We start from the raw sequence: 110,366 nt of genomic DNA, 5'->3' as shown, positions 1-110,366 counted from the left end.
GTTGCAGCTTGCGGGCTCCGGAGCGTGGGCTCAGCAGTTGCAGTGCACAGGCTTAATTGCACCACAGCATGTGGGATCTTCCCAGACTGGGGACTGAACCCACATCCTCGTGCATTGGCAGGTGGGTTCCTACCCACTGGACCACCAGGGAAGTCCTCAACAGTTATTTTTTTTCTCTTTTTTAAATTGAAGTATGATTAACTTTGAATATTATATTAGGTTCAGTTGTACAATCTAATGACTCGATTTTTTATACATTACCAAATAATCACCATGAAGGTGTAGCTACCATCTGTCATCATATACAGTTATGACAATAGTATTGACTATATTTCCTATGCTGTGCATTGCATCTCTGTGACTTGTTTATTTCATCTGGAAGCTTGTACCTCTCAATCTCCTCATTTATTTTGCTCATCTTCCCCTACTCCCCCCTGGCAACCACCAGTTTGTTTTCTGTATCTGTTAGTCTGTTTCTGTTTTCTTGTTTGTTTTTTCAGATTTCATATATAAGGGAAATCACGCACTGTTTGTCTTTCTCTGACAGTTCACTTAGTGTAATACCTTCTAGATCCATCCATGTTGTGGCAAGATTTATTTTTTTATAGCTGAGTAACATTCCATTGTGTCTACATATGTATATACCATCCCTGTATCCATCTATCAATGGACACTTAGGTTACTTTCATATCTTGGCAACTGTAAATAATGAACATAAGGTTGCACATATCTTTTTGAGTTAGTGTTTTTTGTCGTCTTCAGAAAAATACCCAGAAGTAGAATTGTTGGATTGTATGGTAGTTCTGTTTTTAATGTTCAGAAGAATCTCTGAACCGTTTCTCATACTGACTGCACCAATTTACATTCCCACCAATACACATGAGGGTTCCCTTCTCTCCACATCCTCACCAATACTTGTTATTTTTAGTCTTTTTGAAATTAGTTATTCTGACAGCTGTAGGTGAGTTCTCACTGTGGATTTGATTTACATTTCTCTGGTATCTAGTGATGTGAACATCTTTTCATGTGTCCGTTGGCCATCTGTCATCTTTGGAAAAATGTCTATTCAGGTCCTCTACACAGCATTTTTTAATCAGGGAAAAATGTCTTTTTTTTTAATGTTGAGTTGTATGAGTTTTTGTATATTTTGCATATTAACTCCTTATCAGATTTATCATTTTCAAATATTTTCTCTCATTCAAAGCAATGTTTTGTGTTAAGCTCTTTAGATTCATGCAGACCCAGTTTGTTTATTTTTGATTTTGTGTCCCTTGCCCGAGGAGAATATTGCTAAAATTGATGTCCTAGAGCATACTGCCTATGTTTTCTTCCAGGAGTTTAATAGTTTCAGGTCTTACATTTAAGTCTTTAACCCGCCTAAAGTTTATTTTTTTGTATGGTGTGAGTCCAGTTTGATTCTTTTGTATGTAGCTGTGCAGTTATTGTGTCTTTTTGACACAATAGCCATCCTAGTGGGCGTGAAATGACATCTCATTTTTTATTTTGATTTGCATTTCCCTGATGGCCAATGATACTGAGCATATTCTATTTTCGTGTGCTGTTGCCCATTTGTATATTTTCTCAGGAGAAATGTGTGTTCAGATGTTTTGCCCATTTAAAAATGAGGGTTCCTGTTTTTTGTCTTTTTATTGTTGAATTCTAAGAGTTTTTTATATTTTCTGGACACAAGTCTTTAATCAGTAATTTGTAAATATTTTCTCTCGTTCTGTAGATTGTCTTTCACTTTTTTGATGGCATCTTTTGAAGCACAGAGGATTTTAATTTATAATATCCAGATTGTTTGTTTCTTTTGATGTCATATCTAAGAACCTGTTGTCTAATCTAAGGGCACAAAGCTTATGCCCTTAAGCTTTGTGGTTTTAGCTCTTCCATTTATATCTTCCTTCACTTTAAGTTAGTTTTTGTCATGGTACAAAGAGGGTACCAGGGGTCAAGTTATACTCTTTTGCATGTGGATATTCAGTTGCCCCAGCACCACTGCTTGAAAAGACTTTTCTCACCTCCATTGAATTATCTTGGCACTTTCTTAAAAAATCAACCGACAATGTGAGGGTTTTTTCTCCCCTGGATTCCAGATCTATCCCATAGATCTGTATGTCCATCCTTTTGCCAGGACCAAGTTCCTTAAGATTTTCAATATGCAAGATCATATCATTTTAATAGAGATAGTTTTACTTCTTTCTTTTGAATGGATGTCTTTTATTTCACTTCCTTGCCTCATTTCCCTGGCTATAATACTTCAATACAATGTTGACTAGAAGAGGCAAGAGCAGACATCACTGTCTTGTTCCAGATCTTAAAGAGAAATCAATCTTTCACCATTAAGTATAATGTTAGCTGTGGATTTTACACAGATACTCTATCAGGTTGGGGAATTTCTTTCTGCTTCAAGTTTGTTGGGTACTTTATCTAGAAGAGGTGTGGAATTTTGTTAACAGTTTGTTACACTCTTTAAAGGCTTATCTGTTTATTATGGCTAGGCTGGGTCTTGGTCGCTGCATGTGGGCTTTCTCTAGTTGCAGTGCACAGGTTTCTCACTGTGGTAGTTCCTGTTGCTGTGGAGAACGGACTCTAGGCACGCTGGCCTCCTTCGTTGTGGTTCACAGGCTCCAGGGTGCAGGCTCAGAAGTTAGCCTAGTCGCCCCAAAGCATGTTGGATCTTCTCAGACCAAGGATTGAACCTTTGTCCCTTACCCACTGACAGGCAGATTCTTAATCACTGGACCACCGGGGAAGCAGTGTTAAATGTTCTTTCTGGTCTGTTGAGATGATCATGGATTTTGTCTTTTATTCGATTGATATGATAAATTACATTAATTGATTTTCAGATGTTAAACCAAAGTTGCTTTCCTAGGATAAATTCCACTTTGTTAAGGTGTATAGTCTTTTTTACATATTACTAGGAGATCAGTCCTGGATGTTCATTGGAAGGACTGATGCTGAAGCTGAAACTCCAATACTTTGGCCACCTCATGTTAATAGTTGACTCATTGGAAAAGACCCTGATGCTGGGAGGGATTGGGGGCAGGAGGAGAAGGGGACAACAGAGGATGAGATGGCTGGATGGCATCACTGACTCAATGGACATGGGTTTGGGTAGACTCCAGGAGTTGGTGATGGACAGGGAAGCCTGGCGTGCTGCAATTCATGGGGTCACAAAGAGTCAGACACAACTGAGTGACTGAACTGAACTGAACTGAGATTCTGTTTGGTAGTGTTTTGTAGAGAATTTTTGCCTATGCACAAGAGTTATTGGTCTGTAGGATTTTTTTCTCCTTGTGATGTTTTGTCTGATTTTGGTATAAGGGTAATACTAACCTCATGGTGCAGGAGTAAAGAATCCTCCTACCAACGCAGGTGATGCAAGAGACTCAGATTTGATCCCTGGGTCAGGAAGATCCCCTGGAGTAGGAAATGGCAACCCACTTCAGTATTCTTGTCTAGGAAGTCCCATGGTCAGAGGAGCCTATTGTCTATAGTCCATGAGGACGACAGAATTAGACACAATTAAGTGACCAAATGCACACACACACACACACAACTTCATAGAATGAGTTGGAATTCCTTGATCTTTTATTTTTTACTTTTGGAAGAGTTTATAAGTAATTGGTAATAATTCATCTATAAATGTTTGGTAGATTCACCCAAAGTCTAAACTAGGAATTTTCTTTTTAAGGTTTTTTTAAGGTTTTTTTTTAAGTTTTTTAAAGTTTGTTATTCCCAACTGAATCGCTTTACTTGTTATAGTTCTATTTATATTTTTCATTTCTTCCTGAGTCCATTTTGGTACTTTTTGTCCTAAGAAACTGTCCACTTCATGGAATTTCCTGGCAGTCCAGTGGTTAGGACTACATGCTCTCACTGCAAAGGGCCAGGGTTCAGTCTCTGGTCAGGGAACTAAGATCCCACAAGCTGCATGGTGCAGCCAAGAAGAAATTTATTTTTTTAATTAAAAAAATCTTTTACAAAGAAGAATTTGCCCATTTCATCTAAGCTATATAAATTGTTGGAAAATGACTGGTCATAGTATTCCCTTGTAATCCTTTTCATTTCTGTTAGGATTGTAATAATGACCCTCTTTAATTCCTGTTTTAGTAATTTAATTCTTCCCTCTTTTTCTCTTGGTCAGTCTAGTAAAGATTTGCCAGTCTTATTGATCTTTTCAAAGAATCATCTTTTAGTTGTTTTTATTTTATCTATTGTTTTCCATTCTCTATTCTATTAATTTCTACTCTAATCTTTCTTTTCTCTACTTGCTCTGGCTTTGGTTTGCTCTTTTTTTTTTTCCATTGTTAAGGTGGAATTTTAGATTTATCTGAGATCTTTCTCCTTTTTTAACCTAGGCATTTACAACTATAAAAAGTCCAGTTAGCACTGCTTTAGATGCATCCAGTAAGTTTTGGTATGCTGTGCCTTTGTTTTTATTCATTCAAAGTAATTTCCCTTCTGGCTTATTCTTTGACTCATTTGTTATTTGGAAGTTTGTTTCTTAATTTTCATATATTTTTGAATTTCTTAACTTTCTGTTATTGATGGCTAATTTCATTCCTGTGTGTCAGAGAACACACAGTTGTATAATTTAAATTTATTTAAGTTTATTGAGGCTTATGTTCCATGTGCATGAGAGGAATGTATATTCTGCTGTTTGGGGATGGAGATGCTATAGATGTCTGTTGAGCCCTGGATTTACAGTGTTGTTCAAGTCTTGCTTCCCGGTTGCACTCTTGTCTCCTTGTTCTCTCCATTATTGAAAGCGGGGTGTTGAAGCTCCCAACTACTGCTGCTGCTGCTAAGTCGCTTCAGTCGTGTCCGACTCTGTGCAACCCCATAGACGGCAGCCCACCAGGCTCCCCCGTCCCTGGGATTCTCCCGGCAAGAACACCAGAGTGGGTTGCCATTTCCTTCTCCAATGCATGAAGGTGAAAAGTGAAAGTGAAGTCGCTCAGTCGTGTCCGACCCTTAGCGACCCCATGGACTGCAGCCCACCAGGCTCCTCCATCCATGGGATTTTCCAGGCAAGAGTATTGGAGTGGGGTGCCATTACCTTCTCCACCCAACTACTACTATTACACTATACATTTCTTCTTTCAGTTCTGCCAGTGTTGCTTCGTATTTTGGGGGCTGTGTTGTTAATTGCACATCTGCATACCTGGTATATCTTTCTGACGGACTGACCCTGTTATCATTATGAATTGTCCCTCTTTAGCGCTAGTTTTTTGTGTTAAAGTCTATTTTGTCTGATACTAGTAGAACCACTCCAGCTTTCTTATGGTTGCTGCTTGCAAAATACAACTTTTTCTTTCCTTTTCTTTTACATTCCACCTATTTGTATCTTTGAATCCAAAGTATACTTCCTGTAGGCAGTTGGATCTTGATGTTTATTCCATTTGATCATTTCTGTCTTTTGATTGGAGTATTAAATCCTTTCACATTGAATATTATTTCTGACATGTTAGGATGTACATTTGCCATTTTACTTTTGTATGTCAAGTCTTTTTTGTTGTTACTGTTTCCCTAGTCCTCCTTTAATGTTTCTTTTTACAATAAGTGAATTTTTTGTAGCATAGCATTTTAAATTCTGTTGATATTTTAAACTTTCGTTTTTTATTTTCTTAGTGTTTTCTCTGGGACTTATCATATACATCTCGTCTTAGCAGAATCTAAGACTTATATTAATTTAATTTCAAGGAGATACTGGATATCCCCTATATCCTGTATATCTCTATTTTTCTCCCACTTCCTTGTAATATTATTATACATATTACAATTTGTATATATATTATATATGCATTGTATTATTGCATTATGTAATTTTATGTCCTTTAAAGAAGCTGAGAACAGTATATGTTTACAGATTTTGTTATACTTGTTTTCTAATTTACCATTTCTGGTTCTCTTCATTCAATATTCTCTAGAATCTCTGTGGATTCAAGTTAAAAATCTTACTTATTTTCTTACTCCATACAGCTTTGTTCCCATCTACCTACTTTGTGTTGTTATTATTGTTATTGTTCTATATGTTATAGGCCCAACAATACAATTATATATTGTTTTATACAATTCCTTTTTTTTTTAGTTTTATTTTTAAACTTTACAGTATTGTATTAGTTTTGCCAAATATCAGAATGAATCCACCACAGGTATACATGTTCCTTTTTAAAAAATATTTATTTATTTATCTTTGGCTGGACTGGGTCTTTGTTGCTGCACTAGCCTTTCTCTAGTTGCAACAAGCAGGGTAAGCAATGTCTTTGTTTTGTCATCATTTTTAAAGATGGTTTTGCTGGATATAAGATTCTTGGTTGATAGTTTTTCTCTTGCAGTATTTGCATATGTCATCTCACTGTGTTTTGGCCTTATTATTTCGGGTGGGAAGTGAGTTGCTTATCTTTGTGGGATCCCCTTGTATGTGGCGAGTCACTTTTCTCTTTGTTGCTTTCAAAATTTTCTTCATGTCTTCAGAATTTTTAGTATGATTGCCTGGGCGAATCTCTTTATGTTTTCCTACTTTCAATTTATTGAGCTTCTTAAATGTGTAGATTAATCTTTTTCAACCATTACTTCTTCAAGTATTTTTTCTGCTCCTCTCACTTTTCTTCCTGGTACTCCCATTATGTGTATGTTGGTGTGCATAATGATGTCCCATATATATATATATATATATTTTTGAGGATTTTTCTTCACTCTCTTTTATCTCTGTTCTTGGAATTGCATAATCTCTACTGCTTATCTTCAGGTTTGCTGATTATTTCTTCTGTGAGTTCAGATCTACTCTTGAGAATTTCTAGTAAATTTTTCATTTCAGTTATTGTATTGTTCAATTTCAGGATTTTCATTTTTTTAAATAATTTCTCTTTTCTGATATTCCTTTTTTGATGAGACGTTAGCATACTTACTTTTACTTTTTAGCATGGCTTCCTTTAGTTCTTTGAAGATACTGATAACTGCTTTGAAATCTTGGTTTGTTATATCTGATATCTGTGTCCTTTCACAGACAATTTCTGTTGTATGCTTTTTCCCCCTACTTTTTGTTTATTTGTATGTCTCATAATTTTTTGTTGGAACTGGACTTCTAAAGTAATATATTGTAGCAATTCTGGATACTGATTTTCTCACCCCTTCCCTGGTGGCTCAGATGGTAAAGAATCTGCCTGCAGTGCAGGAGACCCAGGTTTGATCCCTGGGTCAGGAAGATCCCCTGGAGAAGGGAACGGCTACCCACTCCAGTATTCTTGCCTGGAGAATTCCACAGACAGAGGAGCCTGGCAAGCCACAGTCCATGGGGGTCACAAAGAATCAGACCCGACTGAGCGACTTTCACTCACTCACTCACTTACTCCCCAAGGTTTGTTTGTTGCTGTTTGCTTGCTTATTCCTTTAGTGACTTGGGTGGATTATTTTGGTATTTTCCCCCTCTTTTGAAGCCTCTGATATGCTGCTCAGAGGATGCAGCCCTGGATATATGCACAGTAACTCTAGGATGGCAGTAGTTATAGCAGAACTCTCTGAGCCTGTCTCTTTCCCTGAGCTCTCTGTTAAACTGGCTGCCTCTACTGGCATCATACCCAACTTTTAGGCTCCACTAATTGTCAGCTTATTGCTCTGTTCGTTGCTCTAGGGCATACATTACTCTAGGGTCTGATTCAATTAAACTTGGGTGCCTTTGTGAAGGTAGTTTTTAAAGCCAGTCTTTGAGGTTTGTTCTGACCCCATGAGGGCTCTTCTAGGCTTTCCTTTTCCCTCATTCTCTCTGGTAAACTAGCTGGCCTACAGCTTGTTTTAAATTGCTTATCACCCAAATCTCCATTGCTTTCAGAGCACTCTTAAGTTTGAATGTCCCCATGTTCTGTTTCAAATAAAGTTCGTGATTTTTTTTTTTTGGCTGCAGTGTGATGCTTGCCAGATCTTAGTTCCAACCAGAGATGGAACTCATGCCCCCTGCTGTGGAAGCATGGAGCCCTAACCACTGGACAGCCAGGGAATTCCCTGAAGTCAGTGAGTTAGGGAAGAGCTTCAGAGTTCTCAGTTTTTGTGGATTGGGCATAATCTCTGAGTCTCTGTTGTAGAACTGAGGGCAAGGAAAGTGGTTCATCTCCTAGAATAACATCTGGCTTCGTGTGCAGGGTTCTGGGCAGTGATGGTAGCCTTTCATTATGTCCATGGACATTTAGGTTACCTGCAATTCTCTCCCAACACAGAACATCTGCCCCATGAGCATGCAGGCTGGGACAAAGAGATCGATATTCTTAGCCTGCCATGCCTGAAGTCAAGCCTTTGTCCCATCAGTAAGAGCTGGGTGAAGGAAGGGAGCCTCAATCTTGGCTACACTCACCAGGAATTTAGCCTCTACCACTTGGAGCAGAGAAAGGAGGCACTGGTGAGATGCTGGAAGCATGCTTCTTTCAGTGAGATATCCTATATCTCGACTGGGAGCTGAGAGGAAAAAGAGACCCATTCTCTTGGCCATACCCACCTGGATCAGAGCTTCAAGCATTGCTTTGAGATGGGTAGAGAAGAGGGAAGGAGCAGGTTGCTGCTTAAGTGCTACAGACTCTCACTGTTCTGGCTGAGATTGAGTAGATTTTCTTGAATAAATTTCTTTATTTGCTGTATGCCCTTAGGAAAATGTCAGAGACTTTGACAATTGGTTTGTAAAATAATCTTCACCGATTATAGTAGGACAATGGGTCAACAGAGTGCCCCATTCCAGAAGTGAAAGCCAGGCATAGGGATTTAAGATAAACTCACTCCAGCTCTCGGCAGTTCAAGAGACACTGGAATTACATTTTAGCTCCCTTATGGGATCATTAAAATTAAGCAGGATACTCAGGTGCTAGCCTGATTAAACCATCTCCCTGGTACTGAAAGCTTCATGTAACTTCCAGTCTCTGAGACATGCAGTGGATAGGTGAGAACACCAGATCAGCTACAGTCTGCTGATCCTTTGGAACTGCTTTGAACTGAAGCAAAGGATTCATTCAAATTTGGCCCATTCCCTGAGAGTACTTGGGAGAACAGATAAGACAATGGGCACACAACTTGGAAATCTGGTGAAAAGACATGACCTGCTCTCTGGAGTTCCTGTCTGGCACAGACTCATCTCTACCCCCACAATGTGATAGGCACTCAGATTCCTGCTTTTCTCTAAATCTGGTCTCAAGATGCAGGCATTCTCTCTCCTACCTCCTGAGGGTGTGTCTTTCAGGCTTCCTTTCTCCCCTTGATGGCAGTGTTTACCCCCACAGCTACAACTGGATACCCAGGGTGCGTGCTGCTGCTGCTGCTAAGTCACATCAGTCGTTTCTGACTCTGTGTGACCCCATAGACGGCAGACCACCAGGTTCCCATCCCTGGGATTCTCCAGGCAAGAATACTGGAGTGGGTTGCCATTTCCTTCTCCAGTGCATGAAAGTGAAAAGTGAAAGTGAAGTCGCTCAGTCGTGTCCGACTCTTAGCGACCCGGTGGACTGTAGCCTACCAGGCTCCTCCGTCCATGGGATTTCCCAGGCAAGAGTACTGGAGTGGGTTGCCATTGCCTTCTCCGAGGGTGCGTGCTAAGTCGCTTCTGTCATGTCCTACTCTTTGCGACCTTGCGCTGTAGCCTGCCAGGCTCCTCTGTCCATGGAATTCTTCAGGCAAGAATACTGGAGAGGGCTTCCATGCCCTCCTCCAGGGGATCTTCCTGACCCAGGGATCGAACTTGCGTCTCTTAAGTCTCCTGCATTGCTGGCAGATTCTTTACCACTGGGCCACCCGAAAGCCCCGGATATCACAAGTGAAATGGCAGCGCATCCATTATGATGCCGGGCTATGGTTGCGTCATAATTCACGTTTAGTATGTGGACTGACAACGGAAGCTAGTTCATGGTATAAGGCTGAATGAAAAGAGGCAGGAATATGCATACACATAGCGAAATAGATCATGATTTCTGTGGGTAATGGGGTTGTGATTTTTAATATCTTCATTGCCCTTCTGTTTTGTTTTGTTACAATCAGCACTTATTAGTTTTATAATCAGAAACAAAAGCTACTCGTCTTTCCGTGTGGGGTGTTGAGATGCCGAGTCTCCAGGACGCGTGGGCCGTGGGGTGGGGTAACCAACTGGTCGGTGACCTGGCCAGGGAGGCGCGCCGTTCCCGCCCCTCCACCACGCCCCTAGTCCGGGAGTGCCTGCCGGCCTCCGCCCGTAGCGCCAGCTGGCACTTCGTCAGGTGGGCGGCGGCGGCGGCACCCATCAGGCGGCGGTACCTCTCCGGGGACGTACACCTGCAACTGGCAAAGAAGGGCTCAACCACCCGCAAAGAGTCGGCGGTCCGGCGGCGCAGGTGGGCGCAGGCGTGATGTGCGGGCGTCGGGGCGGGGAGGGGAGGGCTCAGGCCGGGCCGGACTGACCTCCCAAGAGGTGCCCGGGGCCCCCGACGACTGTCACTTCCCCATCGCCCTGCCGCCCGGCGCGCCCTGGGCCGGCTTCTAGGCTCACGCCCACCATCCTCCCCACTCCGGCTCCAGTTCCATGAGTCTAGCCGAGGAGTGGGACCAGAGGGCGATGGGACGAAGCTACTACCAACTGTTCGCGGCCTCATTGGGCAACCTGGAATGGTTGCGGTTCTGTTTAAACCGGCATCGTGGCGAAATCCTGGCCGATGACAAGGTAAGGCCTTGGAGTGCAGGGGCAGCAACCGAAGTCTTCTCCACCCTACAAAGAGCTCCGCACACAGTGGTTACCTGGCAAGGAGTGACTCTAATTCACCTTCCTACCGTCTGGAGGGCAATTTTGGGGAAGCGAGATAAGGGAGTGGGAAGGGGACCGTGGGATTCCCGGGAGCACAGAGAAGAGGCGAAGGTAATCCCAAGAAATCCTCTCTAGGTTAGGTTGTGGGACCCCCGGCCCAGTCCTGCTCAACCACTTCCTGTCTCCTCTGGCCCCTGCAGGGTTTCACTGCCATCCACTTTGCAGCCCAGAGTGGCAAGCTTGCATGCCTGCAGGTCTTGGTGGAGGAGTACAAGTTTCCCGTAAACCTGCCCACCAACAATGGCCAGACACCTCTGCACCTTGTCATCCATGGTGACAACAAGACCGTGGCCCTCGCCTGCATTCACTATCTGATTAAGCAAGGGGCGGCCCTCAACACGTGAGTCCAGCCTGTGTGGGGAGAGGGACTGGCAGGCTGGGCAGATAAGAACCCCACTTCCAGGCAGGAAGATTCAAGGAGGAGAGGGAGAGGAGCTGTGGGATACCAGGAACTTGTTCCCACATGAAGCAGTCACGTGGTAGTGGCTGAGAGGCTTTGAAAGAGGGCAGACCTACTTCATGTCCCAGTTTTGCTACCCGCCAGCAGACAGAAAAACCTCAGGCAAATCACTCAAGGCTAAGTCTCAGTGCTCTGGTTCCCAAACCTGTCTGTACACTGGAATCACCTGGGGAGCTTCAAAAATACCAATGCCTGTGTTTCAATCCAAAGGAGTCTGTCATTTAATTGGCCTGGGATGTGGCCCAGGCTTTGAAAGTACACAAGAGCCCCAGCTGTTTCTGTTTTGGCAGCAGAGTTTAGGAACTACTGCCTCAGTGTCTTCAACTGAAATTTGGGTAGATGACAATGCCTATCACATGAGACTACTGTAATAATTGAGAAAGTGAATGCATGGCTTAGAGGAGACCGCATTCATTCAAAATATTTATCCAGCATCTAACGTGCTGAGCACTGGGCCAGAATTGAGGAATACGGTGAATGTAACAGCCATGGTCCCTGCCCTCCTAAAGCTGACATACTAATGTAGGCATGGCCAGTCAACTAGCAAACAAATGAACAAAATGACAGAGTGTGGTAAGCAGTTATGAAGAGTGATGGAGCTGTGAGTAAAGGGGACAAGAAGACCTATTTGGGAATGGGCAGTTACCTCTAAGGAGAGGACTGAGAGGAGCTGGCCAGGTGAAGAGCCAGGGAAAATTATTCCAGGCAGAGGTGCAAAGGCCATGTTGGGAGAGAATGGAGCAAGGTCAGAAGACGAAGTTGGGGAGGAAGAGGGCCCTGGTCACACAGGCCTTGTGGGCCAAGGCCAGGCGTGGGGAAGGGGGAGGAGGCCGGGGTGGTTAAAGAGGAGATGAGGTTCATGGTCTCTGCACTCCAGCCAACCCAGCTCTCCTTTTGGTAGGTCCTCATGGTTACATACTCCATAATCAGACTTTAGCTGTTCACTCAATCCAAACCCTCCTTCAACAGTTGAAACTGAGGTACAGAGAGAAAGGACGTGCCAGGGTTACCCAGTGGACTAGTGGCACAGCAGACCTAGGAGCTGGTTTGCCCATCTGATGCCCTTCATCCTTCCTTTCTCCCCTCTTCTCCCTGGCGGGCCCTCCAGTCAGACGTGCAATGGCTCCACACCTCTGCATCTGGCAGCCCGCGAAGGCCTGCTGAGCTGTGTCAAAGTCCTGGTGCAGAAAGGTGCCAACGTCCACGCACAAGATGCCACAGGCTGCAAGCCCATTGACTACTGCAAAATATGGAACCACCGAGTCTGTGCCCGGTGAGGGTGTGAGAACTACCCCCATCTGCCACCCTTCCCCAGGGCCCTCACCCAAGGATGAGTCTGCGGAGGAGAACCCTCTCCAGGATGTTATTCCTGGGGCTCTCCACAGGGCCTCACCCCTGGAGTTTAGCATTACCTCGAGGTCCTAGCCCTTCAGCCGAAAGGTGGTGATCACTTTCCTTTCTCACCGCCAGGGAAGTAGTTAGCCAGACGGGGAATGGTCCATCTTGCTCACCTCATCTCTGGTGGCTCCCCCTACCCTCACCCAGGCCCTCAGCAGCAGCCAGTCTTCCCAGCCCAGGGTGAAGCTGAAGGAATGACACACCCCTGCCTTGGCACCAGGTTCTTGAAAGATGCCATGTGGAAACGGGACAAGGAGGACTTTGCCCATGAGATGAGGAAACTGAAGAGGCTCAAGGACCAGCTGGCCCTCATGGAGGAGGACTACCTGACTGAGTATCAAGTAAGGGGTAGGGTGGGCAGGGGCACTGGGCATCAGCTGTGACCCAGGTGTGTGAGCATGACTCCCATGTGTGGTTAGTTACAAGAGTGGCTAGAAGTGGTCCCATCCAGAAAGAGCCTCCCCCCTCCTCTGAGGAGGGAGCTCCAGGAGGGTGCGTGCCAGAGGGATAATGCTGAGGAGTCTATATAGGTTGGTGGCGGTTGGCTATATGAACAATCAGGGAAGAGCTGACCTGGTAGAAGGAACAGACAGCCCTATGGAGGGGCAAGGGAGCCCATGAGAGTATGGTATACGTCAGGAAGTGCAAATTCAGAATAGACGAGGAATCAGATGTGAGCTGGAGGCTGATAAGCTAGAAACTTGGCAGGGGCCCAGATCAATGTCAGACCTTGACTGGGGCAGAAAAGGAGAGTAAAGGATTTTAATGCTAGGTATAGGTACACAGAATGCAAGAACCAGGAAACTCCAAAAGAAGATGCTGGGACTCTTAAGTGGATCCAGGGGTGGGGAGGGCTTTGGGGGTGCCAAAGTCTGGTATTTCAGCTCTGTTCCAGCTGCATTCCTCTCGTTTTCCCTGTCGTACCCTCTGTTGGTTCACCTAGTTCTCACAGCCACGTGTGTATCCAGAGGAGGCAAAGCCCATCTGTTCCTGTGTCTCTAAAATTTCCCCGAAGCCCCTTGAAGATTTCTCCTTATCTCTTGTTGGCCTCAACTGGATCACCTGTGCATTCTTGTTCCAATCCCTAGAGCTCAAGGAAAGCCATGTGCTGACTGACTGAAGTCTGGGGCAAGGCTGATGGAATTATGATGATTGGCTTAGCCTAATCAGGGGGCCTACCTCTGGAGCTGGGTCAGTCTCCAAACCACCTGACTGCTTAGCAACAGTCTGGGAACTGAGACAGGGAGGGATGAAGGGGTGGTTCTGTGACAAGCTGAAGGTTCAGCTCTAGTTGAAGGAGGGACAGAGAGCATCGCCATCCAGTCTGGAGCACCAGCCAACTGTCTCTCTCCCTACCCTGACTGCTCAAGGCCTCCACTTCCAAGAAGCCTGCTCAGATGTGCTCCATCCAGTTGCTGGCCTTCCAGACTTTTCTGCTCTTTCCTTCCAGGGTCAAGGATAAGTTTGTACCACTCATTTGCCTTTGCCCCCCATCAAACCAGAAACTTTTAAGGCAGGCTGGGAACACCTTTATGGGGGATGCAGGAGTCTCAAGCATTTCCATAGGGCAGGGATTGGGCCTCCCCACTCAAGCTAGAGACCTCACCTAGGGCAGAGGCCGAGTCTCCATCTGATTGGAGGTCTCCCCTGTGGGAAAGGCTCTCTGTCGCATGAGCCAGGGGCCCCTCCAGGCAGTATTTTCCTCATCAGAACAAGGGCTCCCACAAGGCAGGGGTTTCTCTCATCAGACTCTGGGCTCGCAAAAGGCAGCAAGGTATCTGCTCAATTAGACCTGAGGTTTCCAGGGCTACAGCCACAGGGCCTGCTTTCACAGAAACACAGGGGGAGCAGCTGTCCAGAAGTATCTTGTGCCTTCTGATGTTGCAGAAGGAGCACCAAATTCTGAGAGAAGCTGACTTCAAGAAGTGGCTCCATCACAAGTTGCTACTCCAAGACCAGTCCCTAATACCCAGTGTTCAGCGAGAGCCCCGTGCTCCACCCCGGGCCACTGCCCTCTCCAAGACCTGCAAGGACGGGGTACTGTGGCCTCCCACGAGCTTCCACCCCTCCCCGGAGGCACGCCTGCAACAGATACAGCAGCCCAATCTGCCCTTGGTGATGTCTGTGCCCACCTACAAGCCGCCCACGATCAGGCGGCCCAAGGTGTGGAATCTTAGCAGCAATCCCACCAGGTCCCCCACCGCCCAGATCGGCTACCCACAGGGCGTCCGCCTGGGCGTGCATCCCGACCCCAGGCCAGAGCGTGACTTCCGCTGCTTCGTGGAGGTGAGGTCCGACGGGCACGGTGGCGCGCACCTGCGCACGGTGGCCGGCCGCCAGGTGGCGCCTGTGCCCCGGCTGCCTTTCGAAGTGGTAATCCGCGAGCTGCACCCTTCGGTGCGGCCCTACAGAATGAAGGTGCCCCAGGACTTCTGCTCTGTCGCTATGGAAGATGTGCCCCGGAAGCGGCACTTGGGTGACAGCAGCTTCTGGACCGACACGCTGAGCATGAACCTGCGAGAGACATTCGACGAGGCCTTCCTGGCGGCTGTGCGAGCCCATCAAGGACTCCCCGCTCTGCCTTCCCCTAAACCACCCCTCCCTTAAACTTACTTTGGTAGCCTCTCCACTGGAGACTGCGCAGTGAAGGCTGAGGTGTGGTGATTCTGTGTGGATGGGGAGGAAGGGGGAGTGCCCACAGGCTGCCCACCCTCAAGCTCAAGGCTGGCAGCCTCCTCCCCCACAGACCCCAGATCCCCTTCTCTCCACAAAGGAATCTCCCCCAGGAGATCCAAGTTAGGGCCGTATCCCAAGGCTCAGAGTGGGGATCCCTCTGTTCTGGGCCCTGGCATTGGAAAAGTGACACCTTGGCGTCCCCATCTCCCCCTCCCACCCCAAACAGCTCACCAGGGGTGAAGATTCCAGGAGGAGGGACCACTTTGAAATTCTGCCTCTTGTTCATATTAAGTCCTTCCTGCTGCAGGTTCTAAGCCTCATTCTGCATTTCCAGATCCAGAACAGGAAGGAGGAAGGCTAGAGTGTCACCCTGCCATTGGCTTTCCTGCCACGCTGGTCTTCCTTCATCCCAGTTGCCACTGGGGTCTCTGCAGTTCAGAGAAGCAGAGGCAGTTTCTATATGGAGGACGGAGGGAGATCCTGTGGCTTCAAGTGGAGACTGAAAGCACCTATATTTCCTCCAGGAAGCTCCCCTGGATCCCCTGCTAGCCCCTGTACACGTCACTGCAAATCACTCATTAAACAAACATTTATTGAGTACTTTCTATGTGCCAGGTGCCAAGCTAGGCGCTGTTGATACAAAAACTGGACAGTCCCTGCCCTCAAGGAGCTTACAGTCTAGTGGGGAGACAGAGCAGTCAGCAGGCAAGTAAGACCAGAGTCATCTGTGTGGTGTGCTGGAGGGAGACGGGACATTCAGAGTTCCTTGGAGGAAGTGAAGTCTAAGTTGAGAACTGACAGAGAAGGTACCCAGGTGAGTAAAATGAAGGAGAAGCAACGGGGCATTTCTGGATACAGGAGGCTGAAATTCAGAGTGCAAAGTGGCCCGTGAAGAGGCCAGAGAGGCAAGCAGGAACCAAGACTCCACGAGTCTCACGAGCCATGCTAAGGGGTCTGGATTTTATCCTGAGGGCAGCGGAGAGCCATGGAAGGTTGTAAGCCAGAGAGTGACTGGATCAACTATGCATTAGAAAGACAACTCCAGCTGTGGGATAGAGAAGCCAAAGGAGGCTGTCACAACAATCCAGGTGAAAGCTGATGACCGTGGGAGTGGCCCAAATGAAGAGAGGTTAAGAAGGTAAACTTGACAGTTGTTAGACGTCTGGGCAGAAAGAGAAACCAGGTGTTTGGTTGGGCTCCTGAGTGATCTTCGGGCCAAAGCAGGTACCCAAAAAAGGCAGGTATGCAGAAGACAGCAACAAGTGCTATCTGGGCTACAAGATTTGTCTGCGTGCCCAAAGGCAGCAGAACTGTGGTTCAGAGGACCAAAAGGGATGCTGGGGTTGGAGGTCAGCTCTGAATTCCTTGAAGCCGTGAGCAGGGACAGGCTCCTCCAGGGAACCCAAGATAGAACTCTGTGCACAGGGCGAGGGGAGGAGCCTGCACTGGCCTGGAAGGGAGCAGAGAGGGAGAACCAGCCACAAAAGGGCTTGGGAAGCTGGCAGTGATGAAACCTGCCCAACGCTGCAGAGATGCAGAAAGAGATGTGAAAAGGGTCCACTGGACTTTTAGCACAAGGCTGCTGGCAACCCCTGGAACACAAGCAGTGGAGTGAATGGAGGGGCAAAGCTGCCACTGGTGAGAAAGAGACAGCAAGGGACAGCAAGGCCGGCTGCTGGCCAGCAGTCAGGACACTGGCCTCCAGCCTCCTTGACCTTGTCCTGCCTTGTCTGCATAGGACAGAAGGGCCTGGCCATCTCAGCACCACTGAGAGGAGGCCAAAATGGCTGCTCCTCCCCAGGAAAGGGGAAGGCTGATTATTTTTAAGAGAAAGCCAATACTAAAGCCAAGGAAATGAAGGGCTATGGTGGGACTGGAGGCAGGAGGTAGAAACAAGGTTTTCAAGCACAGAGGTCTCCCAGTGGCTGAACGGTACCATAGGCGTGCTGTCCGTCTCTGCACCTGCCTGCTTTGCTCTGAGGTACAGGACATGCCGGTAATGGCTCCCACGGGACTTCATTCCCACACACACTGCTGAGGACTTGGAAGGCACTAGAGTTGGAGTGCAAGGTCGACAAATGCTGCCCTGTGCCCAGGACCTGGCCTGTCTTCTGAGAAGACACTCACCTCCTAGGAGCCATGACCACTCAGAAGAGAGGGCCGGCCCTGTGTGCTCTTAGAGTAACAGACAGCTTCTCCCACCACCAGTTTCTTACACAACAGGCTGTAATCCAGGCTGCCTGGAAGCCAATTTTTATTGTTTCTCCTCAAGCCCAAGACAGAAATCAGCCAGAAACCACTCCTCTTCCCTACGACAAGACTTACAAATAGGATATTATACATGTTCTCCTGAAAAATCTAACCCAGTCTCACACTATCCCCTCTCTGCCTCCAGCCTGGCAGTCACAGAGCCCCAGGGGAAAGAAGAGACGGAAGAAGGGAGAAGGGGATTAAGAAAGGTTGCCTCCACTTCCACTCCCCATCCCCCCACCAGGTTCGGCTCCTCATCTCCGTCCCCTTCCCACTATGGGCCACAAGAACGGTCCCTTCGGAAGGGCAAGACCCAAACATGGAAAAAGAGCCCTGGTGCAGCAAAGCCAGTCCGGGTGGGAGGTCTGCAGGAAGAAAGGAAGATGAACTTTCAGGGTATTAAGGCAAACAGTGCCACCTAGAATCTTTATTCAAATGGGAATCAGCACTTGGACAGAATTCACAGTTCAACAGCAAAAACTTGCAAGTGCTAAGTCACAGCCCCTCCCGTGGCCATCTGCCCACTGGCAGTTATCACTGTCTGCTCTTCAGCTTCATGGCCCTGGCCCTACCTGCCCGGGCTGAGCCAGAACTCCTGACCGATCACAGGAGGAAGCAGGAGGGCCACAGGGGCTCGGCTTCTGTGCACCCAGGTGGGTGGTAGCCTCCTGCCTAAGCAGGCCCTGACTCCTCCCTGGCAGCCTCTGAGGTCTCAGCCTCCAGCAGTATCAGATCTGACCTGAGCTGAGCCTCCTGAGGAGGGTGGGGATGAGGGCTTCCAGGGGAGTGGAGGGAAGGAGGGCCAGGGCTGGGGGAAGGTGCCGACCAACTCCCGGCCCCCACCCAGTGCGGAGGCCCAGGGGCCTGACTCTCTGGCTCCTGCGCCAGCATCCCCTCCCCAGGGGGTCAGTATATCTTCTGCCGACTGGGTAGGATGGCCTCTTTGATGAATGAGAAGACAACCAGGATCCCTAAGCGTTTGCCCCGCTTGCCTTTGGTGAAGTAATTGGAGACCACGTCATCTGTGGAGACACAGGCAGGGAGATGAGTGTGTGTACGTGTATGCTTGTGTGTGTGTGAACACAGTGCTGCCCACCCAGAATTCAAGGGTCTCTATCACAGGGGGGCTCTGGCTCCCCAGCAGCTCAGGCCCTGCTGGTGCCCTCCCACCATGACCCTCCCACCCTCTTCTCACCTCCTGGCTGCATGGTGGAGGGCAGGACGTTCTCCCCAGCCGAGAGCGACACGAAGAACGCAAACGGGATTATCCACAGACAGAAAGTGAAATAGGCCAGGACCTGGCAACAGAGACACTGAGAAGATGATGCTCCCGGAGGTGCCAAGGCCGGTCCAGGAGCAGTCACTGTGTATCTTAGAAAGCTGGTCACGTGCACACTGACGACCCCACATGGGATCTCTGAAGGGGACCAGGGCCCAGGAAGCAGAGACAGGACAGCCCCAGAGACAGGACAGCCCCAGGAGAAGATTCAGTGGGGAAAGGTGGAGACTGAAGATGACCACGATTCTGGCCAAAATCCCTGAATCCTGGTCACCAGGACAAGCAACTCCTCTGAACCGAAGGATATAGATGGAAGGCAAAACCATGACCGACCCGTATCTCCTGGAGAAGTGACCTTGTTCTTCTCCAGGGTTCAAACTAGAGCAGCAGGGTTCAAGGTTGTGGCCCAGCCCTGCCCTGTGAGGTGTGCATCAGACCAGGTCACCCCACGCCCCTTCCTGACCTTAGGATGTCAGGCTGGGTCCTGAGAGACCCAAAGGACTCACTGGGAGACAGCAGTGGCCTTCTTCCTCAGCCAAAGGGTCGCTGCTCCTCATACTCACAACTTTCTAAAATCATCTATATTATTTTTTCTTAATGTGTTATCCCTGAATAGTCTGTTTCAAATCACAGCCAAATACACAAAGAAATCACACAAATCCCCTTTACCCCTGCTGTCTCTGTTAGTAGTCTGAAGACATACTGAAGACTTCTTACCTCTGAGAAAGGATAATATTCCTCTGCAAAAAACTGAAATGCTAGGTAATGATTCACCACCACTAGCCCTGTTGAGGGAATGAAGAGTCAGTCAGTCTCAGGGATGACATAAAACAGACTTTTAGCCTTCACAAGGCCCCGGAGGTCAGAAGCCAAGTCTTGGTCCTGACTTTACACATGACCCAGAGTGCAACGTGGGCCAAGCACCCTACTCTCCAGCACTCAGGTTCCCGTCTGTTAAAACAAAAGAACGAGCCCCCATCTGCCCACTGCCGAGTGTATGAGTTAAATCAGAAGTAGATAAAAAACTCCTTGAATGTTATAAAAATGAGACTTCAGTGCTACACAGCCCAAAGCACCGTGCCAAATGACTTGGTCTAGAGCGGCCCTAAGTCCTGAAGAGAGCTCTGCATGGGCGGTGGGGGAGGAGGAAGTCACGCCGAGCACTCGCTCCTGCGTCCCCTCCACAGACAGAGGCGCTCACTCCTCAGGAATAAAGGGCACCATCTGCTGGACGTTTTGCAGTGCAGTCTCAGGGCTCCTCAAAGTTCCGGGGACGCGGGTCTCTCCTTATCCTGCCCCAGGGTAAGGCTGGCTGATCTGAACTGGTATGTTCTGCATCCCCACACACCTCCTTCATGTGCAGCCAAATTCAGACAGAGGGAGATCCTGGGGACCCGCTGCTCAGACACAGGCGTTCCTGTTGTGGTGAAGTGAAAGGCAGACACCCCTCAAACCCAACACCCCTCAAATACGCCTCGCTGGCAGCAGCACGGGCCCTTCCTCTTTTCTCCTCTTGCCACTCCCCTTCTACAGCAGAGACAACAGCTCTGCCAGGCCTAGCCATGCTCTAGGGCAAGGGCTTGCCGAAAGACAGGATGGTGCCCTACACCCACAGACCTTCAGAACAACTCTCCCAGGCATCCAGAGGGCAAGTTGAGGAGTGACAACGGGAAGCCAAGGGAGCATGCCATTGTAGGTGGGGGGTGGGGGGTGGAGAGCACCCTCCCACCTAGGAAGAAGCAAGAGGGGCATAGTGTCCAAGGAAGGACACCTCACACCAACCCCCACAAATCTTTCAGTGGAATCAAACCAAGGCACTCAGTCCTGGCTTGAACACCATGCCCTCCTGTGAATGACAGTTTCTTTCCAGGTTCTCTCACAGAAATAGAAAAGTAGCTCTAAGAAACCCCAATTCCATCTGACATCTTGACAAAAGGCTATGATGACCAGTAACAACTGAAGGGAGAAAAGGCAATCCTGGTAACCAGATTCTGTCTAGAACCTTTTCCAGAAATAACTAGAGCATCTATGTGCCGAATGACTTTCCCAAATATCACTAAACAGATGGAGACGCTAAGGTCAGAAACTGGCGGCAGAGCAAAGGCAGGAAGGCCAGGGCCCTCCAAACACGTTTGTCTACCCCAAGGCAGCTGTCTGCAGGAGACCCGCAGCCCCACGAAGCTCACCTTAATCATGGCCTACGGCCAGACGACTGGATGAGCGCTGCCTGCAGGCCGGGGGAAGGCTTTGGGCTTTTCCTGGCCAAGTGGTTTCTTAAGGGCTGTAACTACTCAGCCGACCCACTTCTTTTTCCTTCTCGAATCTTTCAAACCCCACCTGCCCCAGGAAAGCCATCCCTCTCTGAGCATCCCAGCCCTCCAAATTCTAGTCACTAGAGCCAGTGTGGGCTCTCGGTTCCTCACATGTGAGAGCCCCAACCGCCAACCAGCCTGACCTCCTGGAGGACCTCAGTGGTTTGCCTCCCTCTTCGGTGCCATAGACGGAGCTGGGCACATCCCACCTCAGCTGTCCCTCCCACTCCGTCCCCTCTCACCGCACGACAGGATGAAGTTAGGCGAGGTCAGCATGATGAAGGGGAAGGTCTGGAGGAGGCCAAAGTAGACAAGGTTGGTGAAGAGGCCAACGCCAATCATGTAGGTGGGGAAGCGCTCAAAAACGTAGAGGCCAATCAGCACAGCTGTGGAGAACTGAACAGCGGAGGCGCACAGTGCAGGGAGCTGCTTCCAGGCAGCCTTCCTGGACTCACTAACCCCTAGCCTACTCAGGGCAACATGCTTCAGTCTTTCCTTGTTTCACAGCCACAGTTCTGACCTCCCCAACTAGCCTCTCGGCTCCCAAAGGGCAGCACTTTTTAACCCCAGAGGTTGTCTGACAGCACCCCACAGCTTACACTGTGACCCCAGCACACACACATAGATGTGATCAAAGTTCAGATTTCAATCTAGTCTTTTCCATCCCCCCCTTTTTAATGCTGATAATGACCTACTAAATTGATTGCACAACCCAACAATGAATCACACCTGCAGTTTGAAAACCACCATTCTGAAGGACTTACAGTTGTCAGCGCATAACAAATGGCAGGCAGTTAGCTGAATGAAGGACTAACTCCTGTATCAACACCTATGAGCTGGTCCCTGAACCCAGGGCTGAGAGCTATGGTCTTGTTTCCACAACTGACTGCCTACCCCAGGTCATGCCAGAGAGAAAGTGGCTCTGACAGCAGGTGATTTGAGAGGCAGTGGACTCCTCCTGTTCAAATGTGCCTCCAGCCCCTCCCCAGCCTCTCCTGCAGCTGCAGAAACCACCAGCAGTCTCTCCTGTGGCTTTGACACGGATGGCAAGGATTGTATCATCAGGAAGAGAAGCCTTCCATGAGCCCTGAGCAGGGCAGGGCCTGTGCCACGGACGGTGTCTCCCTCCTAGAACAAGTCACTTGGTTCAACAAGTACTCAAAACTGTCCTTAAGGTTCCTCTCAGTTCTAAATGCTGTGAACAGAGCAAGGGGCTAAGACCACTGAAGACAATCAAAGGCAAAGCTATGGTCCTGTCAACACAGAACAGGCACTTGGCTCTCACCTTAAGGAACCGAGAACAAGGCCTGCAGTGAAGCAATGCCACTGGGGAAGGAAGCTCCGGAAGACCTAGGCCCAGGAGAGCAGACCCAGGGGACCAGGTACAGGGCAGGGAGGTGGGGGATGGTACCCTCAGGAAACAGCAAGGTCAGAGGTCTCATCACCCAGGCCAAACTTTCCCCACTTCCTCCTTTTGAGGGAGGTCAAGAGTGAGGGGGATCCTGGGGAAAGCTGTCACTTACCCAGATCATGTATTTTATGATCCTGCTGGTTGCAACTGTGTATTCTTCTATCAATTCGGCCAGGTAATAAAGTCCGGCGGCTGGAGGGGGGAGGAGAGCAAGGCAAACAGGGAGAACATTAGCCAGGGTCACTCCCACCATCCTGATCAGCCCTCTATCTGCAGCTGGGTCCCACCCAACCTTTCATGAGTCCATGAGGTACGGAACAAACCAAACAACCGGGTGTGTTACCCTCCCAAGTCACAAGTAAAACTTTGTCAAGGCAACTAAGGAGAGATTTCATAAAAGTGAATGGAAACCTGTATTTGATGCCTCAGCACAAACCTAACCTCTGGCCCATAAAAGGGAATTTCTTTCACTCATCCAATAAATATGCCAGAGGCTGGGCTGAGAGCTGGGCACACTACAAGACAGACAAAGTCCCCTCCCTGACCCAACTGTGAGGGGGGGCCGGGGGGAGAGGTTGAGCAGTAATGGAGTCAGACGATCCCAGTGTGACAGGTGCTGCTTTAGGGGAAGAACAGGGCGCGGCTGGACCATCAAACCTCATAAGGAGGGCTTCTCGGAGGACCTGAGACCTCAGCTGGGATCAACAGTAGGAAGGAGGGGAAAGCGTGTCAGAGAGTAGGAAGCACGAAGGGCCAGAGGCGAAAGGCCGGCGGTAGGGGTCGGGAAAAGTTCTGCGCGGTCGGCTCTGCGAGGACGGGCGCAACATTGGTTGGCGGTGCGCGGGCAAGGGGCATCTGAGGCAGCCTCTCCCGGGCACCGCTGGGGTGGACTTTGTGACTCCTGGAAGGACCCGCGGTCAGCTAGGCTGCTGGGGCCAGGAGGAGAAGCAGGACCAGGCGGGACAGGAGGGGGGCTGCGAAGGCGGGAGGGCCGGGCGGGGGTCTCGCCGGTCGCCCCGGCGCCCTCGTGATGCGACCCCCGGCGGGCACAGATGCCGGAGCGGGAGCCCGCGCGGGGCCGGGTCGCGCACTCTCACCGACGGCCAGTGTGATGAAGGCCACCTGGATGAAGAGCGACAGCCAGCTCAGCACGTACATGAACCACATGGCGCCCCCACCCGCCCGCCCCCGACCACCGGGACGGGCCTGCGCGCTCCGGTTCGGGCGACAAGGAGCCGCCGCCACCTTCGCCGCGTCCCCGCCCCGCGGACGGTCGTGCGCCGCCGCCGAGAGCAGCCCGGCCCGAGAGCCGCCCTCGGCCGGGTCAAGACTAGCGCCGCCTACCGGCGCGGAGGGCCAACAGCTGCTGCCCCAGCGGCGTGTGCCGGCGGATCGCCGGGCTCCCCCGGCTGCACCCAGAAGACGATACGCAATGCAACCCGGGGAGGCGGGACAGCCGGTCCTGAGGGGCCGGAACGCGGCGCTAGTACCGGAGCTTGAAAGGTCACCTCCGGCCCCTCCCTGTGCACTCTTGCGTCAGTCTGGAGCGTGATCCCTCGCCTCCCAACCCCTCCCCAGCAGCCTCGGACCAGAAGGCTCCAGGCAGGTTGCCCAGGGCTTTCTTTTGCTCCTGGAGGTAAAAGAAACAAAATTCTCGAGTGCCAGGCAATGTGCTAAAGGCTAGGCTGTAGGTTCAGGATGGAAATTAATCCGATCCCAGGAAAGTTACTTGCCTCAGGTTGTACCTCTACAAGTGGCACAGGTAGAAACTGGGGCATCTTTGATTAGCCATCCTGAAGCCTAACTCTCCCTCTCTATTGACTTCGTCCATTAGGTGCTGAATGCACCTAATTCATTAGGTGCTGAATTTACTCCACCTCTGGAAGGGCCAACTGAGCGGCCGCAAAGAGCAGGACAGCCCATCAAGAAGTCCCCCGTCTGGTGGCGGAGACAGGCATGCAGAGATAAGGAATGTATAAGGGGCCTCTGGTATGTTTCTTATCTCAGAACATTTTTCATGCATAAAAATAAATACATATTCCTCAAAAAATTGAACACAATTACCATGTTATCAAGAAATTTCACTCCAGGGTATATACCCAGAAGTATTGAAAGTACTCTTGAGAGTCCCTGGGACTACGAGGAGATCAAACCAGTCCATCCTAAAGGAAACCAGTCCTGAATGAATATTCATTGGGAGGACTGACACTGAAGCTGAAGCTCCAATACTTTGACCGCCTGATGCAAAGAACTGACTTCTTAGAAAAGCCCCTGATGCTGGGAAAGATTGAAGGCAGGAGGAGAAGGGGACGACAGAGGATGAGATGGTTGGATGGCATCACCAACTCAATGGACATGAGTTTGAGCAAACTCTGGGAGTTGGTGATTAACAGGAAATCCTGGCATGCTGCAGTCCATGAGGTCACAAAGAATCAGACATGACTGAGCGACTGAACTGAACTGAACTGATTCAAGGTAGAAATCCAAAGGAATATTTGCACACTCATGTTCATAACAACGTTATTCACTATAGTCGAAAGATGGAAAGAAAACAATTCAACAGATGAATGGATAACCAAAATGGTACATGCATACAATGGAGTATCACTCAGCCTTAAGAAACAGGGAATTCTGACACATACTACAGTATGAGTGAATCTTGAGGACCTTATGCTAAGTGAAATAAGCCAGCCACAAAAGGACAAATATTGTACGATTCCACTTATCTGAGGTGTCTAAAATAATCAAATTCATAGAGACAGAAAATAGAATGGTGGTTGGTTGGAGGGGGAAGGGACAGTGGGTGATAGGGAGTTACTGTTTGATGGTACAGAACTTCTGTTTGGGAAGATGAAGAAGATCTGGAAATGACTCGTAGCGATGCTTGCATAACATTGTGAATACACCTAATGCCACTGATCTGTACACTTAACATGGTTCACGTGGTAAATTTTGTGTTATGTATAGTTTGCCATGAATAAAAAAATACATAAGCTTACAAAGCAAAAAAAAATTCACTGAAATACAGATATCAAAAAATTTTTCGATAACTGCATGATATATATATATATATGACTTCCCTGATGGCTCAGTGGTAAAGAATCTGTCTGTAATGCAGGAGCCACAGGAGATGCAGGTTTGATCCCTGGGTTAGGAAGATCCCTGGAGAAGGGAATGGTAGCCACTCCAGTATTCTTGCCTAGAGAATCCCATGGACAGAGGAGCCTGGTGGGTTACAGTTTATAGGGTCACAAAGAGTCAGACACAACTGAAGTGACTTAGCACACAGCACATACACACACATGTGCTTCTTTATGAATGAATAACGTAACCTGTTCTAACAGAAAGTCTAGTAACTACCTGCCTGCGACATAATAAGAAATATATACATATATATATATATATATTTTTTTTTAGTCTCTGCCCACAGTTCCTGACACAGAACTCCTAGGTTCCTTGGAATTTCCTGAGTGATAGAAACATCTTTTGTTCTAATGAGAGACTCTTGGTGAGCTCCTGGTTAGCTTCAGGATGGGGGCTGGTCACCAGATTGGAAGTTTGGAACTTTCTTTCTTTTTTTGACCACGCTGCTTGACTTGGTGGGATTTTAGTTCCCCAACTAAAAGGATCAAGCCAGGGTCCTCCGCAGTGAGAGCTCGGACCTCCAGGGAATTCCCTAGAAGCTTGGAACTTTGAATCCTATCCTCTGTCTGGCAGGAAGGGGAGAGGGGCTGGAGATTGAGTTAAAAATCATGAGGAAGCCTCCATAAAAATCTCTAAAGTATAGGGTTCAGAACGGTGAACACATCCACCTGAGGGGAGGGGGGTGCACCCCAACTCCCTGAGGACAGAAGTTCCTGGACTCAGTCCCTTCAGACCTCACCTCTTCGTATGGCTGTTCATCTCTGTCCTGTATAATGTCCTTTATGATAAACTGGTAAGCATAAGTAAATGTTTCTGGGTTTGGTGAGCCATTGTAGGAAATTATCCAATCTGAGGTGGTATGTGGGACCCTTAGTTTTGCAGCCAAGTGGAACAGAAGTGTGGTACCACAGGGACCCATGGCTGTGGCTGAATCTGAACTGAAGGAAGTGCTGTGGGACCAAGGTCTTAAAGCTGTGGAGTCTGACAATAACTCCAGGCAGATAGTCTCAGAAATGAACACAATTGTAGGGCACCCAGTCTGTGTCCAGAGAGTCACAAAGTTGATGTGTGGAAAAAACCCACACATTTAGTGTCAGAGTGTGGTGCGTAAAGAAACCGTTTTCCTCTACTACCACAATGACAAAGAAGGGATGAGTGTAAATATTTTCAAAATACCTTCAACCATGTGAGATGAGAAAGTCACAGATACTGCCAATTATTTTGAGTGTGTTGGCTGCATTCATAATGGAAGGGCATGTTAAATTTCTGTTAGACCTTAGTGTAAATAAAGGAAGTTTTTTCCCTTCCAGGTTTCTAGAGTCCTTCAGTTTTGTCTCCCTGAATTTTATATATGCTGACTTCTAAGGCGTCCCCACACCCCTGGTTAAGAATTTCTGAGGGCTGTGTATAAGAAATGTGACCTTAAATGACTGCATGCTTATTTACAAGGCTCTTCACAACAGCACTGGGAAAGACCGAGAACAACCTAAATGTTCATTAATAGGAAACTGGACAAGTACGTTTTGGTACATTCTAAAGCACAGCCATAGAGACAGTTGAGACTCTTCTCTATGTACCCATATGGGAGGATCCCCTTTTGAAAAAAGCCAAAGAATAAGGAGAAAGAATCTGCATAGATATTTCTTTATATGGGCTATCTCTGGAAGAGTCCACTTGAAAATGGTCACTTTGCTTGCTTCCTAGACAGAAAGAGAGGAGCTGGAGTCAAGAGTAGGAGAGGGCGTTTACCGCATGTTTTGTATATCCTTAAAGTACTGAACTATGTAAATATATGTAAATGTATCACCTATTTATAAATTAAATTTAAAATGTAAATGTTTGTAGTATGCTGGACCTGCTGCTGCTGCTAAGTCACTTCAGTCGTGTCCGACTCTGTGCGACCCCATAGATGGCAGCCCACCAAGCTCCCCCGTCCCTGGGATTCTCCAGGCAAGAACACTGGAGTGGGTTGCCATTTCCTTTTCCTAGGATGCCTCAAATTGTCTGTCCTTACTCAGTCTCTTTGTGAGAAAAGCATATGGTGCCTTACAAGTCAGTCAGCTAGCCTTGGATCACGTGATCTGGCCTCCTGATGGGCCCAGTAGGGGAACTTCCTGGTCAAGTTTTTTCTGTTGGATACTTCGTATTTGAGACAAAGAAGTATCAGTGAGTAGAAGTACAATAAAATCTCAATTGATCGTAGTTTTTATTTTCCTGAGTATTATCCTCCCAAGGAAGGAGGAAAATATAATAAAAATATCCCCCCATTCCTCCCCAGAATTGTAGATAAGGGAAACATGAGGCTGAACAAGGTTAAGGGCATTCAGATGACTGATCCAGGACTGTTATTCCACAGCTGGGCATTTTTACTTCCCCACAGTCTTAAAGCCAAAACTTGCCCTAGGAACCAAGGTTGAGGACTCACATTTCCTCAAAAAAACACAGCCTCTTGAAGTAGGAATGGGAAAAAGCAGAAGGGCTCTCATGCTTAATTCAAGGAACCCGAGAGTGAAAAGATTTGTAGAGTGAAATGTTTATCAGTTTACATATTGACAGACCTTGGTAACTCCATACATTTTTACCAATGTTACACATACTCCTTTAACTTCTACTGATTCACTAACTCATATGTTACTATTCGATGCCTGGGAGTATGGGACTCCATTCCCATATATCTCATGAGGATGTCTTAGGGAAACTAGACGTCAGGTGGATCTATTCTCAGAAAACCATCGCTGCTTTTTGTTTCTTTTTGTAGTTTCTGTAAATGCACTCTAGTGCATATATAGTGTTCTTACTCTGTGCCAGACACTGTTCTAGGTGATTTGTATGTTTTAACCCATTTAACACTGACATCTGGCATAGGACGTAATGCTGTTGCCATCTGCTTTTTACAGATGAGAAACCGAGGGAGGTTCAGTGCCTCACCTAACGCCTCAACGGCTAGTACTTGAGGAGCTGGTGTTTGAATCTGGACAGTCTGGCTCCGGAGCCACGTGGTTTGCTCTGGTCTCTTACAGTAACCTGCCTTTGCTGTCGGGGTGATTCTGCCTGCCTGGTCGTGGGCTGGGCCCTGCCTGTCCCCCCGCAGGCTGCCTGGTCCCCTGGCTCTGCCTCTCGTCGCTCTACTTTATCCTTATAGGAGGTAATGAATACAAAACGGGGTTCTGACTTTGACCACCTCTGCTCACCTCTGGTCCCCTCCAGCGTCTTCACTAACTAACCTCACACTCTCATACCATTACCCCTTCACCGCACCCAGGGCAAGGGACTGCCTTTAGTGGGTTCTGTGGTCCGAGTGGTTGTGTGGCTGGGACCTGGTCATCCCTCCGCGCTGGGAAGGGCAAGGAAACGCCGGGTGAAAAGGCTGGGGAGTGCAGCTCGAGTTCCCCTGGCCTGGCTGTGTTCACTGCCGCCCTCTAGTGGCAGCCAGAGGAGCTGAAGCGGAGCAAAGCCGGGGCTAGTTCAGAGAGGCAGTTCACAAACACACTACACACCCTCACACTACACACAATTGGAGACAGGGTCTACATCAGCATCCGGGCGTCTGCTGCCCCTGCCTGGCTTGGCTACAATGGTTGTTGTGTGAGGGACACTATGAAGTCAGAGATAGGCAGGGACAGGCAGGGACAGGCAGGGACAGGCTGGAGACCCAGGCGCCTCTTCCCTCCTCGTCCTCTCGTCCTTCTGTGGGCTCTTGTCTCTCTCCTGGCCAGTTCCCCCGCCCCAGAGAAGCACAGAGTCAGGGATGGAACGACTTAAGAGCGTGTGCTACCCCATCCCACTTGATGTGTTACATTACGGGGTCTCCACGTGATGGCCCCTCTTTAAGGTGCCCACACCCAAGAGGAAAACTTTTCCTGGGATGGTCCATGTAGTCAGGAGGTTTATTCTTTGGCACCTCATCTCTCAGGCCTTGGTTCTGCAGCAGATCAGCCAGAGCAAAATTCTAGGAAGAGAGAAACCACAAACAGTGGAAAACAATGACCACTCCCATGTCCGCATAATCTACAGGCTCATATAATCTAGGCCTCCTGACCCTGTTTCCCTGCTATGCATCTGCCCCATCCCCCACCCCACCGCTACACCCCAACCCTTTCCCCACCCTCAACCCTTTCCCCACCCAAGCAGCTGCCCTGGTGTTCCTGGAACTCCTCCCCCATCCCTGTCACATGCCTGGGGCCCCAACTCAGGTGGCTGAGTTAAGGAGCTTTCTAGTGACAAGTCTTCAATAGGCTCTATTAATTGCCTCAGCCTTGTCTTCAGCTAAGCTACCAGAACTGAGAGGGCCTGGTCCGGGCTGAGGGAGGGAGATGTGTAAGGGTGTGAGGCTGGGGTATGACAGGAAAGAACAAGTCAGGGAGAGGGAAGCACTCTAACTTGGCAAACATCACCTGATACCCTTGTGGATGTCTCTGTCTCTCTCTGTCACACACACACACACACACACACACGAGCTCCTGAGCAGGGTTGTGGGGAAGCAGCTGGCTGATGGAGGTCCAGTCAGGGCTGGGAGCTCTCTCCAAGGAGAGGAGGCAGCCCCATGAGCCCAGACAGCAGACAGCCATTCACGCTCGCTTGGCCCTTACTCATCACAAAGCCCTGGAGTTGCAGGCAGAGTGTCTTCCTCTTGTGACTCAAGCAGCTCCAAGTGGTCTCCCATGACAGAGAGTCCTGACTAGAAGAAAAGGGCCAGCTCTCTGATGAGCCAGCTCTCCTCCCCTCCCAGTCACAGGCAAACTGGGCTGAGCTGGTCTCCCTAGTCTTCCTGGCACCACACGATTCACCACAGAACATCCTGCAGTGGTAACCAGTGCAGGAAAAGTGAAAGTGTTAGTCACTTAGTCGAGTCTGACTCTTTGCGACACCATGGCTCCTCTGTCCATGGGATTCTCTAGGCAAGAATACTGGAGTGGGTTGCCATTCTCTTCTCCGGGGCATCTTCCCCACCCAGGGATCGAACCTGGGTCTCCTTGCATTGCAGACAGATTCTTTTACTGTGTGAGCCACTAGGGAAGCCCAGCTAGTGCCAGGGGGAACTCCAATTAAGAGGAGGATAGCAAAGATCATCACAGCATCAGCCACCAGAACAGAAGTCCAAACACTTCTGTCCCCTGAATCTTGGTGCTGGAGTCGCCAAGGAAATCACGACACAGTCGAGCCCTGAGTGGCCTTTACTCAGGTGGAGAAAGAGCAAGGGCAGCTTCAGCAGTGGGCCTTGGCCCCTCACGGGCCGCAGGTGGCCCTCAGGATGGTGCAGCCGATGCAGGCCAGTTGGCCTCTGTGTACCCCTCTTGTGTGGAAGCAGAAGGACCCCAGCCCCTCCTTCCTGGAGTTTGAAATAATGAAAGCTTGGGGTTTGCAGGAGGGCCAAGGATGTAAATAAAAGCAGAAAAAAGGAGCACAAACTGAGCTGCAAATGAGAAAAGATGTTCCCACATGAGGCGATAAGCTCGGCATAGGCTGCATGGGCTTTTTAATCTCTTGGGGAGGAAATGTTCTGGGCCCAAGGCCTGTTCTCCAGCCCAGTGAGGGTAGAAAGACTGTACAAGAGACTGCCTTTGCCACCAGATACACTGCTTCTGGATACCTACTCTCCAGATATTTCTCTCTTTCTCTCACACACACACACACACACACGCCCCGCTACCGCCACCAAGCCCTCTCCTTTCTGTCGTTCCCACGTGGAACACTTTCACCTCCCATGCCAGCCTCCTCCGCTTCTGCACACTTTTTGTGGTCTGCATGTCGTCACCTCCTGCCATGGGCAGAGTCAGGTGCTTCCAGTACAAGGAAATGGAGATCTGGAGGCTGAGGGCCTGCTGCCAATCGCCCCTTTTCCTTCCTAACAGACCTTCTGTTTTGCTTAGAGCAGCGATGTGCCCTGCTTCTCAAATAAACAGGAGGTATGGGCAACAGGGCGTGACTTGGTGTTTCCAGACCCCAGAACCCTTCCCATCCCTGCTTCCCCCCCACCGTTTAGTTGTAGGAGGCACACAGAGTTTCAAGAGTCCTAACTGCCCCTGGGGTATGGTGGGGAAAGGCTACCAGGGCCCCAGCTTCCCAACAGCAGCTGCATCCACATCCCCCTGGTGGGTTACTCTCTCTGAACGGAGAGTTGGGGGCTTCTCCATTTCACTTGCACAGCCTAACAACTTCTCAGACCACTGGAATTAGACTCCGGGCCAGGGCCCAGGCTGCAGCAGTTTCTGAAATGCTCCCATGGCGCAGGAGACCCCACTGTTTGCACAAGGCTTCCACGGGGCAGCCAGGATGGGAACCGCTGCCCCGGTGGGGAGAGGTGCCCAGGAGAGCACAGGGTGCTGCAGTCTTGAGGCCCCGCCCGGCTCAGGTAGTCTAGCGGCTGTGTTGGCTGAGGAGGGGCCTACATGTAAGGTGAGCCCACCCAGTCCTCCTTCTTCCTCCCCTTTCTTCCAGCTCCTACTCAGCAAAGGGCTTCTCCCTGAAGTTTTCTTGGCCCTACTCCCACTCCCACAGAAGACACTGAGTCATGGCCCTGGACCCTACTTCTCCCCCCTTCCCCGGCCCTGCCCTGCACAGACTCTCCTCTCTCAACTCACAGTGTTCTTCCTGCCCCTCCTCTCTGCCTATCCAGTTTCTACGTCTTTCAAGACCCATTTCATATTCCTCCTCCAGGAAGCCTTCCTGAGTGCTCCCGCCCATTCTAGCTCCCATCTTCTCTGGCCTCCTGTTCACACCTGGAGTCTATGGTCCTCACCAGGCTCATTTACTGCCTCCTGGCGACGCCTTCCCTCCCCGCCAGTCTGGAAACCCATGCCTGCCTCTCCCCCGCCCTGACCCCTTGCCCTCACCCAGTGTGGTCAAAACCTGGGCGAGGCACTTAGAGAGGTTCTGAATCCAGGGCCCTCGTTGCCCCTCCCAGCTCCACCTTCTCCCCTCCCCAGTCCCAAGTTTCAGTGAGGGTCCACTCTTAGGAGGGTCCAGAGAGAGTCAGGTTCAATGGGAACACACAAAGATGCAGCTGCGGCCACTGGGATGGATACACTGCGCAGAGGGCTAGATTACTTCTTAATTTCCTCCAAATTTAAGTCTCTGAACCCCCCACACAGCTGAGCTGCCATCCAGCCAACCCGCCTCCTTGCCCCACCACCACACTCCACACCCCTTCGGGGTAGGCAGCAGCCGGGACGGGAGTCTGAGACCACAGCCAGAGGTCAGTGAGAGGCCAGTATGAGTGTAGGCCTGGTTTGGGGGCTGCCGGTCTGGCCAGCCATGCTGCAGCGGGTGACACTGATAGCAACATCAAAGGCAGAGCTGAAGTGCAGGTCTCTGCCAGCCAGCCCCGCAGCCCCGCGGCCCCCAGAGCTGCTGTCTCCACTGCCCTGACGAGAGTGGAGGCGGCAGCTTCTCCCCGAGAGCCGTGGGGTCACGCTAGGGAACAGGGTGTTACCGTTTCAGAGGCTAACAGGCGATAAGCCACAAGAAACCTCACGCACTCACACCCAGAAAGGCACGTACCCAGAGAGGCCCCCACACAGCTGGCACCTGCGGGGTCCACAGAGGCACCCACCTGCAGACATACAGGCACGGGGGCCTCGCTCACAGACACACAATCAACCAAGAAGGACCCGAGCTGACACAGTCACCGGATACACACAAGTATACGCACTCACACAGACCCGCAGACAAAGCTTCACGGGGAGACAGACACAGGTCCCATGCCTGCCGTCACGCTGAGGCACCCCAGTCAGGCTGTCCCAGCGGAAGCAAGCCTTTGGCTGGGTTGGTGTGGTGACAGTTTTGCTCCCAGAACTCTTCCCTTGCCTTTCGTCCACCCAACCTCCCCCAGAGGCCACCTGTGGCGGAGCCCGCTAAGCTTCCCCTCCTGGGCCTGCAAGGCTCCCTGTCCAGGGCTTCTGGGTTTGGGAAATGAAAGACAAGGTCTGAAGCCAGCTCTGGCACCTTTGCTGGGGTCTAGAGCCTGCCCTTCCCACAGGGAGGCGGTGCGCAGAGCAGGGAGGCGGTGCGCAGAGCGGGGAGGCCTCCAGCTTTGCCCAGCCCCAGCCCTGCCAGGCCTCCCAAATCTGGGCTGAGAGAGCATGTCCAGGGCATCCATTGTCCCCTCCAGCCTCTTTGCAGTCCCATCACACCATCTGCCAGTGGTTCCTTGCGTCAGAGCACCCACAAGCAGCCTTGCCTCTGGCCTCTTGGATGCAGCTTCCAGGCCAGTTCGGAGCCCTCTTCTCTCTCCATGGGCAGTGGCTTCTCTGGTTTCTGGCCACCCCGTGGACACATCGGCAGAGCTGAGGGGCCTACCTGGGGAGGCCTGGCTGTGCTGGACAGTGGGGGTGGATTTAGCAAGCTGAGTTGGACAAGTAGGTTCTCAATGAGGGCTGTTCCCAGGTCTGGCCTGTCAGATATCCCCCCAGCTGTGGGGTCTCCCCTTTCCTCCCATCCACATCACGCACAGTGGAACCCTATCTCCTTCACTCTGGCCCTGTTTCTGCACTCTGTCTACAGCCCTCTGCTCCGGATAGTCATGAGCTGCCTCCTGCTCCTGTAGATCAAGATCACCTCCTCCGAGGGGCCCTCTCTGATCACAACCTCAAACGGGAACCCCTGTCCCATTTCCTGTTTGCCTTTCCTCTTAGTACTTTCCTCTACTGCGGCCACAGAGTAGTTATTCACTTGTTTCATTTTGGTGCCTCCCACTAGAACATAAGTCCCTTGAGGGCAGGGACTTTGGCCTGCTCAGTCTTAGAATTCTCAACTCTCACGAAGCAAACACACAAAGCACGCACTAACCATGCTGAAGGGACGTGAGCTGGTGTGTGCATGCACACTGACACGTAAGTCCTGGATGATGAACGGGTAACACGCACCACACACGTGTATACACACTATACATGCATGCACACAGCACACGTGCGCACACGCCACACACGTGTACACACGCACCACACGTGTGCGCACACATGTACCACACGTGTGTACACACACCACACACATGTACACACGCACCACACTGTGTGCGTACACCACACATGTGTACACATGTACCGCACGTGTGTGCACACACCACACATGTGTGCACAGGTACCACATGTGTGTGCACAGACACACTAACTCTCGGGCAGAGGCACGCGTACGCCTGCGTCTCACTTGGCCCAGCTGCCCTGAGCCCAGGGGAAGTGTTATCACCCACACTCCGCAGTGCAGGCAGCCTCCAGCCAGACTCCACTCAGCCCTCCTGGTGCTAACTCAGGCTGACACGCCGGTGGCACGTGGGGCTTCTCGTGGAAGCCGCGGCAAGCCCACTGCCACTGTGGTGGCTGCTAATTGGCTCTCTGTTGAGCCCTGGGTCACCGCTCGGTCAGCCATGGCTGATACCTTCTTCCCACTTGTCTCAGGAAAGGCGCTGCTGTCCCCTCTGCTTAGGCCTCAGACAGCCGCTGAACCGCACATGCCCGGCCACGGGGGACTGGCCGGGCCAGCGAGCCCTGCTGATGGTGGCACCTGCTCCTCGCACTCCTGGGAGAGTGCAGAGATGGCTCAGTGCACAGGACTGGCCTGGGGGGATGTGGTGTGATGACAAGGGTGTAAGGAAGGCTCCAAGCCCAAATATCTATGAAGGATGACCTGTTCAGTGTCTGAAAAGCCATTGTTAGAGGGACAGATCTCTAGGTCCATCTTTGCTCTCCCTCATCTGTTCAGTTCAGTCGCTCAGTCATGTCCGAATCTTTGCGACCCCATGGACTGCATCATGACAGGATTCCCTGTCCATCACCAAATCCCAGAGCTTGCTGAAACTCATGTCCATCGAGTTGGTGATACCATCCAACCATCTCATCCTCTGTCATCCCCTCTCCTCCCACCTTTAATCTTTCCCAGAATCAGGGTCTTTCCAAATGAATCAATTCTTCGCATCAGGTGGCCAAAGTATTGGAGTTTCAGCTTCAACATCAGTCCTTTCAATGAACACCCAGGACTGATCTCCTTCAGAATGGACTGGTTGGATCTCCTTGCAGTCCAAAGGACTCTCAAGAGTCTTCTCCAACACCACAGTTCAAAGGCATCAATTCTTCAGTGCTCAGTGAGGCTCTCCTTATGGTTTCTCTTAAAGTGCACATCCTCTAATGGGAGTGGGTGGGGAGAGGAAACCCCACAAACTGGAATACTACAGTCGATCTCTGCTGACATGCATCTGTCAGGGTTCATACAGATGCCCCTGGCACCCCATTTCCAGGGATTTTCTAGGGATTTTCCAGGGATTGAGTAGAAGCAGTTGTCCAGCTTCTTGCCATCCCCAGCATTAGGGTTCTAGGGAAGATGAAGTGGCTTTTCCTCAGCCAAGGCTGGAATCCTCAGTGGGAGCTGGTTTACAATGTTCCTCTCAGTGAGGCTTGATGGTGGAGACTGGGGCAGTGCCCAGGCCATGAGAAAGCTTAAGACTTGGCCTCCTGAAAGGGATACCTACTTCATGCCCACCTTTCATGCCTCCAGAGCCCGTCTTGGACCCCTTCACACTTTCACCAGGACCCAAAGTCTCCCATCAGTTTGGGATTAGAATACCTCCCACTCTGTAATCCGTCCCCAAATCCTGCCTCCTTCAGGAAGGACCCTCCTGATACTCTGGCCAGATCTTATAACCTTTGTCTACATCCTTACCCCATCTATCCTACTCAGGGGATTGCAGAACTCTGGGCATATTTGGGTGCTAGCATGCCCCTCCCGCCTTTCACCCCTCAGTGCCCCAGCTCAGGGGTTCATGACTGCAAACAACAACAACAACAACAACAAAATCGCATCTGGTCATCCACTCCAGTGGCCTCCGTTGATATATTCCACCACTCAGAGAGAGGCAAGACATTGGGGCAGGACCAAAAGAGGCTCAGGGCAACTCTTCCTACTCCGGTCATGCCCTTGCCCTATGTCTGGAGAGCTGAAGGCCACACTGCCCTTCCTCCTTAGGACTCAGAAAAGGCTGGGGCCAGCCAAGGTCTTCCTGAGCCAGTATTTGGGGAAAAGATTCTGGGCTGCCTCAGAGAAGGAGGTAAGAGGAAGGGAAGGCGTGGAGGAGGGCAAGGCCCACCTGGCTGGGCCATGGCCCTGTCCATCTTCTCCAGGCCTTGGGCCTCCAGCAGAGATGACCGGGCTCTGGGAAATGGTGCAGGGCTGCTGGGGGTTCCAACCCAGAGGGAAACAATGTACACCTGGGACTCTAGGGTGAGGCGGCTTGGAGAGCTGAAAAGCCCAACTTTAAATGCCAGTGGATGATCAGAGAGAAAAAGAAAGAAAGTGAATAATAGAAAATACACTTCCAGCTGGATTACCCTATGAGATCACTGAGCTGGAAAAGGCCTCCAGAACCATAAAATAGATGACCCTGTAGATCAGTATTCTCTTCCAGAGTTTTCAAACTGGAATTAAAAGAAAATGTGTGTGTCTGTGTGTGTGTGTGTGTGTGTCCATGTGTGTGTTGGAGGGGCAGAGATATTAGGCACCTCACCTCTTGTGAGATAAGACTTCCTTGGTACAAGAGTCAACTACAAATTGGCACTTGCCATGGGTGCTTGCCATCTACCTCTATAAGGGTTAAATCGTGTGTTGTTGCTGACCTTTAAGACCCCCCTGAAAGGAGTTCATGGTGGAGAGCTGAAATGAGGCACTCTGTTCTCCAGGAAAACTGGCAGAGCAGATCTTTGGATAGATATTCTTAGGACTGATTCTATGAGCCCAACTTTTGTGTCTCCTCATATCTAGATAAGCTCTAAAATCCATCATGGTGACACTGTTCCTCATGGCTAGTGAAGGCTTTCATGAGACTAGCAGAAATCTTCTGGAAAATTACATGCTTGATTGTTATGTATTCCACCTTTGCCCAAAATCACATGTATACACTGACTTTCCCCCCACCCCCTGCCTCTTTGGAGCAGTTTCCCAGCTCTATCTAAGCTGCTATCTCCTGGACTGAAGACCTTATTTTGCCTGAAATAAAGACTTGTAACTCTCATGTTGTGCTTTTTTTTTTTTTAAGTCAGCACAAGTATCCTTGCTTATTGAGCCATTAAACAGGATGAAACTGGTTGTTTTCCTTTGGGGCTTTTCTGAGCCTTAATGTCTTGATGGGCAACAGGACTCCCCAGGATAAGGGTGGGGCAGGAAGACTAAAGAGGACTCAGTATTCTGAGGGACCACAGGAACACTGTTCTGGAAGTACCAATGAACATCTCTCACGGTAAACATCTTTTGGGAAACAATGCTGAATTGATCTGTGAAACAATACCTCATTCTCTTATTTGCAGTGACATGTAAATCCTGCTCTCTTAAATGATTGGAAGACAATTTTATTGAACTGAAAACTCAACATTTCTCCTAAAGACACCTGAGCCATATAATCTGTCTTGGGTCATTGGGGCAACTGACAGAGCTGCCCTAGGACTCCTCTCCAGGAGTGATTTTTTTTTTTCAGAGTGACCAATTCATCCTATTTTTAAATAAGATGAAGTCCCTCAGTTCTGAGCAAACCAGACCATTGGTCTCCCAATTTCTTAACAGTTATTGAAATAGCAGGGATTGGCTCCAGTTGAAGCCCTTTGAGATCGGCAGGCAGGTCATCATGAAAGGGATGTTTTAACTGATTAAGCTTTGCAAGAAAGAGTGTGGGGCATGAGAAGATGGTCACTTCCCAGGTCTCAGATGAGTCCCTGGGACTAGGTTCTTAGCTTTGCACAGGAAAGAATTCAAGAACAAGCCATAGTAAAGAGAAAGAAGGTTTATTTGGGGGAGATACACATTCTGTAAACAGAATGTGGGCCATCTCAGAAGATGAAAGAGGCCTGGAAACACGAGGTGGCTAGTTTTTATAGGTTGGGTGATTTCATAGGCTAATGAGTGGGATGATTTGTTATTGCTGTGGTTTGGTCACTCAGTGGTGTCTGACTCTTTGAAACCCCATGGACTGCAGCATACCAGACTCCCCTGTCCTTCACTATCTCCTGGAGTTGGCTTAAATTCATGTCAATTGAGTCAGTAGTGCTACCTAATCATCTCATCCTCTGCTGCCCTCTTCTCCTTTTGCCTTGACTCTTTCATAGCATCACGGTCTTTTCCGATAAGTTGGATCTTTGCATCATGTGGCCAAAGTATTGGAACTTCAGCTTCAGCATCAGTCCTTCCAATGAATATTCAGGGTTAATTTCATTTAGGATTGACTGATTTGATCTCCTTGGTGTCCAAGAGGGCCTCAAGAGTCTTCTCCAGCACCACAGTTTGAAAGCAACAATTCTTTGGCGCTCAGCCTTCTTTATGGTCCAACTCTCACATCTGTACATGACTACTGGAAAAACCATAGCTTTAACTAGAGGGACCTTCGTCAGCAAAGTGATGTCTCTGCATTTTAATATGCTGTGTAGATTGGTCATAGCTTTTCTTCCAAGGAGCAAGCATCTTTTAATTTCACGGCTGCAGTCGCTGTCTGCAGTGATTTTGGAGCCCAAAACAATGAAATCTGTCACTGCTTCTGTTGCCCACCAAAATCTTGGCTTTCTCTGCCCACGGAAGCTGAATAAAAAGACAAAGAAAGTTTGAAGGAAATAGAAAGGTGCCTTTAATCCTCAGCCGGTGGAGGAGGGGACCACAGTAGGCTCATACCTCAAGGACTGTGGGCCCCCTTTCCATAAGGAGTCTAGGAGCTTTATATAAGATGAGGGCGTGCAGTCCGGGGTCTGATGAGGAACAAAGGTGTAAGGATCTTGTATTCTTCCTATCGCATTGTTCCCAAAACAGTCATAGGCTGGAGTCAGTAACTCAGTAATTGAGTCTGGCAGTCTGATGGCCCTGCAGCCTTCTCTTTATAATTCAAAAAGAGGAAAACTAAAAGTGGTGGTCTGTGATGAGACTGCTGTAAAGGTAAGCACCAGATACAGAATGTGATTAGCATAGAGTCAAAGGATAATAGGTGCAAAAGGTAGTTCATTCAAAGTTAGGGGGAGAAAAGAAAATTTAGTTAACAGACTAGAGATTAGGGCGGAGAAGGCAATGGCACCCCACTCCAGTACTCTTGTCTGGTAAATCCCGGGGACGAAAGAGCCTGGTAGGCTGCAGTCCACGGGGTTGTGAAGAGTCAGACATGACTGAGAGACTTCACTTTGACTTTTCACTTTCATGCATTGCAGAAGGAAATGGCAACCCATTCCAGTGTTCCTGCCTGGAGAATCCCAGGGACAGGGGAGCCTGGTGGGCTGCCGTCTATGGGGTCGCACAGAGTCGGACACGACTGAAGCGACTTAGCAGCAGCAGCAGAGATAAGGAACAAGTAAAAACTAGGAATGTTCAGAAAGACTAAACTCTAATAAAGGAGTGACACAAACTGGGAAATAGGAGTTGGTGAAACGTTTTCCACTGGCTTTACATGTGACAGATTTCCTAGAAGTTCAGCTCACAGCCCTCCCTCCACACACACTTATTTCTGGGGTTCCTTTTGTACCATAGTGTCAGGAGAGGTGCCAGCTGCTGCAAAGTCGAATGATGAAACTGGGAATTCTATAATTATTTGAGCACGCATCATGACCCAGGTTGTTCGATACCTGGGTTGGGAAGATTCCCTGGGGAATGGAATGGCAACCCACTCCAGTATTCTTGCCTGGGAAATCCCATGGACAGAGGAGCCTGGCAGGCTACAATCCATGGCATCGAAGAGTCAGACACGACTGAGCGACTAACACTTCACTTCATTTCATGACCGAAAGCATGTACCAAGTACTTCTAATCCATGGAGAATGGAAAAGGCTTTGGAGTCAGAGAGAACTGGTTCAAACTGGTTCAAATCATGGCCCCTGACCTCTGGAGTTTCAGGCTTGGTAAGATTTATCTTATCGGGGACTTTGTGGTTAGGGGATGCGATGCTGCTTCTCTTTTCCTGTGATTCCTGTATGCAGCAAACTGCAGGGAGAGTCCAGGTGCCCAGGAGAAAGGAAAGAGCCTGCCCTGACACCTGCCAAGAGGATAGGTTTCAAAAATGGCAGTGTGCTCTGGGAAACTGGATGCTTCATGGGCCGAGGGAATCTCAGGAGCTGTTAGGAGAGTGGATGCAAATGAGGAAAGACCCTGAAGGGAAAACCTCAGATCTCAGCAGATGCCTGGAGCTGCCCTTACCCACAGCCCCCTGGCCCTTAGACACAAGCATGGGAAACCAAGAGGAGGAAGAACGAGAGGTCAGTCAGTCTAAACCGAAACCTGAAATCACTGAGTTCTCCTGTAAGCGGCTTGATTAAGAGTGGAGGGTTGAGACAGAAATTATGCTTAGTTGTAGGAGAACAGGTGCATTTTGAACCCGCGAGTCTGTAGTCTAAAATAATGGACCCATTACGCAGGACATGCTTTCATGTATGTACTTCTAAACTGGGGTACACAGACCAAAGACCACTGTTGCTCTCACACATGGCAAACATCTATCCAGTGTGTGCTGCTAACGGTCTAACAACCAGCTTTCTGGGAAATAAAAATAACAGCAATGTGATTGGTACCAGTTGCTGATTTCTGTGCTGTAAATACTCCCACTGTGGTAATTTAGAGCTATCAATGCCGTATCACTGAACAGTTAGGAAAATATGCACAATTAGCTCTTTGTGATCTAGTGTGGGCCAGATCCAGCACAACAGGCAAAGTTACACTTGTACACCTATGCAGCCACTCAGAGCTACCTAGATATGCAGGACTGTTTAGGTTCCTTAGAGAACTGAAATGCTAATTCTGTACATACACTAATACAGAAACATGCATAAAGATACAATCTCAAATACATGCCCTTGTAGATGAATTTAGTCACTTAGAACATATACAAATAAGTAATACAAATATATATCTACATATAGATCAATACAAGCCAAAACATGCATATAAACACATATATAAACACCCTCGTGCCTAGGAAGAGGGAGAAAACCAACCTGATTTTCTGGAATAGCTGGCTTGACCTAAGGCCCCCCTTTCAGAACCGCTTCAGATTAAGGCAGAGAGGCTTGAAGGGCAGACTGTGTACAATCATCCACACTTGCTTCTTGGGACACCTCACCCCTTCTGGATTGTTCCTGGTGGACCTATAGGTGTGGAAGAGCTCTTTCCTTCCAGCTACCAGCCTCAGAGTCCCACCTCCGCACTTAATAAGGCAGCCCCTCACCCCTCTCTCTTTCCCTGTAAGAAGCCAACTCCAGCCTGTCTCTGCTCTTATCCTAGAACAACGAAGGACAAGGTCAGCATGATCCCCACCCAACTTCAGTCCCTCCCCATGACTTCTGCCCTGCTCCTCATCACTTCCTTGTTCATCTCTTGCCTGAGTCATTGCCCCAGCTTTCTGAGTATCTTCCTGCTCCAGGCTCTTCCCTCCCATTTGTCCTGCTATAAGGAACCTGCCAGATTAACTATCCTAGAGCACAGTGCTGAGGTCACACGTGCCCTGGTAACTTCCCAATGCAGGACACATTAGGGCTCGATCCCTCTGAGGCCCCCTGACCACTTGTCCAGTGCCAACTTCCCCAGTTCACAATTTCACTTCTATTTTCTCCAAACATCTTCCTCTCCCCAGTTTGTTCTGCAAAACATTTCTGCTGCAGAATCTGCTGGCTTCCGTCTTTAGTTCACAGTAGTATTTACTGCTTCTCATATTTGTGGTACAGTGCTTTATAGTTTATAAGTACTCTTAAAACCATTCGTGGACCTCCTATTATATGCCTGCTTACTGAGGTTAGCCCAGGAAATACAGTGCTGAGTGAAAACAGATGTGGTTGTGCTTTCATGAACCAAGCCAACATACCCTTTGAATATCTTGGATCCTCAGACCCCCCTGCTCCAAAATCATAAGCGGATTTGGGAGGGAAGATATTTTTCCACTATCTATTTTACCCGACCCCTCCCCCACTCCTCAGGAAATATGGCCTCCCTGGAGTCATGGGGACTAAGTAGAGAAGACAGAGAATGAAACTGGCTTGCAGATTCTTGGAGGACTTTACCAATCTTGTGAGCACCACAGGAGCAGCTGCTGGGGCATTGCAAGGCCAGTACAAACGGGCGCTAAACCTTTGCAAAGCTATATAGCCGTTAACACTTGTCTGCATTGCAACATCTTTATTTCCTTCCCATTACAGTAACCCACACCCATTTTAAGCAACATCTTTTATTTGTGTGAGCCTAAGCTAATTACTTTGATTTCACAGTTTCCTCATTTGTAATATGTGGTTAGAAATCTGCTATTTTCATGGGGTTGTTGGAATGATCAAATGAGATAAAGATACATAAAATAACTTTATAGAACTTTAATGTACAACACAAATGTATAGTCACTTATTCAACACAGTTTTCTTCTTTAAATCAATCCTATTTCATAAATAGGTACTTAAAAACTTTGAAATATTCTGGCCCAGATGGCTAGGAGACAGGATATAGACTAGCACAATGCTAGTGGTAAAGACTATGCTAAAGCCTTTGACTATACCAAAGCCTTTGACTGTGTGGATCACAATAAACTGTGGAAAATTCTGAAAGAGATGGGAATACCAGACCACCTGACCTGTCTCTTGAGAAACCTATATGCAGGTCAGGAAGCAACAGTTAGAACTGGACATGGAACAACAGACGGTTCCAAATAGAAAAAGGAGTACGTCAAGGCTGTATATTGTCACCCTGCTTATTTAACTTATATGCAGAGTACATCATGAGAAACGCTGGGCTGGAAGAAGCACAAGCTGGAATCAAGATTGCCAGAGAAATATCAATAACCTCAGATATGCAGATGACACCACCATTACGGCAGAAAGTGAAGAGGAACTAAAAAGCCTCTTGATGAAAGTGAAAGAGGAGAGTGAAAAAGTTGGCTTAAAGCTCAACATTCAGAAAATGAAGATCATGGCATCCAGTCCCATCACTTCATGGGAAATAGATGGGGAAACTGGAAACAGTGGCTGACTTTATTTTTTGGGGCTCCAAAATCACTGTAGATGGTGATTGCAGCCATGAAATTAAGATGGTTACTCCTTGGAAGCAAAGTTATGACCAACCTAGATAGCATATTGAAAGGCAGAGACATTACTTTGCTAACAAAGGTCCATCTAGTCAAGGCTATGGTTTTTCCAGTGGTCATGTATGGATGTGAGAGTTGGCCTGTGAAGAAAGCTGAGCACTGAAGAATTGATGCTTTTGAACTGTGGTGTTGGAGAAGACTCTTGAGAGTCCCTTGGACTGCAAGGAGATCCAACTAGTCCATTCTAAAGGAGATCAGCCCTGGGTGCTCATTGGAAGGACTGATGCTAAAGCTGAAACTCCAATACTTTGGCCACCTGATGTGAAAAGTTGACTCATTGGTAAAGACTCTGATGCTGCGAGGGATTGGTGGTAGGAGGAGAAGGGGACGACAGAGGATGAGATGGCTGGATGGCCACCGATTCAATGGACATGAGTTTGAGTAAACTCCCGAGTTGGTGATGGATAGGGAGGCCTGGCATGCTGAGCAATTCATGGAATCGCAAAGAGTCAGACACGACTGAGCAACTGAACTGAACTGAGTGGTAAAGAATCTTTCTGCCAAAGCAGGAGATGTAAGAGATGTGGGTTCGATCCCTGGGTCAGGAAGATCCCCTAGAGGAAGGCATGGTAACCCACTCCAGTATTCTTGCCTGGAGAATCCCATGGACAGAGGAGTCTGGTGGGCTACAGTTCATCAGGTTGCAAAGAAGCAACTTAACATTCATGATTGAATTGATTGAAGCAACTTAACATTCATGCACATGCAGTAGAAATGTGAGTCACATGTGTAATTTTTAAAATTTCTAGTAACTATATTAAAAAAAGATAAAACAGACTGGCAAAATTTAATAACATCATTTTAATTCACTATCTCCAAATAATATCAACATGTCACTTGTGTAAAAATTACAGGAGATACTTTTATATTCTGTCTTGGTACTAAATCTTGGCCGTCCTGTATTTTACACTCACAGTGCATCTCATTTGGACTAGCCATATTTCAAGTGCTTAATAGTCACCTGTGGCTACTTTGTTGGGCAGCAGACACTAATAAGCAATGCCAATAAAAATTAGTTAAGATCTATGTAATACTTTATGATTTCCACAACCCTTTTGATATATAAATCCCGTGTAAGTCGGAGTAGGTGGCTGTTTAACATCTCCATTTCACAGAAGAAAAGCATCAGCAATTCTGTGTACTTTGCTCAAGGTCATCCACTAGCAAATGGTGAACTCAATTCTTATCTTCAAACATTTCTTGTACTTCCTTTTCTAACAAGAAATACAAAGGGAAACTTTAATATTATCATATACATAGATCCGAAGGCTCATTGGAGAAGACTCTTGAGAGTCCCTTGGACTGCAAGCAGATCCAACCAGTCCATTCTAAAGGAGATCAGCCCTGGCATGAAAAGGAACAGTTCTTTGAAAATCTATCTACAATTTCCTCGTCAAAAATCCTGCCAGTTTAATCTCACCAGAATATTTTACTTCCATTATTCTAAAAATGTGCCTTGGATAAACACATTCCAGGTCTGAAGTACTATGGATGTAAATGATACAGGGGGCTTAAAAAAATCCTACCCGTCTCTCAGATACGCTCTATGATGTAGGGCTCTACTTTTAAGTACTCTTAGGGGTGAAACTGAAGTATTTCAGAGTCCCAAATAGGTAAGAAATGAAAAGACAGGATCCTCTTTTCTAGTTTAAAAAGCACACATGCCCCAAATGTTCAAAGCACAAATAGATCCAGTTGGCTGTCAGGGGAAGAGGCGCCTAGTGCTGGGCTTCTTTTATAAGATAGGCAGGCATGTCCGGGAGATAAGGGTGAATTGGGACAGGCTAGCTTGAGAATTGCCATGCGAAGCCCCTCTCCCTAGACTGATGTTCCTGAAGAGATGCCAATGGCAGCTGACTGCCCTCCTAGCCCAAGCTGCTGCCCAGAACCGCCTGGAGATGCCCACGGAGGTGCGCAGGTGCCCTGGCTTGACTCCCAGACCTGACTAGTATTGTCCCCTTCCGATCTCCCTTTCCCTGTCCCCACCCCTATAAAGAATGAGAGCTCAGTGGTGGCTGGAAGGTAACATAAGGCTTCTAAAGCCTGTCAACAACAAAAAACAATCAGTCGATCTAAGAAAGAAATGGAAAATTTTATTCGAGCCAAATTTGACGATTATAACTCGAGAATCTCAGAAAGCTCTAAGAATTGTTTCACCTGTTAGAAGTCGAAGCACAGTAATACAAATTTTTTGAAAAACAGCTGTACATTAAATGACATATTATTGACAGTTTACGGAATCCAGATCTAAGTGCCATGTGACCCCCATCAAGAATAAGTGTTATCTTTAAGGAGTCGTCTTACTGATGCCAGAATTTTGCTTTTCTTGGTTAAGCAGGTTTTTCTGCCGAAGGGGAGGTTCACGGAGGCTAGGTCCATGCCTAACGCAGATACACAACGCACCACAGGTGGGGGAGGAGGCCAAAGGGCAGATAAAACTTTGGAAGTTTATATTTTTCTTGCCAAAAAAATACGAGTTTTATTTTACAAACCAAATCTGCTAGTTTGCCTGGCAGACTACAGCCTCCAAATAGCCTCCACAAAGAACCCAACTTTCTCTGTAAGACAGCAAAAGCTGAACGCTCCCTTCTCCGGGCCGCTTCTAGTTACTCTTGGTTACGAATATTCACAGAAGCGAAGTGTAAAGTCTGCGTGGGTACTCATGGGCGCATGGTGTGACTCTGCCATCGTCGGGCATGTGTTGGGTTGACCAGTGCGATAATTCTTTAAGACTTCCAAGGAGCCCCGATCCCACACCGCGAAGGGGCTCTGCCACCGACCTGCGTCAAGATCCGTTTCAACTATAGTCTACGTGGCTCCCAAGCTTTGTGCATGCGCGAGGCGGAGCTGCCACCAACTTCCGGGCAGTGAGGGGCAAGCAAGGCGGTGACGGGTCTGGGGCGGGGAGATCTAGCCTGAACACTCCTTTCGGGCTCCTGCACTTGGGATCCCGTATCCGTCTACAGAAGCAGGGCCCAGGAGGTGGGAAGGGAACCTGCAGGAGCCGCCGCTGACTCCACTATCCCGCCGGGTGCACCAGCCCGACCTTCCGCTCCGGGGCTGGGGGCGGGCCACGGAGCCACGCCCCACGCACGCGCGCCGGGAGTCAGCTGGACCGCACCGGTGTTCACGTGACGCGGAGCGGTGCCCTGCGGACTGGAGGGAGGGAGTCTCAGCCGGGAGGGAAGCGAACGGCGGGATCCGAGGTGGCGGTAGCAGCAGCATGGTTACGCTGTACGGGGGCGTAGAGGGGTGAGTGCGGTCGGAGCGGCGAGGCCGGGAGGGCGTCCTGGGCCACTCTGGCACGAAGAGAGGGGGCGAAAGGAAGGTTGTAGCGCGGCCGGCAGGCTGGTGATCTCCCGCCTCAGTGAGGGTTTGGTCACCTGGGCTTTGGGGCTGCGGGGCCTTGCGGAGAAGGAGTGTGTGCAGGCGCAGCGGTGCCCTTGGGTCGAGTACTTTGCAGGCACTGTTTGCCACGGCCACACCCCGGTCCTTTGTGTTTTGTGGCGGAAACACTCCCCTTTCTCGCACGAAAGACCCACTCCACCGGAGTTCAGCTGGAGCAGCTCTCTTTTTTTCCATTACTGCTCCCGAGAGTTTTGCAGAACAGGTGCCAGGTGTGAAGTTGCTGGACTCGGGGTGGGGAGCGGGAGTGTGGTGGAATCCGGAACAGTGAGCTTTGCCAGAAGGTATCTGGCATCTAAGGGACATCACAGGTGGCGCAGTGGTGAAGAATCCGCTTGCCGCTGCGGGAGACGCATTGCATTCCTAAGTTGGGAAGATCCCTTGGAGGAGGAAATGGCAGTCCACTCCAGTAATCTTGCTTGGAGAACCCCATGGACCGAGGAGCCTGGTGGGCTACAGTCCGTAGGGTTGCAAAGAGTCAGACGCGGGGACACACAGACACACACACACACACGACCTGAAGCTGGGGCTAGCAGGACAGCTGCTAGCTTGTCCTGATGTCTGAAACCCCTCCATTCTTTTCTTTTTTTTAATCCTTCCCATTCTTATTGGCACTTAAGCCTCACACTAGATCCAGCCCTCTTGTTCTTGCATAGTTCCTGCTGGGAAGCTTGTCTGCCAGACTTTTTGTAGTTACTTTTCTCCTCGGTATCACCATGGGCGAGACTTTTGCCCTGTCTGGGCTTCAGTTACCACATGTGTGAAGTGAGAAGAGCAATGAACAGAATGATCGCTAAAATTCCCTGCCAGTGACAACATTCTATGAATCTGGGTGTGTCAGATCAGAGTAGAGAGTGGCTGTTGTCTGAGCTAGAGCATTTTTTAATCTGAGCTTGGACTACTTCTATAGCAGTCACATCTCACTGCAGACACATGGACCCCAGAGTCTTTTCTTTCACGTGCATGATTATGATCAATCTCTCCTGCCCTATATCTATCGCAGTTTTTTAAACTAAGTACAGAAGTTTGTATTCACCCTGGTCGTATTCATGTGTAACGTATAAACCTTTTTACCAGTTTGTTAAGAAGTTCTTTGGGGACAGTGTGCCACCTCATGCATTAACTACTCCTTGAAACTTCTTGTCATCTTTGAATTTGATCAGCAGGTCTTCAGTGTCCTCTTCTGATAGTCTTAAAAGTACTGATCAATGAAGAAACATACATCACACCACCACAGACCTCCCTCCAAACTACCATGTCCCAGCATTTGACCATTTAGTTGCTTAAGCAGGTATTAACTCTCCCTCCCATCTGGTCAGTGTCTCTTACAAGGGTGACTTAAAGACCTTGGCAGCTGAATCTGCTAAAGGCTGCTGCTGCTAAGTCACTTCAGTCGTGTCCGACTCTGTGCGACCCCATAGACAGCAGCCCACCAGGCTTCCCCATCCCTGGGATTCTCCAGGCAAGAACACTGGAGTGGGTTGCCATTTTCTTCTCCAATGCATGAAAGTGAAAAGTGAAAGTGAAGTCGCTCAGTCCTGCCCGACTCTGTGCGACCCCATGGATTGCTGCCTACCAGGCTCCTCCGTCCGTGGGATTTTCCAGGCAAGAGTACTGGAGTGGGGTGCCATTGCCTGCTAAAGGCAACCTTTAGCTATTGTGAGAGAAGTAGAGAGACATGCTGTTCCTTTTATCTACCTGTGCCAAGCGTGAGGGTAAAGAAATGATCCAGAGCTTGACCCCATGGACCTTGTAGTCTAGTGAGAGGCAGACAGGAAAACAGCTTAACACGCTTTTAATACAGAGGAGTCCGGGGTGGGTGGGGTGGGGAACACTGACACGGCTGAACTAATGGAGCTCTGGTGGCTGGCTGGCCACACATCAGAGGTTTCAAGGGCAAAGGGTCTTGAAGGATAAGTAGGATGCTCCCAAGGGAAGCTGAATGGGAACTGCATTTCGGAAGTCCAAGAGCATAGCAATCACCCAGCCACAGAAGAAGGTTTGGGAGTGGTAACTGGGTTTGCTGAAGCTATCTCCCTCACACTGGGCTCTGCCTGTGACAAGGACTGCACAGGGTTTGCTGTATCTGCAGGTTTTTCCGAATTAAGACTGAGTGCCCCCTTGTGTTCTGTAGGGGAGGCACACGATCCAAGGTCCTTTTACTCTCAGAGGATGGGCAGATCCTGGCAGAAGCGGATGGACTCAGCACAAACCACTGGGTAAAGGCCACACTGAGGGGACCAGTAGGCTTGATTGTGGTTTTATTCTCTGTAATTCCTGTTAAGGTGGTGGCTGGGGGCTCACTTAGCAGCCTTTGGGGCAACACAGGTCGTGCACGCCTTTGTAACGCCTCCTTCCCTTGACTGGGGCCAGCTGATCGGGACAGACAAGTGCGTGGAGAGGATCAACGAGATGGTGAACAGGGCCAAACGGAAAGCAGGGGTGGATCCTCTGGTTCCTCTCCGAGGCTTGGTGAGTCTGGGTAGCGCTTGGGAATTAGGTCACAGCAAGGCCTAGACAGTGAGTTTGAACTTGAGGAGTCTGGTGACTGCAGAGGGAAAGACGTACATTCTTGTGGCTGCATTGTCACCTACAAGCCACAGGATTGGAAGAGCAAAGGGCTTTGGAGAGCCTTAAGGCCTTGGTTTGAATCCCAGCTTTGTCACTCAACATCTGGGTGACCCTCAGCACATTACTTATCTTCTGTAAGCCTCAGTTTCCTCATTTGGGAAATGCAGATAACAGTAGCTACCTCAGTTGCTGGGAAAGTAAAATGACATGATACATCCCAAAGTGGTTCGCACAGAGCCTGATGCATGAGCGCTGATTACATGTTAGTTAATATTCCTGGCTCAGAGCTTACTTTCAGGTCACTGTAGCTCTGGCTTCTCCCTGGACGTGTTCGTGAGATGTCCTGCAGGCATGGCCAAACGCCATGCATTCCAAACCAAGCTCCTCTCTCCTCCGCTTGCTCTTCTGCCCGTTTTTTCTAAGGGCGCTGTTGTCCTTCCCAGCTCCAAACCTGGCGGTGTTGAATCTCTTGTCCATGTTCAGTCCCTTCTGCTGAGGCGCTGTGTGGGGTGGAAGGAGGACTGGGCTGCATGAAAAGGGAAGGCCCAGCTGTAGCAAGCAGGGGCAGTCATCAGGACGGGAGGGGGCTGAGAAAGGAGCTGGGTCTGGGCCTCTGCTTGCTCGCTCACCTCCCGCGTGGCCTAGGGCCTATCCCTGAGCGGTGGGGATCAGGAGGACGCGGTGAGGATGCTGATGGAGGAGCTGAGGGACCGATTTCCCTACCTGAGTGAAAGCTACTTAATCACCACCGATGCCGCCGGCTCCATCGCCACAGCTACGCCGGATGGTGAGGAGGTGGAGGGAGGGGTGAGGTTGAGAACCGGTTTTCTTGGGGAAGCCCCTTAGGTTTAGCTGGCAGAACTTGACTTGCAAATGTCTGGGGAGCAGCCTCCACCACGGCCCCGACTCCTTTCATTAGCAGAAGCTTGCCTAGAGCAAGGACTGGGCAGAGGAGGGAGGGCAGGAAGGGTATCTTCATAGGAAGTGAGACAGGAGTCAAACGCAGGAGCCCACTGCAGAGGAGGAATGGGCCGTGCAGTGATGAAGCTGGCTGGGGACAGAAGTCAGTGCTGAAAAGACTGGGAGGAACTCTGTTGGGAATGTAAAAGCTATGGGATCATGAGATGGCCTGTTTTGCCAGCTGTACCATCTTGGAGAAGTTACAGAACACTCTGAATTTCAATTTCCTCATCTAGAAAATGGGGATAATTGTATTCTTAAGGTAGTTTAGAGTCTTGAATGAGTAGCACTGTGTGAACAGGGTCTCACACAACACCTGGCACATGGCAGGGACTCAGTAAAGCAGGTAGTCACTTGAAGTCTGGCTGGGCACAGAGACAGACTCCGATTCCTCTTTGGAGAAGGTCTCTATGTGACTGGAGTTCTTTTGAGACCCAGGCCCTCCGCCTTCAGGTGGGAAACTAGCTGGGCTGGGTTTTCTCCCCAGAGCTGGGTGGTGATCCCTTTGCTTGGGGCTGGTTTCTGTCCGTCTTTTCCTCAGTTGGAAGCTGTGAGCTCTGTGCAGAGTCAGCCACGCTGAGCCTCCTGTGCCCTTTCCAGGTGGGGTCGTGCTCATCTCTGGGACAGGTTCCAACTGCAGGCTCATCAACCCCGACGGCTCTGAGAGCGGCTGTGGTGGCTGGGGCCACATGATGGGAGATGAGGGCTCAGGTGAGCTCCCGCCGACTGGGCCTGTCCCAGGGTCCTGGACCTTCCCTCCCTGCGGCTCCCCATCTTCCTCTCCCCTCAGCCTGAAGACCTCTGGGGGCTCTTGGGGGGACAGCGCCTGAATCTGAGCACAGGGTAATGACTAAGATCGTCGAGATGCAAATGCTGGGTTAGTGGCAGGCCCTGCTCTTCAGCAGTAACTTGCACCCTGGACTCAGAGTCATGCCTCAGCATAACAGCTGTTGCTTACCTGTGTTGACCTTTGGAGTCCTTTGGAGGGAACTGACACTCTGAAGGTTAAGGCCATGGATGTCACGAGATGCATGCTAGTCTGCTAGCGGGAAAGGGGTATAGAAACTCCTTCCACCGTCACCTCATTATAGGTAGCAGGTGTATGTGTTCATGAAGGCCGTTATGGTCTAGTTCCTGGCATTGACAACAGTGGTTTGAGAGGCAGCTGGCTGACCCGGTCTTTATTTGGGGATGGGAGCAGAAGTGACACAGCTTCACCTGTTCTGTCCCCCGCTCCAGCTCTCCCTTATATGGATCAGATACAGTTTAATTAGAGGACTCCAGACTGGGAATCGGGGCACCGAATTCTCTGTAATACCCAACCCTGTCTAGGTCTGAGCGTCCTTCCCTGTGAACTTGGGGAGATTGTCCTGTCTTCTTAGTCCTCTCTGCTCTCTGCAGCCTACTGGATTGCACATCAAGCAGTGAAAATAGTGTTTGACTCCATCGACAACCTCGAGGCGGCTCCTCATGACATTGGCTATGTCAAACAGGCCATGTTCAACTATTTCCAGGTACTTGTACCCAGTAAACATGCTGTGTGGATAGGACAGCGGGAGATGGAGCAGGAGTGGATTCTGGAGAGGGACTGGGTGGGCCGGGGAAGTTGGGGTGAACTGTGGGTCAGAGCTGGAGGATGGAGAAGTCGTCAGTGGGGACAGGATTCAGAATGAGGTGGGTGCTGCTTTCCCCGAGGGTGTCAGGCATGAGGAGTGGGGCCAAGCTAGACTTCATCCTTGGGAAGCTAGACTCTGTGGGGAGGTGAAGGCAGATGCCATTTTAGGCTGGAAGGAGAGGTGCAGGGTGAGATTGGGAGCCAGTGTACACAGACCCAGGGGCAGCAGATTCGGTCTGATCAGGTCTGCTGGACCGTGAGCCACCTCTGGCCTGTGTGGTCAGGGAGGAGAGCCTATTAAAGAGGTGGGCAGGGAGAGTTCTTGGGAAGGTACAGCCTCCCACCCAGGGTGGCAGGGATTGACTGCCCTTGGCTGGGCTGTGCTCGTTTGCAGTGGGTTAGGAAACAGCTGCACTAGAGGTGGAGGTGGGGAGAGGAGAAGGGAAATCCGTTTATTTGATAGGCATCTCTCTGGCTGAGGGCCCTATGAGCAGGCAGGGGTCTGACCTGACTCAGCAGATTGGTTCTGAACTCCACTAATATGTCTGCTCCTCCCTCTCTTATCCTTTAGTCATTAAGTCGTTAACAAAGATTAATTGACCGAGGGTGTGTAACATGCTTAACATGATCAAATTTTAGCGCCCCCACCTTCCGTTTTAGTAATGTTGTCTAGGGAGTCCCTCATTCTTTGGGACCTTCAAAGGCGTCACGGGTGTGTAAGTTTGTTGTGATAGAAGACGAACCTGTGGTGAAATACGTGTGGGGAAAACAAATCCGTTTCTTTTTGATCTACCCTGTGCCATTTAAGGGAGAGGTGTGGTGAGCAGTAGTCGTCAGCACCTGAAGAAACTACAGAGCACTCTCTGGTGAGACCAGGCCGCTCTGCGTCGTGTTCAAGCGACCCCTAAAGAGCAGTAGATGCCATGCTGGGGAAAACAGAGAACTTCTCTCAAACGACACATCTCCGATCCTTGTACTCTCTCAAGCTTAAACGAATGTTACTTCCAGCTCTTATAACAGTAGAGACAGCAGGAAGGCCAGCTGCGTGGGCAGGCTGGGAATTTTCCTCTGCCTCTGCTGACCGTCTTGTGCCCTCCCTGTCTCCCAGGTGCCAGATCGGCTAGGAATCCTCACCCACCTGTATAGGGACTTTGATAAATCCAGGTTTGCTGGGTTTTGCCGGAAAGTTGCAGAAGGTACTGGAGATGGGGCAGGGTTTTATCTGATTTTGTTCTGCAGAGACCTCCCTATTTGGAGGATGGAGTAGGATTCAGCTGGGGATTGGAAGTCAGTTTCCCTTTGACCAAGCGGCCTTAGTTTTCTGCCACCATGGGCCTTGGTACTGGTGGGCACAGGGTGGAAGCAGAAGGACGCTCAGGTTGTGTGGCCAGTTGTTTTATGTTGCCTGTTTCTCTTCCTGACAGCTGTCAGGGCTTGTGCAGCTGTGTGTCTGTATCTGAGACATTGGTGAAGCAGTTATCCTTTGGGCAAATCTATAACTTTCTTTTTTATCCGTGATACCCAGAGGACTAGGGGATCACAGAGAGGTTAGGCATATTTGGTTGGGTATCAGGAGAGGTTGAGCGAGGTCTCGTGTGTCTGCACATTGCTTTTTCTCCACTGTACAGTCCACACTCCCTTCATTTCCCTGAGGCTGATTCCTGCAGCCTCAGGGCATTGTAGGGCCCCCTTAGATCCTGCTGGCCTGAGGCCCTTTCAGAGCAGAGCCAGGAAGGGGCTGGGCTGACCAACAGCAGACTGTTGGAGGTGGGTGGGGGGCCCCGACAGTAGTACCTTGTACCCCGACAGCTGTTCAGGTTCTGGCTTCCCAGAGCTGACAGACCCGCAGGGACAGACTGAATGACTCAGTGAAGTTAGAGTACAGACCAGGCACCAGTGTTTTGCCCAGGGGGGGCGCCCTTTCTTGAGTGCCTGGAGTGAGCCACGTCTGTGCAGGACACTATTCTGGGGTGGAAGTCCCTGGTGGGGGCGGGGGGAGTGACTTACCACCAGTCAGCAGGCGAGCCCCGACTCCTGACTGAGCCCTCTGCTAGCTGTCGGCTCTCCCCCAGTGGCTGCCCTGTTGCAGAGAAAGCTAACAAGGCGGCAACCCCCTCGGTGCTCACCCGCTGCGTTTCCTCCTCCCCACCCAGGCGCTCAGCAGGGAGACCCCCTTTCCCGTTGCATCTTCAGGAAGGCCGGGGAGATGCTAGGCAGACATGTGGTGGCAGTGTTGCCTGAGATTGACCCGGTGAGTTGAGGGGGAATCGGAGGTTGGGAAGCTGCTGACCCAGATCTGGCTCTTTCCTGTTAGGATGAGGTTGTCTCATCAAACTCTGTGTAAACTGGATACAACTCTAAAGTAACATAGGGTATGAGGAAAATTCTGTGGGAAGTCTGTAACCAAAAAAATGGTTTGGTTCGGTGCCTGCCCTTCGAGGCTCGTCCCGTGGTGTTTGTATATATAACAGATTGGCTGGTTGTGGGGTCTGTGCTGTTGCGTCTCGTTCAGTCCTGCTTCTGTCCCTTCCCCTCCCTTCTCTTTCCTTGCTCTCTATTGGTCCTTAACCCATTATTCCTTTCCCTTCTTTCCCTTGCCTTTATGAGTCTATTTTCCTTTTCCTTGAGTCCACCTTCTGGCTCTTGGCTAGAGGGAGAGTGTCTAGGGTAGGTTGGGTTGGTCCTAAAAAACTGCCGCCTCTGGCACTGGCGAGGCTTGGTCACCCCCAATTTCCATTTCTGCTTTCCGCCAGGTCTTATTCCAGGGAGAGATGGGCCTTCCCATCCTGTGCGTGGGCTCTGTGTGGAAGAGCTGGGAGCTGCTGAAGGAAGGTGAGCATAGGCTGGGGGGCCCTGTGGGGATGGGCAAGGGCGAGGGATGGGGCTGGAAAGCGGGTGGCCTGGGCAAACTGCCTGCCTCGGGGAGGATTTGGGACCTGGGCCTCGAGGCCTGGGCAGGCTACTGATGTCTCAGGCCAAGACCCTCAACCTTCACTCTTCCAGGGAGCCTTTTTTCACTGTCCCATCCAGCTTCCTCGAACTCTTAAAAAAAGTTCTTTTCCAAAGGATTTACTAAATAAGCCCCGCCTTTTAAAAATTAAAGACAGATCTAACTTGAAGTTGGAGCTTCTGACCAGCACGTCATGACAGCCCAGTCATTATAATCCTACCTCGAAGGGCAGAAGTGTGCCTTCGACCTCGCAGCTTGTTAAGTGGCTGTGTGGTTTTCATAACACTGCAGTAGCTCTAGGACCTGATGGAACCCCCAGGTGGTGGGGGGGCCGTGGGCTCCAGTCTCCCACAGCCATCCCTGGGCCTCTGCTGCCTGCTGTACCATCTATGAGGGGTTTGGCGCGTGGGTCCCCTCAGGAGGCCTCTGAGCCTGGCCCTCTTCTTTGCCTCCCTCTGTCCCCACCTTGTTCCTGGTCTCTTATCTCCTCTGCATTTTTTCCTCCAGGTTTCCTTTTGGCGCTGACCCAAGGCAGAGAGATCCAGGCTCAGAACTCCTTCTCAGGCTTCACCCTGTTGAAGCTTCGACACTCCTCCGCCCTGGGTGCTGCCAGCCTTGGGGCCAAGCACATCGGGCACCTCCTCCCCATGGACTACAGCACCAATGCCATTGCCTTCTACTCCTATACCTTCTCCTAGGGCACCGGCCCTGGCTGTACCCTCTCTAAGCAAGCCCAGTGGACATTGGGTGCTGGAAGGCAGGAGGCTTTTTCTCCTTTTCCTTTTTTTTTTTTTTGTAAAAAAAGAAACACATATAGAAGAAAATAAATGCACTTTAACCACTCCCCAGCTGGATTGTTACCAAGCACATTTGCTGTGTACATCCTCAGCTTACTTGCCAGCAGGTATCCCAGAGGGCTCTGAAATGGTTTAGCTTGGGGTTTAAAGCCCCATGCTCAGGTGCTTGACCTGTGGTCTGCAGTCTGCTCACCACACGGTTAGATAATCCATTTGTGTGCTGCCCCCACCCCTCATGCTAGATACTCATGACATGTGGCTGCTAATTAACCTGTGATCTCAATTTTCTCCTGTCAAACTGGGTAAAAACCCTTGCCTGACCATGTTTAGTGGAACAAAAAATGTTGTCCATGGGGAATATCACCAGGAATAACCTTAGACATATCATAGCCTCTCTTGATAGTTCCAGTAGGATTTAGGGGACAACAGACAGTTCTAATCTGGGAGAATTGTTACCTCACTGGATTTTGGATTTAGAATCTGAAACTATTGGTGAAGAATTTAAATAAGACATACTTAAGTTCTTCAGGAAACAGCCATCACTTCATACCATTGTCAGGGCTCTACTATTCCAGTTGAACAGTGGAGGTCTTAGAGCACAGTGAGGAGCACAGCTTGATTGACTTTAGTGCCAACCTGGTGGCTCAGATGGTAAAGCGTCTGCCTGTAATGCGGGAGAACTGGGTTCGACCCCTGGGTTGGGAAGATCCCCTGGAGAAGGAAAAGGCAACCCACTCCAGTACTCTTGGCTGGAAAATTCCATGGACTGAGGAGCCTGGTAGGCTACAGTCCATGGGGTTGCAAAGAGACACGACTGAGCGACTTCACTTTCATGTTCAGTCACTCAGTCGTGCCCGACTCTTTGCAACCCCATGAACCACAGCACGCCAGGCCTCCCTGTCCATCACCAACTCCCGGAGTTCACTCAGATTCATGTCCACTGAGTCAGTGATGCCATCCAACCATCTCATCTTCTGTTCTTCCCTTCTCCTCCTGCCCTCAATCTTTCCCAGCATCAGGGTCTTTTCAGATGAGTCAGCTCTGCATCAGGTGGCCAAAGTACTGGAGTTTCAGCTTCAACATCAGTCCTTCCAGTGAACACCCAGGATTGATCTCCTTTAGGATGGACTGGTTGGATCTCCTTGCAGTTCAAGGGACTCTCAAGACCAACACCACCGTTCAAAAGCATCAGTTTTTTGGCGCTCAGCTTTCTTCACAGTCCAACTCTTAACATCCATACACGACCACTGGAAAAACCATAGCCTTGACTAGACGGACCTTTGTTGACAAAGTAATGTCTCTGCCTTTTAATATGCTGTCTAGGTTGGTCATAACTTTGCTTCCAAGGAGTAAGCGTCTTTTAATTTCATGGCTGCAGTCACCATCTGCAGTGATTTTGGAGCCCAGAAAAATAAAGTCAGCCACTGTTTCCCCATCTATTTGCCATGAAGTAATGGAACCGGCCAACTCGTGAGTGCTCACTAAATACTAGTTGAAAAAATGAACGCAGCACTAAAGTGTACAAGGTCAGATGTGTTCCTGTTTCATTTGGCCAAAGGAGATGTGATGGGGTAGCTTATTCTCCAGTCAGGCTCTGTAACACAGAGGTTGTACAGAAGGTCGTTAAGTCGTAAGTGATTTTTAATGAGATTCTCCTTTAAATTTATAATCTCCTTCCCTAATAACATAGGATGAATTAATGGAATTCCATACTGCCAAGCCACTGGGAATGCATGTATTCATCTGAGCTCAACAGCCAAGCAAGACAGCTGGGAACAAAAACCGCACTTGAAGAGGCCAGCATTGCCTCACTCTATCTGTGTTACCTCGTGGACAGCATGGCCTCATGCGCCACCCTGTCAGCAAGCGTTCACTGAAATGTCCGCCAACTGTGATGAGTGCTCTGAAGGTTTTTAATATAAAGATTAAAAGGGAATGATACCCTTATACCAACAGGAACTTTGGTGAAAATGTATGGACTGTACTGTTTACAGTATCTGTACTTAGTTTAATGAAAATTTTGAATGAAAGTTCTGAACAATGCACATCTTAAAGGCTGTGAATCGTTCAGGCCCTGTATAGACATGACTGCAGTATCTCAAAAAGCTGTAAATAGGCAAGTCAGCTCAGATTTTTAGAAACCTGATTGTAAGAAGGAGGCAAAAGCACTCAAAACCCATGGGCTAGGGTGTGATCCCCTGATCTTTCTACCATATAAAATAAAGCCTCTCAGAGAATCAATGGGAGGTTCAAGCGAGGTGTAAACAGTAACTAACCTCCACAAGAGCAGGAATGACGCCTGCTTATTAACGTCAGCAGCCCTGGTGCCTAGAACAATGCCAGGTACCTAGCAGGCTCTCGGACTCGTTCAGTAAAGTGAAAAGTGAAAGTGAAGTCGCTCAGTCGTGTCCAGCTTTTTGCGACCCCATGGACTGTAGCCCACCAGGCTCCTCCATCCATGGGATTCTCTAGGCAAGAACACTGGAGTGGGTTGTCATTTCCTTCTCCAGGGGATCTTCCCAACCCCTGGAGATCGAACCCAGGTCTCCTGCATTGCGGGCAGGTGCTTTAACCTCTGAGCTACCTTGTTCAGTAGTTGAAAGGCAAATACAGAATCCCTTTACTTGTTTATTCTAGAGAGGAGTAAGTTTTGCCCAGGAACAGGAAAAATAACAGCTATCCTTCAAGCTCAAGGATTTCCTGTTACCGCCTCTGTTCAAAGGTACTTACAGTATTGCCAGTATTACTACCATGTATTAAGTGCTGATCATATGCCAGGCTGTATTTGAAATTAAATTTGGTCAAATTTTCACAACAGCCCCAGAAAGAAGGTGTTATACCTTGACAGATAAACAGGTTCAGGCCAGAGGCACGAAGTGATGGAGATGGGATTCACTCAGGTCTAACTTCCAAGACAATGCTTTGAATACTTTGTAACACATTTTAGAGTGGAAGATTGTGCGACTAAAACTGATTCATATTGAGACAAAAATCACATACACATATCCTCCTCTAATATAATGACCCCACTGAAGGAAAAACAGTACGACTGCCAGCAAATGCATTTTATTCTCATTTTAATGAGAGAGATTTTCAACAGCTGCCACTTTGTATAGCAAATTTTTTAAAAAGTAACTTTTTTCCATTTTTGATATTTTTATGAAAATTATTTTCTTCAATTTTAAAGCTCTGCCCCTCCCACAAAGAAGTACTAACAACTACCATGTAATGTATACATAGGAAAAGAAGGAACAGAAACAGCTTTTAAACACCTGAGAAATAGGGGAAAATGTCCAAAGTCCAGGCCCGGGCCTGCTGGAGGTGCTGAGCTGCCCTGGCACCGTCAGCACTTCACCGCCCACAGCAGCAGACCCGTGGGCCGTGCACAGACCCGCTGGGATGCACCACAGAGTTCACTCCCATTCTCCTCTTGGCCTCCTCTGCTGGCTGTCCTCTTCTAACTCAACCCAACAAAGGCGGCGTGATCGTAACACATGTTCAGCTTTGTAATGGAAATAACATTGTTTAGAAAGTTCAGAGATTTCTCTGTCTAGCTGAGGAGAAAAAAATATCCAACGCGGTATTGATGGTTTCATTTCTTTCCGCTCAAACACATGCTCATGAACTTGTTAATTATCAGATGCTGTTAATTATCTGTGCTGACATAGACGGCATGAAAGTTTCATACAAAAAATAAGATGCAAAATTGTAAAAATTTCTGCAGCAGTTCAGGCTCCTTGTGGAGCTGCTGCTGACGGAGCTGGTTCTGACACGCAGTTCCTTTGACATGCACAGCAGCTCCCCCATGAGTCCTGTGTTCTCAGGGTTCCATTTGGACCCCAAGAGGTTGAAATCCAAGTTTAGTAAGACTCCCTGCTGACAAAATGTGGTATATCCATCAATGGAATATTATTTAGCAGTAAAGAACAAACCAGTAACATAAATTATATGTCATGGATTAACCTCAAAAATACACTAAATGAAGAAAGCCAGATACAAGAGACCAGATTGTATGATTCCATTGAGATTATGTCCAGAAAAGGCAAATTTATAGTAATAGATTAGTGGTTGCCTAGAGCTAGGCAAGTACCGTGGGTACCATGTAAATAGACATGAAGGATCTTATTAAGGGGGATGCAAAGGTTCTAAAACAGAATTGTATGTCTGTTCCACTCAGGAAGTTATTCAAATCACTGACTTGTACACTTGAAATAGACGAACTTTATGATAACATGCCTCAATAAAGGTGTTAAAAAAAAAAAGTCCCTGTCTTGCAAACCACCCAACAAGCATTAAACATTTCCGAAGGCCCACAGTCAACAAGAGAGGATTCTCAATTAGTGTTGAGTTACAGAGTGAAAACATTTTCCTTACTATTTACAATATTAAAAGGGAGCCAGTAAGGTAGGACTGGGAAAGAAAGTCAGCAGACCTCATAAATGAGACTCCTGATAACAAAACATAAAGGGCCTTTTTCTTTGAAGATGGTGCATCTGTTCCTTTGTAGAGTTCTCTTCTGTCCCCTGGGGGTGTGGTGATGAACCCGTAACACCCTGTAGAGATCAGTGTAGTTAGCTGTCCCAGTGTATGACACCCCACCTCCCCCAGCAAAATCTGGACTGTGGATAGCTATGGAGGATTGGGCAGTGAGACCAGGTGGAGCTAGTGTGGTAAAGAGACTTGGGTCCGATCCTAGGCTGGGAAGATCCCCTGGAGGAGGAAATGGCAACCCACTCCAGTATTCTTGCCTGGCAAATCCCATAGACAGAGGAGCCTGGTGGGCTATAGTCCATAGGACTGCAAAGAGTCGGACACAACTGAGGTGACTTAGCACATACACACAAGTAGTGTGAACACAGGATGTAGTGAGCCAGGTACAGAGGCCGTGTAGGAAGCCTGAATGTGTCCCTGGGTCAGCCTCCTATTCCTCCGTCCTTTGTCACTAATGGCAGCTTCAAGATGGGAGAAATAGAAGATTAAAAACAGAGGGGAAAAAACTTTACTAAATTGTGACTAACCAAGCCTGTGGATGAAATCTGCAAGGCAGCAGGGCAGTGGCTGCAGAAAGTACACTGTACCACACGGGGACCAGGAGAACTAACAATCTGTGTGGGCAATGAGAGGGGAAACGATTCACATGGTTCACACAGGTGACTGTGGGCAAAGGGAGGGGAAAACCAACACTCCTGATGCTCACCAGACCTCAGTCAGTCCTCCTGCTCTCCACCCACTTCCCAAACTCATGAGCTCTACATCTACTCCGGAAGAGAGTGGCCAGGGATATACAGTCTTTCCCAAATGCTCTCCAAATCTTGGTCAAAACTGTCAGGTCTCTGGCTGAGCTCATACATCAACACAATCCAAATCAAACAACACCATTAAACGTGATGCCAGGACCCTTAGCGAAGAACACGTGCCCCCTCCCATCTCAGCAGTGTAGAGTCCTGGGCTCCTGGTGTTTACATACTGGCTTTGCAGCAGCACTAATGCAGTTTCCTTTGGCTACTTCTTCACACAACTTTCCTCCCTGACATACATGAATTTACACTCTGAGGTCAAAGTGTTTGACTGACCTTACCTCCCAGCATCTCCCAACGCAAGACAGAACTTTGCCATTATAGTAATACACAATTTGAAAAATGCTGATTACCTCTAAAAACACTTTAAAGTCATAATTAGCATTGTAACTTTAATAAGAGAGACCCAAGCTGTTTTGACTTTGGAAACTAAAGGTGCTGCAAAGGTCCAGCCTTTTCCTTACAATTTTTAGGGGTTTGACCTTATGTAATACCCTAAAATCAACTGCTGCAGTCAGAAACTGGCCCAAAGACCCAAAGCTGCAGCTGCTCAGGCCTAGGCTATGTCCATCAAATTCTCTGTTGCAGTTCAAAGGGCTAGAGAAACTAAAAGGCATTTCTTTTGTTTTTTTCTCCTTGAAGAGCAAGAGATAAAATACTTTTCGTTTTGGAGTTTAAGAGTCCAATAACCACAAAATCAATCACTAATAAAATAAGACTGGGACTAGTCAGAATTAGCAATTGTTAAAAATACATGTTCTGTTTCTATACTTAAACTTCCAGGTGCCAAAAAAAGAATAGTGGCTTAAATTCAACATCAAAATCATCACTTAAAATAATACCAGCCTCATCCTGAAAAGGTAATGGTATCTAGTCTGGCTTGCATCCGTAATCTCTCCTATGAGGAAAAGTCTGAGTCCAGCCTTTCTTCACTGAAGACCCAGGAAGACCCACATGCGTTTCCTGCTAAGGAGGTGGCAAACGGACTACAGCTGGACCCGTGGTCTGGGTGACGACAGTGCTCCCACCTCGCAACATAAAATAGATGGAGAAAAGTCAGAATGAAGGGGAACCACTAGAAGCACAAACACACACATTAAAAAGGTGGTCACCCTGCTAGCCGCTTCCTGATCCCGGGGTCAGCACACTGTGTCTCAACAGGACTGGAAAGGCCAGTCCTCAGGTTCCACTGCTTATCTGGCAGGAAGCTTTCTTAGTCCTGACCAAATACGCCTTGTGAAACCATGCTGACATCTAAGATGAAACCCACAGCAGAAGGGGAAGCAAGCCACTTGGACCACACCTAACAGCTTAGCCTAGGTGTCAGAAGGGCACGCCTTCGTCAGGATGAGGACCCTTGATGCAGATCCCTGAAGGACTTCCTAGACCAGGAGCCACATAAGAAAGAATCCGAGGTTCTCTCCGTGATGGAGACACCATGGTCTAGAAAACGGCTCCTGCTGCAATCCCAACACACTTTGAGCAGCCTTTAGAATTCCGAGCTTGGACAAGTTAATGCAGATTGAAGGAGGAACAGCAGTCCTGGAAGAAAGAGACCTTTGTTTCTACACTTCCAAGGTCCTCGCCTTATCAGAGGCAACCATTCCAGCTGAAAGCTGAAGCTGGAATTAAGACGTTTCTTTATTTGTAGCCCTCCCTGAACACAAGTTAAAAGAGTTCCATTCTGTCAAGGTAGAGGCTTTGTGAATTCAGGAGCCCATCTGGAAATATGGGTTCATATTTTCAATCTGACATTAACCTGTGGCTGTTAGAAAAGTCAGCAAGGGACCTCGTAAGAGAAAGGAGAAATTCTTAAGTTTTCCAGACCCTACTCCTTTCCTTCCAACCTCTGTCCCATAAACACATACTGAATTTACAGACTTTATTCAAGTTCCATGATCTTTTCCTGACACGCTTGTCATACAAGACAGTGGCGGTCATACAGACGGGCCACTGTTCTCCTCAGGCCCCTGCCAGTCCTTGCCCATCCTGGGAGAATGGCCAGGACCAGACACGCTCTTTTTAAGACCTGACTCTGCCACCAACCTCTCCAGCACACAAAGGCATATCCTGGTGCCCAATTTAGTTCCTTATGAGTATCAACAACAACAATAACCAAAACACCTGTGACCTGTGGGCAGGAAAAGAATATACCCAGAAAGTTCAACCCAGAAAACTCAAAAAGCTGGGTGTGTGGAAACAGCAAAACTTTATAACTGCTGAAACTGTCCCGGTGCGTCACACAGTCACAGGGTCAAGCGGGACTCACTCTCCTAGGCTTTTCTGGAGTTCTTTTGCATAATTCTGTAAGGTGGGGAGAAGCATCAAACTGTGAATGGAGCTTCTTGCTAGTGTTCTGAAAAATACATGGACTTATAAAAGTACACAATCTTTCTAAGTAAAGGAAGATACAGGTGGACCAAGTCTTCACAGGGCTAGGAAAAACTGTCAAAATAAATTTAAGATGATAACTATCAGGATTCAAGGATGATCTCTCCAGACTGAAGCTGATGGCCAGCACCGCATGCCTCTCACACACCTTTGGTAACAGTCTCTTCTTAAAAACAGAATAGAGTTCAGGGCAGAAAGGAGACAGGGCATTAGACACCATGAGAGACGAGGTGGCAAATCCACCCTAGAACTCTTATGCCTTGTAAATAATGAGTCTGATGGCAGCCATAAACAGAGGCTTAAGAGTAGGTCAACAGTAAATCAATGACTCAAGTGACACCACCATCCCAGTCCTCCAAAAGATGGCTGATGAAAGTCGGTTTATCAACCATCTAAAGTACTGGTAAACCAGTACTGTTAAGCCTGTGTTTTCTTGAATAGGGTTCAGGCAAGGAGACACGGGCTCAGCAGGCCAGTGGTAATCCCAGCACATTGCAGGAAACCCCCAGGGGTTGGGGAGCTGAGTACTCTGGTTTACAAAACCTGCTTCTTCCAACTGTCCCTCTTCCCATCCAGCGCAACAGACTGAATATGTAGTGCTCCAGGTGTTCATTGCCCTTGGTAAGTAGACAGCAGGGTGGGTAGGGCATTTGTAAACACCCAGATTTTCTTGGTCAGCTTATTCTTTTAAACACACACAGCAGAACATTCTTGATGAGGGCATGAGGAAAGACTGCAATTTCCCTAAATCGAAAGCTAATAAAAATAATAGGAAATTGCTTCAAATGAAAGTCAGTAGAACAAAAGAGAAATACTCAGAGGCTTGTAGAGAAAGACTGAGCACATCAGTTACTCTAGTCACAGTGTCAAGTTGAACCACTGTTCCCTTCCCCGCTGCGCACCCCCTGCCCATCCCACCCCCCTCTTCAGCTCCGCCTTCTTGTGCAGCGCTGTCCCCAGATGTGGGGACACACAAGTCCTCCTCAAAGCTTTCTGTCAGCTCAGTACTTCACTCCTGGTATAAATTCCTTGGCATCCGGATTCAGGTTACTTTTGCTCTGAAATAAGAACCAAGAGATAATAAATCCCAAGACAAGCTGCACTTTAGCACTTTAAAATTTATTTTCTCCTTGCTTCTGTTATTAGCAGTATCTTCCTCTCAGCCCAAAGGAGAGAAAAAAACAGAATTCCTTGCAACTCAGGCAGTTATTCCTGGACTGTTCTCAGTGGCTCCTGATGGACTCAGCCCCTGCTAATCTCATTTTCTCCTCCCTGCTTTAGACTCCTCTTCCCTTCATGATGCTTTCATTAGAGGCTTGTTAACCTGGACTCAAAAAATAATTTTTTAGTTCATAAGTACCTTAACTCAATGAAAATCAGAGTACTCCATCAAACTAGGTTGGTTACCACAATCCCTATATTATTTTTGTCTATCCTCTCTTTGGTTATCTACTCTCTTGATTCACATGATCTTGATCTAAAACCTCAGCAAACTGCCAGGCAAAATCATTCAGACATGAACTGTGCACGAACAATGTCACTTATGGAATTCTGACATTAAGTAAACATGGAAGGCAGGGAATTCATTTATCTGGTCTTCTAATTATAAGTGGAAAACAGTCTCTTAGAAGTATATTCCTTCCAGTTTTTATAACAGAATCATTCAAAACTATAAATACAGATTTGAGGGACAGTAAAAGAAAAGGACAACAGCAAATGATAATTTGAAACCAAACGTCTTCCATGTTCAAATTTTTATCCTTAATCCCAATTCTGTTTTGAAAATCCCACTGGAGAAAATGAAAGTTGGTGATGCTACAGCAATCACATGTCCACAGTGCTTTAAGAGGTGCAGTGCGTCTTCAATGCACCCCCTGTTAATGCCCAGGTGGTGAGGGAAGAAACAGTGACTCAGAGGGCGCCAAAGCTTGCCCAAGGTTGTTGGGCCAAAAAGAGAGACGTGGCTCCAAATCCTATATTCTTTTCACTATGTCACATGTGGAACTACGTATGCTCTTACCAAAATATCTTCAGAATCACGACCATCACTGACGGACAGTCCATTTAACTGTTGTTGCAACTGTCCCATGGCCTGAGGCAGGTCTCGTGATGGAATAAACCAGTCTTGGTCTTCCTCGTCCAACATCTCCTGAAAGCAGCGGTCCAAGAATTCTTGCTCCTGCAGCTCCTCCTCCACCTGGCAAGCAAAGCAGAAGAGCTCAGACTTAACTGTTCCAGTGGGACTCAAACTTTCTAGTTTTTTTCTACCTCTTTCTTTCAGAGGTTATTACTTTGCAACTAAGAATGATCTTGTATGAGATCTACGAAGAATTACGATGCTTCTAATGAAAGGCTAGAAAAAAATATAACTTTTAGTATTTTCAATCAAATTCCATAAAAAATAAGACAGGAAATAGTCCAAATAGCAGAAATTCCAGTCTTCACAGATCTAATACATGACACAGATATTTTTCACTCATATGGCACTTAACAGAAAATCACTTTAAAGCTTGACATTTTTTTTTTCAATCTTATTGAGAGGCAGCTCTTAAATTTCCCATTTTACAAGTATGAAAAGGGTTCAGGAACTATGTATCTAGACTACTACCTGGACAGTGGAGATTAAACCAAAACCAACTCCCAGCTTCTGGCCCACTTTTCTAGTAATAAAGCCCCTTCGGGAGAAAAATACTTTCAGAACCTTAGAAAGATATAAAGAACACGTTCTGGCATACCAGTAGAAAATTCTTTCAAAACAAGAAGAAATAATACAAATATTTAAACAACTTGCATATTTCTGAAAAAGAGTGTCTTATACATAGCAAGGATATTTTATACTTCTTTGTAGACCCTGTTAATTCTTGGTAAAGAGTATGCTTCACTCTGGAGATTAGTGTGATTTTCACAGGCCTCCCGCTTCATGTTTGGCCATCCCCTTCCTGCAGGCTGCCTGGTGACTGATTCACAGCTCGTATGCCGCCACCAGAGGGCTGGTCAAGCAAAAACAATCACCCAAACTAGCCAATTTAGTTGAATCCAAAGGAAAAGTCACTTGTAGCAAGACTTAAACATACGATTTCAACATTACAATTAACTATACTTTTTATTTTTTTAATCTCAAGTAAATTAGTTACAAAGTACTTAAAATAACAACTGAAAATATTTCCAAACTACAAGATTTAACATGACTGCTCAGGATCTGCCCTAACTCTCCCTGAGAGCATAACAACATGCTCTTCCATATTAAGTCTACCCTTATTCACAGGCACAAGCCACAAAAGCAGTCACCTGGGCCCAGGGGTGTCATAGGAAGCATGGTCTATGAACTGTTCACACAGATCATACCACAGTGAGCCACAGAGGTGGAAACTCCTGGCTCTTTCCTAAACTCATTTCCATCTCCCCAAAGCACCAGTTGTTCAGTTAAAATCGAATCTCCTGTCTCCCATGCTGGATGTGGCCATGTAACTATAATCACATAATGTCCCCAAGAAGGGATGTGAGCACTCTGGCATCATTTGGTTAAAAGGAGACCCTTTGCCTTAACATTTGGCTCTCTCCCCTTCCTATGGCTTGACTTCCAGTTATCCTACAGTTGCCAAATGCCCTGGGAGTGGCAGGGCATCATGATGGAAGGCATCAAGTGGTTGCAGAGTCACCTGTCTACCTGGAGTGCTGACCTGGGGCTGTTAAAACCACAGAGATATAAGACAATTGGTTACTGCTGGATCTTTGTGGAAGCAATCTAGCCTTTCCCCACCAAATACACTCTCTATCTCAGACTTGCATTCTGCCAGTCCCTGAGTTCCTACTTGGGGCATGCCAGGCTGGTCTGCTGTTTCCCAGGAGCCTACATCAGAACACCATGGCATTGGATCCTCTTTTAATTAGCATGATAGAAAAATTTCAATATTGTCCTCCAAGGTATCTTCAATTTGGTCTCTTAGCAACTGAAGTTGCTTTTTGGTCAGCCCTGACCAAGCATCTACGTATTTTCAAGTTATTCTAAAGCCAATGAATACATTTCTCTTTTGACAGACTGATGGTAAAATATAGCTGTTGAACTACATGTATCATTAGCCTTTCACTTCTTTACCTGTCTGTTGAAATCCTCTTCATTCTCCATCCACATGTACTCTGCAAATGGGTTTTCCTTCTCATCATGCCCATTTAACACCTGGTCCTCTTTGGATTTTACACTGGGTGATGTATTCGCCACACTGGATCCATTCATCATGACAGAACCTACACAGGAGCAAAAGAAAGGATAAAATGATACACGGATCAAGGACATGAAAAGATTCTTCCAGATGCTTCTGATGTTCTAAATCAAGTTATTAACTACAGATAAACAGAAAATGCTAGTCTGTAACTAGTTACCTATACAGATGCACAATTCTTTAAGAGTTAAAAGAAAAAACATCTCAGCTCAGTTAGCCTTTATAGGCAAGTGGGATGGAGAAGGCAATGGCACCCCACTACGGTACTCTTGCCTGGAAAATCCCATGCATGGAGGAGCCTGGTGGGCTGCAGTCCATGGGGTCGCTAAGAGTAGGACACGACTGAGCGACTTCACTTTCACTTTTTACTTTCATGCACTGGAGAAGGAAATGGCAACCCACTCCAGTGTTCTTGCCTGGAGAATCCCAGGGACGGGGGAGCCTGGTGGGCTGCCGTCCATGGAGTCACACAGAGTCAGACACGACTGAAGTGACTTAGCAGCAGCAGCAGCAGCAGGCAAGTGGGATGGGTGCTGGGTGGGAGGGGACCTTTTCAAGTCAAATTTCTGTAAGTTCTAGAACCTAACCAAGATCATAGCTTCCCTAACATTTAAATAGGTAGAAAAAAATACATTCTTAATAAACATTGTAAACAGTTGACCCTTATTCTGATTTTTTTTCTTTTGTTTTCTTCTCTTTTTTATTTATTTATTTATTTTTGCTTGTGCTGAGTCTTAGCTGTGGCACGCAGGATCTTTAGTTTCAGCATGTGAGCTCTCAGCTGCAGCATGTGAGATCTAGTTCCTTGACCAGGGATTGAACCCAGGCCCCCTCCACTGGAAGCACAGAAGCTTAGCCACTGGACTACCAGGGAAGTCCCTATTCTGATTCTTATTAAGCTCTGTTTTTCTTTAAAACCTATTTCAAAAAATAATACATGTTTATCACATTGGAAAGCAAAATGGAAAAAAGTAAGGTCATCAGCTGTCTAACTATATAGAGTTAAAAATGATTCACAATGTGGTGGATATAAGCTTGCTGACTTCCCCTATGTACATACAGACACATATACACACACCCATTCCCCAAGCACCCATTCTTATGGTAAGAGCATGATGCTCCATCATTTGCTCTTTCTCATTTCCATATTAATATAGACATTCTGTCAATTGGTGTGTTTCCAACATTTCTGTATTATAAAGGTGGGATGAACTTCTTGTGTTCATTTTCTCTAATGATTTTCTTAAGATAATTCCTAAAAATAGAACTGCCATATAGAAAGAATGTTTGTTTAAGGCTTGTGATTTACTGCCAAGCTGCCATAGCATTTAAATTCCCGCTGGTATTATGTAAGTGCCTGTTCATCTGCACTCGAGTATTCTTTTGGCTTCCAAATTCATTTTGGTATGCTTGCTATCATTTGGAATGTATTTATTTATTTAAATGTATGTATTTATTTATTTAAAATTTAACCATTCTTCACAAACAGTTGTCGGACTTTCCTGGTGGTCCAGTGGTGAAGAATCTGCCAGCCAATGCAGGGGACACAGGCATGACCCCTGGTTCAGGAAGATCCCACATGCTATGGACCAACTAAGCCCCCGCACCACAGCTACTGAGCCCAAGCGCCTAGAGCTTGTGCTCTGCAACAAGATAAGCTGCAGTGAGAGGCCCTTGTACCGAAACTAAAGCGTAGCCCCAGTCGCTGCAACTAGTGAAAGCCTGGGCACAGCAATGAAGACCCAGCACAGCCAAAAATAAATAAAAATTAAAAAACCAAAACAAAACATTGTACTCTTTATGCTCTATAGTACCTCCCCTAAGCTCTTGTAGGTAATGCGCATGGTGTTAATACTACTTAACTATTCTGTTTCATATGTATAATTTTTCTCTTAATTAGGTTCTCAACTCCTGAAACACAAGATGAAAAGTTTTTATATTTTGTAATCTTCCTCAATATTAGGAACTTCATAAATACCCATGGATCATCGTGCTTAGGCAATTTTCCCTTTCTAGCCTGTCTCCTTTCAATCTCAGCTCAATCCCCTCCCCAGCGCTCCCTGGGGCATCTTTAAGTTTTAATACATTATTTTTCACTTATTTCTGTCTTGGTAACATTCATGAAAAAGTTCTTCTCTGCTTCTGGATACACTAAAAGTTACTGAAGGCTTTTCAATTTGCAAACCTGTTATGAACATTAGAAAATATAATTTTAAAAGACTAAATACAATTATGAAGAGTAATAAGAATATGGGCTTCCCTGGTGGCTCAGTGGTAAAGAATCCGCCTACCAGTGCAGGGGACACTTCGATCCCTGCTCTGGGAAGATCCAACGTGCTGTGGAGTAACCAAGCCCATGCGCTGCAACTACTGAGCCTGTGGTCTAGAGCCTGGGAACCACACCTGCCGAGCCCACGTGCCCGAGAGCCCGTGCTCCCAACAAGAGAAGCAGCAGTACGAAGCCCTGCATACCCCAACTAGAGAAAAGGCCAGTGCGCAGCAATGGAGACCCAGTAAATAAAACTGTATAAAAAAGATGGAAAAATAATTCATCGATAGTTCAAAGAGAATTTAAGACAGAACCCATGTAATTCACTCTTGGTTTAATTAGGGCACCTAGTATGAAATATATCATTTAATATATTTTAGACAGAGACAAAAGAAATCAATGATTATTTCAAATACCGCTCCAGAATAATAATCCCATAAGGCTATAAAAGGGGGGAAACCAGTTTTTATTTTTACCACTTCCATTTTCAGCATAACAATGATAGAAGCAAGTATGTTCTGAACATCAGGGCAACTGAGTAAATAGGTATTCCTAATCAGAGACTTAACAGGTCTTGAACCTTGATGGATAGCAGATTACACAGCACTTTCCAAAGATTCATTTGGCAGTTGCTTACTATTCTCATAGCTCAGTTGGTAAAGAATCTGCCTGCAGTGCAGGAGACCCCAGTTTGATCTCTGGGTCAGGAACACCCCCTGGAGAAGGCACAGGGTACCTACCCCAGTATTCTTGGGCTTCCCTGGTGGCTCAGCTGGTAAAGAATCCGCCTGCAATGTGGGAGACCTGGGTTCAATCCCTGGGTTGGGAAGAGCCCCTGGAGAAGGGAAAGGCTACCCACTCCAGTATGCTGGCCTGGAGAATTCCATGGACTGTATAGTCCATAGGGTCACAAACAGTCGGACATGACTAAGCGACCTTCACTTCACTTCACTTACTATCAACACAGTGATTTCTCCCCACATTATGTAAGTCACCAGCAGAGAATCAGAGCTCCATTTTCCACCAAAATAAATCCTGAGTGCCCATGGCCATCAGGAGAAAAGGAAAGCAGAGGAAGAAAGAACAGAATAATCCTAATTCAAGAGAAAGGCAGAGCACAGAGAATACATTGCAGGATATACCTGTTCATGAGAAAGGGAATGGAAAAATTACCACAAACTCAACATGGGGATATTATCTAATATAACGTAAACATTTTGTAAAGTTTTTTTTTTAATTTTTAACACAAACACTTTAGAAAAGTAAAAATCACTGTGATTGGGACAGTCAATACTAGAAAAATTGTTCTCCCCATAGTAGGTTACATAGTGTTGATTTGTATTTTATACCATTCCACCTTTTCCAAACAATTGGGAAGTTTGGTTTCTCTAAACAGCAGCAACCCAAGAGCTTAATTTGTATAGTGCTTAACAATTTATAAAGAAATTTCATATTTATGCTATAACTTAAGGTACATATTCTGTCCAACCTCACTTTAAAAAAAAAAACACCCAGACAGTGCTAAAGACCAAAGAAGATACTGGTTCAGCGGTTAAGCAAACTGAGTTGCTGGGTTGGTTCAATAACAACACTGGTTTGTGGGCCCACTGTGTGACAGTGACACCTGGTGTTTAATATGCCTCTTGACATTAGCAATGGGGTGAGCATGGGGAGGTTTTGCTGAAGAATGGTAAATCCTAGGTAAGACACGTGGGAAATGCCATCCAACTTGGGGAAGACAGCAGGTAAGATGGGACCATCGCCTGTAACTTCCTTGACTGTCCTGTTTCCAAAGTTGCATGTAACATTCTCTGTTTCCAGCTCCTCTCCAGCTCACCATCCATCATGCTTGCCTTCCAAAAGCACAGTGTTTCTCTAACCATCTTATTTTGATATTTCATGTTCATGACTTTGATCCTCCCACACCAAGTCACATCACTGTGAAATTCTAGTCTAATGGAGACAAATAAAATGTCCCCAAAGCTTCCAGAGATGGGGAAAATGCTTGGTTACAAAAGTGGGACCACAAATCAGAATGGCTGCTATGTTGTCAGCTACACTATGGAGAGGGCCATGTGACTAGGAATTCAATTTTTTTGTTGTTGTTTTTTGGCAGCTCTGCTTGGCTTGTGGAATCTTAGTTCCCCAACAAGGGATTGAATTTGAGGACCCCAGCAGTGAAAAAGCCAAGTCCTAACCACTGGGCCGCCAGGGAATTCCCAGTTACTCAGTCTTGTTAACAAGCATGCAAGTTTCGAAGGTCATCTTCCCACCATTAAGTCCTCAGATGAGACAGCCATTCCAGTCAACCACTTGAACTTTATGAGATCCTGAGGTGGGGGCACCCAGCTGGGCTGACCCATAGGAACTGTGATACTAAATGTTTATTGTTTTAGCCTGCTAAACTTTGGGGTAAGTTCTTATATAATAATAAATAAATAACACAGGTATTCAGTAAACACGGACATCTAGCTCTGCCATACAAACCACCAGTTGCCACTCATCTATTAAGAAGACAAACGTGTAGTCTGAAGCGGGTCATTGTTTGAGGAGTTCTTCAAGAACTAGACCTCAATAGCACATAAAGGAGTTGATGTCTGGTCTGTATCTAAACTGCATTAAGAAATCTAAGAACTATTTGTGCAGAAGCTTTTAAGTTTAATTAGGTCCCATTTGTTTATTTTTGCTTTTATTTCCAATATTCTGGGAGGTGGGTCATAGAGGATCCTGCTGTGATGTATGTCGGAGAGTGTTTTGCCTATGTTCTCCTCTAGGAGTTTTATAGTTTCTGGTCTTACGTTTAGATCTTTAATCCATTTTGAGTTTATTTTTGTGTATGGTGTTAGAAAGTGCTCTAGTTTCATTCTTTTACAAGTGGTTGACCAGTTTTCCCAGCACCACTTGTTAAACTTCTGCACAACAAACGAAACTATTAGCAAGGTGAAAAGGCAGCCTTCAGAATGGGAGAAAATAATAGCAAATGAAGCAACTGACAAACAACTAATCTCAAAAATATACAAGCAACTCCTGCAGCTCAATTCCAGAAAAATAAACGACCCAATCAAAAAATGGGCCAAAGAACTAAATAGACATTTCTCCAAAGAAGACATACAGATGGCTAACAAACACATGAAAAGATGCTCAACATCACTCATTATCAGAGAAATGCAAATCAAAACCACAATGAGGTACCATTTCACGCCAGTCGGAATGGCTGCGATCCAAAAGTCTACAAGCAATAAATGCTGGAGAGGGTGTGGAGAAAAGGGAACCCTCTTACACTGTTGGTGGGAATGCAAACTAGTACAGCCACTATGGAGAACAGTGTGGAGATTCTTTAAAAAAGTGGAAATAGAACGGCCTTATGATCCAGCAATCCCACTGCTGGGCATACACACTGAGGAAACCAGAATTGAAAGAGACACGTGTACCCCAATGTTCATTGCAGCACTGTTTATAATAGCCAGGACATGGAAGCAACCTAGATGTCCATCAGCAGATGAATGGATAAGAAAGCTATGGTACATATACACAATGGAATATTACTCAGCCATTAAAAAGAATACATTTGAATCAGTTCCAATGAGGTGAATGAAACTGGAGCCTATTATACAGAGTGAAGTAAGCCAGAAAGAAAAATACCAATACAGTATCAGATCAGATCAGATCAGATCAGTTGCTCAGTCGTGTCCGACTCTTTGCGACCCCATGAATCGCAGCACGCCAGGCCTCCCTGTCCCTCACCAACTCCTGGAGTTCACTCAGACTCACGTCCCAATACAGTATACTAATGCATATATATGGAATTTAGAAAGATGGTAACAATAACCCTGTATACGAGACAGCAAAAGAGACACTGATGTATAGAACAGTCTTTTGGACTCTGTGGGAGAGGGAAAGGGTGGGATGATTTGGGAGAATGGCATTGAAATACGTATAATATCATATATGAAACGAGTCGCCAGTCTAGGTTCGATGCACGATACTGGATGCTTGGGGCTGGTGCACTGGGACGACCCAGAGGGATGGTATGGGAAGGGAGGAGGGAGGAGGGTTCAGGATGGGGAACACATGTATACCTGTGGCGGATTCATTTCAATATTTGGCAAAACCAATACAATATTGTAAAGTTTAAAAATTAAATTAAATTAAAAAAAATATACAGATCCCAACTTAAAAAAAAAAAAAAAGAAAGAAATCTAAGAACTATTTGAAACTCATTCCCCGACTCCATCTCACTTTCCCTCTTATATGTGTGGCAAACATGCTGAAAATAGAAAATAATGATTGTCATTTGGCTGAAGATGGTAAAGCATGTAGTCAAAACAGAAATGCTAAGCTCCTGCCAAGCATATGATTTAGCACTTTACCTCGGTCAAGAGTTTGTGTTTAAGATACTTGGCTTGAAATAGAGGTCTTGGTTCCCAACCACAAAGAACTTCAAGACTTTTAATATACCTAGGATATTTCCAGAATACATACTTCATCAGTTCAACACTTTGAAAAACCACAACTTTCAGATCCAACAATTTTTCCAATCCAAAACTTGGCTATTTTTTTTGAACCTAGATGAGATTTTTTTTTCAGAAGCTAAAACTAGATTATGCCCAGGATAACAACTTGACTGTCAAGAATACTTGGAACTATTGACTCAATTATTGGGAAAAAGTCTATTGAGTAGTTTATATTAAAACTAGTCTCTACTATTATGTTTCTATAGTTTTGTTAACTTCATTCAGTCTGGTGGTTGTTGTTCAGTCGTTAAGTCGTGTCTGACTCTTTTGACACCATGGACTACAGCAAGCCAGTCTCCTCTGTCCTTCATTATCTCCTAGAGTTTGTTCAAATTCATGTCCACTGAGTTGGTAATGCTATCTAACCATATCATCCTCTGCCGCCCCCTTCTCCTCCTGCCTTCAATCTTTCCCAGCATCAGGGTCTTTTCCAATGAGCCAGCTCTTCATATCAGGTGGCCAAAGGATTGGAGCTTTAGCTTCATCATCAATCCTTCTAATGAATATTCAGGGTTGATTTCCTTTAGGATTGACTGTTTGATCCCCTTGCAGTCCAGGGGACTCTAAATTCTCCAGCATCACAATTCAGTCTAGTGAATACCATTTGAAAAATTAAACATTGTGGGTAACAGTTTTACATGTTATTTTACTTCAAACATGTTGCCACTAGATTCAGGCTTTGGTCTTTCCCAGTTACATCTTAATAACTCAGGTCATTAGATGCGCTCACTCACTAGAATCTGTGTGTCTACCCTCAGCCCTGTGCTTGACAGCTATTTTCACAAGGTACACAGTTGTTTCACTGACGGTGTTTACATTCTCTCAGGAGAGAGATAAGCAAATAGTTAAGAATAATTAGTATTAAATTAAAAGGAGAGGAAAAAGGGACTATTACAAGACAGGAAGACCCAATCTAGTTCAGGAGTGGGGGATGGCTAGGAAGGGTTTCCCTGAACAAGCAACACTTAGATTGATACCTGAAAAATTTGTTAGCTAGCAGGAAGGAAGAGAGGGAAAACCATGTGCAAAGATTCAGAGGCAGGAGGGAACTCTCAAGAACTATAAGAAGGTACGTACGCATATAGTTTAAGAGTCAAAGGAGAACCAGTCGGAGAACGGCCAAGGAAGAGAGATGAGGTTGCAGAGGCAGATGGACCTGATCATCTAAGACATCAGAGGCTACATGAAGAATTTTGGAGATCATCCGAAAAGCAATGAAAGCCACTGAAAACGGTTCTCGGCAGCACAGTGACATGACTCAATTCATATTTTGAGGTTATTCAGGCTGCCATATGGAAAATGGATTGGAGAGACTGAGAGAGGATAATGGGGGACCAGTAAGGTAGCTAATGCACTAACCCAGATGAAAACAAAAGGTAGCTGCTTAAACTAGGACAATGGCAGTAAGAAGAGAGTAGATTCCAAAGCTATTTTAGGCTTTTCTGGGGAGGAACTGGATGCGGGGAGACAAGGCGAGGCAGATATCAGGGATGACTCTGGCACAAACAACTGGGGGAGGAGCAATGTCACTCGCTGAGCTAGGGAACTCCATGGAAAGGGCAGAGTTTTCTTGGGTGGGGATGGGGATTCGAGGTACAAAGGGTGATGAGTTCTATACTGGACACATTAAATGTGTAAAACCTCTGAAACACTCAAATGGTGACATAAGTAGGTTGTTCGTATGCATCAATAGGAGAGGTATGACTAAATATAGAAATTTGGAATAGTCGTCTACCTACATGGTAACCGAAGTCATGGGCCTAGAATATTGCCTAGGGAGAGAGGGCAAAGTCAGATAAGACAAGGAGATAGAAGAGGAGACTGAGAAGGAAACTAGAAGAGTGTGACATCACAGAAATCAAGGGAAGACAGAACCCTTCACTTATAGTGAGTTGAAAGGTAGCCCCCAAAAAGATATGTTCAGATTCTCATCCCGAGAATCTGTGAAGACTACATTATTTAGAACACCGGTCTTTGTAACTAAATTAAGGACCTTGAGATAAGTAGATCATCCTGCATTATCCCAGGAGGCCCTAAATCCAATGGTAAGTGTCTTGTAAGAGAAAAGCAGATTTGACACGAAGAAAAGGAGGCAATGTGACTGGGGAGGCAGAGATTGGAGTGGTGGGGCCACAAGTCAAGGAACGCCTACAGGCACCACAAGTTGAACATGCAAAGAACAGATTCTCCCCTGCAGACTCCAGAGAGAGACAGTCCAACCTGATTTTTTTTTCTTGACTTTTAACTTTTGACTTCTAGCCTCCAGATGGTAAGAGAAAAAATTCATGTTGTTTTAAGCCTCTAGTTTGTGGTAATTGGCCACATTAGACGGGAGAAGGCAATGGCACCCCACTCCAGTACTCTTGACTGGAAAATCCCATGGACGGAGGAGCCTGGTAGGCTGCAGTCCATGGGGTCGAGAAGAGTCGGACATGACTGAGCGACTTCACTTTCACTTTTCACTTTCACGCATTGGAGAAGGAAATGGCAACCCATTCCAGTGTTCTTGCCTGGAGTATCCCGGGGACGGGGGAGCCTGGTGGGCTGCCGTCTATGGGGTTGCACAGAGTCAGACATGACTGAAGTGACTTAGCAGCAGCAGCCACATTAGACACAGAGGACCGATACACCCAGTCAGGCAGGTATGTTGAAGGCTGAAGTGAAAAGTGAAAGTCGCTCAGTGAAAGGGAAAGTCACTCAGTCGTGTCTGACTCTTTGTGACCCCATGGACTGACTATACACAGTTCATGGAATTCTCCACGCCAGAATACTGAAATGGGTAGCCATTCCCTTCTCCAGGGATCTTCCCAACCCAGGGATAGAACCCAGTTCTCCCGCATTGCAGGCGGATTCTTTACCAGCTGAGCCACCAGGGATGCAAGGTCAAAAGGAAGGCTGAGAAGTGTCTACAGAATTTAGGACCATGGAGATCTCTTATGACAACAATGAAAGCAGGATCCTTAAACAGAGATGAGGGAGAAAATAAAATGGATGAGATATGAATTGCAGGTGACAGGAAGTAATCAAAACTCTTTCAAGGGGCCAGGTGCCAAGGAAAGGAAGAGGAATGAACAGGAACTAGAGGGATGGAAGGTCCCTGGAAACTTTACTTTTAAGGAGTGGAGAGCCCAGAACATGTTTAAATGTTCATAGAAGGAGTCTAGTGGAGAGGGAGAGGCTAGAAATAAAGGAGAAAGAAGGACAAGCTGATAGTACAGGCTAGGGGAAGGTAGGAAGAGATACTTACTTGTTTATTCTTTTGAATAGTTAATACATTCCAATGATTCAAAATCTAAATGCCTAGGATTCTTAATTAGTAACAGTTAATTATAGTAAAAGAGAATTACGAATTAAGAATGGATGATGAGCATAAAGTCAGAGCAAGGGAAGCGCATTGGGAGAGACATTTAATCCATTACAAAGCCTTACTCCATGAAACACTCTAACTCTATGGCAGATTTTCACTTCCCTGGGGCAGGAATGTTAAGTCTCCCTGTCCCAACAGATGCTGGATAAACCTACCAAACTCTAACTCTAGAACTTTGCTTTTGTTTTCTCTTCTAATTTTTCTATTATATGTGTGTGTACATATAACATATACACACATTTAAAAGCTACATAAGCACTATAGAAGGCAATGGCACCCCACTCCAATACTCTTGCCTGGAAAATCCCATGGATGGAGGAGCCTGGTAGGTTGCAGTCCATGGGGTCGCTAAGAGTCGGACACGACTGAGCGACTTCACTTTCACTTTTCACTTTCATGCATTGGAGAAGGAAATGGCAACCCACTCCAGTGCTCTTGCCTGGAGAATCCCAGGGACGGTGGAGCCTGATGGGCTGCCGTCTATGGGGTTGCACAGAGTCGGACACGACTGAAGCGACTCAGCAGCAGCAGCAGCAGCAGCAAGCACTATAGAAAGTAATTTTATAAATTTTAAATATATGCTGTCACCCAAAAACAACGCAGGAGGCTGCGAATAAGAAATGAGTTTATTTGGGATCTTAAGAATTGGAATTCAGGAACCACAGATTTGGGTAACCCCAAAAGAGGGGAAACAGTGAGAGATTTTATTTTCTTGGACTCCAAAATCATTGAAGATGGTGACTGCAGCCATGAAATTAAAAGATGCTTGCTCCTTGGAAGAAAAGCTATGACCAACCTAGACAGCATATTAAAAAGCAGAGACATTACTTTGCCGACAAAGGTTCATCTACTCAAAGCTATGGTTTTTCCAGTAGTCATGTATGGATGTGAGAGTCGGACTATAAGGAAAGCTGAGCGCTGAAGAACTGATGCTTTTGAACTGTGGTGTTGGAGAAGACTCTTGAGAGTCTCTTGGACTTCAAGGAGATCAAACCAGTCAATCCTAAAGGAAATCAACCCTGAATATTCATCTGAAGGACTGATGCTGAAGCTGAAACTGCAATACTTTGGCCACCTGATGTGAAGAACTGACTCATCTGAAAAGACCTTGATGCTGGGAAAGATTGAAGACAGGAGGAGATGAGGATGACAGGATGAGATGGCTGGATGCCATCACCGACCCGATGGACATGAATTTGAGCAAGCTCTGGGGAGTTGGTAATAGAGAAGCCTGGTGTGCTGCAGTCATGGGGTCACAAAGAATCGGACATGACTATGCGACTGAACTGAACTGAAAAAGAGTGTTGCAAGGAAAACAAAGAGTCATAAAGACAAAAGGGCATAAGATTGTTAAAAGTTGCCTGATGAGTGGGGCAGAGAACATATTTGAATACATAATAGTTGAAAACTTTCCTAACCTATAAAGGAAACAGACAGCCAGGTCCAGGAAACAGAGTGCCAAGCAGGATCAATTCAAAGAGGGCCACACCAAGACACACTGTAATTAAAATGGCAAAAATTAAAGATGAAGATAAAATATTAAAAGCAGCAAGGGAAAAGCAATGAGTTACATATATGGTAAAGCCCATAAGGCTGTCAGCTGAATTTTCAGCAGAAACTCTAAAGGCCAGAAAGGACTGGCACAATATAATTAAAGAGATAAAAGGGAAAAACCTATAGCCAAGGATACTCCACCTGGGAAGGCTTTCATTCAGATTTGACGGAGAGATGAAAACTTTTTTCAAATGTATTTACTTTTGGTTGCACTGGGTCTTCCCCGTTAAATGTGGGCTTCCTCTAGTCGGGGCAAGCAGGGTCTACTCTCTGTTGTAGTGCACGGGTTTCTCATCGCAGTGCATCTGTGCTAAGTCGCTTCAGTTGTGTCTGACTCTTCGGGGATGCTATGGACTGTAGCCCTGCCAGGCTCCTCTGTACAAGGGATTCTCCAGGCAAGAATATTGGAGTGTGTTGCCATTTCCTCCTCCAGGGGATCTTCCCAACTCAGGGACTGAACCCGCATCTCTGAAGTCTCTTGCACTGGCAGGTGAGCTTTTTTTTTTTTTTTTTTTACCACTAGCACCAGCTGGGAAGCCGTCTCATTGCTGTTGTGGAGCACAGGCTCTATGCACACAGGCTTCAGCAGTTGCAGCATGGGGGCTCAGTAAACGTGGCTCACAGGCTCCAGAGCACAGGCTCAGCAGTTGTGGCACATAGGCTTAGTTGCTCTGCGGCATGTGGAATCTTCCTGGACCAGAGATCAAACCCATGGTCCCCTGCATTGGTAGGCAGATTCCTTTGCAGTGTACCACCAGGGAAGTCCTCAGAAGTTTTAAAAGAAGCAAAAGCTAAAAGATTTCAGCACTATCAAACCAGCTTTACAAGAAATGTTCAAGGGACTTCTCTAAGCAAAAAAGAAATGGCCACAACTAGAAGTCTGAAAACTAGGGAAGAAAAAAGCTCACTGGTAAAGTCAAATATACACTAAAGGTAGTAAATTTAACTACATACAGAGTTAGTAGGAAGGTTAAAGGATAAAACTAGTAAAATCATCTATATCTTCAATTAAAGGAGTCACAAAACAAAATGGTAAAACATGATGACAAAAAGAGTAATCATGAGGAGAAGGGAGTAAAAATGCAGAGTTGTTAATATGTGCTTGAAATTAAGAGATTGGCAACTTAAAATAAATAAACATATTGCTATAAATAAACCTCACTGTAACCATGAACCCAAAATCTATAATAGATACACACATAAGAAAGAGAAAAAATTCAAATGCAACACTAAAACAGTCATTAAATCACAAGTGAAAGTAAAAGTTGCTCAGTTACCTCTGACTGTTTGTGACCCCATGGACTATATACAGTCCCTGGAATTCTCCAGGCCAGAATACTGGAGTGGGTAGCCTTTCCCTTCTCCAGGGAATCTTCCCAACCCAGGGATCGAACCCAGGTCTTCAGCATTGCAGGTGGATTCTTTACCAGCTGAGCCAACAGGGAAGCCCACACAAGAGAAGAGAACAAAAGCAAAATAAAAGAAAAAAAAGGAACTACAAATACAAACAATAAAATGGCAATAAATACATATCTATCAATAATTACTTTAATGTACAGAGACTAAAGACTCCAATCAAAAGACAAAGAGTGGCTGAATGGACTATAAAAACAAGACCTACAGGCTTCCAAAATAGCTCAGTTGGTAAAGAATCCATCTGCAATGCAGGAAACCCAGTTTGGATTCCTGGGTTGGGAAGATCTTCTGGAGAAGGGCTGGCTACCCACTCCAGTATTCTTGGGCTTCCCTTGTGGCTCAGATGGTAAAGAATCTGCCCGCAATGTGGGAGACCAGGGTTATATATATGGGCTTCCCTGGTGGTTCAGACAGTAAAGTGTCTGCCTGCAATGGGTGAGACCCAGGTTCAATCTCTAGGTTGGGAAGATCCCCTGAAGAAAGAAATGGGAACCCACTCCACTACTCTTGCCTGAAAAATCCCACAGACAGAGGAGCCTAGTAGGCTACAGTCCATGGGGTCACAAAGACTCAGACATGACTGAGTGACTTCACTTTCACACATACATATACTGCCTACAAGAGATTTACTTCATACCTAAAGCAACATACAGACTGAAAGTAAAGGGATGGAACAAGATACTCCATGCAAATGGAAATCAAAAGAAAGCCAGGATAGCAATATCTGTACTGAAAAAATAGGATTTGAAACAAAGACTGTTACAAGAGACAAAGAAGGATATTACATAATGATTAAGGGATTAATCCAAAAGGAAACCGTAACAACTGTAAATGCATATGCACCCAACATAGGAGGACATACATATACAAAGCAAATACTAACATAACATAAATAAAGACATAAAGGGAGAAATCAACAGTAATGAAATCATTGTAGAAGACTTAATCACCTCATTTACATCAATGAACAGATCACCCAGAGAGTAAATCAATAAGGAAACACTAGCCTTAAATGACACATTAGATCAGATGGACTTAACAGATATATATAGAACACTCCATCCAAAAGCAGTAGAATACATTCTTTTCAAATACACAGGGAGCAGGATATCTCCAGGATAGATTACAGCTAAGCCTTAGTAAAATTAAGAATATTGAAATCCTATCAAGTATGTTTTCAACCAGAATGCTATGTGACCAGAATATTAACTATAAGAAAAACACTGCAAAAATATAAACATGTAGTGCAGTGCAGTTCAGTTCAGTCGCTCAATCGTGTCTAACTCTTTGCAACCCCATGAACCACAGCACACCAGGCCTCCCTGTCCATCACCAACTCCCAGAGTCCACCCAAACCCATGTCCATTGAGTCGGTGATGCCATCCAACCATCTCATCCTCTGTCGTCCCCTTCTCCTCCTGCCCTCAATCTTTCCCAGCATCAGGGGCTTTTCAGATGAGTCAGCTTTTCACATCAGGTGGCCAAAGTATTGGAGTTTCAGCTTCAATATCAGTCCTTCCAATGAACACCCAGGACTGATCTCCTTTAGGATGGACTGGTTGGATCTCCTTGCAGTCCAAGGGACTCTCAAGAGTCTTCTCCAACACCACAGTTCAAAAGCATCAATTCTTCTGCGCTCAGCTTTCTTTATAGTCCAACTCTCACATCCATACATGACCACTGGAAAAACCATAGCCTTGACTAGACAGACCTTTGTTGACAAAGTGATGTCTCTGCTTTTTAATATGCTATCTAGGTTGGTCATAACTTTCCTTCCAAGCAGTAAGTGTCTTTTAATTTCATGGCTGCAATCACCATCTGCAGTGATTTTGGAGCCCAGAAAAATAAAATCCACTGTTGCTACTATTTCCCCATCTATTTGCCATGAAGTGATGGGACTGGTTGCCATGATCTTAGTTTTCTGAATGTTGAGCCTTAAGCCAACTTTTTCACTCTCCTCTTTCACTTCCATCAAGGGGTTCTTTAGTTCTTTTTCACTTTCTGCCATAAGGGTGGTGTCATCTGCATATCTGAGGTTATTGATATTTCTCTGGAAATCTTGATTCCAGCTTGTGTTTCTTCCAGTCCAGCATTTCTCATGATGTACTCTGCATATAAGTTAAATAAGCAGGGTGACAATATACAGCCTTGACGTACTCCTTTTCCTATTTGGAACCAGTCTGTTGTTCCATGTCCAGTTCTAACTGTTGCTTCCTGACCTACATACAGATTCCTCAAGAGGCAGGTCCGGTGGTCTGGTATTCCCATCTCTTTCAGAATTTTCCACAGTTTATTGTGATCCACACAGTCAAAGGCTTTGGCATAGTCAATAAAGCAGAAATAGATGTTTTTCTGGAACTCTCTTGCTTTTTCAATGATCCAGCGGATGTTGGCGATTTGATCTCTGGTTCCTCTGCCTTTTCTTAAACCAGCTTGAACATCTGGAAGTTCACAGTTCACGTACTGCTGAAGGGCTTGGAGAATTTTGAGCATTACTTAACTAGCATGTGAGATGAGTGCAATTTTGCAGTAGTTTGAGCATTCTTTGACATTGCCTTTCTTTGGGATTGGAATGAAAACTGACCTTTTCCAGTCCTGTGGCCACTGCCGAGTCTTCCATATTTGCTGGCATATTGAGTGCAGCACTTTCACAGCATCGTCTTTCAGGATTTGAAATAGCTCAACTAGAATTCCATCACCTCCACTAGCTCTGTTCATAGTGATGCTTTCTAAGGCCCACTTGACTTCATATTCCAGGATGTCTGGCTCTAGGTGAGTGATCACACCATCATGATTATCTGGGTTGTGAAGATCTTTTTTGTACAGTTCTTCTGTGTATTCTTGCCATCTCTTCTTGATATCTTCTGCTTCTGTTAGGTCTATACCATTTCTGTCCATTATTGAGCCCATCTTTGCATGAAATGCTCCCTTGGTATCTCTAGTTTTCTTGAAGAGATCTCTAACTCTTTCCCATTCTGTTGTTTTCCTCTATTTCTTTGCCCTGATCGCTGAGGAAGGCTTTCTTATCTCTCCTTGCTATTCTTTGGAACTCTGCATTCAGATGGGTATATCTTTCATTTTCTCCTTTGCTTTTTGCTTCCCTTCTTTTCACAGCTATTTGTAAGCCCTCGTCCGACAGCCATTTTGCTTTTTTGCATTTCTTTTTCTTGGGAATGGTCTTGATTCCTGTTTCCTGTACAATGTCACAAACCTCTGTCCATAGTTCATCAGGCACTCTGTCTATCAGATCTAGTCCCTTAAATCTATTTCTCACTTCCACTGTATAGTCATAAGGGATTTGATTTAGGTCATACCTGAATGGTCTAGTGGTTTCCTCCACTTTCTTCAATTTCAGTCTGAATTTGGCAATAAGGCCGTCATGATCTGAGCCACAGTCAGCTCCTGGTCTTGTTTTTGCTGACTGTATAGAGCTTCTCCATTTTTGGCTGCAAAGAATATAATCAATCTGATTTCGGTGTTGACCATCTGGTGATGTCCGTGTGTAGAGTCTTCTCTTGTGTTGTTGGAAGAGGGTGTTTGCTATGACCAGTGCGTTCTCTTGGCAGAGCTCTGTTAGCCTTTGCCCTGCTTCATTCTGTACTTCAAGGCCAAATTTGCCTGTTACTCCAGGTGTTTCTTGACTTCCTACTTTTGCATTCCAGTCCCCTATAATGGAAAGGACATCATTTTGGGGTGTTAGTTCTGAAGGTTTGTAGGTCTTTATAGAACTGTTCAACTTCAGCTTCTTCAGCGTTACTGGTTGGGGCATAGACTTGGATTGCCGTGATATTGAATGGTTTGCCTTGGAAACAAACAGAGATCGTGCTTTGCTGGAGCAGCCATGAAGAGATACCCCACGTCCAAGGTAAGAGAAACCTAAATAAGATGGTAGGCACTGAGAGAGGGCATCAGAGGGCAGACAGACGGAAACCATAATCACAGAAAACTAGCCAATCTGATCACATGGACCACAGTTTTATTGTCTAACTCAATAAAACTAAGCCATGCTGTGTGGGACCACCCAAGACAGACGGGTTATGGTGGAGAGGTCTGACAGAATGTGGTCCACTGGAGAAGGGAATGGCAAACCACTTCAGTATTCTTGCCTTGAGAACCCCATGAACAGTACGAAAGGCAAAAAGACAGGATACTGAAAGATGAACTCCCCAGGTCAGTAGGTGCCCAACATGCTACTGGAGATCAGTGGAGAAATGACTCCAGAAAGAATGAAGGGATGGAGCCAAACCAAAAACAACACCCAGCTGTGGATGGGACTGGTGATAGAAGCAAGGTTCGATGCTGTAAAGAGCAATATTGCATAGGAACCTGGAATGTTAGGTCCATGAATCAAGGCAAATTGGAAGTGGTCAAACAGGAGATGATAAGAGTGAACATCAACATTCTAGGAATCAGTGAACTAAGATGGAGTGGAACAGGTGGATTTAATTCAGATGACCATTATATCTACTACTGTGGGCAGGAATTCCTTAGAAGAAACGGAGTAGCCATCATAGTCAATAAAAGAGTCCGAAACTTGTAGAGGATAAACAATATGCTATTAAACAACCAATGGATCACTTAAGAAACCAGAGAAGAAATTTAAAAAATACCTGGAGACAAATAAAAACAAAAACACAATGATCCAAAATCTATGGGTCTGAGCAGGTAAGTTTATGGTGATATAAACCAATTTCAGAAAATAAGAAAAATCTAAAATAAACAACCTAAACACGACTGAGCGACTTCACTTTCACTTTCACTTTCATGCACTGGAGAAGGAAATGGCAACCCACTCCAGTATTCTTGCCTAGAGAATCCCAGGGACGGGAAGCCTGGTGGGCTGCCGTCTATGGGGTCGCACAGAGTTGGACATGACTGAAGTGACTTAGCAGCAGCAGCAGCAGCAAACTCACACTAAACAAACTAGAAAAAGAACAAAGCCCAAAGTTAGTAGAAGGAAAGATATCATAAACATTAGAGTAGAAATAAATGAAATAGACACTGAAAGAAGAGAAAACGTGAATGAAACTAAGAATTGGTTTTTTGAAAAGACAAATAAAATTGATACCATTAGCCAGACACATTAAGAAAAAAAGAGAGAGGGCCCAAATAAATGAAATCAGAAATGAAAAGAAGTTATTACCAACAACATGGAAATATAAAGGCTCATTAGAGATTAATATAAGCAACTATATGCAAATAAAATGGTCCAACTAAAAGAAAAGGACAAATTCCTAGAGATATACAATATCCCAAGATTGAACAAGGAAGAAATGAAAAATATGAACAGATTAATAAGCAGTACTGAAATTAAATCGGTAACAACAACAATGCCCAAGAAACAGTGTGTAGAACCAGATGGCTTCACAGGTGAATTCTACCAAACACCTGGAGAAGAGTTAACACCATTCTTTCTCAAACCATTCCAAAAATTTGCAGAATAAGAAATGCTTCCAAACTCATTCTATCAATCAGCATCACCCTGATACCTAAACTCGACAAAGATACAACAAAATAATAAAATTATATGCCAGTATCATGATAAACATAGTGGCAAAAATCCTCAATGAAACATTAGCAAATGGAATCCAACAACAGTTTAAAGGGATGCTTCCCTGATGACTCAGTGGGATAAGAATCTGCCTGCAATGCAGGAGACACAGGAGATGTGGGTTCAATCCCTGGGTGTGGAATATCCCCTGGAGAAGAAAATGGCAGCCACTCCAGTATTCTTGCCTGAAAAACCCCATGGACAGAGGAGCCTGGTAGGCTACTGTCCAAAGGGTTGCAAAGAGTCAGACACAATTAAGTGACTAAGCATGCACGCACACACACCAAGATCAAGTGGGACTTACCCCAAGGATACAGGGTTGTTCAATATCTGCAAATCACTCAATGTGGCACACCACATTAATAAACTGAAGAATAAAAATCACTGGTGAGAATTGTGCTTGACTCTGACACAAATAGGAAAATATTTGTCCTTAAGGCTACGTTGTTACAGGGTAGAGGTCCGGTAAGTAGATAGACTGTTACTGTTATTTTAGGGTAGGGGTTCCATAAGTATTCTGAGTTTCTAGCAGGTGTTCTGGATGACTTCATCAGGTCAAAAAGTCCGATTCCATTCAGGCTGAGATGTCACTTCACTAATGGCCTCTCAAGAACAACAACAATAACAACAAAACAAACTAATGGACTCCCAGCTCCATTTTAAAGAGCTCTCTTAGCAAAACAGACTCCACTTTGATTTCCCTTTCACAAGGTAGGATGTTATATTTTGCACTAATTTATCTGGCTCCTTGTTTACAAAGTTTTACTAAGTATATAAACCCATCAACTTTTCTCCATCATCTGGTGGAAGATCGAGGTATAAAGGAGACAAATGAGTGGTTCAACTTTTTTGAGGTGGGGAGGGTAGGGAGGACATGTAAGGTATGTGTACAGAGATTTTAAAACAAGTTTTAGGTCAATCTTGAATTAGAATGACCTTGTCCCCTCTATTTCCGTTTCATTTGTTCTCAAAGAAGCTGCATGGCCTTTAACAGAAAACAAGTAAGTAATCACACTGGTAGGCTTTCCTATATTGACTTCAATACACAAATGCTCCATCAGTTATCTTTCATTGGATGCAAGGAAAGAACTTCCCAAGAGAATGTTAATATGCTTGCTATAGTTTGCTGGGCCTGAGCCAAGGCCCGACATTTGTATATATACATATATGTATTTTTTCTTGGTAAATATTCATTTCTTTATTTTTGGCTGCACTGAATCTTAGCTGTGGCAAGTGGGATCTTAGCTCTCTTGCCAGGGATCACACCTGCGTCCCCTGCATTGAAAGGTAGCTTCTTAACCACTGGCCCACCAGGGAAGTCCCCCAACATTGTATTTTTGCCTATTAACTGCTATAGGTGATTCTGATATACAGAAAGACTAAAGACTAAGAACAATTCCTCTAAGACAGTGGCAAACACTATGTGAAATAGAACAAATCTCAATTTCCCTAATTCTTACACATCAGCAGTTCTCAAATTGGTGTTTTACAAAACATCAACTTTGTGAATGCTCTTTGCAAAAAAATTTTTTTTAATTAAAAAAAAATTCCTGGTTTCCAGTGGTACGACTCCACACTTCCACTGTGGAGGACAGAGGTTTAATCCCTGTTTGGGGACTATGATCCTGCACGCTGCAAGGCGAAGCTAAAAAACAAATTAATGGCCAAGTATAATAAATTCTTTGATCTGAGAAGCCTTAACTACCAAGTATTTCACTAATTAATTAATTGCCTTATGTACTTATCTGATTATTACACTTTAAATCTAACTAACAACTCACAAAACCCACTCCAGTGTTCTTGCCTGGAGAATCCCAGGGATGGGGGAGCCTGGTGCGCTGCCGTCTATGGGGTCACACAGAGTCGGACACAACTGAAGCGACTTAGCAGCAGCAGCAGCAACAACTCACAAACCTTTATAAACAATGCCTAGGATGTTCTGTGATATTACAATTATTCTACTGGAAATATACAGAACAGATATCAAATATTCTCTATACAGCATTTAAATCCACTTCCAAAGGCAGAATCAACACTTGATTACGGTCAATAGCATGTTCTGGATCCCCAGGAAAAGTCCATTAATTGTCTGTCCTCCCAGAATAACATCAAGCAGTAGTTGGGGACTTTGACATCTCCAAATACAGCATTAAATGCTACTAAATACAAGGTATTAAGTGCTACTAACAGGGAAGATATTACAAACTGAAATCTTTAATAGATAACATTAACCAAAATATTCCTATAGGCAAATTATTGCATATGAAATATGTAACTTTTCTGAATAACCAAGGCTTCTAAATGTCTTAGACTGATATGATAGCAGTATAACTTGCTTTTAAAATGTATAAATGTATAATAGTATTAGAAACGCTGCTGCTGCTGCTGCTGCTGCTAGGTCACTTCAGTAGTGTCTGACTCTGTGCGACCCCATAGACGGCAGCCCACCAGGCTCCCCTGTCCCTGGCATTCTCCAGGCTAGAACACTGGAGTGGGTTGCCATTTCCTTCTCCAATGCATGAAAGTGAAAAGTGAAAGTGAAGTCGCTCAGTCGTGTCTAACTCTTTGCAACCCCATGGGCTGCAGCCTACCAGGCTCCTTTGTCCATGGGATTTTCCAGGCAAGAATACTGGAGTGGGGTGCCAATTGCCTTCTCCGAGAAATGCCACTATAGAAGCCTAAATACAATCTCTGCCTAAGGTCTCCCCCACCTCCATCCCTATTTTACAACTGATCATACATATACTCCAGTGATAATTCGGAGAAGGCAATGGCACCCCACTCCAGTACTCTTGCCTGGAAAATCTCATGGATGGAGGAGCCTGGTAGGCTGCAGTCCATGGGGTCGCTAAGAGTTGGACACAACTGAGTGACTTCACTTTCACTTTTCACTTTCATGCATTGGAGAAGGAAATGGCAACCCACTCCAGTGCTCTTGCCTGGAGAATCCCAGGGACGGGGGAGCCTGGTGGGCTGCCGTCTATGGGGTCGCACAGAGTCGGACACGACTGAAGTGACTTAGTAGTAGTAGCCAGTGATAATTATTCGTTATTTATTTTGGGAATGGTCTATTTATAATCTCAGAAGTTTCCTGAGGGCAATAATCAAGTCTTTTACACTTTCTGTATGTGTGTTAGTCACTCAGTTGTGTCTGACTCTTTGCGACCCCATGGACTGTAGCCTGCCAGGCCCCTCTGTCCATGGGATTCTCCAGGCAAGAATACTGGAGTGGGTTGCTATGCTGGTCTCCCTGGGATCTTCCCGACCCAGGGATCGAACCTACGTCTCCTGCATGGCAGGCAGATTCTTTACCCTCTTGAGCCACCAGGGAAGCCCCTTTACATTTTCTAGCATGTTTTATGTGCCCATCAAGTCTTTAATAAACAATCTGTTGACAAAGTACCATTTCTAGAATGCTATATTCTAAATTCCACGTCTTAGGAAGGGAAGCCCATGCTTTCAGGGGCCTGGACATGGGCTAAGCATTCTTCACTGAGTATTAACAATTATTCCCTACAGCCAGTGAGCGACAGTATCACTCAGGAATCTGTTTTTACAGGTTAACTTACTCTTGAGGGGGAAAAAAAATGTCCTAATTCTATTCTTTGAAAATATTTTACATATTCTTGTTCACTATTTTAGCATTTAATAATACCAGGTGGCTATAACATTCTCTTCACTAGCTGCAGATTCTTACTAGAGAGGATTATCTAAACTGGAAGAAATCCATAACATGAATCTCAACAAATATCACCAAAAAGGACCACATACTCATTTTATTTGATATATTTCTAGAAAAAAAGAATCGTTTTCCACATCATAGAAGGGAAAAAGGAGCTAAGCAGTTGAAATGCACGTGTAATCAGGTTAAGAAAACTGTATTCACTAGAAATCTTTTTAGGAAAGGTACCATTTAGGGTGGGAGAAACTCCTTTAAAATTAGTTTGCTGTAGAAGGTGAGCCTTGAGAGACCAGAGTAAGAGAATTGCTTCATGGGAGAAAGCAAAAGATTTCCCTGGTTAGTGGGAACACAGTGCTGGAGTAAGGTAAAGATGAAAAAAATGAGTGGTACATTTCAGACAGTGAAAGGCCTCATTCTGCATAATGTGGACTCTACCCTAAGACACTCCATTTTTGGTGAAACTACTAGCTCCATATAAAGCTTAGGAGTTTGTGGATTTTTTGGTGTGGAAATCACTGATGAGGCAGGATTTGATGTCTAAGACACAAGAATGGAACAGAAGCGGGTCATGAATTGGGAAAGTGTAGCAACTCAGAACCTCTAAGGGAAGGAGAGGGTACCACACGAAAATCCAGTTACACAGAGGGAAGCACATAATCTACCCAAATACCAGCAGGAAAAGATGAGAATAAAACAAAAGCTCTGCTAAGTACTTCACTAACATTCTCTCTCAATCTCCACAGCAATCCTGTTGAGGTAGATGGTCTAGTTTTTCAGAGGAAATCTCCAACATTCAGAGATTTGTTTTAAAGTAAGGCGCAATCTAGTGAGTGCCAGAATCGGGGCTTAAACTTAAGTCTTTCTGTGCCCAAAGCCCACACTCTTAGCCACTGCTCTACACTCTTACACTTCTCACTTTAGTTCCAGATGGCTCGGATGTAAAACTGATTTTTCTCAAAGATTGCAAATGGGAGTTGGGGGAACCAGGCTGAAGAAAAATGCCCCTCAACAAAAGGACTAGTCTTTGGAAGGAAAATACAAATGAGGTCACATCACACACTAGTGTGTTAAATCAGAATAAATTATTCCCTACCATAAACACACTCAGCTCCATTTAATTTGAAGCTTGCCGGCACTTTGAGGTTGAGAAAGCAGACGCCAAACACGTCCATCCTATTCCTATGCACAACTCCAAAATCCAGAAAGCTCTAAAAGCTAAAAAATGTCCATATGCTTTCATGTCAAAACTCAGTTGACAGTAGAACTTGGCCTGAACTGATGTGAAGCTATACATAGGCTTTATTTATCTTACTGAGAGTGAATACTCTTGCTTTCCTCAGAAATATTAATGCATGTGACTACGGGTTCTATGCCAAACCCCTGAGGCATTATATAACATACAGAGAAAGCATCTCTAAAATCTGAAAAATCCTGAATTCCAAAATTTATCTAGCCAAAAATTTAGGACTCTCTATGAACCTGTATTTCAAAGTATTTAAAAAGCGACTTAAAAAGAATGAGTAGATAAGAGATACTCAATCTTTAGGATTTCACAGACCAATCAATTTTTACAAGTATTTCGAGGACAACATAAGATTATAATTTGTTTTATCTAAATAAGGGTGATAGAAAACATCCTTGAAAAGTGAAAGTGAAAGTCTCTCAGTTGTGTCTGACTCTTTGCGACCCCACGGACTGTATGCTGCTGCTGCTGCTACTGCTGTTACTGCTTCTAAACTGCTTCAGTCGTGTCCGACTCTGTGCGACCCCATAGATGGCAGCCCACCAGGCTTCCCCATCCCTGGGATTCTCCAGGCAAGAACACTGGAGTGGGTTGCCATTTCCTTCTCCAATGCATGAAAGTGAAAAGTGAAAGTGAAGTTGCTCAGTAGTGTCTGACTCTTCGCAACCCCATGGACTGCAGCCTACCAGGCTCCTCCGTCCATGGGATTTTCCAGGCAAGAGTACTGGAGTGGGGTGCCATCGCCTTCTCCGCATGGACTGTATAGTCCATGGAATTCTCCAGGCCAGAATACTGGGGTGGGTAGCCTATCCCTTCTCCAGCAGATCTTCCCGACCCAGGGTCTCCTGCATTGCAGGTGGATTCTTTACCAACTGAGCTATGAGGGAAGCCCAGAAAACATCCTTATCAACATAATTTTATAAAAGGATATTTTAAACACCACAAAATATAAAAAGGCCTTAATTTAAGGCAAAAACTCCTAATTCTTTGTATTGAATAAATGTAATTTTATAAAAAACACTATGTAGTCCTAACTTTATTTTACCACCTGCCCGACTGCTAAGTTGCATCAGTCATGTCTATCTCTTTGCGACCCCATGAACTGTAGCCCGCCAGGCTCCTCTGTCTGTGGGATTTTCCAGGCAAGAATACTCTAGCGGGTTGCCATGCCCTCCTTCAGGGGATCTTCCCGACTCAGGGACAGGACCCTCATTTCTGTCTCCTGCATTGGGAGGTGGGTTCTTTACCACTAGCGCAAGCTGGGAAGCCCTTTACTTTAGCACTGCTGGTGAAAATTCACCCAGGACCAGCACTGGTGTAGCCTGAGGCATAGAGTCCATCTGGCTACACAAGATTTCTTCAGGAACTTGTTAAAAATGCAGCCCCCAGGCTGCATTCTATCAGCTCGAGATTCAGAAGGTCTCTGGGTGGGGCCCACAAATATACTGCACATTAGAGAGTCAGTGGGTTGTTTCTGATGCGCAGCAAGCTTCAGAAGCACTGGCCTGACCTGTAGGATCTAGTTCTACTCTCCTTTTCCTCCTCCTAATTCTCCTCTGTGGGGGTGGGAGGAAAACAAGAACGTTTCCGAGTAGGGAGTCTGTCCCACCCACTGTCTGTAATACCAGTTGTTCCTCCAGCAGTCAATGAGGGACCAGCTGGTCAACTTGACAGCTAAGGGTGTCAGCAGTGGAACAACAGAAACGAGGTAGCAGACAAGTGAGAAAAACCTGTTGAAGCAAAACTCCTTGAGGAAAAGGTGTGGCTTCCAGAGTTGATGCCTAAATTCAGAACAAGTATCTTTCTCTTTAGCTAAAATAATAACCGTAATTTAAAAAATATATATATATTTTATATATGTATGTATGTGTGTGTGTAGATGTGTGCATATATCTATCTATTCCTTCATAGCTGTCTCCTGCACCCAGCTTCTATGCCAGGTCTATGATTTTGGCCTTCATTTTTTATCTTCAGAAAGATTATGAAAATTACTAGTATTACCTCAAACAATTACCGAACCACTTTAAAAAAAAATCCATAAAATGCTTGATGATTTATGAAGCAGATGATATTCTCCAACATATAAAATAATTCCAGTGAGTTTTCTTTTTCAAAAGTAGTTTTTCTTATTCTCTTAAATGACTGTTTAAAAATTTTTAAGAATAAATATAGCTGATATCTTTAAAAACACACAAAACTTTCATTTTAATAAGCACTCAAAGCACTTTCCCAGTTAAAACAAACATCAGCCCTTCTAAAGCAAGGCTAAATGTTAAGTGGGGAATATAGAAGAGACATAAAAATAACCCCCATTCTTATGGATTAATCACTTAATCCTATTTGACCAGAATCCCCTGGTCTCTAAGCTTTGCAAATGAAATAAAATTTCTCACTTGATATTTGGCTAGGATTTCCAATCATGAAACAAGAATTGTGTCATATCCCTATATACTGCTCATTTCCTGAACTCAGACACTGTGCTTAGCAGAAGCAGTTGAGTCTTTCATGATCTGCTCCCTAACCTCCTCACTTGTTACACTCCCAGACTAAATTCAGCTTTCTTCTAGAACCAGATTTCTAGAATTTACAATTAGTATACAGCAATGTACCAGCAAATTTGGAAAACTCAGCAGTGGCCACAGGACTGGAAAAGGTCAGTTTTCATTCCAATCCCAAAGAAAGGCAATGCCAAAGAATGCTCAAACTACTGCACAATTGCACTCATCTCACATGCTAGTAAAGTAATGCTCAAAATTCTCCAAGCCAGGCTTCAGCAATATGTGAACCGTGAACTTGCTGATGTTCAAGCTGGTTTTAGAAAAGGCAGAGGAACCAGAGATCAAATTGCCAACATCTGCTAGATCATGGAAAAAGCAAGAGAGTTCCAGAAAAACATCTATTTCTGCTTTATTGACTATGCCAAAGCCTTTGACTGTGTGGATCACAATGAACTGTGGGAAATTCTGAAAGAGATGGGAATACCAGACCACCTGACCTGCCTCTTGAGAAATCTGTATGCAGGTCAGGAAGCAACAGTTAGAACTGGACATGGAGCAACAGACTGGTTCCAAATAGGAAAAGGAGTATGTCAAGGCTGTACATTTTCACCCTGCTTATTTAACTTATATGCAGAGTACATCATGAGAAATGCTGGACTGGAAGAAACATAAGCTGGAATCAAGATTGCAGGGAGAAATATCAATAACCTCAGATATGCAGATGACACCACCCTTATGGCAAAAAGTGAAGAGGAACTAAAAAGCCTCTTGATGAAAGTGAAAGTGGAGAGTGAAAAAGTTGGCTTAAAGCTCAACATTCAGAAAACGAAGATCATGGCATCCGGTCCCATCACTTCATGGGAAATAGATGGGAAAACAGTGGAAACAGTGGACTTCATTTTTTGGGGGCTCCAAAATCACTGCAGATGGTGACTGCAGCCATGAAATTAAAAGATGCTTACTCCTTGGAAGGAAAGTTATGACCAATCTAGATAGCATATTGAAAAGCAGAGACATTACTTTGCCAACAAAGGTCTGTCTAGTCAAGGCTATGGTTTTTCCAGTGGTCATGTATGGATGTGAGAGTTGGACTGTGAAAAAGGCTGAGTGCTGAAGAATTGATGCTTTTGAACTGTGGTGTTGGAGAAGACTCTTGAGAGTCCCTTGGACTGCAAGGAGATCCAACCAGTCCATTCTGAAGGAGATCAGCCCTGGGATTTCTTTGGAAGGAATGATGCTAAAGCTGAAACTCCAGTACTTTGGCCACCTCATGCAAGGACTTGACTCATTGGAAAAGACTCTGATGTTGGGAGGGATTGGAGGCAGGAGGAGAAGGGGACGACAGAGGATGAGATGGCTGGATGGCATCACTGACTCGATGGATGTGAGTCTGAGTGAACTCCGGGAGCTGGTGATGGACAGGGAGGCCTGGCGTGCTGCGATTCATGGGGTTGCAAAGAGTCAGACACGACTGAGCAACTGAACTGATACAGCAATGGTTCTCAAAATTTAGTCCCTGGCCCACCAGCATCAGTATCACCTGGGAACTTGTTAGAAATGCAAATTACCAGGCCCCAGCCTGCTGTTGCTGCTGCTAAGTCAGTTCAGTCGCGTCCGACTCTGTGCGACCCCATAGACGGCAGCCCACCAGGCAATCCACTCCAGTATTCTGGCCTGGAGAATTCCACGGACTGTATAGTCCATGGGGTCGCAAAGAGTCGGACATGACTGAGCAACTTTCACTTATGGATACCAAGGACGGAAGGAGAGCGGGATAAAATGATAGATTGGGACTGACATATATACACTACTATATATAAAGTGCACTTCCCCGGTGGCGCTATTGGTACAGAACTCGCCTGCCAATGCAGGAGACTCAAGAGATGCAGGTTTGATCCCTGAATTGGGAAGATCCCCTGGAGGAGGGCATGGCAGCCCACTGCAAGCCTGGAGGATCCCAGGGACAGAGGAGCCTGGTGGGCTACAGTCCATAGGGTCGCAGAGTCGGACTCGGCTGAAGCAACTTAGCATGCATACACATGTATGAAATAGATAACTAATGAGAACCTACTGTATGGTCCAGGGAACTCTACTCAATGCTTTGTGGTGACCTAAATGGGAAGGAAACCCAAATAAGAGGGGATATATGTGTATGTATAGCTGATTCCCTTTGTTGTACAGGAGAAACTAAACAACATTCTAAAGCAATTGTACTCCATTAAAAAAAAAAAAACTAATTCCATAAGCATGCCAGAAATATTTTAACTAACAAATATCATGGGCTCTAGATCGAACAACCAGGGAATAGTGAGTCAGTATGTGAAAAACTTGTTAATTTTCAAACTAGCAGACTTCACTGAAAATTAATTTAAATGTGTTATGAGGTTGGAGCCCTAGCAATATTCACATACCTTTTGATGAACTCAGCCTTATTCATGTTATTTGGAAAATTTAATGCTCTTTGTGTTCTATAAGTTAAGAATGTCTTAAATATACTTTCAGAGACAATATTTTTAAAATATTTTCCATGCTACAAACATATAATTTCAAATAAAACAGGATCAAATAAAATTAAGCAAATTATTTAAAAATAAAGCAAGACAAAAAAGTTATGATCAAATAGGGTTCAGCCCAGAAATGCAAGGGTGGTCTAAAATTTAAAAAATTGAAAAAAAACACAAACCTCTACCTAAGCATTTCAACAACTGAAGAAAAACAGATATTATAATTCTACTTTTGGAAAGGTTTATATGCATAAAAAGATCTAAAAAGCAAAAAATAGAATGTTTTTGGTGGCAAAATTAAAGATTTTTTCCTTTTATTTTGCATTCTGAATTATTACTTAAAAGTGTGGTTTTATAATCAGGGGCAAATGTTATTTTCTTTTTCTTATTTTTTCTAATGTATGTATGTGCCATATAAACTAGAGGGCTTAAATTTCCTGCCTCTTGAGGTAGCTCAGACCACTTTGGGAATGTGCACTATACAAAACTGCCCTATCTTCGTTTTTTTTAAAGGTCCTCCTATACTGACACAGAAAAAAAAAAAAAAAATTAGGTAAGTTTAAAAATGTTAGAAATGTAAACACAATTAAAAATAATACATATGCATATGTAAAAATACAAGTGAATATGAAAAAAAAGCAATTGAAGCAATGGGGACTGCCATTTGGCAGTTTCAATATTTTTTTAAATATACAAAACTGAGTAAACAAGAAAAATAAAGCTGCCAAATCCTTCCTGGGGCCTCTCTTCTAATCTTTCCCACTATACTAATACTATGTATTCACCTGATACTAAAGAGATGGGCAGCAGCTCAGATCCCTTTTTCTCCTCACTCCATTTCATTCATTCATTCATTTCTTCACTCATTTTTTGGAAAAGGTAATACAAATATATGATTCAGAAAAATTTTATAATATACATATATGGGCTTCCCAGGTGGTAGTGATAAAGAACCTGCCTGCCAATGAAGGAGACATAAGAGACATGGCTTTGATCCCTAGGTCAGGAAGGTGCCCTGGAGGAGGGCATGGCAACCCACTGCAGTAGTCTTGCCTGGAGAATCCCATTGACAGAGGAGCCTGGTGGGCTATAGTCCACAGGGTCGCAAAGAGACAGAACTGAAGCAGCTCAGCATGCATGCATATATAAAGGCATATATAGTGAAATCTGATCCCTACTTCTGTTTCTTTCATTGGTTTCTTATATATCATTTCAGAATTTCTTTTTGCAAATTATAAGCAATGTATATTCTTATTCTACCCTTGTTTTTCTCTTCCTCATTCTTTTTACAGCTATACAATATTCCATGGTTTTGGATGTATCAAAGTTTACTTAACTAGCTCCTGTTGATACACTGGAGTTATCCTTTTCATGCTACTACAAACAATACCAAGCATAACTATGTAAATACATTAAGTTCATTTCTGAATGTGTCTTTCATGATGCTTCTGAAGTGGTGCAGGATATTAGATTACTGCAAGGTGGCACATTTCACCAGGCTGAGAAGTCAGCTCCTGTTCTCATTATACATAGCAATATGTAGCAAAAGACTTAACAATTCCTTGAACCAAGCAAATGTACTCTTAGGGGACCTAGAAAAATAAAGTGACCCCAACAAAACACCCAAGATAAACCTGTTACTATTAAATAATGCATATGCACAAATATGCATAGAAAGTATACAACCATCAAAATGTTAACCATTGTCTCAATATGGTAGATTCATGAAGTGCTTTGTAGCTTTTCCCTGCTTTTGCCTCTCAATACTTTTCAATTTTACTGTGGCGAATAAGTACTATTTTTATAATATAAAATTAAAGACTAAAAATGTTAATGAAAATTAAACTGGATGCATTTATTCAGTCTGTCTTTTATTTGTATACCACTTCAGAGTTCATAAAGTGTTTATATGCATCATTTAATTATTATATTACCCCTATGTATTTTCACTTTGTCAAAATGGGAAAGGAAAAAAAGTGTAAAAAGAGGCTACAGATGGTGAGGCAGCTGTTTCCCAAGGTCATTCAGATAGAAAGTTGGCAGAGACAAATCTCAAACATAGATCTGACTTCAAATTCATATCAAAAGCGTGATCATTGCTTTCTTAGTTTTAACAATACCTTGGGAGTTAAATCATAATCAAAATTTGACAAATGAATTAAAATTATACAGCAAGGTCATTAATTAATTCTCATATAATCAAATCTTATTGAAAAGAAAACACTGGCAATCAACTCCTGAAATTCCAGACTCAGAAAAGGGTGTGGATTTTCAGTATGCTCTTAAAATGCCCTACTGGCAAAATGTATGTCTAATATGGCCTAAAATGAATGCAAAATAAAAGCAGCATTCTCTCAAGGTGGAAGAGTACCACTCTAAGGTGGCCTCTGCCTCTGCCTCCACCACTGACTCCTGCTCTGGTTCTGTATCTTCCCAGGGTGTGTCTGATCACCTTACAAAACTTCAAAATATGAACAAGCCATACTTTTCAAGGGAGGAGATGATCATATAATAATTATTTATTAAATTTGGGACATATTGACCAAGATGATAATAACTTGGCTAGAATGTATTCTTTCTCTCCAAATGTCTCTCCTTCCTCTCCTTCTTATCTATGAGATTATAGAAATATACATTATTTTACAGTGGACATGGAGACTACCGATAAATCTTGGTTTGTTAAAAATACATTTTAATTCATCATTCCTCAAATTCTGTCTCATATAATTCTGTTCCAAAAGATGTTTAGGTATGCTGTGGGGGGTGGGTTGAATACAATACTTTGGAGAGCCATTAAGGATGTTAATATAATAAAGACTTTAGAGATGCCCTGCATTTCAGAAAACTTTAACCCAGTTTATTTTGACACAAAATTCTACTATGACATAATTATTCACTTCTTATGCTCACAGACACTGCCTGAACAAATGTAACTATTAACTGAATGCCCAAAACAGATATAGCAAAAAGGGATAATTCTTAAATCTTTCCTACCACTAATTGTCTTCATAAAGTCCCTATTTTTGGTCTAGTGCACTCCACCAAGGCACAGCTCAAAAGCCACCTCACTTGAGAAATCTTCCTCCAGCGTTTCATATTATGAAATACTCCTTTCTCCTGGTTCAGATAGCACTTTATTCCCATCTCTATTACCTCACTTACACAATAAATCATTTATCTGTCTCCTTGCTAGCTTTTTAGCCTCTTGAGAGTAAGTTTGATTACATTTTCAGTACCTTGAACAGTGCATACACATAATGACCTTCATGATGAATTCACTACAGTGTAAAAGTTCCCCAAAGTCAATATTTGTATTTCTAAACTGTTGATACTCTGCCAACAACCTGAGGATATTATACTTTCTCCCTAAAATTTGCATCTGTTACTGAGCAGCTATGATCATAAGTTAATTCAGTTGTGACATGCCTCCCGACCAAGCCCAATGATTTTGATTTTTGTTTGTTGTTTTAATCTGCTAGGAGTATATAATAAACTTCATTATCTTTTTATATCTCTGTGTCTTTGCAACTGCTAGTCCCTATTTGGAATGCTGTCTCAAGGTTTTATTCATCTAGAAAACCTTCCTACTCATTCTTTAAGAACCAGCTTAAACAATATTTTCTCTGGGAAGCTTTCCTATCCTTCCATCCTTTCAGGAAGAGTTAAGGAATTCCTTAAGTCAGACATTTGTGCATTTATTACCATGCCTCAGGCACAGAACTAAGTGCCAAAGATAGAGGATGAAGATGTTAACCCTCCCTCATGGAGAATAGTCATATAAGAAGCCAGCCATATAAGCAAATAACCACACTATAATAATGTCAAATGCAACATCAAAAGGAAGATCTATGCAATATTTGACATGTAACAATTACTTTGTTAGGTGCTTTATTAAACACTGTCTATGATCATGGGATTTGAATAGGACAGTATTTGAATAGACAAGTATTTGAATAGGACAGAAGTCCATGAAGCTCTAAGGACCACTCTATACTCAGTTGTTTTCTGAAGAAATTGTCACCAAGGGGTTCTTTCTGTATATGCTTCAGTCTGTGTCATAGATAATACATGAAACCAATCCACTTCTTTGGCTATAAACTCCTGGACCAAACTCAGAACTCTAAAGACAATCTACAGGCTGAACGTGAGGAAGATCACTTAGGACATGGCTTGGTTCAAAATTTTGCTGGATAGGAGTCCTCCATTTTGGAAGGTGACAAAACAATCCAATCAGATACTCTCTCTTAGGAAACACAAATGTTGAGTGAACAAAACAAAGGAAAGTAGGTCTTCAGAGCTTAAATCCTAAACCTATCCTAAGGTTCTGAGAGCACTAGGGCCAACAGACAATATGGTGGTTAAGATGATATTCCATTCTAGTTTACTTTAAACCCTCAGCATCAAAAGTAATATGTGTGTGTCTCTTCCGCTCTACCAACAAGGGCCTAGCACATCAGATCACCACTTCTGAAATCAGGAAACAGGCTTTAAAAGTTCAACAGCTTGACCAAAGTCACTCAGGTGGTAGGTGGCAAATGCAGAAATTAAAGACCAGATCAATCTGATTCTTCTATAATATCCTACCAGCTATATGAGTAAACAGCCTCAAAATCAACTAATGACAAGTAGAGAGGCTCAAAAGGAAGAGTATATGCATGGGGTAGAACAGAAATGTAGTGGAAATCAGTATGTTAAGAGGATGTGAAATGGGAGGGGCCCCACAGGGCTTTATCCTGGTCAAATTAATCTCTAATTCCAAACTAGACCTCTCTCCTGAGCTCCAGACTGTTAGCTGTCTGTCTTTGTTATTCAAATAGAGCATCTACAAGGGCAGCACCACACCACAGTCTAAAACAGTGCTTGGCTTACAGTAAGTGCTTAATAAATATTTGTTGAATAAATGAATAAGAGAATGAATTCTCAAAGCAGTTAAAGGCACATTCTACAGTGAGTTGCAGGGAGGGTTACTCTGAAATAGATTCCAGGGCTCATTTGCAAGTACACTGGATCCTCATTATTTGTAGATCCTGTATTTGCGAATTTGCTGCTGCTAAGTCACTTCAGTCGTGTCCGACTCTGTGCAACCCCATAGATGGCAGCCCACCAGGCTCCCCCGTCCCAGGGATTCTCCAGGCAAGAACACTGGAGTGGGTTGCCATTTCCTTCTCCAATGCATGAAAGTGAAAAGTGAAAGTGAAGTCACTCAGTCGTGTCCGACTCTTCGCAACCCCACGGACTCCAGCCCACCAGGCTCCTCCGCCCATGGGATTTTCCAGGCAAGAGTACTGGAGTGGGGTGCCATTGCCTTCTCTATTTGCGAATCTGCCTACTTGGCTAAAATTTACTTGTAACCCCTAAATCAACACTGATGGTGCTTTGGCAGTCATTCACGGACATGCACAGAGTGGCAAAAATTTTGAGTCACTCCTGAGCACGTTCCCAGATAAGGTCAAACTAGGCAGTGCTCTGCTTTTTAGTTTCAGCTTTTGTGGGGATGATACAGGACGCAGGTCAGTAGGGGGCAGTGCAGTGCAGTGGTAGGGGGGTGGGCAGGGTTTCTGAACTCTGGCACCTGTTAGGGGTTGGCCTCAGGCAAGTCACTTAACACTTCTGTACCTCATTTTCTCTTCTGTAAAATAAAGAAATAGAATCTACCAGAATGAGTTGTATTTAGGAAAAGATTAAAATCTATGTGAGATATGAACATACTTCCTAGGAGCAATCGTTCAGTATTCACTAATTTAGTGCTCTGTGTGATTTTATATATTCTCATGAATAGTGAGAATCAACTGTAATTATTTATAATGAGATAACAAAAAATACAGATAACAATTATTTGAATGGAGAGGAGGCAGTGTGAGGCTTCAGTAAGATTTTCAAGTAGGACCTCACCAGGCACAGAAGGTACGGAAAAGTCTTTTAAGAGAGAACAGTACCTACAGAGAAAAGCCCAGGTATGTGAAATAAGCAGGTAGTTTGGGAAAAGGCACTTCAGAAAGTCCACAGCAGTGGGACATGAGGCCAGAACACCGTACCACAGTGCTTCTCTATGCCCTGTACACATCTTCCACTATGGAACCTCTCCCTCTGCATTTAATTCTTGGTTTCCAGGTCTCTCTTCCACCAAACTATGAGCTCCTTAAAGGCAAGGGTCTCTGAAAAAATCATAGTTATGGCTCTAAATTTGCAAAGGAGTAATTACTAAGCACAAATACATCTGAAAAGATGGTACAAAAAGTTTGGTTTTCAACTGCAGCCTTATACCAACTCACAATAGTGTAATAACCAATTCATAGATTTGTAATTTGTCTAGGACTTTTATTTGATGATTGCTAATAATTCTGTCATAATTTTGTTGCTGTTGTTCTAGACATCTAGGCATTTATTACAGCAGTTTTAAGATTTTCCTCTTTTCAGTGTGATTTTCCATATTAACAGGGCTCAAACATATGGTTTGAGCATTAGACAATGCTGCCTCTTCAGATTAAAGACTCCTTTTAATTCTATTAGACTTACTTCTCTATATATAAGATACAGTTTTACCATAGTAAAATACAAGGTATTTGTGACATATGTCACAAATAAGGAAAACAACACGAATTTCTCACAAAGGCTTGTAAAATTCTGGCTAAAACACAGCAGGCACCATGTTGAACTCACTGCTTACATTTCCCCACTAAGAGCTAGGAAAAATAACTTCAATTTGTGTAAAGTCATGCAATGAAGCATGGTTTGAATCTACAAGGCTTTGGACACCTGTATTTTCTTTCTTCCTCCCTTCCCCCACGCACACAGGATAAAAGACCCATCCGGCTCATCCACATACTTCAATTTCATCCATCCCCTCAAACAAAATCCTCACTGTCCAACATTCAAATTAATATTTTCAAAACCCTGAAGTCTCAGTCAAAACTGAATATGATAGGTTACTTTTTCCCCATAAAAATTCTTGGCATATTTTATTTAGGCACAACATAGTTTGTACTTTATCTAGAAACATATGGCTAGAACCACCACTAATGAAACCCAAACTGATACGTTATGAAAGTGATACCTTACAAAATGCTGTTTTTAAAGAGATTAATGCTATATTATCCAAATCACAGTGCCATACAGCTAAAATATGTCCTATATTTTATGACAAAGTAGGGTGGTCAAGCCATTACTTATACTGCAAATTCTCCGACACTCCAGTTAAGCTGTTTCAAGTATAACCCAATTCTATTTAAATAAAAAAATAATAATACATTTAAAACTTTCTTGCTGCCAGTAAACCCTTCTCATTTGCGTTTTCAAAAATGATCACCAAACAACTATAATGGGACAGATTCCAAAAAGGATATAATGATCAAGTGCCATTTTCAGGAAGGCAAAAAGCGGCTACCATTAACAAAACTGATTAAAGTCCCCAACCTTCAAAAGCTCCCCGTACTGTATATTCCGCGTCTCTTGGGTTCACCTTCCAGCTGCTTGGTAGGGGCAAATGTTAGTTTCTATGAGAGATGAGGACGAAATTTAGGGGGTGGGAGGGATCAAAGGGCAGACTCGCTGAAGGGAAGGATGAAGAGAAGTGGCCAAGGTCCCTAACTCACTAGAGGTATCAACAATGAAGGCTAGAATAACGCGGGAAGCGGAGAGTGTTTAAGAAATGCAAATAAGGCGAGGGGTGGGGAGGTGGTGGTTGCCGGGGTAGGGGTGGGGGGTGGTGGTTGCCTGGGGGGGGGGGGTGTCCGCGAATGGGGGAGGGGCGAGATGCGCAGCTCCTCCACCTTCCCATCTCCGCGAGAAGGACGGCAGGAGGCAGCACTGGTCAGTTTGCCTAGCAGTGTGGCACGCACTCGGGCACTGAAGGGACACGCAAGCCAGAGACTTCAGTTCGACTATTAGAAGGGGACTGGGGGGTGGGGCAGGGGTCAGGGGAGTTGAGGGCGGGGTTAGAATAGCGCGCGGGTGCGGGGAGAAAGGGACCACAGACCGCCCAGCGCCCCCGAGGGGCAGGGGCTGACCCCCGCGGTCCCCCTTCTCGTCGAGAGCCGCGATGTGGGACCTGCCGGCTTACCGTCCCCACAGGAGCTCGGGCAGGCGGGCACCGTCCCTCACAGCCCCGATGGCAGCGCAAAGGGAGGCGTAGGGGCCCCCAGAGCCGGGAGAGTGGCGCTTCCCGTGGGTTCTCTCTCCGGCAACCCGGCGCGCGAGCCCACCTGCGTTAACTAGAAGCCCCTCCTCCGGACCGTCCTCCTCTACTCTTTCGAGAATCTCAGCCGTCGCCGCAGAGGTCGCCGTCGCCAGAACAGTCTCGGTCCCTAGTACCAAAGCGTGAGCCACAGAACCGGGGGAGCGCCTCTACCCCTAGTCAGGTTACCTCTTACTGCACACTGGCTTCTCACCCCGCCCCCGAACCCAAGCCATTGGTTGCTGGGCACCGCCCCATTTGTCTATTGGGCAAAAGAGGATGCCGCTCAGTCACCTAGAAGGGCACGTGTGCTGGTTATTGGCCTAAATGTGAAGCAGTGCCCGCCCACTCCCTCAGAAATTTCAGCTTCTGATTGGTGTTAATGTCTGTCTTTTCGCTCCCTTCGTTCTTTCCCTCCCGGTGGAGCGTCTCCTTGCGAGAGGCACCAGCTCTGATAGGTTGAATGGACGCTATGCTTTTCCCGGATAAGGCATTGGGCCAAGGATCCGTCCGGCCCCACGTGGGGGAGGAGCCCAAGGCCCAGCATCTCTGGGTTTGTTTACACAGGCTCCTGCTCCCGTTTCCTTCCATTGGCTAAAACAGCAGCCACTTCTACCGGGTTGTGCCACTCAGCCTAGCGTGGGGAGGTGGGGGTGGGGAGTGGGGAACGGGGCATGGAGGCGGGCTTCCCTGGGATTTCCCCAGCTGTCAATTACCGAGAGGTTCTTTGAGCAAGGCTGGCTGGACCCTGATGTAGCCCTCCGTTGAAAAAAGTTTGGGAACTTGGGCTTTTTGGAGGGGCTGGAGGGAAGCAGAGGGACTCTTCCATATGTCCAGAGACAAATCTAGCTTCCTGAATATTTAAAAAATAAATAAAACCTTACTATCCCCTTGGATTTACGATGTCCAGTCTTTACTTGCCAAGACTTAGAAGTTTATCCTTTCAGGGAGTGGGATTTCTTTATGGAAGTTTTTATACATCTTTGTTCCTCCCTACCTCTCATGTTAGCTGTATACATAACATAAAGTAGAGGCTAAGTAGGTGATTGATAATGATCCAAGCTCCAATCCAAGCTCTGAGTGTATGATATGGACAAGACAGTGAAGCTGCATCCGGGGTGCTTATTCTGTAGCTGAGGAAACTGACAATAAACAAGTAACAATAAATAAGAAAACAGCTCAGTCAGAATGGCCATCACCAAAAAGTTTACAAACAAATTGCTGGAGAAGGTGTGAAGAAAAAGGAACCCTCCTACACTGTTGGTGGGAATGTAGATTGGTACACCCACTCTAAAGAACAATATGGAAGTTCCTTAAAAAACTAAAACTAGAGCTGCCAGGTGAACCAGCAATCCCACTCTGGTGTATATATCTGGAGAAAACAGTAATTCAAAAAGATATATGCGTCTGAATGTTCACTGCAGCACTATTTGCAATAGCCAGGACATGGAAGCAACCAAAATATCCATCAACAGATGAAAGGATAAAGAAAATATGGTACATGTATACAATGGAATATTATTCAGCCATTAAAAGGAGTGGAAATAATGCTATTTGCATCAACATGGATGGACCTAGAGATTATACTGAAATAAGTCAGAGAAAGACATATCATATGATATCACATATATGTGGAATCTAAAAAAAGGATAAAAAATAAACTTAATTACAACACAGAAACAGACTCACATACTAAATAAAAAAACTAATGGTTACCAAAGGGGAAAGGTGGATGGAGGGATAAATTAGGAGTTGGGGATTAATATGTACACAATATTATATATAAAACAGATAATGAACAATGACCTACTTTAATCTGCTGATGGGTGGGGCTGTGCTCACTCCCTGTAGTTTGGCCTGAGGCAGCCCCGTCCTAGAGTTTGCAGTCTCTATGGTAGACTATAGGCTCTATGGTAGGGATAATGGCCACCTCCTTCAGGAGGACTTAGGCCAGCACCCTGAGCCTCCCAGGACTGCTGCTGCCAGAGCCCCTGACCCTGTGGTAGTCACAGTTGACCCATGCCTCTGCTGGAGACTCCCAAACACTCACAGGCAAGTCTGGCTCAGTCTCTTGTGGGGTCACTGCTCCTTTCTCCTGGGTCCTGTTGAACACAAGGTTTTGTTTGTGCCCTCCAAGAGTCTCTGTTTCCCAGTCCTGTGGAAGTTCTGTAATCAAATCTCACTGACCTTCAAAGTCAGATTCCCTGAGGATTCCCAGGCCCTTTGCCAAAGATTCCCATATTGGGAAGGCTGTTTTGGGGCCTAGAACTTTCACAACAGTGCGAGAACTTCTTTGCTATAATTGTTCTCCAGTTTGTAGATCACCTACCAGCAGCTCTCAGTTCAGTTCAGTTCAGTTGCTCAGTTGTGTCCAACTCTCTGTAACCCCATGGACTGTAGCATGCTAGGCTTCCCTGTCCATCACCAACTCCTGAAGCTTGCTCAAATTCATGTTCATAGAGTTGGTGATGCCATTCAACCATCTCATCCTCTGTTATTGCCTTCTCCTCCTGCTTTCACTCTTTCCCAGCATCAGGGTCTTTTCTAAGGAGTCAGCTCTTTGCATCAGGTGGCCAAAGTATTGCAGTTTCAGCTTCAGCATCAGTCCTTCCAGTGAATATTCAGGACTGATTTCCTTTAGGATTGACTGTTTTGATCTCCTTGAAGTCCAAGGGACTCTCAAGAGTCCTCTCCAACACCACAGTTCAAAAGATTCAATTCTTCAGTGCTCATCTTTCTTTATAGTCCAACTCTCACATCATACATGACTACTGTAAAAAACAGCTTTGACTAGATGGACCTTTGTTGGCAAAGTAACAAAGACGGACGGGTCATGGTGGAGAGTTCTGACAAAATGTGGTCCACTGGAGAATGGAATGGCAAACCACTTCAGTATTCTTGCCTTGAGAACCCCATGAACAGTATGAAAAGGCAAAAAGATATGACACTGAAAGATGAACTCCCCAGGTCGGTAGGTGCCCAATATGCTACTGGAGAAGAGTGGAGAAATAACTCCAGAAGAATGAAGAGATGGAGCCAAAGGAAAAACAATATCTAGTTATGGACATGACTGATGATGGAAGTAAAGGCTGATGCTGTAAAGAACAATACTGCATAGAAACCTGGAATGTTAGGTCCATGAATCAAGGTAAATTAGAAGTGGTCAAACAGGAGATGGCAAGAGTAAACATCAACATTTTAGGAACCAGTGAACTAAAATGACTGGAATGGGTGAATTTAACTCAGATGACTGGAAGCTCTATGGTGGGGCTAATGGTGACCTCCTTCAAGAGGACTCATGCCACACACCGCACCTCCCAGGACTGCTGCTGCCAGTGTTCACGTACTGCAGTGCTGACCCAGGCCTCTGCAGAAGACCCTCAAACACTCACAGGCAGGTCTGGCTCAGTCTTTTGTGGGCTGCAATGCTCCTTTCCCTGTGTCTTGGTGCACACAAGGTTTTTCTTTGTGCCCTCCAAGAGTCTCTGGTGGGTATGGGGCTTGATTTAAACATGATTGCACCCCTCCTACCATCTTACTGCGGCTTCTCCTTTGTCCTTGGACGGGGTATCTTTTTTTCGTGGGTTCCAACATCATCCTGTCAATGGTTGTTTAGCGGTGTTCTCACAGGGGAAGATAAGTGTACATTCTTCTACTCTGCAATCTTTCAGACATGGTATTGTACAGGGAATTCTACTCAATATTCTGTAATAACCTAAATGGGAAAAGAATTTGAAAAATTTTAAGAAGAATTTGAAAAAAATTTGAAAGAGAATAGATATACGTGAATCACTTTATTGTACACCTGAAACTAATACAACATTGTAAGTCAATTATACTCCAATATGAAAATTTTTTTTAAAAAATAATAAAATGCTATGCTTTGACTAAGCACTACAAAGAAAAATAAAGCAAGGTTAAGGGAATGGCTGTTTTAGGTTTAACAGTTTAAGAGCTGTTTGAAGAAGGAGCATTGAACAGAGACATGAATAATGTGAACAGTGGGAAGGGGGTACCATCCCCAGGGTCATTATGGGCACAACTAGAATCACTAGTCATAATCCTTCATGTATTTCCAACCTGGGTTATAAGATATATGTCCTTTCAGGATTGTCTACTCTTGTTTTAAGCACTTTTTTTTTTTTTAAGCTTTATCTGATTAAATAAATAGGTCTTGTCAAAAACACATTTTTTTTTAGTTTATTTAAAATTTTTTTATGTCTTTACTGAATTTGTTACAATATTGTTTCTGTATTATGTTTTGGTTTTTTGTCCACAAGACACGTGGACTCTTAGCTTCCCAACAGTGATTGAATCCAAACCTCCTGCATTGGAAGGCAAAATCTTAACCACTGGACACAACTGTATCTCAGTAAAAGAAAATAATTGAATGGATATGTCAGCTATATGTATGGCTGTACTAACAAGCAGTTTTATAGCTTCAGATGAGTTAGTGATAAATTCATAGAAGACTAAGAGGGTCTTCTATGAATATGCAGACTAATAAGTGCAAGAAAAAGAAAAGGCACAAAATCATACTACTTTTGGTGGCTTAGCTACAAACAATAATAGCAAATACACATACAGCACTTACTGTGTGTTAGGCACTGTTTCAACTGTTTTACATTTATTAACTTTAATCCTCACAGTGGCTTCGCAGGTGTCTCAGTGGTAAAGAACCCACCTGCAATGCAGGAGACATGAGACTCAGGTTCAATCACTGGGTCGGGAAGATCCCCTAGAGCAGGGCATGGCAAACCACTCCAGTATTCTTGCCTGGAGAGTCCCATGGACAGGGAAGCCTGGAGGGCTGCAGTCCATGGGGTTGCAAAGAGTCGGATGCCACTGAAGTGACTTAGCATGCATGCACGATCCTCTTAGTAGCTCATTTTTTTTTAATTGAAATTTACCTCTTGGCTTTAAAAAATTATTTGATTCATTTGTCACTGCACTGCATCTTCATTGCTATGTGCAGGCTTTCTCTAGTTGTGGGGAGCAAGAGCTACTCTCTAGTCGCAGTGTGCGGGCTTCTCACTGCGATGGCTTCCCTTGTGGAGGATGAGCTTAGTTGTCCAGTGGCACGTGGAGGCTTCCTGTACAAAGGAATGAACCTCTGCCACCTGAAATGGTAGGTGGATTCCTAACCACTGGTCCATCAGGGAAGTAATTTTGCAGATAAGAAATCTTTGGCAAAAGGACCTTGTTGAAGGTCACACAGTGTATTCATTTCCTCTTGTTACTCTAACAAAGTACCACAAACTTAATTGTTTAAAGCGATATACATTTATTATCTTGAAGTTCTGGAGCCTTGAGGTCAAAAATAGGTTTCAATGAGCAAAAATCAAGATGTCTGCAGGCCTGCGTTCTATTTGGAGGCTCTAAGGGAGAGTTCATTTCCTTGCTTTTTCCATCTTCTGGAGGCCACCTACGTTCCCTGGCCCATGGCCTCTTCCTCCATCTTTAAAGTAAGCAGTGAGGCATCTTCTCTCCCTCTGACTTCTACTCCCATCCTTACATCTTCTCTCTCTGACTCTCCTGCCTTCCTCTTAATAAGACATATGATTACACTGGGTCCACCTGGTAACCCA

The 110,366-nt window shown here is 45.7% G+C and overlaps 4 protein-coding genes across 8 annotated transcripts; 2 read left to right on the top strand and 2 right to left on the bottom strand.

The window, feature by feature from the left end:
- The first annotated feature begins 8,727 nt into the window (after positions 1–8,727).
- ANKRD53 (ankyrin repeat domain 53) lies at positions 8,728–16,751 on the top strand. The gene is made up of 6 exons (XM_010809880.4): positions 8,728–10,346; positions 10,531–10,672; positions 10,954–11,153; positions 12,382–12,546; positions 12,892–13,012; positions 14,559–16,751. The coding sequence occupies exons 1-6, from the start codon at positions 10,078–10,080 to the stop codon at positions 15,276–15,278; spliced, it is 1,617 nt and encodes a 538-aa protein (XP_010808182.2). The 5' UTR covers positions 8,728–10,077; the 3' UTR covers positions 15,279–16,751.
- Positions 15,923–23,866, bottom strand: TEX261 (testis expressed 261). Of its 2 annotated transcripts, XM_005212525.4 has the most exons (6): positions 23,697–23,866; positions 22,712–22,791; positions 21,431–21,584; positions 19,594–19,661; positions 18,793–18,895; positions 15,923–18,619 (listed from the first exon to the last, which is right to left on the bottom strand). In XM_005212525.4, the coding sequence occupies exons 1-6, from the start codon at positions 23,764–23,766 to the stop codon at positions 18,504–18,506; spliced, it is 591 nt and encodes a 196-aa protein (XP_005212582.1). In that variant the 5' UTR covers positions 23,767–23,866; the 3' UTR covers positions 15,923–18,503.
- Positions 23,867–46,934: 23,068 nt separating this feature from the next.
- Positions 46,935–56,150, top strand: NAGK (N-acetylglucosamine kinase). Of its 2 annotated transcripts, NM_001034314.2 has the most exon segments (10): positions 46,976–47,053; positions 49,341–49,425; positions 49,580–49,678; positions 50,423–50,564; positions 51,338–51,448; positions 52,139–52,251; positions 53,461–53,548; positions 54,506–54,603; positions 55,106–55,184; positions 55,810–56,150. In NM_001034314.2, coding segments are annotated over 10 exon segments (1,035 nt in total). In that variant the 5' UTR covers positions 46,976–47,024; the 3' UTR covers positions 56,001–56,150.
- Positions 56,151–59,149: 2,999 nt separating this feature from the next.
- On the bottom strand, positions 59,150–105,020 carry PAIP2B (poly(A) binding protein interacting protein 2B). Of its 3 annotated transcripts, none has more exons than NM_001302949.2 (4): positions 104,807–105,020; positions 67,884–68,032; positions 65,808–65,984; positions 59,150–64,845 (listed from the first exon to the last, which is right to left on the bottom strand). In NM_001302949.2, the coding sequence occupies exons 2-4, from the start codon at positions 68,022–68,024 to the stop codon at positions 64,789–64,791; spliced, it is 375 nt and encodes a 124-aa protein (NP_001289878.1). In that variant the 5' UTR covers positions 68,025–68,032; positions 104,807–105,020; the 3' UTR covers positions 59,150–64,788. The 3 variants fall into 3 exon arrangements, with proteins under 3 accessions (NP_001289878.1, XP_024855032.1, XP_024855031.1); XM_024999264.2 differs by lacking the exon at positions 104,807–105,020 and adding an exon at positions 104,665–104,792; XM_024999263.2 differs by lacking the exon at positions 104,807–105,020 and adding an exon at positions 104,019–104,295.
- Between the last annotated feature and the right edge of the window lie 5,346 nt (positions 105,021–110,366).

The sequence above is a fragment of the Bos taurus genome, chromosome 11 (assembly GCF_002263795.3).
Source record: "Bos taurus isolate L1 Dominette 01449 registration number 42190680 breed Hereford chromosome 11, ARS-UCD2.0, whole genome shotgun sequence".
NCBI lineage: Eukaryota > Metazoa > Chordata > Mammalia > Artiodactyla > Bovidae > Bos > Bos taurus.
This window is presented reverse-complemented; position numbering and strand designations above follow the sequence as displayed.

Coding starts and splice junctions, on each gene's coding strand:
- ANKRD53 (XM_010809880.4), top strand. CDS start 10,078: ATGCCGAGTCTCCAGGACGCGTGGGCCGTGGGGTGGGGTAACCAACTG. Junction 12,547..12,891: donor AACCACCGAGTCTGTGCCCG/GTGAGGGTGTGA, acceptor CCTTGGCACCAG/GTTCTTGAAAGATGCCATGT. Junction 13,013..14,558: donor ACTACCTGACTGAGTATCAA/GTAAGGGGTAGG, acceptor CTGATGTTGCAG/AAGGAGCACCAAATTCTGAG.
- TEX261 (XM_005212525.4), bottom strand. CDS start 23,766: ATGTGGTTCATGTACGTGCTGAGCTGGCTGTCGCTCTTCATCCAGGTG. Junction 21,585..22,711: donor TCATAAAATACATGATCTGG/GTAAGTGACAGC, acceptor TCCGCTGTTCAG/TTCTCCACAGCTGTGCTGAT. Junction 19,662..21,430: donor TAACTTCATCCTGTCGTGCG/GTGAGAGGGGAC, acceptor TTCCCTCAACAG/GGCTAGTGGTGGTGAATCAT.
- NAGK (XM_024998437.2), top strand. CDS start 47,025: ATGGTTACGCTGTACGGGGGCGTAGAGGG. Junction 49,679..50,422: donor TGGTTCCTCTCCGAGGCTTG/GTGAGTCTGGGT, acceptor CGCGTGGCCTAG/GGCCTATCCCTGAGCGGTGG. Junction 50,565..51,337: donor CGCCACAGCTACGCCGGATG/GTGAGGAGGTGG, acceptor TGCCCTTTCCAG/GTGGGGTCGTGCTCATCTCT.
- PAIP2B (NM_001302949.2), bottom strand. CDS start 68,024: ATGATGAATGGATCCAGTGTGGCGAATACATCACCCAGTGTAAAATCC. Junction 65,985..67,883: donor AAGAGGATTTCAACAGACAG/GTAAAGAAGTGA, acceptor TTTGCTTGCCAG/GTGGAGGAGGAGCTGCAGGA. Junction 64,846..65,807: donor GTGATTCTGAAGATATTTTG/GTAAGAGCATAC, acceptor TTCTTATTTCAG/AGCAAAAGTAACCTGAATCC.